At 47.6% G+C, this 102,488-nt stretch overlaps 1 protein-coding gene across 3 annotated transcripts; it reads left to right on the top strand.

Annotated features, from left to right (window-relative positions):
• The first annotated feature begins 11,769 nt into the window (after positions 1–11,769).
• Positions 11,770–98,342, top strand: SLC25A22 (solute carrier family 25 member 22). 3 transcript variants are annotated; one of them, XM_043516040.1, is made up of 11 exons: positions 11,866–12,025; positions 25,442–25,552; positions 48,008–48,137; positions 56,648–56,773; positions 58,359–58,414; positions 66,901–66,991; positions 78,454–78,572; positions 81,147–81,318; positions 82,549–82,703; positions 85,918–85,993; positions 86,835–98,342. In XM_043516040.1, the coding sequence occupies exons 3-11, from the start codon at positions 48,118–48,120 to the stop codon at positions 86,986–86,988; spliced, it is 969 nt and encodes a 322-aa protein (XP_043371975.1). In that variant the 5' UTR covers positions 11,866–12,025; positions 25,442–25,552; positions 48,008–48,117; the 3' UTR covers positions 86,989–98,342. The 3 variants fall into 3 exon arrangements, with proteins under 3 accessions (XP_038262765.1, XP_043371975.1, XP_043371977.1); XM_038406837.2 differs by lacking the exon at positions 25,442–25,552 and having other exon boundaries at positions 11,770–12,025; XM_043516042.1 differs by lacking the exons at positions 11,866–12,025; positions 25,442–25,552 and adding an exon at positions 43,971–44,103.
• The last annotated feature ends 4,146 nt before the right edge of the window (positions 98,343–102,488 follow it).

The following is a 102,488-nucleotide window of genomic DNA, read 5'->3' as shown; positions in this document are numbered from 1 at the left end:
CTACTTTTCTGGTGGTATCATGCAGATTCATAGGGCATCCATAGTGAACTTGGATCTTGCTTGTTCAGTTTTAAAGATCACCTACAAAGGGGAGAACATAGAAAGTCCATGCCCTTTTTTGCTGTTTTATGATCAATAAAAGATGCCTGAAAGTGTTTTTCTTGCATTTTATTTTTCTAATTTCTTGGATATCAAGTCTTGTTTCCCTGTTTTTGCTGGAAAGAAGAGGAAGTTTCTCATCCCTTAATTGAAAGAGGGTTTCTGTTCAATCTTTCACAGAGAGAGCTTTTTTTCTAGTTAGGCTTTTGAATTAAATAGGTATTAATACAAATGATTTAAAGAAGAACTAGATAAGTTCATGGAGGATAGGGCCATCAATGGCCATTAGCCAGGATGGGCAGGGATGGTGTCCCTAACCTCTGTTTGCCAGAAGCTGGGAATGGGTGACGGGATGGATCACTTGATGATTACCTGTTCTGTTCATTCCCTTTGGGGCACCTAGCATTGGCCGCTGTCAGAAGACAGGATACTGAGCTAGCTGAACCTTTGGTCTGACCCAGCATTGGCCCCTCTTATGATTCATTAATAGAGTTTAAAGGCAGAAGGGGCCATTTGTTCATCTAATTTGCCCTCCTGTATGCTACAGGTCATTAAATTTCATCCAGTCGCCCCTGTCTTAAGCACCATAGGTGGTTTAGCTGAAGCATATCTTCCAGAAAGGCATCCAAATTACAGAGAATCCACCACTTCTCTGGGTAGTTTGTTTCAATGGTTAATCACCTGAATCACAATTTAAAAATTGTGCCTTATTTTTAATGTGAATTTTTGTCTGGTTTCAGCTTCTAGGCATTGTTCCTTGTTTTCTCTTTTCTCTGCTAGATTAAGAGTTCTTTAGTGCTTGGTATTTTCTCCCTGTGAGGGTACTGTTCTACTGTATCATGTCGCCTCTCAATCTTCTTTCTGATAAGGTAAACGGACTGAGCTCTTTAGGATTCTCACTGGAAGGCATTCTCACTGCACCCTCCCCAGTTTTTCAGCATCCCTTTTTAAAGTGTGGGCACCAGAACTGTATGCAGTGCTCCAGCATCTATCTCACCAGTGCTGTATACGGAGGTAGAATCACCTCCCTATTCCTACTCCCCTTTTCTATATATCCACAGCTCACATTAGTGCTTTTTGTCAGTGGTGCTCTGGGAGCTCATGCTGAGCTGCTTATTCACTATGACTCCTAAATCCTTATCAGAGCCCATCTTTCCCAGGATCCAGTCCTCCATTCTGTACGCATGGCTGGCATTCTTTGTTCCTAGACGTATAACTGTGTGTTTTGGCTTTATTAAACCAGTTTGTTTGAATGGGCCTAAGTTACCAAGCAATCCAGCTCACGCTTCATGACCCCCCGTCTCATCGTCATTTACCAATCTTTGTACTCTCAACACACATTATCAGCGGTGCTTTTATATTTACTTCCAGATCACTGAGGAAAATGTTGAAAAGGGGCGAGTTTAGAACCGATCTCTGGTGAACCCCACTAGAAATGCTCCCTTTCAATAATGATTCCCCACTGACAGGTACTTTTTGAGATCTGTCAGTTAGCCAGGTTTTAATCCATTTAACCTGTGCTTTATTGATCATGTATAGTGCTAATTTTTTTTTAATCAAATGCCTTCCAAAAGTCTAAGTCTGTAACATCTACACAATTATCTCTACCCACCCAACTTGTAACCTCAAAAATGAAGTAGGTTTGTTTGACCAGACCTCTTTTTCTTAAAACCAGGCTGAGGGCAGTAATTATATTCTTATCCTTTAATTCCTGTCAGCTGAATTCCTCATAATTTTTTCCATTATTTTACCTGAGACTGATGATAGGCTAAGGAGCCTTTTTACCCTGGCCCTTTTTTGAATATTGGCATGACATTAGCACTCTTTCAGTCTTCTGGAATTTCCTTGGTATCCTAAAACTTACTAAAAATTGAGTGAGTTGTAAATATATGAAATTGAAAAACGATGACTTCTGAACAGTCTCAATAAAACTTCTTTCTTTTCTCAATTAATCAGCATTCATTTTGTCAGTACCTGAGTTGTTGTTATAGCGTTGGTTCTCCAGCCATTCATAGAGTCTTCCAGGAAAAAGTGGGGAGAAGACTTGAATTTGTAATGGGGGGAAATTAATGTGAGCTTCTTCCTTAAATAACTCCTAACAGGGTGCTACCCCTATAACAAATAAAGATCAAGCCAGAGGCTGGGTGAATTAGTTTTTATTTGAACATATTTGCTATTCTCATTTATTATTTGCTCTTTGACATTTAAGCTATAGAAAAGTTAGGCTTTAACATGGGTTTCCCTTTCTAGGTGTCTTGCCACCTTTGGTTGTTTGTATTACATCAGCCCTGGAGGTCCCATTGTGCTGTGTGCTGCACGTAGCCATGATAAGAGACGTTGTTCCTGTCCCAAAGATTCTGAAGTCTAAATAGGCAACGGGAGAGAGAACGGAGGGCCTACTATCCCCCTTTTAGTGCTGGGCACAGGAAGATGAAGTGACTTGCCCAAGGTCATGCACACAGGGTCTGTGCCAGAGCCAGAAATCAAATCCATATCACCGGAGTCCCTATCCAATTCCTTATCTATGTCGTCATCCTTTCTCCTGAAGGCTGACATCTGGGGGTAGGGGCACTGCTATTGAGAGAAAGCATGCACTGTGGGAGCTTACAGGGAAGAATTGCAGAAAGCTGAACATCAGACTATTTAATATACCTCTAGTTTTTAAGTTACAAGCATGAGCTATTGAGGGGGAAATGTTTATAAGTAATCCATTGAATCCATTTTTTTTTCCCCCCTTAGGTGCCTTGACAGTGTTCTCATGAAACTTTTAGGGCCTAATTCAGTGCCTGTGGACACATATGGAAAGAACTCCAGGGCAATGATCTTAAACACAGTGACACCTTTTTAAAAAATCAAATCTGTTTCAAGTTGCTACTGATCTTTAAGCTCCCTTTTGTACAGAAGGGTTTAAAATTTCTCTCTCGGCTGTCAGAAGAAAGAATTCACATTCGCTTAGAACAGGGAACCTTGGCAACAGCTTTGGCGTTGGTTGAATATGCATCCTCTTTCCTCTGTTTCTTTTCTTTGCAGCTGCCAGAGGAAGTGGGACGCTTGCTACATACAAGTTTCAGACCCAGCTTGAACAGGACCGACTTCTTATGTAGCGGAGCCAAAAAAGAAGTACAATGACTGCAGTGTGGAGAGAGCACTTTAAATCATAACCGTTTTAACCCCTTCCTTGCTAGACAAAAGTACATGTGGTCTCTAGGATGGCAATTGCCAGAAAAAGTAATGGCCGCAGGGCAGTATTTACACTGAGCACAATTCATCCCTAGGCTGAGTCCACTTGGCCAAATTAATTTATGGCATTTAAAGGTGCAATGCACCTTAAGAAAGATCTCAAAGCGCTTCACGTATGTGAGTGTAATTCCCAGTTTCTCACTGTGGATCTCTGTCTCTCTCTAGGGGCAGGACTATGTAAGTGATGGGCGAGGCTGCTACCACCACCAAACAAATGGAGTTCCTCCTTTAGCTCAAGCTGTAGAAGTTTTAGATCCAGGCGTTGAGGGATAATCCCTGCAGATGCCCCTTCGGGGGATTAATGTTAAGTAAACGTCACAACACCCTTGTAAAATTGGATATTAGCTGCAGTTTACAGAGCAGGAAATTGAGAAAGACTGACAGGCGGTGACCATTTGCCCTGTGTCCTACATCAGCATCTTTGGGCCATAGAAGTGTCTCTTCCACTTTGTAATACTACACTGTATTGTGATATGACTTCAGTTTGCTCTGGACCAGGGCGCTCTAGTGAAAGCAACATACCTTAGGAGTTCTGGTACTGGGCTGAGTCCTTGTACCCACTCACTAAGGCAACAAACAAATCAGAGCTGGAAAAAAACAAAAGAGGTCATTGGTTTTTAAACACTAGGTCCTAGGAGCATTAAGAATAGTATTGTGATGGCATTAACACCTAGCGGCACCAACCAAGACTGGAGCACTATTACACTAAGCACATTATATACATGGAGTGAAACAGGCTGCCCCAAAGCTCTTCCAGTCAAAATGGGCACAGAAGCGATATCTCCATTTTGCAGATGGGGAACTGAGCCACAGAGATTCAGGTGAAGTCCCAGAGAGAGTCTGGGGCAGAGTAAGACTTAAACCCAGATCTCCTGAGTCCTAGCCCTGGGCCTTAACCATAAGGCCATCCAGCCTTAAAGCAGGGCTAGTCAATTATTTTTTGCTAAGGTCCAAATTTCTTGGTCAAGGTATAGTTAAGGTCCAGACTCCAGAGAAAATAACAGTCATGATAAGTCAATTAAAAAGATTTTACAGTCTGTTCAAAAGTGTCTGGTAGTCCAGATTTGGCCCATGGTCCACCTATTGACTACCCTTGCTCTAGAGCAGGGGTCGGCAACCTTTCAGAAGTGGTGGGCCGAGTCTTCATTTATTCACTTTAATTTAAGGTTTCAAGTGCCAATAATACATTAACATTTTTAAAGGTCTCTCTCTCTGTCTATATATTATAGAAACTAAACTATTGTTGTATGTAAACAAGGTTTTCAAAATGTTTAAGAAGCTTCATTTAAAATTAAATTAAAATGCTGATCTTGCGCCGCCAGCTGGCTCAGCCCGTTGCCGGCCGGGAGTTCCATTCACCTAGGCCGAGAGCAGGCTGAGCGGGGCCTGGGGCCGGGACCCTGGCTGGCAAGGGGCTGGCAGCCAGAACCCTAGACCGGCAGTGGGCTGAGCGGGGCTGATGGCCGGGACCCCAGACTGGCAGTGGGCTGAGTGGCTCAGCCCGCTGCCAGTCTGGGGTTCTGCCCGCCAGCTCCTGCAAGCCAGGGTCCCAGCTGCTGGTCCCGCTCAGCCCGCTGCCGGTCTGGAGGCCTGTCCCTGTCCACATAGAGTAGGTACCTACCTTCTCCCTGGTTCTAGCCATTCTCTTCCTCTCTCTGCACTGAGATGAGGGTGAGAGTGTGCTAAGAACAGGACTGGGGTTGAAGGAGCAGGCTGGGGGTTGGGGTGCAGGGTCTGGCCAGGAGCTAGAATGAGGGAGGGGGCTCAAGGTTGGGGCAGGAGGTTTGGGTGTGGAGTGCTTATCTGGGCAGCTCCCATGTGGTGCAAGGGGTGCAGGTGGGAATGGGGTGTGTGTGTGTGTGTGTGTGTAGGAGCTCCCGTTTGGTGCTCAGAGTGGGAGTGGGGGCTGCGAGTCAGGGCATGGGGTGTGGAGGGGTTGGGTATGTGTGGGGGGTGCCGGAGTCAGGGCACGGGTTGTGGGGAGGGTGCAGGGATGAGGGCATGCGGCTGGGGTGTGTGGGGGTGCAGGGGTGAGGTGAGAGGGCTGGTTCAGGGGTCAGGGTAGAAGGCTGGGGGTGTGTGAGGGGGTGCAGGGGTCAGGGCAGAGGGCTGGGGGTGTGGGCTGGGGTCGCGGGAGTGCTCCCAGCCCCCTGCCCTGAGCGGCTCACGGCAGGGGGCTAGAGGGGATATGCCAATTTCACCCCCTTCCCCAACGTCCCCAGAGCAGAGAGCACGCTGCGGCTCCGCTTTTACCTCTGTAGCAAGGACCGGCAGCTGATTGGCCGCAGGGAGGGAGAGAAGGAGAGGCAGGAACCCAGCACAAGGGGGGAAGAGGCTGGGGGAGGGAGAAGCTCGCCTGCCCTGCAAGGAGAGAGCGGGGGAGGGGCAGAAAAGAGTGGGCCGGGCCGGATTTTTAGTGGCACGCTGCTTGCCATCTGCCCGGGTCCGGCAGGCAGCAGCGTGGCATTAAAAATTGGCTCAAGTGCCGTGTTCGGCACGCGTGCCATAGGTGGCCGACCCCTGCTCGAGAGTGAGCATCATTTGTGCTTCTGAAGCGCATGCTGCATATTGCTCACCAGCTGAAGGTCCATCACATGATGGGGAGGTGGTCTAATCAATACTTCATGTACCAATTGTCTTTTCTCTGCGTTCCAAGCTGCATTTCTACATAGCCAAGTCCAGACTGCAAGAGCATTCGCAGGGCTGTAGGGTGACCCCTTTCTGCCTCCTCAACACTGATCTAAGAGTTGTTATTCTCAACACATAATGAGTGTGAGAAAATTAAACTCCATCTGTTCCAATTAAAAATAGGAAGAAATCAACAGAAGACTTCACTTGCTAAACAATACTTACCCCCATCTCTGGCTTGATTAAAGAAACCGATATTCAGGAGAGTTGCAAAAAGTAATTCTACCTTCTTGGTAAGATAACCACCTGATCCGCCACTTAGTGCTTAATTTGTGCCACAGCTGAGCCTCAGCACCTCTAGGCTTGGCAGGTCATAGCCAGGCACCTCTGGGCTTGCCGCATCAGTTATGAATTTTAAAAAATTGCTTGAGCCCTGGCACCCCTTTCATTACAAATTAACCCTGCGGCCAGTCATCCCAGTGTATCACCAGTTAACCGACAGAAGAAAACAAAAGTCACTTCTGACTTCTACAGACCAAGAGCTAGATTCCAATGTCCAATGCCCCTCTGCCATGTACATTGGCCAAACTGGACAGTCTCTACGTAAAAGAATGAATGGACACAAATCAGACGTCAAGAATTATAACATTCAAAAACCAGTTGGAGAACACTTCAATCTCTCTGGTCACTCGATCACAGACCTAAGAGTGGCTATACTTCAACAAAAAAGCTTCAAAAACAGACTCCAACGAGAGACTGCTGAATTGGAATTAATTTGCAAACTGGATACAATTAACTTAGGCTTGAATAGAGACTGGGAATGGATGAGTCATTACACAAAGTAAAACTATTTCCCCATGGTATTTCTCCCTCTCCCCCCCCCCCCCCCACTGTTCCTCTGATATTCTTGTTAACTGCTGGAATTAGCCTACCTTGCTTGTCACCATGAAAGGTTTTCCTCCTTTCCCCCCCCTGCTGCTGGTGATGGCTTATCTTAAGTGATCACTCTCCTTACAGTGTGTATGATAAACCCATTGTTTCGTGTTCTCTGTGTGTGTGTATATAAATCTCTCCTCTGCTTTTTCCACCAAATGCATCCGATGAAGTGAGCTGTAGCTCACGAAAGCTTATGCTCTAATAAATTTGTTAGTCTCTAACAAAACAGCAAGAGATCTGAAATAGAGACAGACCCTGAGTGCTGTGTCTCCAGGCTAGACTTCTCCTACTGTAGGGTATGAGGTTTTAGAATGGTAGCCATGTTAGTGTGGTTCTAACCCATGAAAGCTTAAGCTGTGAAAACATGCTCTGTACCATCAAGTAGGAGATCATAGAATCATAGAATATCAGGGTTGGAAGGGACCCCAGAAGGTCATCTAGTCCAACCCCCTGCTCAAAGCAGGACCAAGTCCCAGTTAAATCATCCCAGCCAGGGCCTTGTCAAGCCTGACCTTAAAAACCTCTAAGGAAGGAGATTCTACCACCTCCCTAGGTAACGCATTCCAGTGTTTCACCACCCTCTTAGTGAAAAAGTTTTTCCTAATATCCAATCTAAACCTCCCCCATTGCAACTTGAGACCATTACTCCTCGTTCTGTCATCTGCTACCATTGAGAACAGTCTAGAGCCATCCTCTTTGAAACCCCCTTTCAGGTAGTTGAAAGCAGCTATCAAATCCCCCCTCATTCTTCTCTTCTGCAGACTAAACAATCCCAGCTCCCTCAGCCTCTCCTCATAAGTCATGTGCTCTAGACCCCTAATCATTTTTGTTGCCCTTCGCTGTACTCTTTCCAATTTATCCACATCCTTCCTGTAGTGTGGGGCCCAAAACTGGACACAGTACTCCAGATGAGGCCTCACCAGTGTCGAATAGAGGGGAACGATCACGTCCCTCGATCTGCTCGATCAGTGCTTCAGTTCACAGTAGTAGGCCCTGATTCTGAGCTGCATTTCTCAGGAGGCACAGCCCAGGCTGGCGGTGCGTGTGGCAGTGGAGGAAAAGACAGTTTTGTGCTACATTTGCATCTTTGTAATTCTGGGGCTACCAGGACCAAATCAGCCCCAGGAGCTGCTCTAATGCATGCCTGGGCTGCAACGGCCCCAAAGGATCATCCAGCAGCCCAGAACAGCTGGAGATCAGAGCAGTCTGGCTATATCCCAGCACACCTTTATACCAAGAATACAAGGTGGGGAGAAGTGAAGGGCTGTTTATCAGCCCTGTGATACCCAGAGGAATTCCATGAGGGGGAGATCCAGATCCTTTATACTGCAGCATAAGGCTAAATTCACCCTAGGTTTGCCCATGGGGAAAGGAGGAAGACTCCCTAGATGCCCTCTTCCCTATTGACATGGTGACTAAGTCCCATCAGTCAGGATAGGATTTATTGCTTTTTACTCAGAATAAACTGATGCTGTTCAGGAACCTGCCACTAAACTTTTTCTAGTCTCTATACCTGAACAGTTCACAGAACTAGACTCCCTGCCTCAAACCAACAGTACCAGAATCAACTGGGACACTGTGGCTAGCCAGGGTGAAGCTTCCAGGAGCTGAGGAAAAGCTTTTGCAGTAGAGGATGCCAACCTGTGGAACTCCCTACTGCAGGATATCAGGTTGACTTCATGTCTTGTCACTTTTAGGGCTGGATCCCAATCCCATTCAAGACCTGCATGGCATTTGGATCGGGCCCTGAGTTGCAAAAAGCATCTCTTGCCAAAGCTTTCCCTCAATGGAGTCAGCGGCACATTGGCTGGCGAGTTTTTCTTCTTCCTTCGAGATCTGCCTCTGAAAAAGGCCTGTGAAATAAGACCTCAATGAAAGAGCTGCAGAGAAGATGGCCATGGCATTATTAGTTGTACTACAATAGAAGTCAGAGTTCTGGACTGTGATCAGAGCCCCATGATGCCAGGTGTTACACATACACATCATGAGAGACAGTCCTGAACCCAAAGAGCTCACCATCTAAATAGAAAGGAGAGATGGAGGCCATTTTACAGACAGGAAACAGAGAGACTAAAAGCCAGATTCCTGAAAGTATTTAGACACCTAACTTCTATTGATTTCTATAATATTAGGCACCAAATATCTTTGAGAACATGCCTGAGGTCACACCAGAAGTCAGCAGCAAAGTCAGAAATTGGACCTGTCACCTGGGTCCCATTCAGTACTTTAATCACAAGTCCATTCTTCCCTTCAGGCTGGCCCAGCTCCTGCTTGGATGGTGCTAAGAAATCATACTGATTGGTACAGGAGACATTGTTTGATTAAATTAGTGTATTCAGGAAATCTGGGCCTGTACAAGAGACCGCACTGAAAGCAATGAGTTGATTTGCTGCAGATCAGTTCATTTCATCCTTCAGCCCCTCTCTGCAATAATATTCTCAATGTTTTACCTGAAAACAACGGATCTCTGACCATCTGATGGGAAAATGTTTATTAACTGGAGTCAGGAGCTACTCCCAACGTGGATTCAGCTAAAACACCTGTTTTGAGTAAGTTGCCTCCTTGGCCGCGGGGGGGCTAGTCCCACAGGCGCTGCTGTTGAGAGAAAGGCAGAGTTTAGTGGATTTGTGAGTCCCTCGCTCCCAGCCTATGCTGATCGGGCCACCACCCCTGCTTTTGCAGCCGGAAAAGCTGCTTTCTGGCCGGAGTGCACGGACGTGACTCATCCAGGGAGAATGCAGCGGCAGGTATCCAGCCTCTCGGATGCTGCCCAAAGGGCTGCCGCGATATGACTCAACCCCGCGTTGGTGGGGAGTCTGATCCGGCCGGCGCTTGCCACGTGCTTCCGTGTAACCTAAATCCAGGTCGCTCCGCAGGCGCTGGGAGTGGGCGAACCGCGGCAGCTGAACCCCCCCCCCCCCCCGCCCCGGTGCTGTTGTCAGAGGGAAAGCACAGGCAGAGCCGCTTCAAACACGAGAGAGAGCCCAGCCCGGCGGGCCTCTGTTACCTCCCTGGGCGGCTTCTGCTCAACAAAAAGGAAGGGCCGCTGGCCGGCCGGGGGCTTGCTCGCTGTGGGGGCGGTGTACGCACGGGTGCGGCCTCGCTGCGGTGCCTGCGGAGAGGCTAGTTACTGTCTCTTGTCACTGCCCCAAAGACACAGCCTGGCCGCGCTCGGCTGCAATGGCACGGAGACCACCGAGCGGGAGTCCCGCCTGTGGGGGTGGATCCCTCTGGCCCCATTCTCTCCGGCGCTGTACAGGGGCAGGGCTGGGCGGGGAGAACCGTTGAAGAGCCTTGACGGCGATGAGCGGCTCGGGACACGGTGTTGCAACAGCAGGATCGGTCTTCCTGTCACGCTCGCCTGATGTTTTGTTGGGACATGGCGGTTTTATGGCCTGATGGGTTATTGAGCCCTGCCTCAGGGCAGGGGGCTGGACTTGACTTCTCTAGGTCTTTTCTAGCCCTCCGCTTTTAGGGTTACCTCCTAGGAGCAGGTTTCAGGGTAGCAGCCGTGTTAGTCTGTATTCGCAAAAAGAAAAGGAGGACTTGTGGCACCTTAGAGACTAACACATTTATTAGAGCATAAGCTTTCGTGAGCTACAGCTCACTTCATCGGATGCATTTCAAGTGAGCTGTAGCTCACGAAAGCTTATGCTCTAATAAATGTGTTAGTCTCTAAGGTGCCACAAGTCCTCCTTTTCTCCTAGGAGCATACACTGAACTCCGAGAGGGGCAGGTAAAGGCCTGAAATTGTAGGCAGTGATCCTCCAAGGGGGAGTTCTGTGTCACTGGGCACATGCAGAATTCACGTCCGCTGCAGTTTGTTTGTTTGTTTGTTTGTTTCCCCGCAGAATAGATTCTGATGGGAAGCAAAGAGAAGCTGGGAGAGTCGCGCACCGGCTCCGGCAGTGATCCCAAGCAGGCGCGTCTGTTAAGCTATTGGGAGCAGCTGGGAGTGACCTAAATCGCCACTTGGGGGGCCGGGGCTGGGCATGCGTGCGAGACTCTGGCCCTCTTGCTCGCTATAGCGGTCCGTCTGGCTCCGAGGGGAAGGGTGTTTCTAGGGCAGACTGTGTCCCTTGTGCTGTGCTGTGCTGTGCTGTGTCAGGGTTGGGTGCAGCCTTACTGCCGAGTCTGTACGCTGGTGGGGGGGAGGTCTTCAGGGTGATCCCCCCCTCCATTTCCATGGAGCGGGTGGCCTATGCTCCCCACTGTATGCCCTTACCCCTGTTGCTGTGCCCGCCCTGCAGGGGCTGTGTTTATCCGCATGGAGAGTCAGTGCAAGTACTATGTAACGAGAACTTGCACGAAGTGCCTGTAAATATTGCTGAGTGATATTTTTTGGGGAAAAGGCAGCTTTAGTGATCCCCCAAATGTTTTGCAAATTTGTGTCGAGAGTGCCACATTGTTTCACGTGGCCATTTTTTTTTTTTGGAAGCACAATGGTTTTTCGTTGTGTTGCAATCTAATTTTTATTTTAAAATCAGAAACAGTGAAAACGGCCAAAGTGGAAACACCGTGTTTTGTTGGGCCGGACACACACATTTCCTCTCCTGCCTTTTTACAATGGCCAGCGAACCGAAAAATCCATGATTGACCCAGCCCTAGTGATGGGTGCTCTGCCCCTCTGAAACTCGGACTCCATCGCTTGATCGCCGTCTGCTGGGCCAGTCAGTGGCCTTGTTTGTTAATCAAGACTCGGCCTTTTGCAATGAACACTTCTGTCAAAGGGATGGCCGAAAAGGAGGTTGATTTTCCCCGAAAACCTAGACCGTTTAGGACAGAGGTGTTAGCAGTCCCGCGCTAGTGCAACAGCAGTGCACCCATTCGGGGGGAGGGGGTTGTGTGTGTGTGTGTGTGTGTGTGTTAGTCATGGAGACTTTCTACTGACGTGGACGATTTCACGTGCAACCTCCTGCGGGAGACTGTGGAGGGAGGGAGGTTGTAGCTCTGCGAAGCGGCCACAGGGGGCAGAGGCGAGCTGCCGTGTGGGGCTGGGAGGGGACGCGTGCAGACATCCTGCTTTGCGCCAGTTAAAGGGAAAGCCAGCGCGAGGGAGGCGGCTGCTGCTTCCTCATCCCGGGTAGAGGCGGAGGCGGAGCAGCGGCTCGCGGGGAGCCCGGTAAGTGCCGCTGGGCGCCCCTCCCCCACGGCTCCGCCACCTCCCCGGGGACGCCGCTTGGTGTCGGGGTGTGGGAGGCTCGTGCCCGTCCCCTTTCCAGCCGCCCCTTCGCCAGCCCTGGGACCCGGCGTCTGCCTTCGTCTGGGAGGGGGGCATCGCCGCGCTCCGTGCACTAGGGTTTGGGAGTGCCCCGGCGCGGTGCACTGGCCTGCCTCCGGGCAGGGATTAGGCTGCCCCTGTGTGTGCGTCCGTCTGTCCTTCCTTCCTCTGTACTGCAGAGAAACCGTGGGCTGGCATGCGATTGGCTGCAATGCACTCCTCTGCTACTACGAGGTGGGGGCATAATCACTCCAGATGCACTCGAGGTACCCTCCCTTTTTGTGTTTCTCCCCCTCCCCCCGATTTGTTGCATCATGCCCCCTTTTTGTAAACGTTTCTTGCTTTACCTTGCACGGCATCTCTGCCTGTCTGCTCCAGGGCAGCAGCGTTCCCAGTGAGGAGGCGGCGTCCCTGGGACACCCCTCGGTCCGTGTGGCTAAGCCATGCCGTGCTGGAAAATTGGGCAAATTCATATTGCTGTTTCTTTCCCAAAGCTACTTCCCCTCCCCGCCATCCGCAAGAGATCAGAGGAAACCAGGGAGTTGAGCGTTGCGTATTCCAAGACCTGATTTGTTGCTTTGTTCCTGTTTAGAGATGTAGTTTTGAAGTTTTACACTCCCTTACAGGGTGTCTGGAAGGGATCCAGTGGTTATGGCAGGGATTGTGAGGTAAGACTCTGGGTTTCTGTTCCAGGATGTGACACTGACTTGCTTTGTGACCTTGGGTGAGTCCCCTTCACTTCTGGGGGGCCTCAGGTCCCCCATCAGTGAGCTGGGAAAGACCAGTTTGTGGTCTGATCTATCTCAGCTGTGTGGTGATGAAGCTTAATTAATGTTTGTAAGTCTCTCTCTGGACTGATTGAAAAATGCTTTAAGTGCAGAAGGTGGATGTTCTTGTAAAGCTGTGCCTCTGCAATGCTTCCTGCCCATCGATCTCAGCAGGCTTTCTTCTTTTCTGTGAGAAACCTTGACATGAGCCAGTCCAGATGGGCTGCAAGGAGTCTTAGGAGCCTCTTTAATTGTGGAGACCACTGTCCCAGCGTCAGTGTATGATTCTCTGCTGACCTTGCTCTCGAGTATGGTACTTTCTCATGTTGTTGCTTCACTCTTAAAGCCATGTAAACAGGGAATCTGTCCCTCTGTTTTCAAACCGAGGTCTCACATCAGCCTGACTCTATGGACTGCCACCATGTTCACTCCTGCCAGTTTGCATACAGTCTCTGGGGAAAATAGAGCAAAAAGCAGGCCTTGTGGATGACACACAGGTCCCTGGACATCCTTAGTATGACTTCAGCTGTGAACTGAAATCAACTCTAACAAAATTAGTTGATGATCTGTGGGCATGATTTTCCTCTCCTTCATACTGATGTCACCCTATTGACTTTAATGGAGTTACTCCCCCTGTACTCCAGTATAAGTGAGCAGAGACTCAGGACGTGTGTCCACATTTTTCACTGGTGAGCCCTGTAGCTGTAAAAATGTTTTGCATTTACTCTAGAGCTCTTCATCTGAGGATCTCAAAGCACTTCACAAACTTAAGTTAACTAAGCCTGATCAACACCCCTTTGAGATAGGTCAGTTTTATTATACCCGGTTTACAGAAGGCCCATCTGTGTTTCTGCTTTCCTGTGTAACTTACTCAAGGTTGTATTGGAAGTCAATGATGCAGCTAGGAAAATAATCCAGGTGTGCTTGCGTCCGTTGCTGTACTCCAACTCCTGCAAAGTGCTGACTTCTACTACATTAAGGCTGTGTGTGTGTGTAGTTATATAAACTGAACTTTCCAAAGCACGCAGCCTTTCTCAATCAAGGTTTCTTACCTTTTTAATTCATATGCCCTGACAGTCTGCTGGAGTCTAGCAGACCTCAGGGTAGAGTGCAAGGTGCATTTACTTGGTTTATCTTTTTTTATTTGTTTAAATTCCCCAATGGATAGACTCAGGACACTTGGGTTTTGTTCTCTACTACTGACCTGCTGTGTGTCCTTGGGTGAGTTGCTTCGCTCTCTGTTTCTCCTCCTGTCTGTTTTCTGCCTTGCCCATCTAGCTTGTAAGATATTTGGGGCAGGGGTTGTCTCCTATTACAGTGTGTGTGTTTGTGCAGCCCCTTGCACAAAGGTGCATCAGTCTCTGAGCCACTACTGCATCAATCTAGCTGCGACTCTAATACAAACAACAGCATGGCGGTTGCTGCTATTTCAGGCTGCAGCTGCAATGATTCTGATCAATGTTGCTCTTTGTGGATCGCTTTATTTAAAGCTGTCTGCAAATAGGCACTCAATGAGTCATCAAAATAAAGTGGTAAATAACGGATACCTCAGAATCTTATGAGAGAGGATTCTGACATTAGCTGGTTTCTCTAGACTTGCTGCTTACTGAGCTAGCTCAGCTGGGTAGCCTTGAAAGCAAGGCCATAGCAGACTCCTAACAAAAAGAGTTATTCTAACCTATGCCCCAGAAAGTAAGTACATGTCTTTAATCAGGATTTACCTTCCTTGACAATTGCCCCACACTGAGTTTCTTACCTTCAGGATTTCAGCTGTGCATTATTTTATTTGCATTAAAATCCAACCCAGTAAGTCATGGTATCTCTTATCACCATATGTGTGGGCCAGTTTGTTTTACAGTGAGACTTGGAGTAAGGCTGCTTATGTGGAGAATCACAAGGATTGCATTATTTGCAGGGAGAGGTAAAATACGGATCAAATCCAGACTTTAGAAATTCTACAGTATGGGAGCATTTTCCAGTAACATCAGTGGTCAATTTTTAGATCTAGCAACCTTGTTAATATCCTACTTATCAAGACACCAGAGACCTAGTCAGATTTCCTGTCACCATCGTGTGAGGGACATGTACAGTGTTCAGTTAACCAATCAGTATAAATGACTGATAATGTGTCAGGCCCTTCGCTTCCCTTACTGCCCTTCCCATTCATTTGGGTATTGGTAATGGGTAACACTTGCATGATTTCCTGGTCAGCACAAAGGTCTGGAAACTTGTGAGCATGGAAATAGGTCCCAGGTCTTGTGTTTTGTCTGATCCTATGTTCTAGATTTCTATCTATGCAATGATACCTTGGCATGTGTCATAGCTAGAGCGGGGCTTGAGGTAAATGTTTGGATTTTATATGTCCTCAAAATTTGGGAGCGGTTTGGGCTGGGGCTTTGGTTCAGGCCCATCCCTAAGGAGAACTTCACTGATCTCTAGTGCACTAGGGTACAAGCCTCATTTCCCATGCATGTACAATAACTCTTGCATAACATCTGTCATGCTGAGTATTGTGAAATACTTCAGAGGGAGGCCAAGCAGAGGGGGAGGTTTCTGGAGGTGGGGCAGCAGAAGATAAAGCAGAGAGGGGAAATGTGTAGAGCTGGAGTGGAGTGCAAGATGAGAGCTGACACCTAAAAATAAGTGATGCAGGGTGTCAACACTTACTGCTTAGGATGGGGCACAGTGCTTACTACATGGAGTAGTCTTGCTGGAGTGTTTCAGAGTAGCAGCCGTGTTAGTCTGTATCTGCAAAAAGAAAAGGAGTACCTGTGGCACCTTAGAGACTAACAAATTTATTTGAGCATAAGCTTTCGTGAGCTACAGCTCACTTCAGTGGATGCATGTAGTGAAAAATACAGTGGGGAGATTTTATATACACAGAGAACATGAAACAATGGGTGTTACCATACATACTGTAACGAGAGTGATCAGGTAAGGTGAGCTATTACCAGCAGGAGAGTAATTTTTGCTGGAGTGTGTGTTCTGGCTGTACAAAGAATTTAAAATAGAGAATTATTAAAATCTCAAGAGTATCAAGTGATCATCTCTTCACTGCAACCAAATAACCCCAAGGAACTGGAGAGGTCCCACAGAAAGAGTGATCACCAACCCTTGGGAGGGTGCATCCAGGTGTTGTATAGGGATGTTATGTATTTCCCCCCGCATCCTTGCCCAGCCACAGGGAATGACACTGTGCAAGCCTGAGAATCTGGCTCTTCAGCTCAAGCTGTAAAGCTCAAGGCCTGAATCTTTGGAACTCCCCGATTCAATACCTGTGTTGTCCCAGATGGTGGCCATTTTGCAGACTCGGATGAATCTTCACTGTGCTGAGAGCCCAACCCAGACTTCATTCCCTAGGGCTAGCTGAAGACACACAATCTCTCTCTCTTCTGGGGTAATTACCAAGTGGGTGGCAGCTGTGGAAAAGTGGCACACTTTGGTGAGGCAGCTGTGATGAGAGGGGGAGGTGGCTCCAACTGTCTTGGCAAAGGGAAGATCTGGTCATATCCACTCCATCTGAGTGGACTGTGCTCACCTGAGCAACCTGGTGGTGAGGATTTCTGAGGAACCCTGCCAGGCTGGCTCTCACTTTAGCTAAACAGTGCTTCCTTTTCTGGGCCCTCTGGCTCAAGTGGACATCACTCACTGGGTCACCTTGGGAACGACCAGACTCAAGAGGCTCCACTTCAGCACCTCTCCACCCTGTCCGCTTCAGACAGCTCCCCAAATGACATTACCCAACTGCTATTATCTGGACATCACTCCATTCATCTCTCTTTAGAGCGCCTCGGGCATGGCAGAGGGAAAGAATGTTAACCATGATTGTTCCTCACCCCCCTTTTTATCACAAACTTTTAGAGCATTCCCTTGCTTTCCACTCTTTTTTTTATACTGGCTCCATGGGAAGGGAATACAGTGGTTCCTGCAGAAATTCTTTCAGCTCAGTATCTTCAGCAGGGACTATGATTTATAAGCTGCAAGACCTGCCAAGGTGTAGTAATAGGGTTAAATATAACTAGACCTACGGCCTCCTTTTCAGTCGACACTGAATTTTGGGGCCATGCAGGGACCTGCCTGACCACTGGTGTAAATTAGAGCAGCCACAGGGCTACTCCGGCATACACTCTAGTCTGAGAAACAGACTATCCAGAGCACAATGTGTCCAGGCCACACCTCCAGCATATTTCTCATCTCCTGCCTGTGTCGGGGGGGGGGGGGGGTGGATTGTCTACGAACAGGGCTAGTGCAGAACCCTTCCACTAACTCCTCAATGGCCGGGGAAGCCCTCTGCACAGGGTGTATTTTCAGTGGGCTGTTAGCACCCACTCTAAGGTCCCTCATGTGTGCTGCCAGAATGGCATAAAAGGTCATTAGAATAACTGTGATTCAGGTCCCTCGGGTGTGTAAAGTCAGAGGCCTAGGTTTGTGAAGAGAGAAATTCAAAATATTTTGTGGGGTTGTCACAGGCTGTGGAGATAATGTATAACAAGCTGTGGCTTGGAATGCTCGGGTACAGTACAGTTACAGTAGAACATAACAGTCTGTTCAGAATCCTCTCCGTTATTTCTCTTTCTCTGGGCCATTTCATTAGAGACAGACACAGCCTCTCAAGGACCTACCCCTGTTCCCGTTTGACTTTCTTAAACACTTCCTCCTGGAAATGGCTCTGCCAAGACTGGTGTTCCATAGACTGGGAGGAAGATCTCAGCTGGTGTAAATAGGCATGATTCTGGGAAGTCAGTGGAGCAACTCCTGTTTGCACCACTGAGGAACTGAGCCATAGTGTGAGAACCATTAATCTATTATTAAAATACGAATAGAAATCCAAACAGTATGCAAAGAGAATATTAATTTCATGATCCGGCACTTCCAGATTTTGGGTGCCTAATGTTACAATTGCCTATGGAACCTTAATTCTACCTCCTCGTACGTCTCCATAATGGCAGACTTTAATTATTGAGGAATAGCATATTATATGTCCGATGCTTTTCCTTCTATAACTATATATAAGATGCTGTGTATGCATGTAACACTTTTCAGTTCTCTTATAACTGCATTAATATTGATAAATGGCAGAACCCGTGTATTATACTAAGCTGCGGCAGGCCACTTTTCTTAGGTGCACTTCAGAGAATGGGGCAATTAACTGTCAGGCTAACTTAGCTGCTCACATATGCACAGCATATGTTTTCTTAGGTGTGGTGCAGATGCTCCGATACCAAGGTGATGCTGATCTTATACAAATCTTGAAATAGATGGTATCAAGGCATTTACCTGGAAAGCTAAATGAGCTGCAAAGTTCAGCCTATGTATGGCAGCATATTTTTCCGTTACTTTGTGTTGTGTGCTTAATATGTAGCAAGTTGTTTGTCAGTATGGCTTTGTGTGTGTGTGTGTGTGTGTGTGTGTGTGTTAAAAGTAAATAATTTTCAAGGACTCTCTGGCCTTTCTGGGGTAAGACCAATTGGTGCAAATAGCATCTTTGCCTGTCCGAACTGGTGCAGCTACTGCTGGTTGTAGTCTGGGTAAATACCCAGTGTAGACCAGGCCTAAACTTGTCTCCTCCTAAACTCTGCCTTCTGCAGGGAGGAATTTTCTTGTGATCAGGTCTTACTGTATGGTTGTACCCTACAGAAGTCATAAGCCTCAAGGAAGGGAATTGGAGTGAGATCCACCACTGCTGTCAGCATCCAACCTAGCTGTGAATTTCCATGGGTATCAGAAAGTAAGACTATAATAACGAACAAAGTATTTAACTGGAGGAAGAATGAGGCAGGGTGTGTGAGAGCGCAAGCTTATCTGATTCCACATCACTCTCTGCAAGGCTTTAAAGAGGCCATCAATAATTAGTGAGCCCTACTGGTTTCCTGGGGACATTAAGTAATGGAATAATTCAAGCTCCTCTTGTTTCAGTGGTGCCTGTAGCTCTGAAAGCTCATTCTCTGGCCTTTCCTTCGGTTTGAGGCCAATCTGCAGCTGATGTGAACATTCCTTGTGTTGTGGGTGTTCTTTTCCCCTGCCCCCTAGGTTGTGTGGAGTGCCTCACTCTGTCCGGTCGCAGTCTGTCCCAGTTTATTGCTGAGATACTTGAAGTTCAGGTTCTCAGTTGCTGCCACGACAGCAGGGTGGGCTGAATGTTTCATGGTGGGTGGTTAGGACTTGCATGCACGGTTCCTAGTATCGCTAATGGTAGCCTGTAGCTATTCCTGCTACAGTCTAAAAAAATATGCATGCATAGTGGAGTTGATGCCTCAGGGGTCTGGTAACAAGCTGCAGACTTTCATCTCTGCATCATGAGTTCAAATCTAGGCCAGGTCATTAGTGATCAAGCGTTGCTGTGGGTGTCAGATGTTAAATGAGTTTGCTAGTCTCACTCCACTTCACCATATTCAAAGCATCATGGCCTTAGCTGGCTCTCTTATAGGCCACCTCAACAGAGGTGAGGGACTGAATGGGCCAGGAGACAGATCTCCTTTCTCTTGTGCAGGAGGGATACCAGGTCAGAGCTGAGGCATTTTGGCAGGCAGTGTGCATTCCCTTGCACTGTTGCTGCTTGTAATTGGTCTGTGGGTAAACCAGAGGACTGCAGTCTGCAAGGCTGGGTTCTGTGTGGCCCCCTCTGTCATCCGACGGGGTGGGCCTTCCATTGTTTAGGTGGGCCTCATCCACTACTTCTTGTCCTCAAATAGGCTGGGATCTTTTAACTGCACTGGATGCTAATAAAAATAACATGGTAGCACTTCATAAATAACACTGCTTTGCACAAACCCAGAAAACCTAACTGCGAATATGTAGCTTTGCTCTGCCCAGGTCTCCCATCACTCACCAGCATGCAGGCAGATCTTTGTTCAGGTTATTTAAAGGTAGAGATAAAATTGAATTGCTTGGCTTTGCCAGGTAGCTGTGTGCTGCGGCTTTAACTTTGCAACATCACTCAAAATCAGACAACACGGATTCTGATTATTATTATTATTTTTTTTTTTTTAAAGCTCTCACTGTCAGTGGCTTGGTTTCTCCTTTGGGCAACTTCCCTTTACATATCTGCAAATATCAACTCTTGAAATACTTACTTTCCTATGACAGCTGCTTTTGCTGGGATTGTTCGAGAAGGGATGTGCACACTGGAGTGCATGTTTATTCTTTGACTTCGTGTCAGAGGAGATTTGAATGATTTTTTTTTTTTAACTGGGGCTATTGAGGTCTCAGATTAGAGCAGTCCAATGTGGTCTCTTTGCGGGGGCAGCAATGCGATTTGATGTTTGTTTCATTAAAACCCTTTTATATTGTAATTGGCTCCTGCCCTTGTTTTCCACTGCTCGGTGCTGTTGTCCCTATAATGCAGCTGGATGACCACACGCTTTCAGGTCTTCCTGTGCCAACATTCTGCTAGTGCTGTCTGTTAACCTGTGGGGTATCATGGTTTCCTGGCCCGACTCTCCCCCTTCCTAGGCGTGAACAATTTACCATGTGCTTTCTAGCCAGAAGCCTATAGGAAAGAAAAAAGGGGTTGGTACCCACCAGGTTCAGGGGAAATGCCTTGCTGGGAAGCCCATCCCTCTTCCCCTCCAGCTGTTGAGATTCTTGTTAGTGATCCAAATTCAACAAAACACTAAAGCACGTGCTTGCGTCCCATCAGAGTCTGTGCTTTGCTGGGCAGAGGCTAGAGTGCTGGACTGTTTTTTCTATGTGCTCTGGGCATTATTACTCTTTGCATTGCAGTAGCACCAGGGGGCCTCAGCCAAGACCTGAGCCCCATTGTGCAAGGGACTATACATATGCTTAGTGAGGGACAATTTTTCTGCTCCAAAGAGTGTACAGTCTAAATAGATACTATAGACAGAGGGTGGGAGAAATGAAGGATTATCCCCCTTGTTTTACAGATGGGGAACCAAGACACGCAGAAACTTGCTCAAGGTCATAAAGGAAGTTTGTGTCTGAGCCAGGAATCTAACTCAGATTTCCAAAATCCCGGTTCCACTGGCTTAACGGCAAGACTGTTCCCTGCCTGTAAAGGAGGTGCCTAGTTAATTTAAGCCCTTGCTCCATGTTATCTGGCTGCTGTTGGAGGAGAGCAGCGGCCCCCCCGCACTGCATAAGGGAGAAGAAAATGGCTGTTTAAACGCTAAACACTGAGGATGGAGTGGAGGTTAAGGATAATCTAGGCATGGCCCAATATCTAAACAAATACTTTGCCTCAGTCTTTAATGAGGCTAATGAGAATCCTAGGAATAATGGCAGCATGACAAATGGGAATGAGGATATGAAGGTAGATATTACCACATCCGAGGTAGAAGCAAAACTGGGACTAAATTGTGGGGCCCAGATAATCTTCATCCAAGAATATTAAAGGAACTGGCGCATGAAATTGCAAGCCCATTAGCAAGAATTTTTAATGAATCTGTAAACTCAGGGGTTGTACCGTATGACTGGAGAATTGCTAACATAGTTCCTATTTTTAAGAAAGGGGGGGAAAAAAGTGATCCGGGTAATTACAGGCCTGTTAGTTTGACACCTGTAGTATACAAGGTCTTTGAAAAAAATTTTGAAGGAGAAAGTAGTTAAGGATGTTGAGGTCAATGGTAAATGGGACAAAATACAACATAGTTTTATAAAAGGTAGATTGTGCCAAACCAACCTGATCTCCTCCTTTGAGAAGGTAACAGATTTTTTTAGACAAAGGAAATGCAGTGGATCTAATTTACCTAGATTTCAGTAAGGCATTTGATATGGTTCCACATGGGGAATTATTCGCTAAATTGGAAAAGATGGGGATCAATATGAAAATTGAAAGGTGGTTAAGAAACTGGTTAAAGGGGAGACTACAGCGGGTCATACTGAAAGGTGACTGTCAGGCTGGAGGGAGGTTACCAGTGGAGTTCCTCAGGGATCGGTTTTGGGACCAATCTTATTTAATCTTTTTATTACTGACCTTGGCACAAAAAAGGGAATGTGCTAATAAAGTTTGCGGATGAGACAAAGCTGGGAGGTATTGCCAATTCAGAGAAGGACCGGGATATCATACAGGAAGATCTGGATGACCTTGTAAACTGGAGTAATAGTAATAGGATGAAATTTAATAGTGAGAAGTGTAAGGTTATGCATTTAGGGATTAGTAACAAGAACTCTAGTTATAAGCTGGGGACGCATCAATTGGAAATAATGGAGGAGGAGAAGGACCCCGGAATATTGGTTGACCACAGAATGACTATGAACCGCCAATGTGATATGGCCATGAAAAAAGCTAATGCAGTCAGGTGAGGTATTTCCAGGAGAGATAAGGCAGTGTTAGTACCGTTATACAAGGCACTGGTGAGACCTCATCTGGAATGCTATGTGCAGTTCTGGTCTCCCATGTTTAAAAAGGATGAATTCAAACTGGAGCCGGTACAGAGAAGGGCTACTAGGATGATCCAAGGAATGGAAAACTTGTCTTATGAAAGGAGACTCAAGGAGCTTGGCTTCTTTAACCTCACTAAAAGAAGGCTGAGGGGAGATATGATTGCTCTCTATAAATCTATTACAGGGATAAATACCATGGAGGGAGAGGAATTATTTAAGCTCAGTACCAATGTGGACACAAGAACAAATGGATATAAACTGGCCATTGGGAAGTTTAGACTTGAAATTAGATGAAGGTTTCTAACCATCAGAGGAGTGAAGTTCTGGAACAGCCTTCCAAGGGAGGCAGTAGGGACAAAAGACCTATTTGGCTTCAAGATTAAGCTTGATAAATTTATGGAGGAGATGGTATGATGGAATAACATGATTTTGGCAATTAATTGATCTTTGACTATTTGTGGTAAATAGGCCCAATGGCCTGTGATGGGATGTTAGATGGATGGGATCTGAGTTACTACAGAGAATTCTTTCCTGGGTGTCTGGCTGGTGAATCTTGCCCACGTGCTCAGGGTTTAGCTGATTGCCAAATTTGGGGTTGGGAAGGAATTTTCCTCCAGGGCAGATTGGCAGAGGCCCTGGGGGTTTTTTGCCTTCCTCTGCAGCGTGGGGCACGGGTCACTTGCTGGAGGATTCTCTTCACCTTGAAGTCTGTAAACCATGATTTGAGGACTTCAGTAGCTCAGACGCAGGTGAGAGGTTTATCGCAGGAGTGGGTGGGTGAGATTCTGTGGCCTGCGTTGTGCAGGAGGTCAGGCTAGTCTATCATAATGGTCGCTTCTGACCTTAAAGCTCATAGACTTTAATCTTGCAGCAGTTGCTAATGTCGCCTGAGGAAGTTTCCTACTTGTGCCTGGTAGCGGGTGGATTTTTCAAGCCCTGGACATGCTCGCTCGCTCTGTATCTCTACCCTGGGATACAGAGGCCACCTCTTGCTGCTACCACGTTCCTCTCCCTCTGACATTTCATTCAAGACACCTGCACTCCATGCAGTGGCAATACGGTCTCTGCTCTTCCAGCTGGGTGAGGCCACTTTAGCTGCGTTTTTGTTGTTCCCCTTCCTGCAAGATTTATTAACTGTCTCTGAGGCACCGTGAACATGAAACTGTTACTTCTAGTTCCAGCTCCCAGACAAGTCCTGCTTTGCCTATAAAGTAGCATGGAAAGGGGGGTGGAAAGCCTGATCTTGGCAGATGGAGAATATAGGATCTTGTGAGTAATTCAATCTATTTAAACAGCTGATTGCTTCTACCATTATGATGAAGGGAAAGGGAAAGTGAACTGTACAGTGAGCTCTTCCTCCCTCAGCACAGAGAGGAGGGAGAGTGTACATCTCTCATTTTGCAGATGGGGGAGGGAAAGTGAAGCACCAACATATTAAGTGACTTGCCCAAGGACACATAAGAAATATGTTCTAGAGAGCTGGGAATTGAACTCAAAGCTCCTGTGCACTAGTCCAGTGCTGTACCCACAAGTTCATCCTTCCTCTTTGGGTTCAAAAAGGGGCTCCCAGTGAGCCAGGCTGTAACATGGGGCTGTATAGTTGTGCCAATAGCTGGTGGCATGGTAGGGCCCATGGTTTGGTCCAACTTGTGTGAACTGGGCAAAGCCATGTTAGAAATTGTTTTGGAGCCAACCCCCCCCCCCCCCTTTTTAAATTTTTTTTTTATTTAAAGCATAGTTCTAAGTTTTTGGTGATTGGTCTTTAGGCCAAACAGTATCTACAACATGGTTCAATAAAGACCATATCTGAACAGCGCTGTCACACATGGCTACTGTATCAGTGTAACTGGGGCCTTGGTGTGGTGGTTTTGTTTTGTTTACCAAGGCTGCTGGGAGGGGGAGACAGAACCTGCTCAGAGGCTCATTGATGTCAGTGCAAAGATGTATTTGGTCAGGCCCCCAAGAAGCCTTTCACTTTGAGGTATCTGGTTTCAATCTGGCTCAGGGCACTAACAACAGGAGTTGGTTACTATCCAGCGGGGGGCCGGGGGCCAGTGTGAAGCAAGTAAGCACACCAGCCCACTGGCATGCCAATAGCCACTGGCCCTTGTGGGCACTCTTACAGAGCGGGCAAGGATTGAAAGGGGGAATGGAGCCTGAGCAGCCCTCCTTCCCCTAGAGCGGGTGGTATGTGCAGGGCCTGGCAAAAACATCGCTGCTGTCTGTTGCATACTTACTCTGTGGGACAAGAGATTTCAGACATCTCTGTTGTTAATCAAGCTCTTTTCACTTGTCCGCTGGCCAGTGGAACCAAGCTAATGACAAATGGGAGCCACCTGGAGAAATGTGCCCTGTCTAAGAAACATGCCCTGTGGTGGCTGTCTCATGAGATATGCTAATCATGGCAATTGAACCTGGCAATGGGTTCAAACACTACTGTGCTGTGAAAGACGCTGGCAAGATGGTTAGCGCCCTTGTGCCAGGGTAAGGAAAAATCTAGCCCCTCACCCATATGATGATGTCTTTTTTCCCAGTGTATAAAATAGCAGCTAATTTGAAAAAGGTCTTGTGTATTTCACTACTGTATTCTCTGAGCCTTTCAAGTGCACAGTCTACACTACGAAACTTGTATGTACCGAATTGGGGAAATGGCACTCTTCCAGAAGAGAGAGTGAACTAGAAGTAGAGGAAGTCTGGCACACTGCACAGAATGGTCACTGAAGTACACTAGGAATGGGGTAGAAGGAGCAGGTGCAACAGTGCTGCTGTAATGCCATCACTTTCTATCTTAGATACAACAGTAATGGAGGCCATATAAGTATCTGAGCCCCTCACAATGTATTTATCCACCTAGCACCTCTGTGAGGTAGGGAACTGCTGTTATCCCCATTTCATGGAACTAAGGCTCAGAGAGGTTAAGTGACTTGCCCAAGGTCACGCAGGAAGTCTAGGGTGGAACGGAGACTTGGACTTCAGAGACCCAGGTACCAGACTAGTGCCCTAATCACTGGACTGTCCTGCCTTTCTACCTTCAATCTACAATAGTGTTGCAGCCCTGCAGAGTAACTTGATGCAGGCTGTGATAGCGGGGAGTGTGGCTCCAAGCACACGCCGTGGCAGTGGTGCCGGTGCTTGTGCATTATTGCAAGCACACTTGTGTGTGGCTGTGGCTATAATAAGCCGTTTCTTAAAATTTCTTATGTTGCAGCTCCATTTGCAGTGGCTGTTGCAGTTTCAGGGTAACTGCACCTCTACCCCTCCACCTCGAGGTTCACTCCAGAAGTGCCTCGTCAGATCTCCAGTCATCACCTGTCTCTGGGTAGGGATCTCATCCCACTCTCTTCTGCGTAGAGGTTTTAAGGCTGCACAGTGATATCCGAAGCAAGCCAGTCTGCCTAACAGCCAGTGCCTGTGCTCTGCTTTCTCTCTGAGGGCTATGAATGGTGTATTGTCCGCAGTTCCAATTACCACACAGCGCTTTCTATGCAAGCACCTTTATGCTTAAGGTAAAGGCATTTCAGAGAAAACAACCAACTGATTTAAACCCACCAGGAGCCACCCATCAGTTCTATGGGGCCCTAACAGGCCAAAGTCTTTCCAACCCTGCTCTAATGGCTGCCCCCCACAGCCCTTGGATGGAAGGGCCTGTCCATTTGCTGGATCAGAAAGAAGGCTCTGAGTTAGTTTAAAGGCCAATTTTTTACGCTGAAAGCCCTTTCTTTGTTGGTCTCTGACAACCCAGTTTGAACCAATATATGTGAACCACTCCGAGGAGAGGTACCTCTCTGAAGGTATTTACAGCTTGACTGATTCACCATAATCACCTCCCACTGTTTTTGGTTACCTCAGGAGTTTTGGTCCCCCTCCCCTCCAGAGCTGCGTAGAATCCCCAGCTCACAGTGTTACATAAACTTAATGCAATATGGCCCACAAACATATGGCATGGGATCAGTGCTAGTGCAAACAGGACACCTGTGGATTTGAACAGTGTCCTCTGACCTTCCTCAGAGCAGAGCTAAATGATGCAGTGGTGGGAACGGGCATACATGACAGCATGTTGTCTGAACTAGAATTTCCAGCATTGGTATCAATGTTGCAATTCATCTAAGTGTTTATATGGCCCTCTGCTGGAATATTTGTGCCCCTCACAATTATTAATAGATTTTTCTCCCCACAACACCCCATTTTAACAAATAGGGAGCTAAGACAGGGTAGATGAAACGACTTGGCCAGAGTTGCACAAGGGGTCTTTGATTGGGAATTGCATCCGGGTCTCCTGAGGTCCAGTACGCTATCCAGTAACACCATCCTCCCTACCCCAGCCATGAGAGAGCTTAAGAAAAGTCTTTTTGTCTCAATGTCTGACGAAGAGGAAGGATAGTCCAGTAGGATGAAGGATGGCCAGTTGAGGTCAGGGGTGAGAGTAGGACTTGGGACACCCTGGTTCAATTCTTTGCTCTGCCACAGACTCCCTTTGTGACCTTGGGCAAATCACTTGAGGTGCCTAACTCCCGTTGATGTCAGTGGGAGGTAGATGCCTAAATACCTTTTGCAGATCTTGGTCTCCCAGTATCTCAGGTCCCCATCTGTAAAATGGAGATAACCACTTGGCCCTGCCTTACAGGGATATTCTGAGGCTAATGCATTTAAAGATGAAGTGCTTAGATACTATATTAATGTGGGCCAGGTAAGCACACTTTAATGTAACACACCTAAGGTAATCTCCCTTTTTGGGCATTTCACTTCCCTTTTCGGTTTTATATTGTTCCTCCAAAACAAACCTGCCGTCTCGCATTTTAGAGACCAGATATGTGAGGTAATGACTTTTATTGGAACAGCTTCTGTTGGTGGAAGGGACAAGCTTTCAAGCTTCACAGAGCTCTTCCTCAGAAGCTCCATGAAGCTCGAGATCTTGTCCCTTCCACCAACAGAAGTTGGTCCAATAAAAGATATTAACTCCCCTATCCGGACCAACACAACTACAGCAACACTGTAACCATCCCACATGTTGCCCATAAGCTTCCTTTTCAGCCGATTTGGTGAAAAAGCTCTCCGCCTGTGTGCATGTGCGGCAGGCTTTCTTGTTAACCTGTCTCATTCACTGGACCCGGCTGTTGTTTATGGGAGCTTTTTAAATCAATTTGTGCTCGTGCAAAATTACCCTGCATTGACCTGACCCTCATTGGTTGGATAATCTATGGGAACATCTTATCACTCAGTTTGCCGTCTGAAGTTTGCTTGACCCCAGCAGCTTTTGTCTTTCAGCATAAGTTTTTTGCAAAAACCTGGGGATGGGGATGCACCAACCTCTCTCCTTCCTGTTCTTTGAATATAATTAAGAGTGCAATGGAAAGGTTTCAGATCCTACAGTGACGAGAGCTGTAGATAAATAACCACAACCAGCCTCCAGCTCTTCCCAAAGGAAGAAGTGATTTGCAGAAATATTTCAACAGATGGTCTGAATTTGGCTGTGAACGAAAAGATGGCACGGTGACTGCTATGCCTGGTATGTGAATGTATGAATGAGCCAAGCTCTGCTCACTGCTGGAGCCCCCTTTGCTATGTGAAGGACGTGGCATGGGGTGTTTATTGTCCCCCTCTTGGACTTGTATAACATTGACAGGATGGGCATGCTTACTCAATATCAGCAGCGGTGCAAAGGCATTCTTGAGCTGCTCTTTCCAGGCAGATCATGGTAATCCATAGTTTGGGGCAAACCGGGTGAGCCTTTGAAAGTTTGCACACACCCTCTCAGACAGGCATATGTGCACCCACGCTCCTGGGTGTCGCAATATGTTCATCCGTCAGCTCAGTACAGATGTGATACCTCCTACATATGGATTCACTGATCCCAAAGGATCATTTAACCCAGACGTAACGGTGTTGTACATTTGGATCTGCTGGAAAGTCATAACAATTTTGTTAAAGTTTTAACAGCTTTGTGTGACAGTAGTGCCTAGAACTCCCAGATGAGTTCAGGGCCCCATTGCGTCAGGTGCTGTACAAGCACATAGTAAGACACAGTCCCTGAAGAGCTTGCCATGTAAATAGACCTTGTGGGAGAAAGGGAGTATGGAGGTGCCCATTTTCCAGATGGAGAGCTGAAGCACAGGGGTAAGTGATTTGCCCAAAGTCAGGAAGTCTGTGGCAGAGTGCTCAGTCTATTTCCTTAACTGTGAGACCATCCTTACTCTGTTGTTAACACAATTGTCTTATGAGAGCTAATATCAGATTTAATAGGGTGGTTATTGTATGCTGTTTAAAAACTAGGCCGGGTGGTCTAGAGCAGTGTTTCTCAGTGATTGGACCAGTACCGGTCCCTGAGATCAACCTGATGCAGTTTAGGAAGGCAGCAAGCTGGTCGCTAGTATCAAAAAGGTTGTGAAACCCTGGTCTAGAGGCTGCAGCACAGGGCTGGGAATTGAGAGAGCAGGTTCTTGTGCAAGCTTTGAACAAGGGGATAATTTTGTAAAAACCCTTGAAGATGCTCAATGGTGTGTGTAAATGTATGTATTATTATGCGGAACCTATTTATTGAGGATCAGCAATCATGTCATAGACAAATTACTCTGGATGTACCTGGGGGATGGGGGCATTGGCCAGTACGTGTGTAATTTCACAGACAATAATTGTCATATCTGATCATTGATGTGTAAAATGTGTCCCATATCTACTTTCACTCAATATAGGAAGTGTGCTTAAAGCAAGAAAAGATCCCATGTCCAGGACTGTGCGTTTTGTTTGTCTGTAGCTTTTATCGTATACTGGAAAGAGCTAAACAACTTGTCTGCTTTTAAAGACCACCAGAGAGACTATTTCGTAGCACTTGAGGGGTAGGGGTGTGTGTGTGTGTGTGTGTGTGTGTGAGAGAGAGAGAGAGAGAGAGAGAGAGCGCGAACGAACTCAATGAATCGTTTTGACTCTGGATTCTCTGGGATAATCGGATTTGCGCCATTGTAGTTGCCTTGGAAATACCAACCGTTGGCATAGAGATAGTATCCATAGGCTTCCCCTGAGTAACCACTAACCTCTTTCGGGAGGAAGTAACCAGTGCATCGCTGTTTGATATGCACTTAGCTAGGAGCCATTTTGTTGTGTTCCTAGGCAGCGTCAGCTAACGGTGGAGATGGGAAGAGAACCATGTGATTTGTGATGTTGGAGAAGAGCAGGTACGCTCCTGTACACATGAAACAAAAGGCCTGGCAGACTCAGTAGATTTCTGTGCCATCCTATATCCCCACCCCTGCAGTTGTATTTTTCTGTAGAAGGCTAGAGCAGCTGTGGCACCTTCTGAGAGGTGGGGAACATTGAGACTGCCATATTGGATCAAACCAGTGTCCTATCTAGTCCAGTATTCCTCCCCATCAGTGGGGAGCGTCAGCTGTTTTAGAGAAAGATGCAGTTCACAGTTATTAGATAACCAGCTCCCTGGGGAAAGTTCCCTCCCAACAACCAATTGCTAGAGGCTGATGCCCGAGGGTTTATACCCTTTCGAAAATCTTGTCTGATTTTCCTTAACCCTTACTGGTGTAACTCTGGATGCCATTGTTATCCATATAAATGTCCACTTCTTCTCTGAATGCTGCTGAGCTCTTGGCTTCAATGACATTTTGTGGCAGAAAGTTCTGCAGGCTAATCATGTGTTTGCTGCTTTTCTAGGAGGACTGTTGGAGGCAGCTGTCCTTCTCTGCTGCACCCTGCAGTGGGAAATGCAGGCCCAATGAGTTCTGTCTCTGGATTTCGATTTAGCAGTCCTTTTATGGAGTCCAAGCTCTGCTCCATGATACCAGAATTAGTGTTACATCTTCATCTGGAGTTATTTATATCCTGTGGCAGGCAGCACTACTTTCTGTATGGCTGTTCTCGTGCTTACTGCAAGTACTTCCTCTAAAATGAAAAAAATTTGTCCTTAGTTGCATCAAATATTTTTTTTTCCTTCAGGTTTCTTTATATTTAGTTCATAATGAGCCTCCCCACCCACAAGAAGAAAACTCCTCTCTTTTCTAGAGGAGGAAAGCAGGTGCTACGTTTGAAAGGCCTTCCTGCCTCGGGACTTGTCTGCACTTAAAATGCTGCAGTGATGCTGCTCCAGTGCTTAAGTGAAGATGCTGCCGAGAGGGGTTCTGTCATCGACGAAGGTACTCCATCTCGCCACGGGGTGGTAGGCTGGGCCAATGGGAGAATTCTCCTAGCACTCTGCGCTGGGGGTTAGGTTGGTTTAACTACTTTGCTCAGGAGTGTGGATTTTTCGCACCCCTGAGCGACGTTGTTACACCAATGCAGTTTCCTAATATAGGCTAGGCCTCCGTCTCTCTCATTCAGGGGTCATTTTGTATTGACTTCAATGGGCCTTAGAACAGGCCCTCAGTTTGGAGAAAACACACACACACACACACACACACACACACACACACACACACCCACCCCCCCGCCCTGCTTTGGTCTCTCTTTCTTGGAAGGAATTAGGGAAGGCTGTTTCTCTCTTCCTCATGAGATTGCACTGCTTTTGCTTTCCCCCCCGCCCCCCCCATGTGTGTAGTGTTTTCCCTCTTAGGAATTGTCCCCCCCGGGGAGCTTTATGCTGGTGTAGTTACATCTCTCTCATTATGCCGGTACAACTCCCCAGGTTGTCACTCCTATTCCAGAATAAAAGTGGCTTTTCCCAGTTTAGCATAAAGGTTTCCAAAGAGACATAAGCTAAATCAGGAAGAAAAAAAAAAAAAGCCCTCTTCTGCCGGAGCAAGTGTCTACATGGGAAGTTATACCAGTATAACTATAATGGTTTACCTTAAACCGGTATAACCACCCATGTAGACAAGCCTTTAATTACAGTGTGCAAGCTCCCTCTGAACACTGGGCCTCAAAGGGCAGCACTGTTTAAATGTGATGGGAAGACTTTATTTGCCCAGAGGGTTTCAGTGTGGTGGCTGTTGGGTTAGTATATAAACCTAGTCACATATAACTCAAAAGGGCAGTTATTTTAATAAAGCCTCTTTCCCCACACCTCCCTCTCTGGAGAAGACGCCTTGTAGATCTAGGGGGGCGCCATTGGCTTCCAAGTGTTGTATGGCAAGGTCACAGACAGGTGACTTCTGATGCACCTTCTGCAGGAGCAGAATGCAAACTGTTGTAGGCCCTCTATCAGGGGTGGGCGACTTTTTGGCCTGAGGGCCATATCAGGGTTGCAAAACTGTATGGAGGGCCGGGTTGGGAAGGCTGTGCCTCCCCAAACAGCCTGGCCCCTGACCCCTATCTTCGCCCCTCCCACTTCCCGCCTCAGAATCCCTGACCCATCCATCCCGCTCGCTCCTTGTCCCCTAACCACCCCCTCCCAGAACCCCCCACCCCCTATCCAACCCCTGTTGCTCCCTGTCCCCTGACTGCCCCGACCCCTATCCACATGCCTGCCCCTAACCGCCCCCTGGGACTCCCATGACCTATCCAACCGCCCCTGTTCCCCGTCCCCTGACTGCCATCCCGGGACTCCCGGCTCCCCTCCCCCTTGCCATGCTGGAGCCTGCCGTGCTGCCCAGCAAGAGTGGAGGGCCAGAGTGCTGGCAGTGTGGTCCGCTCAGGCTGCGGGGTAGGGGCCGGGGGCTAGTCTCCCTGGCCGGAGCTTAGGGGCCGGGGAGGACGGTCCCATGGGCCGTAGTTTGCCCACCTCTGCCCTGTATAAAAAATGGCTATTTTTCCTTCATACAGTGGAGCCGCATCATACGTGCATTTAACTTACGCGAATTCAACTATATGCGCTTGGCGAAAAAGAAAAATGACAATGACACGTGGCGGTGGAGTACTGTGCAGGAGTGGATAGGAGAGCGCTTGGGAGTCTATTTATCGCATCTAGACTAGATGCAATAAATCGACCCCTGCTGGATTGATCGCTGCCCGCCACATCTCGCCACTCTGAGTGATTCTAGTGTTTAAAGATGCATATTTTTCATACAACATGGCCCTTAAACGCAAGCCAACTACTTCATCTGGTGCTCAACCGAAGAAACAGGGATCTGTTCCAATGCTGGAGGAAAAACTGGCTGTGTTGGACTTATTGAGAATGCAAACTGTATGTCGGTCTCCAACGTGGCGCGTAAACATGGCTGCAACAAATCTAGCATCCGTGCCATCAAGATTCGAGAGAGAGAAATTCGTCAAGCCGTGGCATCAAGTGCTCCAATAACTGCTAAAGTGACGAGCCAGGTGTGTGATACGACTTTAGTGAAGTCTGAAAAGGCATTAAACTTATGGCTGGAAGACGTGAACCGTAAACGTGTGCCTATTGATGGCAACACGTTGCGAGAAAAGGCTCTTCGCCTCTATACACTGTTCAAAGCTCGGGCTGAAGAGGGACAGCATTCTGATGAGAAGGAATTCAAAGCCAGATAAGGTGGGCTTAACGGTTTTATGAACCACTTCAACCTCAAAAACATGCAGACTATTAGTGAAGCTGCATCTGCCAATGAAGTGGCAGCAAAAGCCTACCCCAAATAATTAAAGAAAATCATAGAAGAAAAGGACTATCTTCCGGAACAAGTTTTTAATGCTGATGAGACTGGGCTCTTCTGGAAAAAAAAAAAAAAATCCCCAACTGCACTGACACTTCAAAATCAGAAAGACAAGCCCCTGGCTTCAAAACAGTTAAAGACCGTGCGACTATGACTGTGTTTTGTGGCAATGTGGCTGGGCATTTAATAAAGCCGGGCTTGCTCTGCAGGGCTGCAAATCCCCATGCCCTAAAAGGCAAGAACAAAAATCTCCTGCCTGTGTTCTGGCAATCAAATAAAAAGGCTCGGGTGATGGCAGCATTATTTCTGGACTGGTTCCACAAGTGTTTCATTCCGGAGGTGAAGCGGTACCTTGAAGAGAAAGGACTTGACTTTTTTAAAGTATTGCTGATTGTAGACAATGCTCCTGGCCACCCTGAGGCACTCCGGTTTGCGCATAACGATGTTGAAGTCGTCTCTCCCTTTTTTTATTCCTTCATTCTTCCATGTCTCTCTCTTTTTGACTGTAGGCGATTTTCTCCTTACGTGCTGACTTTAGAACCTAACCCCCGCGTAAGATATGACTTCACTGTATTTCTTGGCAAACAATGGTGATTTTTAAACAGAGTACCCCATGTAAGTATTTAAGGTCCGAGGACCTCTCCCTACCAGATCTGAACTGCTTTAAGATTGATTAAAACTAAGGGCTCGTCTACACTTGAAGTGCTACAGGGGCACAGCAGCAGCACTGTGGTACTTCAGTGTAGGTGCTCGCTAGAGCGATGGGAGAGGCTCTCACAATGGGAGAGAGGAATTCTTCTGTCCGCCTAGCGCTGTCTACACCGGAGGTCGTTGTCTTGACGACGTTGCTCGAGGGTGTGGATCATGGGATGCAGCTGTGGCCTCACACAGCAATATTAGGATTTTGCAAGACAGGCCACAAACATAAAGGTTGTTGCCCCGTAAGCGCGTGGTCACGTGTCCCCTTTTTAGCTTTCCAGGGACGGTCATGTGGAGTCAATACTGGCCTCTGTTCACAAGTGTACTGCGTCATACGAGTGCCCATTCACAGCCTTGGAACTGTCATGGTCTCTAGATAATACTTAGTCCTGCCATGAGTGCAGGGGACTGGACTCGATGACCTCTCAAGGTCCCTTCTAGTCCGATGATTCTGTGGTATTTTATGGGAGGGTAAACGTCAGCACTTTTTTTTTTTTTTTTTTCTTTAAAATGCTTTGATTTCTGTGCTCGCTCTCCCTTCTCAAGAGCTGGTGCGACTGTTTTTCAGGCCTACGAAGTGTCAGTTCTGTGCACAACCAGGTGCTTGTGGCCGAGGAACAAAGTGGAACAAAGTCTCACTCCATTCAGTCTCCCAGGCCCCTAGGGACCGTATGAGGGCATGCTTTAGGAAGTGCTCTGTGTATGCATTTCCTTGGAGGTGTGAAGAAACGTGACCAGCCTCCTCTGCTCTTCCTCCCTCCTCACTATTGCACACCCCAGGGGGAGGTGACAGCACTCAACTAATATAGCCATGGTGTGAGCAGAGCGGACAAACACTTTTCTCTCTAGTCATGGTAGAGTTCAGGGATCTGGTTACCTCTGTGTTAGAGAGAAGAAAGGCTGATGGGATTGCCTGCTTTTCCTGCCAGGGGAGAGGGGGAGCCAGGCCTGTGCTTGGGAAATCCTGATTTTGTTTTTCAAGTCTAGGAGGCTAATGTAACAATTTAATCCCCTTTTTCCACCCCCCTCCTACATATACACATTCCTGTTAAATTTGTTAGTCTCTAAGGTGCCACAAGTACTCCTTTTCTTTTTGCGGATACAGACTAACACGGCTGCTACTCTGAAACATTACTGTGTGGACATGTGAACTGAGGTTAGAGATTCCCCCTTAAACAGTAGGGTTCAGTGTAAAGCGGGGTGGGCAAAATACAGGCTGGATCCAGCCTGTCTAACATTTCTGTCCTGCCTGCCAGGCTCTTTGGCTGCCCTCACAATCTCTAGACTGCCAAAAGCCTCGGGGCGCTCAGGCAGGCTGCCTGCATGCCGTGGCCCCACTCCGCTCCTGGAAGCGGCCGGCTGCTGGCACCGTGAGGGGGAGGCAGCTCCGCTCCCAGCACCATCCTCCCAGCTCCCATGGGCTGGAAACCGGCCCCTAGGAACTGTAGGGGTGGTTCTTGTGGGCATGGGCAGCGCACGGAGACCCACTGTCCCCCTCCCTGCAAGGGGCGCACAGAGACATGCCCCGGCGCCAGCAGGCGGCCGCTTCCGGGAGCGGTGTGGGGCCGCGGCATGCAGGCAGCCAGCCTGAGCGCCCCACTGTGCTGCCAGCTGGGAGCCACCTGTGGTAAGCGTCTCTGGGCCAGAACCTGCACCTCACACTCCCTCCCGCACCCCACCCCACCCCCGCACCCCCTCCATTAATATAGTAGAAATGTGCCGTCCGTGACGACTTACCAAAATTTATGGAGTGGATAAATTATAAAATCCCCTGCAAAAATTATTGCCCACCCCTGGTATAAGGGATTGGGATCATTGATCAAGGTCTGTTGCCCTCTGTGTCTGCATCAGCCCCTTTCCTGTTGTATGGCATCGAACCCTGAGACTCAGACAGGTGATGGACAGCTGGCTGCTCGATGTAGGACTCTGAGGCCCACCGGAAGCAGTAGTGCAGCTTGTTATGGTGATGACGTCCAATGGGTGCTCTTTTAAATTCTCTTCTCATGCAGTCACCGTTGCTGTAAGTCTCCCAGTGCCCCCTAGGACCCTCTCCCTTCCCCATCTGATAACATTGGCAGGCCTCTCAGTGCTTCCATTCCCCTCTCCTTTATACAGTTTGAAGGTGAAAGCTGTTGTGTCTGTGGCACTTCTGGGACTTGAGTGCACATGAAGCATTGAGTCTGTGTGTGCCATGGCAGGGGAGTTGAGGGAAGAGTATGTTTTGACTCCCTTCTATCCATAAACTGCCAACAAAATGACCCCTTCCCCCCCTAAAAAAAAAAAAAAAAAAAACCCTGTACCCCATGCAGAGTTTTTATGCCAAAAAGGGAGAAGAGCCAGAGACCCCATTCAGTGCACAAGGGCCTTGGCTGTTGCTATTGATTATATATGGCTGGTGCTCCGATACTGCAGCAGTATAAAACCCTAGAGTAGATGATAAACTGCTTTGAGCTCTCTCTAGTTGGAGCACATTAGAGAAGTGCAAGCTATTAGCATTATTCTGAACATCCACACACCCTGTTACGCTGATTGAAGATTAGGACTGGCTCCCAAATTGGTGGTGGTGGTGATTTTTAAAAAAAGAAAAAAATGCATCTAAGGTACTGCTTCTCACCCCTGGGATGGGATTTTCAAAAGTGTCCAAATTATTTAGGAGCACAAGTCCCATTGCCTTTCAGATAGCTCTGGGGTAGACGTCCAGGGTAGGATTTCAGGGGATAGGGTGCCCCTAGGCTTTACTTAGACAGCTCTAGTTCATATAGGCATTGTCTAGACTAGGATTAAAAGATGTAAGAGTTACCAAGTTAACTCAAACAGTTTAGCAGGTGCTGTTAATAGATAATTGCTTTGTCTTGTCTAGAGTTTTGGAAGGCGTTAGCTAGAGTGGGCTAGGTAACTTGATCTAATATCAGACCTTTAAATCCTAGTCTAGTCTAGACAAGATTGTTTTCCTCTTGTACCATTCCTCGATACCACTCACAATTGGGTTTGTGCTGCCCTTTTCCCTAGGGCACACTGGAATTGTTTGAATGTAATTCATAATAATTATTAGGTCAGTAAAGCACACAAGAACTTGTGTGTCTTAGTAGCCAGGTTAAGCGGATCCTATTACCTAATAACAATATCCTCTTCACTGCTTGGCAGCAGTGCACACCAATTGTTCCTGCCAGATATCTAGGTGGTGACTCAGGGTCATCAAGTTTTGAAGTGAGTGTGTGGGAGAGAGAGAAAAACACAGAGCTCATGATGCTGGTGAAATACCAATATGTGCAAGAGATGAAGGAAGCTTTACTGGGAATTTGCTGAATAACTGATTCTCAAGTTATTTCCGATATCGCCTTCAATATATGTTAATTGACTTTAAAGGCAGAAGGAACCAACTTGATCATTTAGTCCTCCTGCAGAACACAGACCATAGGGGATAAAAAGAGAGAGAGAGTGTTTGCTTGTAAAAACTTTGAAATAAAGAGTTGAATCTTGTGCTGGCAGGGGAATGGACGAGCACTAGATCTAATGTTTCCTTCTATTTCTATTTACATGAGTCTGTATGTAAAGGATCATGGCTTTATTGGGCCCACAGTAAGGCTATATCTACACTAGAAAAGTTACAGCTGCCTCACTACAGCTGTGCTGCTGTAGTGTGAATGCTTACCATAGCGACGAAAGGGGTTTTTCCATCCCTGTAGCAAACCCACCTCTCTGAGAGGTTCTTCCCTTGACCTACCACTGTCTACACCAGGGCCTAGGCTGGCTTAACTACATTGCTCAGGAGTGTGGATTTTTCACACCCCATAGCGATGGAGCTGGATCGACCCAACTTTTTAGCGTAGACCAGGCCTAAGTTATCAAAGTAGCCAAGAGGGTGGGCAATTTAGTGGAAGAGTTGGCTCACCAGCATTTAGTAGTACAAGGTGGGGTGGGGCAGAAAAAATGGAGATCCATCCCTTTTGTCCCCAAAGGGAAGTAGAAGTGCGTTCAGTTGAGTCACATAGGGGAACATTGTCCTCTTCCACTGCAGTGGAAATCTCACTGGGTGGTGTGGTGAGAGAGTGTGAGATGGCATTGCCTAGGGTGATGACCTTGTTGGAGAATGTCTGCTTGTGGGGGTGGAGGGAAACACCAGGTTTGGGACAGGGCAGGGAAAGATGGGTGGCAGAGATGTGGGTGAGGTTAACAGAAAGTATCGATCCCTCGTTCCTTTCTTTTGGTGCAGTGCTGCAGCAGTAGCTGTGTGTTCGAGCTCTTGCTGCCTGATTTGTAGCCCTGAATATTTGTAGCGGTAGCAGAAACTGTTTCTGGCATTTGGTGCTGTCGTTCAGCATCTGCCAAATGGGATAACGTAGGGGTCAAAAGATTTATTATTTTTTCTCTTTTAAAAGAAGGAAAATAGATTTAAAAAGAAGCCTTATACCAGACTGTAAACATCATTGTGGGCAAATGTTCGTGCTTGTAAGATTGCCTGGTTCTGGCCAATGGCCAATGTGTGAGCTTCCTTTGTACAACTCTCTCTGCAGTGCTCCTAGCTATCCCAGTTCTGCTTATGTTCCTCAACCCTGACCTGCACAATCCTCTGCCCTGGGCCCCTCCCACAGCTCTGCCAAAGCACCCCAACACTGATCTAAAGCACTCTGAGCCGGCCCCCCTTCACCAATGCACCCCAACCCTGACCAGTAGCATGCACTGCTAGTTTAACCTTAATACTCTCCTGAGTCAAGGCTGCCACTTGTGTGCCAGTAGGGTCTAAGATGGGGTCTGATGCTCATGACCATTTGTAGTTAAACCCAAGACTACAGAGGTGAAAGGCTGGTGCCTTCCTATGGAAGCTTACTGGAGAGCATGTAGCCCTGAGAAGCCCTTCTGAGGACATTGGGTGCTGTTCCTGATGATATGATGCAGGGATCCCTGCCAGAAGTGAAGTTTAGTCTTCTTGATGGGGCCTTTGAAGCCCTGTTTTTGGAGTAGAGCAGCCGGTTTTGAGCCAGGATCCTTATTTTGTCACTCATGGGGAATGAATGGGGCCTTTGACTCCTGGAGATCTCAGCTGGGTGACAGGGCTCGCTTCAGCATGTTCCTTCTCTAAGTAATGAGCTGGACGGAGACCCTCTTTATACCAGGCTTCTTGGGTTTTTAATGACTTTTATATCTTGATTGTATTGAAGCACTGAGGATTTTTTTTTTTTTTTTCTGGCTCTCGTTCCCTGGCTTTTTGTATACCCCTGCCAGTAGCCCCTTGTCTATCTTTTGTGACCCACCAGAATCTGAATAAATGGTCTAAGCCACTCACTCTGCATCTATGCCAAACCCTTCCTAAAGTAGCTAGTTAAAGGGCCCCAGTCAGTTGGTGTGTTTGTGTCTATTCATTTTGGGTTTTACTCTCTATGGCCTGTCACACCCTCTCAGAATATTGAAAAAGAAATGCCTTTTCTTACCAGCCCTATTTTCCATTTAGCAAACTTCAGTTTCTCTATTCACCGGTCCCCTTTCCCTCCTAGCTTCTCATAAATCTCAAGCCACAATGGTTCTCTTTTTTGTTTAGCTCGTGGCTCATATACTGGGACAACACTGGGTATGGGGTTGGTTGGCTTAACTTCTGCTCCCTCTGCTGGATCATCAGGCACAAAATAATGTAGGACCTATATAAACTTTTTGGCTACTTTTTTAACGAACTTCATCTATTGGCAATGATAGTGAATTAAATATAATTATATTTTAAAATCACCATGGTTGTCAAGAAACGGAAAAGTAATATGTATTAGATTTTGCAATCCAGAGGACTTTCCTTACTGTTCCTACTTGCTTTAAGGTTGGTGTAAAACAAATGTGGTGCTTCAACTTCTGGTGCTGTTATAGCTCTGACCTTGCATCACAATGTGACTGAGGATTTTGCAAGAAGAGACACACATGAGCTGTCCTGCTGGCTCTGTAACCCCATGGTCACATGTATCACATTGCTGACACTGGGCACTATCGCAACCCTTTCCTTCTCACAGGTTCTGGGCAGGGTAAAGGACCTGGTAGGTGAAATCATCAGTTTATTAACCAGTTGAGTGCCACTCACAGGAGAAATGATTCTATCTTCATTACCTGCCTACCACATTTCATCCAGGGGTCTCAGTGCATTATAAATGCCCATGAATTAAGCCTCTCAGCACCCCTATAAAGAAAGCCTTCTTATTCCCATTTTACAGATGGGGAAATGGAGGCACAGAGACCAGGATTTTCAAAAATGATTAGTAATTTTTGGGGTGCCTCAATTTAAAGCCCAACGTGAGATGCCTTAAAAGGGGCCTGCTCTTTTGGGGGTGCTCAGCAAATCACAATTCCATCTTTAAAATCTGGAGCAGGGAGATGAAGGGACTTGCCCAGATGTCCCAGTGAGTCAGTGGCAGAGCTAGGATTACACTTCAGCCGTTCCAGCTGCCAGTCATGTGCTCCAGCCACTGGTTTTACGTGCCGGGACATCCTGGCATGTCCGTGAAGCTCATGTGTTGAGTCTGCAGCACTGAATGCCTTTAGAACATGCAGATTCTCAGCCTCTCTCCCACCCCCGGGAGGACAAGACCACACTTTTTTTCCTTCTTCTTCTTCTTTCTTTTTCTTTATGGCCAGATGGGAAGGGTGGGTCCCTTGGGACTTTTTGGTTGTAACATTGCCTGGAACAGGTTTAGGGACCCTGAGATAACAAGTCTGTTTAGGGAGATGGTGGCAGGAGATCTGGGCAAACTGTGACTTGCTGTTTTGCAAGTCTCCAGCCTAGAGTTTTGACAGCAAATCTGCCCCGACATCATTTCTGGCTTGGGACTGAAGGGCAGCCCTCCCATGTGTGAGGTCGGAAAGCCTAAGGGGATCACCCATTTGAAAAACAGGGAAGAGAAAAGCCTTGTAAAGGAGATGAGGGAGAGAGCTGAGCTACCCAGGTGCTGCAGGCCTGGCCTGTGGGCAGGGTGTGGTAGGAGTGGTAGGGAGCCTACTGTGGGTTGCTGCTTAAGCAGCATCCCTGCAGCTCTGGAGGGCAGAGGCCTTCCAGTGGCTGCACTGCCCCCTCTTGCCCAACAGCCAATCAGAAAGCTGCTTTGCCTGACACCTTCCCCCTCCCCGCTACCTTCAGGGACTTAGGTCTGTATCTGCCTAAGAGCCAGGGGGGCGGGGGGAGAGATTCATTCCCTGCTTTCTACTCTTTAAAGGCAAAGTCTGTACAGAGATGTCCCATCCATAACCTTTGTGCTTCTGATGATGGGTGATGAATTCACATCTGCAACCCCAAAAGCATTTTGTAAATGCAGCATTTGGTGTTTGCGCTGTGGAGAGGTGCGACTCTGTAATGCAAGGGGACAATGCCATCACGCAGTTCAGGGGGCATCGGTATTTTATTATCTAAGCCCCATGATATGCCCAGTGCTGTGTGTGACTCGGACACTCTCTGCTGCACAGAGCCTACAGTCTGAAAGGCAGATGGCACTCAGGAGGGAAATACAGATGAGGTAATTTCATTTTTTCTTTTTAAAGTATCATGAGAGAGCAGTGCCTGATTCACCAGGAGCCCCCAGGAGAGATTTCTCAGCACCAATAGACAGTGGTCTATTATACAGCGAGAGGATAGAAAGCTTCTCTCTGGAAACGTTTTCAGTTCCTTTACATTCCCAAAATGTCATCGCAGTAACTGTGTGGTCGCCTTACTATTTAGTGAAGCTTGGCAGGGTGTCTGCGGCTCAGCATTATTGGAAAGGACTTCACTTTGTAAAATACACAAATGGATACAGTGTAATAGGATACTATAACCACATCCCTAACTGCAGGTTTAGGATGGATTGAGAGGCACCAAGTGGAGGGTCAAATGCCTCCAGCCCCCAGGAATTGTGTAGATTAACCCAGTACCCTGGAGGACATCATTGCTTAGATAAATGGTGTGAATGGGGTGTGTGTGGGGAAAGTGGGTGTGTCTGATCTAATTTAGTGCTAATTAGAGGTGCTGGCCCTGGAGGCTGAAGACCTCTCTTTAACCATAGCAGAAGCATCAGCAAAGCAAGAATCCCCAAAGCTGTGCCCTGCAGGGAGGCAGGATGCTATGCCCTAGAAGGTTGTTTTCTAGTTGTCACAGCAGAGTTGGCCTCTCTGCGTGGACCGCTCTCACTTGTACCAGTTGTACTGAGCACATTTGTCCTAGGAGCTGGGCTTAGATTACCACCTTGCTTCTCATGAGCCATTGCATCCTGCAGGCCCAGGCCACAGTGCTATTGTGTGTAAAATCTTCCCATCTCGTGGCTGATCCCTACGCTCCCTGACTGTTCCTATGCCAGTTTCCATCTCCTTTTCCCCACAGTCACTCTCTGAGTCTGAACGCTGCTTCTCGGTATTGTCCTCTCCTTCTTGGGAAGTGGGTTTGTCTCTGTTCATAAACTAAATTCCAGTGATCCAGACCTGGTTTGGATGGTTCTGCTATCTGATGGCTAGCCCTTTCCATCTGACATTCAGGTTAGTGTCCGATTTGTACTGTACCAATTAACAGGTGTCATTGCCGATCAAAGAGACGCACCAGCTGAGTGTGCTCAGTGGGCTAATCCCCTCCCAAGAACTAGCTGCAAAACTTATCTTGAGTAGCCAGGGAAAATGAGTCTGGTCTCCCCCTTGTCCCAGTCTTTCCACATCACAAAACATTTTCAAATAAAGTAACAAGATTAACCATCTTCGCTCAAGTGCCCAAAGGCTAAGGCTTTGTCTACGCTACCACGTTTTGTCAGCAAAACTTGCGTCCACACCTAACAGTCGACCAAGCAAAAATCACTGAAGGGTGTTCACACTTGCTCCCTCTGTCGACCGATCATGTCCACGTTGTGGGCCCCATCATTGACCGCATGAGCAATGCACTGTGGGTATGTTGTGGGAAGGCTGAGCTGATTGCTGCGTATCTTGGGTAGCTCTGTGAGCTCTTGGTGCTGAGGAATGTCAAAGCCACACAGCAGCCTACACCCCTCACCCCCCCACACACACACACACGCACCCCATGACAGCAGTCTGCCTACCTCTGTGTTGCTAGTGCAGGGCAGAACAGGGGCATTCCAATGATTTGCTCTTTGCTCCCCAAACTGGAGCAGCGCCCTCAGCTGTCAGATACTTCCCGCAGCTTTGAAAGGGGAGGGGCGTGTGGCTGCCGGGCAGCAGAGATCAAAACACTGAGCAGAGCGATCAGGGTAGGCATTGTGGGATACTGGTGGAAGCTGGTTCTGTTGACAAGTCAAACAGCAGTGTCTACACTGGCTCTTTGTCGACAAAGGGAGGGGAAAAGAAAAAAGCCTCTCCTAGGAGTGGAACGTTTTTGTCGCCGAAACCAGGCACTTTCCTGACAAAATTCACGTTGCCTTGCACTGTGTACGCTCTCACTGTTTTATCACAACAAAGCAGTTTTTGGTGACAAAACTTGGTAGTGCAGACAAAGCCTGAGGCTATGGCTACCCTACAGCTTAAGTCAACATAAATTATGTCACCCATGGGTGTGAATTAGCCCCCCTCCTCGTGCTACATAACTTATGCCGATTTAAGGACCAATGTGAACAGTGCTATGTTGGCGGGAGAGCTTCTTAAGATTGGGCTCTGGTTGGAATCCTCTTGAGCTGGGAACGGGTGTGCAGGAGAGCTTCCTTGGTTTAAAAACTGGCCTGTGGGTTAGTCCCATGTTTGGGGGGGGGCAGGTGCGGTCTCTGCAGAAGAGACCATGGTGACCAGTGCAGGTTTTGCTGATCTATTCTGCAACACCAAATAGGCATCTCACCCAGGTCATCCAGAGAATGACTGTCGTCCTCACAGTGTAAAGGTATGTCAGATGATGCCTCAAAATTGCCAAGTTGTGATTCATCAGGGTTCTGGGGCTCTCCACAGCACACCTCTGACATTAACACACTGTCACTTCAGCAACGCTGGCGGGTTAAGGCAGGTTCAGACAGATCAGCTGATCTGGGTCCTATACTTCGAATGGAGGTTGCCAAACTTGGCAAATCTACCGACCCTGGAGGGAAGTGAGCAGATGAGTCCGAAGGAGACCTGAAAGTTTGCAACTGCAGCACTTCCCTCTCTCTGACTGGTAACAGGTTTGGGAGCCCCCAGCTCTTCAATTGATACAGTTGTGTGTCACCTGAATCCAGGCCTGGTTAGTGTTCTAGGTGGCCTGATGGCAGGAACATGGGACTGAGGGTTAGGAACTCGTGAGTGCTAACTCCATGCTGACACTTCCTCTGCTGCCTTGTGTGTGCCACTCAAGCCCTGCCACCTCATTTTACCCATGGGGATGACAACTACTTATTAACCTGTCTCTGGTGGGCTGTGGTGAGAATCCGCTGGCTATGGTTTGCTTTGAATGGGACATACGCTACACAAGCCTCAAGTGTCTTTGATCACCTACTAAGGTCATTGGAAGTACCGGAGGGTCCCAGCAAACTCCTCCCCCTTGCCTCTCTCCACACAGTGGTCTGTTTGAACAAAGAGCATTTGCGCACACGCACATGCGTACACACAGAGTGGACTATGGTTCAGTGATAAAGCACTTTCCTTCTTGTGATAAGGTGAAGGGAAACAAAGGTTAATAACCAGCCAGGTGCACAGGGATACGCTTGCACCAAAGGGATCAGAAATACTAAGGTTGCAGTCCCTGAAGAAAACTGCTTGCCGACTAGAAAGGGTAAATTTTTGATGCAAGGGGAACTCGGTTGTGGACAGGATATCAGAGATCAGTGCATGTGGTGGCAGCGAGATCGTATGAGAGGAATATATTAACTTATCTTCTGTGAATATTGTCTCCTGGCAGACTGCATGGAGGGCCACGGTGGCATTTGAAACTGACTAGGTTTGTGTTGTGATGCTACCTGATGTAGCCAGGTGTGGTGGTTCCATCTCTGTGGGGCTGTTTTGGGGAGATAGGGGTTGGAAAGGTAGGTTAAAGGTGAGGTACAGACTTGCTAGAGAGGTCCCCTGAATGGGGTTTGAGGTGTGGACAGCAGAGGGAGGTCGGAGTCTGGTTTGGTGTGTAACTCCCTCTCTCACTAAGCAATGCAAAGGGAGCCGTTTGTAGCTGTAATCCAGAGTGGTGATCTGATCCAACGCAGCCATCACAGGATGCTGGGTTCACAAGCTCCAGTTCCCCTGGGGATCTCCGTACCTTGGGTCAGAGTTCTGTTCTTGGCAGTAAGCAACAGGGTGCTTCCTTGGGAGGGAAGGAGGACAGTGTACTGGACAGCTGTGATCTCTCACAGGCATGACTGGAGGTGGTGGTTTTCAGGGAAACTTTCCTTGGCACCATCTGTCTTGCTGCAGACTGGAATGGAAAGAGTCCTTTGCTTTACACAGATTTTTCTTAGTTCTCAGTTTTATTCCTCTGTTTCCCTGTTGAGTGTTTTAACCTCCTGTGGAATTTCTCAGGGATGGTGTCCTCTCCCTGTGGCTCTTTTTCCTAGCCTGGATGGAGCTAGTTAGCATCCTGTTAGAGGAACTGGAATCTGGCGCAGTGCTCAGATCTTCCCAACAAAGGGCCATAGAACTTTTTCATACTTTAAAATGAATGATGGGATTTTGGGGAATACAGCAAAGTGCACTGGTAGAGTTTAAATTGGCAATTGTGGCTGCTTTGCAGATTGGCATCAGCTGAAGCCCTTTCCAAACAAAGCTGGGATAAGCCTGCCTTCTGTCATGGTTTAATGCTCAATCTCCAGGTGTGCTTAGGGAAGACTAGCTTGCCCTTTGGGTCTGGTAGTTCTGGAGGTGCAGAGCTCCCTTGTGCTAGGTGCTGGACATGCACATAAAGAAACTGTACCTGCCCTGAAGAACTGCCCTCAAACAAACAAACACACACACACACACACACACACACACACACACACACACACACACACACACACACACACACACACACACACACGCGTGTGCCACGTATAGCAGAGCTGGGAGCTGAACCCCATCTTTGCTCTTGTACCATCCCCGCTGTCATGGGAGATCAAGAAGTTACATGGTCAGCTGTCTCCTGAGCATCCATTTTTCCTCTTGACGGATTAAAATGTAAATATTTAACATTAGTGTTTTGTGTGTTGAACTATTGTACATATTATGTAGCATATCTGAAATGCAGCTGCCTCTGGGGTGGAGGGCAGCAGCTGACTAGTACACAGCAGAGGTGGGACCATGTATTATGTGCAAAAGCCCTATTTTGAAAAGCATCTTGTGAACCTAATGCCGCTGTGATGGCACCAGAGCTGCGTGAGGACTGTGTGTGGAATTGGCCAGACCCCTTCTATACATAAAAGGGAACACCCTATTTATTGTAGTTGTTACCGATGAGTTTTCATGGTTTAGGGTTTGCTTACATGGAGGTGTACCAGTTTAACAAAAGGCATGAAGCTAATCTGGTGCAAACCCCTTTGTGTGTATGTGATTTGTGTCTGTTTAGCTTAAAGTGACTGAGAATCAGTTTAAGCTAAATGAAAATGTGTCCCCAAAGGAGATTGCAACCATTTTAATTAAATGCTACACGTTTTGTGTGTAGTCAAGGCCTTAGTTTATAGGGATTTTAGTATATTCTCACTTGTCCTTCACTAATTTTGAAGAAGAGACTGGTGGTTTGAAAAGAAACCCCAGAAGACATGCAGGTGAATGAAGTCAGAGCTGAGTATATTAGAAAGAGCTCCATTCCCCAGTGAGTTAGTGCACTGGCCTCTGATGGCTTCAGATGAGTCCTGGATCTCAAGTGCAAATGGATTTGAAGGCTCAGCCTAATCGAGGGGGATGGCTGTGCCGATACCACCAAGCCTGTCATTGAAGCTAGAAGTCTCTGCCCGAGAGAGACCCCCAGCTGGACTATCGGGAAGAAAGTGGGGATTGCAGGTCAAGACTGAGATGTGCTAGCAGAGCGGGGTGTGTGTGTGTGTGTGTGTGTGTGTGTGTGTGTAATCTTATGCAGTGCCTGCGTGCACTGTCACTGGCTCCATGCAGCTCTGTGAATTCCTCGTTGTCTCAAACACTAGTCATGAAATTGTACCCTGCAATGAAAGTGCAGTGTTAGTCTTTAAAGCAGGTTTCAGAGTAGCAGCCATGTTAGTCTGTATTAGCAAAATGAAAAGGAGTACTTGTGGCACCTTAGAGACTAACAAATTTATTATAAATTTGTTAGTCTCTAAGGTGCCACAAGTACTCGTTTTCTTTTCTTTAAAGCAGTGGCTCTCAACCTTTCCAGACTACTGTACAGGAGTCTGATTTGTCTTGCATACCCCCAATTTCAGCTCACTTAAAAACTACTTGCTTACAAAATCAGACATACAAATACAAACATGTCAGCACTCTATTACTGAAAAATTGCTGACTCTCTCATTTTGACCACATAGTTTATAAAATAAATCAATGGGAATATAAATATTGTACTTGCATTTCAGTGTATAGAATATAGAGCAATATAAACAAGTCATTGTTTGAATGAAATTTTAGTTTGCATTGACTTCAGTAGTGCTTTTTATGTAGCCAGTTGTAAAACTAAGCAAATATCTAGATGAGTTGATGTGCACCCGGAAGACCTCTGCATATCCCTGAGGGTACATGTACCCCTGATTGAGAACCACTGCTTTAACCACTCCTTACAGACTATGAAGGGGTGGGTGTAGAAAGGACTCTGATGGGTAACCCAGTGGCACATTTCATTGCTAAAACAGAGGACAAAGAGTTTGTTTCCAGCCTATGGGTTGCTACTCCCCAAGTAACTGAAAAGGAAGCTGCCAATGAGCCAGCACTGCATTACCAGATGGGAGCTGGGGACCAGCTGCTTTCAGGGATGAGGAGTAGGTGGCAAGAAATGACAAATATTAAAGGAATCTAATTTTTGAATATTCAAAATGTCCACCTTTCTGGGGTTGAGTTCCTTAATGGGCTGGGTTCCAGCAACTCCCTGGTAACTCTGTGGGGCAGTGTAATCATAATCGAGAGAACAGGCTCCTCCCTGTGAGACCAGATGGTGTGGAAGTCTGCCCCCCTCCCCACCTGCTCCCAACAGCAGACTGCTGCAAAACAGTCTGCTGTCCCTTTAAGCCCTGCAGGGCACTTGCAGCATCTGGCTGCCTTCCTTCCTCATAGGCTGGAGCAGGGTGCTCTTGGCAGCCAGCTAGAGACCATGTGGTGGGTGGGTGGGTGTGATGATTTCACAGTCTTGCAGCTTCTCGACTGTTCCTTCTGTGCATGGCAGAGGGAAAGTCATTGGAAAATTTGCCTCTTTTAAAAATAAGAGTGAGATGATATGACTAACCCTCTTTCCTCTCTGAATAATCCGTGTCTGGGAACTGCTCGCAGGAATCTCTGGGATCGGGGTCAGCGACTTCCCCAGAGTCAGGGTTAGGGGCATGGATGCAGGCACTCGCTCAGTCTCTGTCGTCGGATGTGTCATTCTGTGTGTGTGAGGCATTGGCTATGCTCCAAGTACAGACTGGGCAGTCCCTGAACGGGGTTGGGGAGGGAGCCTGTGTACTCTGCCTACGAAGATTTGGGCTTTGGGGGGAATGTAAAGTCCTGTTCTCAATCTTGTCTCCTTGGTGTTTCTCTCTCACCCTTCTCAGGAGAACCACTCGCCAGGACGGAGAGGCAGTGACTGAGGGGAGGAAAAAAAAAAGGGGGGGACATTCAGGAGGAGCAAATCGATTTTTGAACAGGATCTCGTCTGAATTAAATGGCTGATAAACAGATCAGGTAAAAAGTTTTGCTGTTCCTTTTGTTAGGAGTAACTGTGGGCCAGAGAATCTCACCTGCTGCACAAGAGGTTAGACTGGATGATCCGATGATCCCTTACGGCCTTTAAAATCTGGGACTCTTTCCCCACTCCTGTGATGGGGTTCAGGGTGCAGTCCAGACCAGTGAGGGGCTGTGTCACTACTTTCCTTGCAACCCTGGGTGCCTTACTATGCTTTGCTGCTGTAGCTCCCAACCTGGGATGCTCTCAACAAGCCTATAGGCATGCAGGTCACGCCCTGAGTGGCTGTGTGCTAGATATCCCTGGTTCAGCAGCTCTAACCCCAGCAGCCTGTCTACAGCCCCACAGTCCCACTCTGGCTTCCACCAGCCTTGGTTCATAGAAACATAGAGTTAGAAGGGGTCTCAAGGGTCATCTAGTAATCTCCTACCAAGCTGCAGGATTTGTTGTTGTCTAAACCATCCAAGACAGGTGGCTCTCTAGCCTCCTTTTGAAAACCCTCAGTGAAGGTGCTTCCACAACCTCCTGCGGCATCTGTTCCATTGCCCTATTGTTCTTAAAGGTAGGAAGTCTTTCCTGAGATTTAATCTAAATCTGCTATGCTGTAGTTTGAATCCACTGCCTCTTGTCCTGCCCTGTGTGGCAAGAGAGAGCAACTTTTCTCTGTCTTTTTTTTGTGGCAACCTTTCAAGTATCTGAAGACTGCTGTCATATTTCCCCCATTCCCCCAATCTCTTTTTCCAAACTAAACATATTCAGTTCCTTCTACCTTTGCTCATACAGCTTGCCTTCCATCCCTTTCATCATCTTTGTCGCTTACCTCTGGATCTTTTCCAGTTTCTGTACATCGGGGCGGACAAACTTTTTTGGCCTGAGGGCCACATTGGGTTTCCAAAATTGTATGGAGGGCCAGTTAGGGGAGGCTGTGTCTCCCCAAACAGCCGGGCATGGCCTATCCGACCCCCCGCACCCTGCCGCTGCTTCTTGTCTCTCGCTGCTTCTCGCCCTGTTGGACTCCTGCCCCATCCAACCCCCATCCCCTGAGGCCCCATCCAACCTCCTTCTCATTCCTGACTGCCCCCTGCTGCCCCATCCAACCCCTCCTTCCTGACTGCTCCCCCGGGACCAGTGTCCCATCCAACCCCCCTGTTCCCCGCCCTCTGACCACCCCATCCACAACTCCACCCACTTCCCACCATTCCCCAACTCCCCTGCCCTCTATACAACCCTCCCTGCCCCCCTACCGTGCTGTCTGGAGCACTGGCGGCACTACACCCAGATCACCGGATCAGACTGTGACTCTGCAACTGCGCTGCCTGGCTGCCCAGAGCATTGCGCCCAGTGGCGTGGTGCGCTGAGGCTGTGGGGGAGGGAGGACAGTGGGAAGGGGCTGGGGGCTAGCCTCCCAGGCCAGGAGCTCAGGGTCTGGGCAGGAGGGTCCCGTGGGCTGTAGTTTGCCCACCTCTGCTCTACATCCTTTCTATACATTGGTGACCAAAATTGGACACTGTACTCCAGCTGAGGCCTAACCACCGCCGAGTAGAGAAGTACCATCACATCCCTTGACTTCCGTGCTATGCCTCTTTTAATGCAATCTAAAATTACTGCTTGTAGGGTGACCCCAACACCCTCATTAGTCCCAAATTTGCCCCAAACTATGTGCTCTGTAATGCCTGATCCTCTCCTGGACTGTTCAGAGAAATAATAAGGTTCATTTGTTCCTCTGAAGAGACAAGCACATCACAGCTTATTAGTTTAATTGGGGTAAATACACCATTCCCTTTAAACACAGCACTGAGCTGGTTGATAGTAAAAAATAAAAACAAATGTATTAACAACAAAACATAGATGAAGTGATGCCAAGTAAAAGAATAAAGTTAGAAATGGTTACATGCAAATAAAAGTGAAAACACGTCAAAAACATAATCTAGCAAGATACAGGCTTTGTTCAAGATGGTGCCTACCTTCATTCATTTTCCAGAGACTTGAACACAGCCGTGGCTGAAGGACCCATCTTTCTCAGCGTGCCGGAGCTCTGCTTCCTTGTGTCTGTCTAGTGATGGAAAAAGATGGCTTCCGTCTCTCTGCTTCTATCTTCCAGAGTTCTGTCACTTTGTTTCAAGAGGCAGGCTGACCTCATGCTGTTCTTCCCTTCCTGTGGCCTTCCTACCTGCCCCCCCTTATGTAAATAGAGCTTCCATTGTTTTGATTCCACCATGCTTGATTTACATAGGAGACAGGTAATAGCTGTGATGTTCCCTCCTGCCTAGGAGAGAACCTGCTTCTTCCTTTGTTTGGACATAGTCTCTAAAATGTAATATCGTTAGGTATCCTTATTTCCTGATGTAGCGTTAGTACATACTTTTCACAGTGCTATTATTCACCAATGTGTCTGTCATTCGCTATCAGAACAGATCTCACTCTAGGCATACAATATTACTGTAGTATAAAAGTGCAATCAGTTGATTCAATTGCTTATCACTTGAGGTTCAGCCCCCCTGTCTTTATAGACCAGTAATCCTTTGCAATGGATTCTTCTGAAGGTTACCTCTCCAAAGTAAAGTTTATTTAAGCTGTCTGGTGGTGAAGGAGGTTCCATGCTCTTTCTTCCCCCCACTTATTAGCTCAAATGCAAATTTTTCTGTTTCCTACCATCTCCTCCTCCTGCTGTCTTGATGGTCCTGTTTACTGTTCTGCCATACCTGGTTTACACACACGTCAGTCATTATTGCAGCATATATTCATAACACTCTTAATATACATCACGTACATACATCACTCAATATTATATGATCAGCGAGTTGTTAGTTTTCAAGTGATACCTCACGAGGCATATTTTGTACGAAGATTATCACAGCAGTTTGTAGCGTGTTAATACAGGGGTGCTTGGTGTCACAACTCCCCTCTCTCCTTCTTTTCTTCTTTCTTGTATCCTCCTTCTATTGTCTTTTCTTTTCATCCTGCCCTACATTCCCCACTTCTTGTTTTATCTGTTAACCCCCCAGCCCCCAATTCATTCCTCCTTTTTACCTCCCCTCTCCTTTTGAAGGCCAGCTCCATAGCTGGTTTAAATCGGGGTCATTCTCTGACTTCAATACACTGATGTCAAAGGAGCTATGCCGACGGGCACCAGCTGAGGATTTGGCACTTTCTATTTTTGAACAATAAACAGCAGCAACCTAATTCCCTCTTCCTAAAGCCTAGTCTGTCCATCTAATCGTAGGCACCTTGGTATCAAAGCACTGATGCTACCAGGTTTGAGGACACAGCAGGCAACTTGCAAACCTTGCTCCTGGCTTGTCCCAGAGCTATATTTGTGTCCTTTAGGCAGGTAAATCTGGAATATGCTTCTGATTGTTGTGGATCATGCTATTGGCTTTCCAGGAACCGTGAGGGCTGGACCAGCATGGTTCAAAGGGTGGGTGTAGCTTTCTGTTAGTGTGGGCGGGGTTTACACTTGCTGTTAACAAAGTTTTTCCTGCTGAAAGGAGACTGCTGTCTGGCTCCAGAACTTCACTAACACCTGACCTCCCCAATGCATTGTCTCCCAAGAGCACCTTTGAAGAGAGGGGGAGGCTAACCTAGGTCAGATAATGGTGTTATCTTGACTCCGGTTGTGTTGACGGTGGGCGAGGAAAAGGGCTGCCCTTATTGGGACTTGTCAGGATTGGACTATTTTTTTCTGCAAGGCAGAGACAGCTGATGGAGAAAAGGGCCCCAGGCAGAGCAGCCAGCAGCAAGAAACATCATTGCGTGTAATCTCCAAGCAGTGTGTCTCATCCATTAACTGATCTCAGGAGCTCTATGGTGTTTGTGTGTATTCTTTCCTTAGTCTGAATTGCAAGCCCAGATTCATCTCTGCTAGGCCACATGGCTGTACGTGCCTGATAGCTCCAACGGAGTGAATCACATATGTCAGCAGCTGCGAACTTCAGCCATGGCTCCAGTTGAAAAGGCTGGAGGTGGCTGTGCCCGACGCTGGACAGAGTGGAATACTCCTCTGCATGCTGCCCCCCAGCATGACTTCTCAGCCCACTGCTCTGTCCCTGGCAGTGCTGGCACATGGAGTACAGAACGATGAGGAACTTCTCCCAGCTCTCCCATATCCCGGTCCTGTATTTTAATCCGTAGGGGATGATGGGTCTGTTCCCACCTCTGCGATCCACTTGTTGTACAAACTTGTGCAATTATTTAATCTCTGTTTATATTACAGTAGCACTTAGAAGGCAGTAGGGGCTGTGCATACACACGGTAAGATATGGTACCTGCCCAGAAGAGTTTACAGCCTAAATAGACAGGACAAAAAAAAGGTGGGAGGAAGTAAGTAGTAGTATCGCTATTTTACAGACAGGGAACTAAGTCAGAGATTTGAGTGATTTGCTCAAGTTCACACAGGAAAATCTGTGGTGGAGCCTGAAATTGAACCTAGATCACCTTAGTTCCACTGCCTTAACCACAAGTCATCCCTCCTCTGTGCCTCAGTTTCCCCATCTTTAAATTGGAGGATAATACTCACCTAACATGGGTGCTGTGAAACTAGATCCATTTGTGCATGTAAAGTGCTTTGGGGAACTCATCTGGGAGGTGCTAGAGAATTATTATTGAACATAAGAGCGGCCACAGTGGGTCAGACCATCTAGCCCAGTATCTTGTCTTCCAACAGTGGCCAATGCCAGGTGCCCCCCGAGGGAATGCACAGAAGAGGTAATCATCAAGTGATCCATCCTCTGTCGCCCATTCCCAGTGTCTGGCAAACAGAGGCTAGAGACACCATCCCAGCTCATCCTGGCTAATAGTCATTGATGGACCTATCCTCCATGAACTTATCTCGTTTTGTTTTGAACTATTTTGACCATGCGAGTCTGTGTGCATGTTCTCCTCTTCTAGGTGATGACTCCAGAGGAACCGGAATAACTGAATAGGTATCTTGAGCAATGCTTTCCTGCCCTCAAATAACAGGGGTGGGGAGAAGCTTCCCACAGCTGTCACTTGCAAATTGTGCATGGCCTGACGCTCTCTGTGTGTGTCGGCATGCCCAGGCCTTCTAGTTTGTCCTCTTCTATGTTTGTGTGGTGGTGCTGGGGTCCGCACTGAAATGCATGAGCTTGTCATGCCTTGTGCCCAGTATTCTACCCTGTACTGTGCTAGCTACGGGGCTGGGTTCCTCACTCCCACTTGGTGGTTTCTTAGTGATCATTTCTCCTTATTGCAGCAGATTGCCAGAGTTACTCCAGAGATGAACTGGGGCAGCCCCAATCCTGACTCTCCTCAGGATTGTGATTTACCAGCAGATGCTTTGAAATCGCATCTAGGTGTCAGGCTACCGTCCTGCATTAGCTGCATGAACAGATCCAGGCAATAATGTCCTTTGCATCAGCTGAGCTCAATTCACCTGGCTTTAAATGTTCCCCCTTTTCCCTTTCACTGGTGTCTTGGCCTTTCTTCACTAATGCTATGCCCTGTAATGGTGACCTGTCTAAGGTACTATCTTTTTTCTTTAGCCTCATCCCTCAGGGTGGGTCCTACTGGAAGAGTCCTATGTGAGGACCCTGAGAACTAGTGTTGAGAAGATGCCAATATAGCTATTGGAAACAGGGTCTCTTCCTCAGGAAACTAGAGCTTTTAAAGGGGCCTCTGCTTTGTGGATGCTTTTTTGGTGCACCTGTTGGACATTGTAGATGCGGAGTCACAAAGGAAGCTGAACATCTTGCAAATGGGAGAGTTAAAATGCCAAACTATTGATTTTCTGTTTGCACCTCTGATTTATTGTACATGTACAGGAGAGTACGTGTAAGCGCAGAATGGGGGCTGAGGTTCAGCTGAAAATCTGGCCCCAAGAGAGCAGCTCTGCTTGGCGACATTGAGTGCCCTTCCATAATGGCACTGTGTTGTCCCGTACAAAAGGTACCAAGAAATAGTTCAGGTTCGCCCATCTGATTTATGGGGTGAAAGGTAGGAGAGGCAGGCCCTAGAGGGCATCTAACCCTGATTTTTTCCCCCTCACCACAGCCTTAGGATTTTATATAGGAGTCTGACTCTTCCTACTGGGACATCTCTCCTGCCATGTGCACCTTTCCAGCCCTGGAATCCCTCCCTGGGATTTTCGCTTTGCAAAAGCTATAGTCATGTCACTGTGCATGTATAGAAAGCCAAGGTTATTTCCTTCTATATGCTGCTCCATGAGGCGCCCCCCCAACACACATACATACTCTCTCTGTCTTTCATGCCCTGAGACTTCTTAATCTCAGAGGGTTTCCATCAGGCCTGTAGCAGAGATGCAGACCTTCCAGAATATCAGAAGCTGTCCAGCTACAGAAGCCGGGTCTCTGCTGTCGAGCAGCCGCCATCCATTATTGAGCTCTTGGGAATGCCTCTGAGCAGCTGAGGAGTTAATACGCCTTTCTGCTCCCCTTGCTTCACTCCAGCAACTTCTCTGCCACTTCCTCAGTTCAGAGCAGTGCACCACTGATGGCCCTGCCTGCTGGCATCCTGTGTGCAGTGTCCATTATTCTTCAGAAGGGAGAGGCCTCTGAGGGAGCCACATGGGATCAGTTGTTTCTCGGTCTGTTTAGCTGTGATGAGGAGTGCTTATTAGTCATCAGTTTAATAGCGGATATATCCTCTGCTCAAGGGTCTGTATCTTGCCCTTCGCTGGACGGAATGCACTTGGAGGATCGAATAGGCATCCTCCGTCTCTGACATCAGTGATTGATTTGAGTTTTTAAATGTCTGATGGTCCAAGTAATTGAAAGCGTGCTGGACTCTCGCTAAGCAGGGTGGTAGATCGGCTTTAACACTGAGGTGCATGTAGATACCAGGGAGAGCTGCTTAGAGATGAAAAAGCTCAACTGTGAGACCCCCTGCACAATATAGCCTGCTTTTGTCTCTGTTTTTCTTTGCTATGTGTAATCTCACTCCTCTGTATCCACATGCACTCAGCTTCACCTCTGTCTATGGGGTTCCACTGCCTGTTGTGGCAGTGATGTGTCCGGGATTTAATTCCTCACACGCACGCAGTCTTCGCTCGTGGACCTGCGGTCAGAGGTGTCTGAAATGTCTTACTGGTTCTGAAAGTATGTAGGGCTAGCCTGCCAGCGAAGCTCCGTTGCACTGCTCTTCCCCACGTGATGTTAGCGGCCTAAGTGTCATGAACCACTAGTTAAATGCATGTCTGATGCCAGCTTTCCTCTGCTGCGGTAAAACATTAATTTCTAATCCCGATGGCTAGTGAGACATCTGGCCCTTTAAACAAGGTCAGTCGACACTGTCCCCATTGGTCTGACAGGCCGTTGGCTCTTGAGTGACTAGAGAGAGCCTTGCACCCTGAACCGGTGTAACGTTCACTGCCAGTGTTTCTGTTATTGGGCCTGGGCAAACGTTTCACTGAATCCTGGGCCAAAAGCGGGGTGGATTTCCCCAAATCTGAGCCCATGGCTTTATTTTGTGGCATCTGTCTGGAAAAGTGGGGCATGTTTCTGCCTTATCTGGCAAAGGCTTTACCTCATTCAGCCCCTTTCTGAATGAATCCCAAACCACCTGAAGCCACAGCTCAGTGGGGAGTGTTATATCGCTCAGCAGTGCCACCTGCTGGCTGGTCAGGAGCAACAAGAACCAAACCTGGATGGGAGCTCTGCTGGGCCTCTGGGCTGGAGGACAGAAGTGATGAGAAGGCAAAGAGGAAAGGGTGGGGGTGAGGAGAACTGATTTTTTTTGAAGGCACAGATTCTATTCCTATCTCCTCCCATCTGCTGGTGGGTTCTAGATTTCATGATTAGATTTCCCCCAGTCTACAAGAAGAGGTCACACAAGGGGGGCAGCGTCAGACAGCAGCTGTGTACAATGTGTAGAGGCCTTCGCAGAGATCAGGGCCTCATTGTTCTAGGTGCTGCACATGGGGCGAGTGCGAGTCAGTCTAAACAGACAACGAGGGATAAAAAGTAGGAAGTGGGGATGATAATTCTTCCTAGTTGACAGATGGGGAACTGAGGAACAGAGAGATTAAATGACTTGCCCAGCGTCCTATAAGGAGTCTGTGGCAGAGCAGAGTATCGAATCTAGTTCTCCAAAATCCCACTCTGGGTCTCAACCACAAGGCCGGCCAGCCTTCCCCTGTGGAGCTGGAAGGATCCCAGTACTGTACTGCAGGCAGAGGTCACAGTAAGACTGCTGAAAATGCCTTAAACCATCCCCCTCATTCTTTTTTAGTGGCTAGAGCAGGGCAATGTGCCTTGCATGTGGGACCTGGGCACTCTTGATTCTGTGTTTGAGCTTGGATTCTGTGCCTCAGTTTCCCTATCTGTAAAATGAGACAAATTATACCCCAGCAGAGCACTTTGTGTGTTAGGTGGATAATGCCAAGTGCAATATATTATGATTATTTGCTTGTGGGAAGCTTGGTTTATTTCAGCTCATAGCACTCCTGTTGAAGGTCCTGGTTCTTTATTCCTCTTTCCCTTTTGATATCTTGTTGCCAATGTATCTGTGTGTTTTTGTTTTTTTCCCCTTGCAGTTTAACTGCCAAGCTGATCAATGGAGGGATAGCTGGGCTGATTGGAGTCACTTGTGTATTTCCCATTGACTTGGCGAAAACTCGCCTGCAGAACCAGCAAAATGGCCAGCGGATGTACACCAGCATGTAAGTACTGGCTGAACTGGGACCTCCTGATCTGGCTGGGTGGAATTCTCAACTTTCCCTCCCCTGGCCCACCGCCCACACACATTTATGGTGACATCAGCATTTCTAGGAGTTTAACTCTCCTAAAATCAGCCATCAAAAGAAGCTATATTTAAAAAAACAAAAAACAAAACAAAAACATTAAAAATTAACTAGCCCAGGCTGAAACCCCACAAGTAAGGTCCCTGCTGGGAGCATTTTTATTTGTGTGTCTTGAGTTGTATTAATTTTTGCATCCCTAGCAGCAATACATTCTGTTGCACCAGGGCTGCAAGGGAGGCCGGGGTTATGGTCAAGACATTGGCCTGTGACTTGAGTTGGGTTCAATTCTCTGCTCTGCTACAGACTGCCCTTGTGAAATTGCCATTTAATCTCCTCCGGCCTCGGTTTCCCAGCAGTAAAATAGGGATAACAATATCTCCTTTGCTTCATCTATTCTCATGACAAGCTCTTTGTGACAGAGGCTGCCTGTTGTTGTGTGTGCGTGCAGCCCCTAGCACAGTGGGGCTCTGAACGCACGCAGGTGACTTATTTGTTCAGCCTTGAAATAAACACAGTGTGACATTTAAACTCACCAGTACCACATTTACACCTGCCACTATCTAATGCTTTGGGTATCCTTGCCAGTCTGACTTACTGGGAAGGGGTCATGAAGCTGTGGATGGGATAGTATTGTCCCTTGTTAATACTGGCTTGTCGCACAGAGGGGTAGTGAGTGTTAGTTGGTTTATGGTTTTCCAAGTTCTTTCAAGATAGCACAGAAGGTGACCCTTTTCAGATCCCAGAGATCCACCCAGTAGAAGTTTGGGGTCTGGCTCTGCTCCTGCTGAAGTCAGTGACCAAATAGCCATTGATTTTTCAGAGGCAGCAGGAGACATTGCATTATTCTTAACAGGGAGCCTGGGAGGCTTTTTGGGTTCAGGTTACAGAGTGTGTGTATCTTATCTTGTTTCCCCAATAACACATGACTGAGACATGCAGTTTTTGCTTGCAAAGCCTGGGTCTGGTATAAATAAGTGCATATGGGTCCAAAGTCCACTGTAGACAATGGGATTCTTTCCATTGACTTCATTAGGCATTGCATTGGGCCCAATGCAGTAATTTTCCACTAGTTTAAAACAGCCCCCAACATCCTGAGTTCCTTAAAATGACAAGGCAGGTTAGGGTGGCTGTTCAAAACTTCAGTTTCAAACCCAGCTCTTTATTTCCCTTCCTTGAGCAGGGCTGATTACTGAAACATGTTGTGCTATTGTTTTTGGGCTCCCATCTGGTTAACGAGCAGCTCCTCCAATTAACACTCTTCCTTTTTGAAGAATGTAGAAAGCAAATTTTGTTCTGTGTATGGGGTGAGCCAGTATTTCAGAGCCCCTCTGCACCAAGGACAGCAGTACTACTGGAGCTCTCACAATGATGGTGTCAGTGGCTAATGCTGTTCCCCTCTCTGCCTGGACTAAGGCTGATAAACTGTAAATGAAAATCACTTGATTAGATTCCTCCCTCTCCACTTTTGAACTCCTGAGGTTTTATCTCTGTCTCTTGTTTGCAGGTCTGACTGCCTTATTAAGACAATCCGGTCGGAAGGTTACTTTGGCATGTACAGAGGTAAGGGCTGGAGGCAGAGCAGAAGTGCAGCATCTGACTCCTCCATCCTGGCCTGAAAAGGCTGTTGAGACCGCAGGTGAAATAAAACCAAAGCCACTTGCCTCTCTTTAGGGAGTGAGGTATTAGGGGTGTCCTGAACTGGTTGAAAAACCTTGAAAAATCTCACTTAAAAACCAAGGGCTCAATATACAGAAACACAGGTATTGCCAGGCTGGCTAGAGCCCCTGCTTCCCCCAGTCCAGTACCCTGTCTGTGTCAGTGGCCAGTGCCAGATCCTTCAGAGGAAGGTGCAGGGCCGTCCCTAGCTATTTTGGTGCCCTACGCAGCCCCCCGACCTCTGCGGGGGTGGGGGCTGGCCCCAGGCCGACAGGGGGAAGGGGGCTGGCTACTTCCTGCGGGAAGTGGAGTGACCCGGCCCCAGTCTGCTCTGCTCCCCTGGCTCCCAGGCTTGGGGGGAGTGGGGAATCGCACCCCAGCACCCGCTGGCGGAGTGGAGCAGGCTGGGGCCAGGTCATTCCACTTACCGCCGCCGGTGAGTGCAGGCCCGACCCCTGCTGGAGTCCTCGGGAGTGGGGGCACGGCTGGAGTGGAGCAGGGGCAGGAGGAGGTGGGGTAGGGGCTTTGGGGAAGGGGTAGAGTGGGGACGGGGCTGGGACGGGAAGAGACAGGGCTGGGGCAGAGCAGGGGCGGGCCCTGGGGAAGAGCTGGAGCAGGGGCTGGAGCAGCACACTGCTGTGCAGGGCACCAGCAAATTTGGTGCCCCAAATTTCCTGGTGCCCTATGCAGCTGTGTACTTTGCGTATGGGTAAGGACGGCCCTGGGAAGGTGCAGGGAGTTATGGGGTAATATGTCCGCAGGGAAAATTCCTCCTAACGCCGATAAATTGAGAGGTTGGTTTGTGTCCAGAAACAGGTTTATATTCCATCCTAAGCCTTTGTTTTGTTATATTTGCTTTTATAACTCCTGGCTAGTCTCATTATCCATACAAATAATACCTAGCTCTCTTGTAATGCTTTCCATCAATAGGTCTCAGAGCATTTTACAAAAGAAGCAAGTATGTCCCAATCATTTCTTCTTTTGATCCTCGGTCCCTTCTGTTCTCAGCCTGTGGCGCATAATAGCTTAGTCTCCTGTGCGAGATAATACTTTGCTCTAATTCTGGCTGTGGGGTTTCATGTGCAGGTCCTGGGTGGTGTTGGTGGCCTGTGATGTACAGGAGCTCAGACTAGATCGGGGGCTCTCAAACTGGAGGTCAGGACCCCTCAGGGGGTCACAAGGTTCTTACATGGGGGCTCGCGAGCTGTCAGCCTCCACCCCAAATCCTGCTTTGCCTCCAGCATTTATAATGGTGTTAAATATATAAAGTGTTCTTAATTTATAAGGAGGGGTCGCACTCAGAGGCTTTCTATGTGAAAGGGGTCACCAGTACAAATGATGGACTAGATGATCTGGTGGTCCTGTCTGGCCTTAAACTCTATAACTGTGATATCTAGTTGCAAGTATACGGTGCTATATAAATACCTCAAATATTTGCAGTCATCATAGTATCTCTTCACTGGTACAGATAAAGAACAGGTTCTCGGATTACTTGATTAAATGAATCCTCGCTCCCTTTTTTTAGTGGGACTCCAGAGATCTTTGAGTTTTGCGGCTCTAGGGCATGCTATATCTTGCCAGTTCTTTGTTAGGTTACCAGGGAAACAGCAATACTGTGGTTTGACATAATGGGAACAGTGGATTGGCTGCTGAGAGCAGCCTTCTCTGGCCCAGGTTGTTGATGGGAGGAAACGGGGGGCGGCAGGGTGGATTCTGGTTATGGATTGGCTGATTGCGGTGGTGGCTTTGGGAGCAGTGCCTAGACAGTGAGGCTGTTAGCATAACAGAACCTTAGCAACTTTGATTTTACAGAAATATTCCAAAGCGAATGACATTCACAGCTCCAAGGGCTGGATTTCTAGGGTGATTTTTATCCTTGGTAAATACATTGCAGCAAAAGGGGTGGTGTCAGAGCTAACTGGATCCAGCTCTATCAAAATTGTGTATTTCTTATCAGATGTAAAAACATGCAGAAGTCATCGTAATCCTATCAAATCCATGCAGAAACGTACCGGCCCAAACTCGCCCTAGAGTCCAGCCTGGATTTGGCCACTGCTAGCCATGCTCTAGGCCTCCAGTGGCAGAGGGTTCACTGGGTGGAAGTGGGGAGGCAGTGGGGTTGCTAAGTGGCTGCAGCTTTCCCTTCTGTTTTGGGTTTGCATGAGAGCAGTGTGGCCATGGATGGAGCATGGTCAGCGCAGCTGGGGGCTCATTTCTGCCTCTGTTAAGGGGTGAATTCAACCTTAGTGGAAACAACTGAAAGAGGGCAAGGAGTGTCCAATAGCTTTACATTCCCCTGCACCATCTTAGAGCAATCTAGTCCCTTGTTCCAAACCCCAAATGCCCTACTAACCCCCTCCTGTATGTGTAGGAGCAGCCAGCACAGGAGGTGGACTCCTGTTACTACCAATCTGAGTTATATCTGAGCCAGTGATCTAGGGGCGAAAGGCTCCATGTCCTCTCTTTACCAATCCCTAAACTGTCCAGCCTGCCACATCCGGCTGTGCTCAAAAGAATGGTGTTTACTGCTGGTATCTTTGTCCCTGGCTGAGAGACAGGGTCCTATTTAGTAGAAAAAACTGGAGCTGCAGGATGACCAGGAGCTCTGACAGGTGGCTTTGTTGACTTAAACAATGCTTCAATCCAGCCTCTACCAACAGGACAAATCTCATTATGGCAGTGTCTGGGCTGCGTTCCTGCGGCAGTTGTTTCCTGGGTGACTTTGGGTAAGTCACCGGGGCCTGGTCTACACCTAAAACATAGATCAACCTAGCTACATCATTCAGGGCTGTGAAAAACTTCACACCCTGTGTGACGCAGGTTGACGTGTCTCCTGGTGTAGACGCTGCTGGCTCGATGGAAGAATTCTTCTCCCAGCTACTGCCTCTCAGACGGGTAGATTAACTACAGTGATGGAAAAGCTGCTTCTGCAAGAAGTAGGGTGACCAGATGTCCTGTTTTTAAAGGGACAGTCCCATTTTTGGGGACTTTTTCTTATATAGGTACCTATTACCCCCCCACCCCCATCCCGTTTTTTCACAGTTGCTATCTGGTCACTCTAACAAGAAGCATCTACACTACAGTAACACAGCTGTAGTGTCATAGCTGTGCTGCTGTGATATAGACATACCCTAAGTGTGTCTGTGCTTCCGTTCCCCATCTGTAATACAGGGGTAATAGCACCGCCCTCTACCACACCGAAGTGTTGGGAGGATAAGTGCATTGAAGATTGTGATGTATGGGGGTGGGAGCATAAAAGTACTGAAGACAGCTAGAGAGATAAGAGGAGCCTTTATTAGCAGAGCACTTTCCATGTGATCTATCACAGGACAGATGTGCTCTGTGCACTTTTCTGACCCAGAAGAATAACTGTGTAACCTGTTACAAGGAGAACCCAACATTTTGTAAAGGGGTCGATGGCCTGATCCAAGCCTATTGATTTGGTTTGTTACTCATGTCCTTTGCAGTAACAAAAAGGAAGGTAGGATTCCACTTGCTCGCATGCACTCTAACATGTGGCCTTCTTTGGGTCCCAGTAGAATTCCTGGTTTCAGAGTAGCAGCCGTGTTAGTCTGTATTCGCAAAAAGAAAAGGAGTACCGGTGGCACCTTAGAGACTAACAAATTTATTAGAGCATAAGCTTTCGTGAGCTACAGCTCACTTCATCGGATGCTCTGTTTTTTCCACCAAATGCATCCGATGAAGTGAGCTGTAGCTCACGAAAGCTTATGCTCTAATAAATTTGTTAGTCTCTAAGGTGCCACAAGTACTCCTTTTCTTTTTAGTAGAATTCCTGGCAGCCAGTCCAATTAGCCCATGGGTGCCAAGGGACTAACAGAGTGAAGCTGCACCTCCCAGCCTGCTCTGTTCCCGAGTCACTTTGGATTTTGAGCATGATGCTGTTGCTGTGCCAAGCTGTCTCCAAACTGCAGCATGACAACAGTGCTTCGGTCCTCCGCACACAAACTGGACAGCCTTCTCGGGCTGCAACTAAGAATACCCTCTGCGGTGTCCCCTGGTTCACATGATACCTGCCAGAACTATTCCAGGCTGCTGAGGTCATGGCCAAAAAAACTTTGCCTTAACGTATGCTATTTATATTCTTGGTGGCTATTTTTATATTGCCTGCCTCCTGCCCTCTCCCTTCCCAAGGAGAATGCAGCAGAGGTGTGCATGTATGGCAACACCCCACTCTCTTCTGACCTCACTGGATGACCCAGGTGCACGTAATGTATTGGTTCTGCAGTACCAGGCTGGTTTGAGTTTATTTTTTACCCTTAATTTTCCTTGCTGGAAGGTCTCCAGATGTTCCACTTCATCCAAGGTCTCTCACCTTGTTGCAGTCACATCACATCTGCATGCAGCAGAATCTGACTTCCCAAAATATGAATCCAAAGCAAGGCCACTCCAGTATAACATGCCTACCCAAATAACACTGCTGGTGTGAAAGCTGAGCTGGATTTACATACCTCTTGCTCAGTTCTTTTTCTTTCTGGTCATAAAGCTTGAGGTATGTAACTACCAAGTCACGGTCATGAGGGCATTAAGACCGTTGTGGGAATCTCAGCTGTTCAATGGTTTACAGTATTAATTTTTAACTCTGGCAGATCATGAGAGCTCAGACTGAAATACCCATCGTTCCGATTACCATCATGCTTTCTTATGCGTGACTTCCCTTGGGATTTGATTTTAATAGCCACTGTCTCTCTTTTCTAGCTCTGGAAACCACTGCTTTGTACGATTGTGCCTAATGACCTGAGGGGGCTAGATACTCTTAGGACTAATACAGACATTTTTCAGGACCAGTATATTTCTAAGCCTTGATCCTGGATCAGTGATTATTTAAAATAAATGGCAATTTGACCTCTGGAGCACTTTGCAGGTTGTTGCTGGGACACAGCATTTTGTGATGAAATATATTTTATAACAATGCCTGGAGGATTTTGTAAACGGAAGGCCCACATAAAAGATTTATTAGGGCTACAAAAGGGTTGGGCAGTTACTCTTGCATAGAATATCAGGGTTGGAAGGGACCTCAGGAGATAATCTAGTCCAACCCCCTGCTCAAAGCAGGACCAGTCCCCCAATTTTTGGCACAGAACCCTAAATGGCCCCCTCAAAGATTGAACTCACAACCCTGGGTTTAGCAGACCAATGTTCAAACCACTGAGCTATCCCTCCCCACTCTTGATTGCATGTTGAAGTTTATGGGATTTCCCACCTCTTTTAAAACCTTTTTTGTTTTATGGTAGCGGTTTATCCTGCCTCCCAATCCTCTGCTGTCAAGTTTTTCCACAGTACACCATGAACTAATCCCCATAGTGGCCTGTCTGTGTGCTTGTCTGTGTACCACTGCATGGGCGTGTTGGCATGGGTATGAGTTGTGCATAGCAATGCAGTGTGGATGCTCAAAGGTGAGCTTGGAAAGAATGGGTTTGCAAGCACAGGTCACACAGACCCTGGTTTACTATGCAGTGCAGGCATACCCTTAGAGATCCTGTGGCTTTATTTATAGTCCGTGGAGAGCTCCTACAAGTGAACTTGGGTTAGAAAAAACCATCTATGTATTTGGGATGTGCAAAATATTTTTTGGGGGGGGATGGTACATTTGGGTACTGTAGAGGTTGCTGCAGTCCACAGGAGGAAGAAATTGAAGTGATTTGGAAGCTCTTGTGGATTACTGAGGACAAGGATTATCTATACTCTCTTAAGCAGCTTTGCTGAAAATGTCAAAGGTTTAGCAGAAACCCTAGGTCTATTAATTTTTACATGTAGTGGGGGTTTTCTTCCAATTGATTTGAGATTGGGAGATAATATTGATCTGAAAACTTCCTCATTAGTTTGAGGGCTTCCATGTTTGTCAGCGCTCTCCCATTTCCCACCTTCTGGTGTCATTAGTTTTTTCCCCCAAAGCATCTGCACAGATATTAAATTGGGAGGTGGATATTTGGTTTTCTTTCTTTTACCTAGGCAACGTTATTTAGTGACAGGTTTCCGAGTAGCAGCCGTGCTAGTCTGTATTCACAAAGTACTCCTTTTCTTTTTGTTATTTAGTGACATAGGGTGGGGGATGAGGAGGTGTATTTCTCTGTTGCAAGAATCTCCCCTGAACGCTCTGTGTGTGTGTGTGTGTGTGTGTGTGTGTGTGTGTAACTTGGTTAATTGTCCAGCTCTTGCATTTGGGCACTCGAATAGGAACTTACCTGAGGCGTACACATCTGAGAATGGGGCCTTGTGAACGTGCTGCCTATTTACTCTGGGGAGTGGCACTAGGGAAATCCAAAAGAAAACTTTTGTGCGTCAGTGGCAGGGGTCAGGTGTGTGGTGCCAGAAGGTCAAGTCTGCGATTATTGATCTTGCACTCAGGCCCCTGGAGAAGGAACATTTTAGGAAACCTTGTGAAACCGAACCAATATCTGGCTTGCGAGGAGGTTGCAAGAGTCCCAGTAAGATAGCGTGTGACTCAGCACAGGGTCTCCTGGATGTAATGCTTGTGGAAGTTACTGCCATCTGATGGTTGCTCATTGATGAGGTGAGGTGAAGAGATTGATCTGTCTGTCTCTTACCAGGAAGGTGTTTAAGATTTTGCCAGCGAACATAGACTCATGGTAGCTGGAGAGAGCCTTGTAGGCATATCCAATCTGACAGGGACCAGTGGAGGCTCTCTTTGCTTACAAGGATGATTTTCCAGTGTGGAGAGTGGTGTTGTCAAAGCACTGGACGTGGAGCCAGAGATTCCAGTGTTCTGGTCCCAGCTCTGACACTGGTTCACTCTGTGACCTTGGGCAAGTCCTTTAGGGCTTCCATTTTCCAAAAGGGCCTGCAGATTGTGGGTTCTGCAATGTGGTTTTTGGGTGCCCATCCTGAGAAAGGTGAGGCCAAATTTTTAGAGGTGCTGAGCACCTGCAGCTCTCATGGACTCTGAATTTCTGGGTGCTCATTCCCTATGAAAATCAGGAGGTATGTCAGGTTTGGCACCTGAGATCAGTGGATCCTTTTGAAAATATAGGCCTTTCTCAGCCTGGGCGCCCCATTCCTAAAATGGGGATAACACTTCCTCACAGCCATGTGGTAGGGCTTTGTTGTGTAAAGTGCTTTGTGAAGGAAAGAGACATTTCCCAAGTATTGTGGATGCCAGAGAGCTTGATGGCCTAAACTGGGTGCCCTCTCTTGAGGATGGCTTAGGGATTGTTCCTGCCCCGGTGCAGGGTGGGAATGGACAACATAACCGTTGGAGGTCCCTTCTGACACACAGGTCTCTAGGAGGCTCAATGCTCTGAAGCAACAAACCAAACATTACAACTTTTTGCTCAGGCCAGGGAGTAGCATCTGTTTTATTTTCTCTTTCCCTTAAAAACGGTTAGGGTGCCCCTGTGTTTCACTCATACTGGTCTCCATAGTTGTCGGTCTGAGGACAGAGCAGGGCAGGCCATTCATTGTGGCAGCCACAATATAGGGATTTGCCATTTGTTGCTCTCAATAATAGAGAACTTAAAAGTACGATGGATGTGAAGCGCTGTTTGCATACCAGTGCAGAGGGAGGCAGTCCCCTTGCTCCGGTTGGGACTGGTCTGGGGGCTCTGATATGATGCCTTACAGACAAGGAGTGAAGCGCTATGCGAAGCAGCCAGTGGGAGGCTGCTGGAAGGATGACACTGATGACAAGGAAATAGAAGTACAATTGCCTAGCTAAAGGCCTGATTCAAAGCCACTGAAGTCTCTGGAGAGACTCCTATTGACTTCAGTGGGCTTTGGATCAGGCCCTGAGCCTTTCACAGCCTCTGGCCTATATATGGTATCTGACTGCCACACTTAATTTGCCTGCAAATCTTGTTCTGGGGGGCTTGATGCTTCCCAGCTGGGAAGCAGCATTAACAGGATGCTTGCAGGGCTCCTAAAATGTGTACTTCCTCCTTGAGGGCCTGATCCAAAGCCTGCTGGAATCAGTGGGCATCTTTCCTTTGGCTTCAGTGGGATTTGAATTTGTGGGCTGCACCAATGCCATGGAAATTATTAAAAGCTTGTTTAAAGTGGAAATGAGACACTTCAGGGGAGGTTTTCAAAAGAGCCCAGAGTTGACTTTCAGTGGCATTTGTTTCAGAGTAGCAACCGTGTTAGTCTGTATTCGCAAAAAGAAAAGGAGTACTTGTGGCACTTTAGAGACTAACAAATTTATTTGAGCATAAGCTTTCGTGAGCTACAGCTCACTTCATCAGATGCATTTGTGTGTCTAAATCCCTTAGGCACTTTTTGAAACCTTTTCCCGTCTTGTTCCTAGTCCAGGTTTGACTTAAACTCCACTAAAGCTTATCCACTGTGTTCCTGAATGTGTCCAGATAACAAGTCTTTCCTGCTGCTACAGTGTTCCTTTCCTCTTGTTTCTTTCCCAGGGGCTGCGGTGAACCTGACTCTAGTGACACCAGAAAAGGCCATCAAGCTAGCGGCCAACGACTTCTTCCGGTATCATCTCTCCAAAGATGGGTGAGTGGGTGGCTTGCACCACAGGCAGTGTTGGAACGGGATTTGTGCTAGAACATGGGCTCACTGGGACTGGTCTGCTCTGAATAACCTGGGGAGGCACAGTTGGGCGACCTGCTGTTCCGAATGGGATTCATCTTTGAACCGGTTCAGCCAGCACTAGCTTTCTGTGTGCGCTGTATACAGAACTGAAAGCAAAAATCCCCTCCCTGCCGGGTTTTATTGAAGCTCCCAGAAATAGTCCCAAATCTCAGCCAGGGTTCCTGTAGCCAGAATTTCCACAGAAAGCATCTGCACAAGAACATAGCCTCAGCAACTGGCCACGTAACTGCTGGGATGGTCCCTCCTTCTCAACCCCTTATTGGACACTTCTCTGCTCCTCCCACCTTTGCAATGATTATATTTTGAGCAGATGGTGAATCGAGTTCTGGATGGTCGAAGACCCCAAGCTTAGCACCAGCTCATGGCTTTGCAATCTTGTGGGGTTTGATTTCTTTGAAGATATTTGGCAGCTGGGAGTGGGAGTGAATTTTGATTCTCCAGTATTGGCATTTGCTACTTCACGTGCATGTAAAGGTCATAAGTCAGTACAACAGGCTTAATTTAATGTTTGTTCATGTGAATTCAGTGCCAGCGAAAGGTGCCAGATTGATAGCAATGAAGTCTGAAGTCCTGTATCCATTGAATAGCTACCGCTTGTTTTGCCAAGATATCTCTGCTCCAGCCCAGGGGACAGTTCAGGGTCTGTGGCCCATTCAGTCCTTGACCTCTCTGACCCTGCTGATAAGAGAGCAATCTGTGGTAGGGACTTCTGTGGTGTGGATGCTTGTCCCCTAGGAATTAGATACTTGTTTCACATGAGCCAGTAAACAATTGTCATGTATAGGGTCACAGCTCTTGAGCACTGGCTACCTGAGCTGGATTTGCACTAGAGACCAACAGCTGAAAAGCTCTGTATCCGCTTACCAATTCTTTGATTTATCAGCTCCACATAATGTACAGGGCTAGATTCTCAGACAGTGTAATCAGTGTATCTCATTGACTTCAATGGAGCCATGCTGATTTACCCCTGCTGAGGGTCTGGCCCATTATATCTTTTATGTACTCGACTTTTTGGTTGTTCTGGGGTCATTAAATCTCAAGTTAATGTTCATACTTGAGGATCCATATGATTCATCAACAATAGTCCTGTAATTCTGTACTCATCATGGGTTTTTCCTTAGATTTTAAGTCCCTTTTTCAGTAGCTGTGGCTATTCTATTCTATTCTATTCTATTCTATTCTATTCTATTCTATTCTATTCTTGTGCTATGTACAAACAGGGAGAGGATATGTCCTTAATCTGTCCTTGTTCCAAGTAGCTAAGTCTGAAACTTGGAGTGGAGACAGAGCTGTGATTGCATTGGTTCTGAGCCCAGATGTTGCAGAGCACAAGATGTTGCAGATTGTTAACTTGCTATTAACGTTGGGTTATCTGAGGACCAGAGGCTATCCACAGGCTTTGGAAGGATCACGTTGAAAGGAGGGGAGAATGGCCTGGGGCTGCCAGCCAGTTACCCTTGGAGTATCTTTTCAACCAGGTGATCCAGAGAGCGATCAGTTGAGACCAGCAGAGAAATAGCATCCTCTGGCAAGCCTACATTTCAATGTACCTAGCATCCTGGCAGATCAATGTTTAGCCCTGACTCTTTCAGCATTAGGAAGGCTGGATCTTACCCATGAAGGCTCTAGAGCTTTGAATAGAAGAGGAAAGGACTGTACCTTGAATCTTTCACACACCCCGAGACTATCTGACTTTTTGTGACAGGCAGCCCCAGGCAGTACATAGGCTGGTTAGCATGGCTTACATTTGGAGTCATGTACAGCAGTGTAGTAGGGCTTTCTCTGCAGTTTGGGAGTGGACTTTGTTTTGATTTCTCTTAGGCTCCTGGTTCCCTTGCATAAGGGAGGAGGTGGGCAGTGCTGAGGTTGAGTGTGAGTGCATGGGGTTGTTGTGGTTAGGATTAATAGGCCTCTCCATGCACCTCCTGCTGCTCCTGAATGCATGCTGTGGCAGGGATGGGCACTGCATTAATTTAGGAAAGCTCCATTTCTGCAGTTAGCTGTGACCTTTCTATTCCAACCCAAACAGTCTTGGAGTCTGTGAAATAGCTGGTGCAGTTACTCCCCTAGCTCTGGATAGCTTGGTTGGAGTCTGGTCTAGGTGGCATGAGAATCCAGTTGCATATGGTCTCGGCTACGAATTGCCTTGCATTTACCCCCATCACTAAACCACCAGGCACATGGGGGGTGATTTGGCCGGCTCTGCTTGAGAGAGGCCCAGGACTAGGATAGCCAGCAGGGATTAACTTAAGACTCTGCTGTGTTAGACCACGATGGGGAGTTGGGAGAGCCCCTACTCCCACTGTGTGTCTGGCAATAGCCAGTGCTACCAGCCTCTCTCTTCATCTTCATTGTGAAATATTGCAGATATAACACTATAGACACCCCCCCCTCAACACACACACACCCTAAAGTGATGAGTAGCTGCCTTGCCCCAGTGCCATGGAAGGCACTGCTGTAATGGATCACACCAGGGGACTCTCGGGCTGTACTGGGCGATGCTCCCGGTTAGATGCCACTAGGAATGAATCAAGTATGGAAGCTGCCACTCAGGCCTAATCTGTTGCATTCAAATAAAAGGTCCCAGACCACTGAACACGGAGGCCGAGCTGTCGTGCTGAGTGGGTGCGCATTGCCCCTCCCTCCCCTCTCTCTCTTCCTGTTTCCCTTGCAGTGCTGGGGAAAGGCACCATGTGCGGTCTTTGCTGCTGGCAAAGCCCCTTCACAACCCACTCTGATCCCCAGCCAAGGTGACAGTCTAGAGCGTGAATAGGCTCTTGGGGAACCAGAGCTGGTCCTGCCTGCATGAGAAACGTGAATGGTCCCTGCTCGAGTCTCTCACTGCCCGGCCCTGGGTGAGCTTTGAAGCTCTGTGGGGTTTCAATGGTGTTTTTTCCTTTCCCACTGACCTTGTGGATTAAGGGAGGTGTTTTCCTGCAGTGCTGTCCTTGGATCCCCCTTCAAGAGGGAGGGGGAAAGGCAGGTGCTGGCTCAGCCTGCCGCATGCCCTGCCCTGCAGCAGCGAGTGGATGCTGGCCGGCACTGGATAGTGAGAGTCAAGGCCAGGGAAGAAATGCAGTGAGGCGTCTGCTCTGGAGCAGTGTGTTTCCGGTCAGCTGGAGCACTCTGCGGGGAGAGTCCTGGTTCGAAAGCAGGAAGTGTGAGCTGATGCCCAGATGTGGTTGTGGTGGTGGGTAGTTCACCCATGCCCCCAGAGAGATGGGAACATCTCTCCTCTCCTCTGTGGAAAGGGGGCTCTTCTAGGCTGTCCCTTACTGAATACTGACTACCCCATGTCTGCGGTAGGTGCTCAGATTTAGATCAGATTTTAAAATGGAATGAGATCTGGAAGGTCCTTGTGTTATGTCTGGAAAGCGGGAGGTGGCTGAATGGGCAGTAATGTCTCCTGGGTAGCATAAGGGCCATTAGAAGCTGCTGCATAGCCATTCTGTCTGCATCCTTTTTTCCCTGTAACTCTTAAGTGCCTTGGGATGGAGAGAGCATAACCTATAAAAAGAGTTTGCCCCATGTAGTGCTCTTCCCCTGCTGCTGCCTTACAGTTCATTGGATCTTCTCCAAGCTATGGCAGACATCATGCGTGGTTAACTATAAGATGACTGAAGGGGGCCATTTTGCCCCGTTCATAAAGCCAAGCGTATGCCTCCTACAACTCCTCCCTCATTCACCTTGTGTTTGATCCCTTTCCTCAAACTGCTTGCTGTGGTGAATTTTTCCATCAAGGCAGCTCTTTTCCTTTGTGGGGGCAAATGCCCTCTCCTCTTCCCTGCAAGCCAGACTTGTAGGGCAGGGCTGGCAACTCAGCAGACCGAACTACTCTGCCTAATCACAGAGCAAGGGACCTTAGTGACCGTGCCAGCGTGAGCTGCGTCCACCCTGCCCTGTAACGTGGCTCAGCCTGTGCCATCTGGTCTGTGACTAAATCAAGAACTCCAGGGCTGTTGATCAGCAGCGCCTTGGGCAAGCTCTTGGTTCAAGACCTAGACATGAATAACACACTGCTATCTTGGAGAAAGGCACAGCTGCATGCTGCACGGCAGGTGAACGCTCTTCCACTCCTGCGCGTGTGATTACGAGGATGGTAAGTAGCACGAGAGCTCTGCAGAGGCATTTGTTTAGGGTGGTTTATTCTAGTCCAAGGGCCTGTTGTCTGGAGTTTAGTTTTATGTGGTGCAGGAACATGGCCATGGAGGTCCTTGCATGAGCGGAGCAGGTCATATTTGCTGGAACAGTTAGTAGTTCTGTATGTGCAGATACAGTGCTCTTAAAATACATATTGGCTTTGGCTGATGCCCAGCCTAGTGACGTGATTGCAGCTCCCGCAGTCTGAAAAAAAGAGAAGCTGCAAAGATCTTCTCTGGCAGTTTGAATTTGAATGTCTTAACTGTTGATCTGCCAGTGGCTGCCCAGCTGGAAGTATGCTCAGGATTTGCATGTGTCAGCATTGCTTGTCTGATAAAAAGCGCGTGCGCACACACACACAAACAATAAAGGTATGAGAGAGAGAGAGAGAGAGAGAGAGAGAGAGAGAGAGAGAGGGGTATCATTGCAGATGCTATATGACCGCAAACAAACTATCCTTGAGTAACTCTGCAGTCCATAGAGCATGCAGCTATCTTTATTTTCTACAGAAAAGTGCAGTCTTATCATGAACTTGCCTTGAGTGACCACCAAATATTAATTGCTTCAGAGATGTGGGTTGTGTCAGGAGTCAGGGTTTGCTGCAGAGCCAGTCTCCATGCAACCTAGTGAGCACAGGGGGCCTGTGGTAGACTGCCTGATTAGCTACCCCTGATTGGTCAAAAGGGGCAACGGACGGGCTCTTAAACCCAGCAACAGCATAGTGGCTGCGCCAAGTATTTGCCTATGGCTGTGAGAGGTCCTGTGACTCAGTGTTCCCAGCCTTGCCTTGCCACACTGCAAGTAACCTAGCTCTGACCCTCAGCTCCACCTTCTGATTTCTGACTTGGACTGACCCGAGGCTCTCATTCCTGGCTGCCTCCTGCTCTGACCACTAGGCATGACTGTGCATGTCCCAGTCAGTCAGTCACAAAAGGCTGACTGAGACTGTACTCGAAATTCTAGGGGCACTTTAAGGGCTGGGGGTGTCTCATGATCGGGGATTGGTTATTGCTGGTACGTTCCTCTTTCCTCCCCCCCCCCCCCCGCACACACGAGAGTCTTATGAAACTCTGAATAGGCCGATTACACATTTTATATTTCCTCTGCTATAATTCAAGTGTGGGTTTTAATAGAGGGACGTGACATTAAAATCTAGCTGTGCTCATCCCCACTTGGCAGTGAGACCAGTATTGCTGCATGTCCCTCTGTGCTTTTGTTTCTGTGTTTTGACTTTACAGAAGAAAAGCTTCTTTTTACCCCTTGCTGTGTCCAGCCAAGGAGTTCACCATGGGCAGCCGGGTGCAGCAGGCCTCATGCTTGTAAGAGCTCTTCGAAGTGGAACCCAGCCGGAGGATGCTGTAATATCCTCTAGGTTGCAGCCAACCCAGTTTTGTTCTGCTTGGGCCTTGCTGTGTGTGTCACAGATGCAAAAAAAACCTTGACAGGAATTCTGTGTCTCTTCAGATTTGTGCTTCATCCCCATCATTAGAGTGGACATCATCCTCTGATGTTGGTGTTTCAGCTAGGAAGTTCTCTGGGGCTCCAAGAACTATGTAGACAGAGGAGCCACATGGGAGTTCTCGCTCTGCTCCTCTTACAGATCTGTCCTTTCTGAGGCCCCTCAGACTAGGAGAAGGCAGGAAAGGGAGAATAGGGGTTTCCAGTCTACAGAGAATGGAGGCAGGCATTTTTCCTGCACCTCCCTGAAGCTGAAAGTCTCTGCGTGCTCTTTCCCACAGTGGGAGGCCCAGGTACATACACCAGTCGATAAGATAGCAGCTGCATTTGTCCTCCAGAGTGAAGCAATATGTAAACAGGAGAGGAGTTGCTAGGGCCCCATTGAGGAAAGCGCTCAGACATGTGCATAAGAACCCTTGACATCAACATGCATTTAAGATGTTTTATTTGTGGGTGCCCAACTTGAGGCCTGTTTTAAAGAGAACGGATTTTTTAGAGCTTGGGTGCGTAGCACTATCTGAGAATTGGGCCCCTTTAAGGTGTCTCATGCCAGGCACTCACACTCGGCAGTCACTTCTGGAAATCTTAGCCTTGAATCTCAGCCTCTACAAAGCATTTGCACTGAGAGCAGCCTTTAAGCTGCCCCACAGGGTTTCATCCCTTGTCTTCTAAACTCAGTGTGTTGTACAGCTGTGGTGGGCAGTGGCAGTCATGTCGGGTGTCTCATATTTAGGCTCTGCCCAGTATTTTGGCCTCAGTGGGTAGAAAACTGTCTGTTTGTTACAAAAGATTTGGTTTGCTTACAGAATATCCCAGTGTCCGACCGTCTGGGTTGCTGACTGCTCCTCTCCAAGGCACATTATTATCGTTGAGTTTCCCCTGAGAGAGAGAGAGAAAAAAAGTACATTTTTCTTATCTTGACCTTCGCTTTGTTTGCTGTTCTGGAGCAGGCATGGAAACTGCTGATTCAGTGATTTTGGTTCCTAGCAAGCTCAGCAAAATTGTGTTAAATGCTTCTTTGCTGACAGAAGTGAATTCTGCAGGCAAATGGGTATTTTTTCCTCTTTCTTGCACTGTGTACACAAGATAGTCTTGCTCAGTGAACAGAAATGAGAGACGTTTTAATCCCCAATACGTGCTGGGGATTAATGCTGCTAACTGGCAGGTACCCCAACTGTTCTGCCAGCTCCTGAAGGGAATATTTCTTTCCATCAGATCCCAAGTTTGACTCTGACTCCTCTTTATTTTATAATGTCTTGCACTCTTCCCAAAAGGTTCAAATGTACTTGGAGTCTAACCAAAAGCCCATGGTAAGACACCCATTGACTCCAATGGCCTTTGGATCAGCCCTGTATGTTTGTATAGTGTTGATATGTGCGCTTAAACAGCTGTTGTGTTCCGCCCCAGAGGTGATGACTTCTTGGGGGTGATGAGGCTGTCTCTCTCACATCCATCTTTTCTCCCATCATGGAAGTACTGTCACTGCTGGGTTAGAACATGACAGCTGTTTAATCCCGTGCCCACCAATGCTACACAACAGGGTGCCAATTCAGATACTACTTGGGGTATTTCTTGCTTACCCACACAATGCATAAGCTGGTGCTGCCAGGAGTTGAGATCTGGGTGTACTCCCCTGTGCTCAGTTATGCCATTCCAATTGCTTATAGCCTTCTCAAAAGATCACTGACTCAGGTTGAAAATCCTCATTCTTTTTGTCAGGCTGGCGTATGTGCATGGGGGTGGTTTGAAGACCACCATTCAGCTGTCTTTGAGGATGGAACATGGTGCCTTAAGGTTGCAGTTTTTATGACGTATGTCAGGAAATTCAAATGGAAGGCTTCCACAGCCACAGTACTCAGCCCTGATGCATGCTTGCCGGAAGGTATTCTATTTTACACCGGATGCAGGAATGGTAAATGGCCTCTGCATTGATAGGGTCAGACTGCCACTGGGGTAAATTAAGTGAGACGCCTTTTGAATTTAGTTGCTCTACACCAGTTTAAACCAGCTGAGGATCTGGTCCACAATTCACTGTTCACTGCAATATTTTAGGTACCTAGGGCGATGCATAGACACACACAGGATCTGGTACCTTTTAAAAATGGTGTATGCACAGATACTCAGCTGGTGTTTGTCAGCATAGTTCCATAGAAGTCAGTGGGAGTCATACCGACATACACCAGTGGAGGTGCTGGCCCTTTGCCTAGTGTCCAGGTGGTAGTGGGTGAAATCTACTTGTCCTGGTGATGCTGATAGAACATGGAGTGTTTATTTGAAGTTCACCTTCAATTTTACACAACCCTGCCTGGCTCCTGAGTGACTAAAAGGGGTGAGGACCTTGCTTCTTGGGCTGTTGTACAATCAGAGGCTTGTTGAAAAGCTATCCCAAGTATTCAGAGCCCTCAATCCAGTGGTGAGGGTCAACTGCCCTAGGAAAACACTGTCTTCCTCACTGAAACAACAAGGAGTCCGTGGCACTTTAAAGACTAACAGATTTATTTGGGCATAAGCTTTTGTGGGTAAAAAACCACTTCTTCGGATGCAGACGACTTCTTCCTCACTGAGTCTCTTAAAACACCTCCACGAAGGGGAGAAAAGGTCCATGTGGACCCAGTCTCTTTGTAGGTGACTGTCTAATAATTCAGCTATTCATTGATCATCCCGTGCCCAGGGGGCTTTGAGAAGAAAACTTGGTGAGAAATTCCTTCCTTCATTCTCAAAGGAGAAATCTATCTTTAGTCATTGATAATCCTCACTGTGGCTTTATGCCCATAATCCCCTCCACTGACGTCCTCCCCACGAGCAGATGTGAGGTAGAGAAATCTGAACAGCTGACATGAAGGCTATGGGGGATTAGCTGCAGCCTGACTAGCAATCCTGTCACATCACTGGATAGGTGAATTTAGCCTTGAGGGAGCTTTAAAGGGGTGGGGGAGAATGTTGCTGAGGAGAGGGGAGTGAGGATATTTCTCATGCTACCTGATTCTTCCCTGTGGCAGGAGATGCTGACAACTCACTGAATCTCTGAGCTGCTGCTAAGTGCACTGTATTGTGTTTGAGATAGTGGTGTGGAAACAGTGTGACACTTTCAGGAGCTCATTTGTAGCCTGGGCTCGAAGGATGCTTTCAAACCATTATTTATTAGTGTAAATCCAGCATCACTCCACTTAAACCAGTGGAGTTGTGCTGAGTTTGCACTGTCCAAGGTCTGGCCCATTAAGTTCAATGTGTGACCCACAGACCTGTTGGCAAAAGTTCCCCTGTTCTTTGCAAACAGCTGTAACCAAAGACCTGACAAACTCTCTACACCAAACACGTCTCCCAGGCTATTTTTATCCATAAAGAGTAGCATGTAAGGTATCTCAAGAGTCCTAATCATTGCGAGATGTATGAGCGGTTAATGTTTAAGGAATAATATATATTGGGAATATTGAAAGTACGCTGTCTGGACTTGGAGCAGAGATTAGTCACCAGGAGGTCATCTGTCTCGGTGATGACCCAATCAAGCAAACGGGAGTTGTCACCCCTCCCTAATCAGCCAACCGGGTAACGCAACGTTCTGTTGTCTACCTTTGCCACAGTCAATGGAAAACCATCAGAAACTGTGACAAACACTTGAAACCACGGAAAGGTAGAAAAGAAACTGTAGCAAGCAGGGGTTCACCCTGCCTGTGAATAGAAATTAGTCTGTTTTCAGTGTAACACAATGTAGGATAAGGCACTTTGTATCTATTCACTGAAGAAAATCCCTGGCCGGGATGGGGGGCTGTTTTCATGAACTTTTGGATGCTGGTTCTTGAGAAACCAGCCAGCTCTGCAATAGACTGAACTTCAGGAGGAAATCTACTTTTATTAGCTAGGAAAGGTAAGAATTGATAAGTGTAGACCCAGATTCATTCTTTTACTTTTTTTTTTAATTGTAACTACTTGTTTCCAGCACACTCTTCTTTCTATGTAAATTTTTATTCATAAATAAACCTTCTTTTGTTTTATTATAAGTGCTCAAAAGTGCTGGGTGGTCTGCAGGAGGAGTGTTTAAGGTTAAACTGGTTAACTGGGGTACACTGCACCTTTGGGTGCAGGGGGTCTGGGATTTATACACGTAGCCAGTGTCAGGAGTGGGGATATCACAGGGGAACAATTCATAGGGACTTGGGGGTGAGGTGCACCTCGTGTTAATTTGCAAGGTGAAGTAAGGGCTGGCATAGCCCAGAGGAGAGAGCTCGAGTGACTGAGGGGCTGGCAGGCCAGGGTGCTGCCCCAAGAAAGGGCTCTCTCTTGCTAATGGGAGGGGTAACAAGGTGACTCTTAACCCTGGGTGCCCTGAGAATGTCACACAATGTTCATGCATCTTATTCCTTGTAAGACTCTCTTAGAGGCTTTAAAATAAACCTGATTCTAACCCCCTTCTCCCCTCCTTACTGATGTGTTTGTTCTTATTCTACTTGGAAATCACTTACTGATGTGTTTTGTTCTTATTCTACTTGGAAACTGTTCAGGGTCCTCTTCCCTCTTTTGTAGAGAGCTGAAGTTAACCCTTAAAACACAGTATTGGCCCAAAACACAACAGTTGTTCAAGTGTTTGGGTCAATGCAGTGGGCTATCGTTATGATTTTGTTAACAAGCGAATGGGATTATATTTATATAAATGCAGCAGTACGTCTTGCTAACCCAAATTGACTTTGTGTCTGTATCATCAGTGGTATCGGTATCACCTTGGAATATTGCTACAGAGCCATCAGGAGGAGCAAAAACATTGCTTTAGAGTAGCTCCTATTAAAAAAAAATAGTCTTTTGGCTGTTTATTTTTCATCATGGTAGATTTTTACAGTAAATATTTAGGATACAGAGGTCTCTTGTTATCAGATTATTATATAACTTTCTTTTTTTAAGGTAGGACAAATTTGGGATAACACCTTGACATTGAGTGTTTGTTTTGTAAGTGTAGACAACACCTTAAAACACTATAGCAGCACAGCTGTGCGACTATAGCACTTCAGTGTAGATGCTACCTGTGCTGACAGGATGGAGTCTCCCATTGATGTAGGTGATCCAGCTGCCTGAGAATTGGTAGCTAGGTCGATGGAAGAATTCTTCCATTGACCTAGTGCTGTCTACATGGGGACTTTGTCAAGCTGACCTGCATTGTCAAGCTGATCTATGTTGCTCTCACCCCTGAGTGAAGTAGTTAAACCAACCTAATCTTTTAGAGGAGACCAGCCCTAAGAGAGGGTGCCTGGCTATGGCAGTCAACAAAAAACTTCTGGCTGATTTTCTGATAAAACTTTGACCATGATCTTGTGTACCCATCTTTCGTGCCTTAAGAGGACCTGATTCTCAAAGGGCATGTGCTCAGTACTTTCTGAAAATTAGGCCTCAGTAAGATGTCTTAAATTGAACACCTCAACTCAGCAGTTCCTTTTTGAAGTCTTGACTCTGTTATTTTGTGGGGTTCTGGCTTTTTGGAGGAGGTGAAGGAGAACATGTTGCTGGTTGCTGACATCTGCAGCTGCAGGCCGTTAAAGGCTAATGGCCCTGTGGTAATTTCTGGTACCTGTGACTGACTTGGGAGCTCAGTGTATGGGGGAGCTGTGAGCTCCCCTGCTCCAGAGCAGATTATGCTAGACCAAAATGCCCTTGCACTGAGAGCAGGCGTCTCTTAGAGGGAACCAAGCTGTCTGTGTTGTTCCAGGGGCACGTTACTCTGAGCCAGATCTTCTGACTGAATCTCTTTTTTTTTTTTTTTTTTTTTTTTTGCTGGGCAGGAAGAAGCTGACGCTGCTGAGGGAGATGCTGGCCGGCTGCGGGGCAGGCACCTGCCAGGTGATTGTCACCACTCCCATGGAGATGCTCAAAATCCAGCTGCAGGATGCAGGCCGAATTGGTACCTTGCACATCTCTTCTCTCCTTGTACAACAGGCGGGCAGTGGGGGATACCTCTTGAGGGGATTCAGCAGGGGTGGGGAGAGAGACTGTGAGAGAAGGGGAGGGAATGAGTGTAGAGGTCACTACTCCCTTCTGCAGAGGGGTCTTAAGCTGTAGCAGAGCTTTCCCCATGCTCTTCCCTGCAGGCCTCTTAGAGTCCCCTCTAGTGGCACAAGGAAGCAGTTTTCACTACCTGTGCTTAAGTCATGGGAGGGGATAGGTGGGCTGCTGTGCATTCTGTAGAGATGATCACATTCAGCTTATGAATTATTAAAACTCCTCCGTTAATGCCGTTTAACGTCCCCTTGTGCTTGTCCTGTGATACTTTCCCCTCTGCGTCTTACCCCATTATCCCCTCCTCCCCCAGCCCGTCACAAGTGGCTTGTTGCCTGCAGAAGCCCTGTCCTGCAGCTCATCTGTTTTTCTTGTGAGGGAATGAGAACAAGAGTCAATCAGCTTCTTCTGAACAGAGAAGGAAGTTCCCCATGTGGGGCATGCTGCTCTCAGGGGGAAGGAGGGACCGTTTCAGTCCTGCTCTTTCTGTGGGACACTCTGTACCATTGTCCCATATCCTCCTTGTCTCTCTGGGTACCAGTTTCCTCTCTGATCTCAGAGTGGAATCTCTGACTCGTGAGGTTGAGAGGAAACTGAAGACTCTCCCTTGTGAGAGTGAAAGGAGAGCTCCAGTTCAGGGCTGGAGCATGCGTAATCCACTCACAGAAAGGGACAAACAAAGGCACGTGTAGCCAGGGAATGGAATTTGATCTCTGCTTGCTCTCTAGTAGAGAAGCATTGTACCATTTGGCACCATTGGTGTTCTTTGCTCAGGAGGGGCCTAGGGCTAGAATAGCAAAGGGTGCTGCAGGTAAAGGTCGAGGTTCATAGGCAGAACTGTGTAGGAACCCAGGACTGGGGTAGCAAGTGGTGTTGCGGGTCAGGACTGGGGTGAATTGGCAGAGCTGCAGGAGGGGAAAGGGGATCATGAGCACAAAACAGTGTGGTGTGTCAGTTCCGAGATTCGTGGGCAGCGCTGGGGACGGGGAAGGGAGTTAAGACTATATGGAGAAGTCCTGTTGCAGTCCACGTGAGAAGTGTTGACAGAGCTGTCGGTTATGCACCAGCTGTTGACCATGTGCTGGCACTAGTGTCTTCACAGAAATAATTTAAATAGAATTATAAGATAATTACTTAAAACAAGAGAAAGGAGAGAAGTGTTGCTAAAACCTAAATCTCTTCTGGATGGTGCTTAGGTCCTAAAATCCCCTAAACAATGCCCATCAGATAATGGTGCTACTCAGCTAACCCACAGTGGCCCCCACGCATTTGCCCATCAGAAAGTATTTCTGGCTCCAGGCTGCAGCCAGCTTAGATCAGGATTCTTCCAGCTTGGCATCCATATTCTCTGTAGGGTTCCATTCTGCAAAACGGCTAAATTGTCATACCCAGCGTCCCTCGGAGACTGTATGCCCTGTGTGATGTGTACATAACAACTGCACATCCAGGGACTTTCCTCTGTGGAGGTACCATTATGATTACAAGTGGCAACATCACACCCTAATTTTGGGACCTCATAACCTAAACACCCCATGAGCCCAGAGAGTTATAGTTTCTCTTTTCCTTTTTTCTCCCCAAGAACCTTCCCTTGCCAATTTTAATGCAAACCTTGCTCTGTGTGTGTGTGGGCTCAGGGATTGACATGTGCTCCATCTACTGGCCAAACGGTAGAAGTGCACTTGCGTTTGAAAGGTAATGGGAGATAGGTAACATAGTGCATAGATCTAGGGTACTTTATTTCGGGGTGTTCTTCAGTTTTATTTTAATGTGGCTGTTTAAGGGAAGATATTAGGAATTAGCCTTTCTTATTTTTAGAGTGCTTTGGTGGCCTTTCCCCTCTGAAGACCTGTATTCCAATAGGGTTTAAAGTCCCAGTTGCATTGATCTCTTGTATTCAGCCTAGTCTATAGTGGTCAGTTCTCCACACCACACAAGCCTTGCATGACTGATCATGTCTGCTCAGGAGAGACTCAGGAGTGGAACTGCAGGGGCGATGTTACAGATCAGGAATGAGATGTGGTGGCAGAGCTGGGCTTGAGCCCAGGACTGAGGAAAGGGTGCTGCAGTTCAGGAGGAGAGAGAGCTTGCAGGATACGTGGCTGGCTTTAGCCAGTGCTGTTAGTCCTTCCCTCTCACCAGAATCCAGTTTTCACCACAGACCTCTTCCTTTCTGAAACATCCAAGTTCCCATGTAGCCTTGGCACTGGTGCCGTGTGATAATTGAAAGTTGTGGTTTTTAATATGGAGATATACCTATCTCGTAGAGCTGGAAGGGACCTTGAAAGGTCATAGAGTCCAGTCCCCTACCTTCACAGCAGGACCAAGTACCGTCCCTTGTTTTTGCCCCAGATCCCTAAATGACCCCCTCAAGGATTGAACTCACAGTCCTGGGTTTAGCAGGCCAGTGTTCAAACCACTGAGCTATCCCTCCCCCTTCATAGCACAGGTTTATAAATAACACTCTGTCACTCCCATGCAGTGGCCCAGAAGAAGCTAATGGCAGCACAAGCCCGGCTGTCCTCCACCACCAGTGCTGGGGCAGCTGAGTCGGTAGTGGAGACGCGGACCACGGCGACGCAAATCACCAGGGAACTACTTCGGAGCAAAGGCATCGCGGGGCTTTACAAGGGCCTTGGGGCCACGCTGCTAAGGTAGGGCTGTGCTCGCTGGAACTCTGAGCACCTTCATCTATAAAAGACTGAAGTAATCCTCCCAAAACCTGCTCCTTGCAATGGTGCTGCTGCTGCATTTGGGCTATTTACTGGACAATTCTATTATCATCTGGGTCACTGACAAAAAAACATGTGTATCAAGCACCCAATTCTCCTCTCCCATAGATCAATGTGATACTGGAGTTCCCCGGGGTAGAAATGGAGTACATAAGTGGAGAATAAGGCCCCTAGTGCTTTTGTGTTGGGCAGAGAGAGAGAATGAGAATTCTTGGTAGTCTGCCTTCCTTCTAGTCTGCATAGGTTCTTATACCACATTGATCACTGTAGTCGTGCATGAAGAGATGTGACTGATATCTGTCACATGTTGGTTGTTCTCTCATCCTCTGCCCTTGGAAAAATGTGTGCAGTGGAGTGTCTCGTTTCGATAGGGTGACTTTTTGTTTTGCTTTGATAATACACATGTTGCTCTGTATTCATGTTGGAGAAGGCAGGTCATAAGAAATGCACCTTGCCCTTTTAGTGGAAGGTGGTGAGCCTTGTGATGGTCCTTAGTGCCTGGGGGAGTTCATGCCACAGTCTCGGATCAGCCCCTGGGAAAGTTCCCTCTCCCATGCAGACGAGCTTTACCCTTATTATAGAGAGTTCCGTTGTGCCAAGTCTTCCCTCTGGAGCCTGAGGTGATCTTTTGGCTATCCTGGGCTCGGTCCATGGAGTGCCTTGAAGATAAAGACCGAGACCTTGAGCTTGATTTGATCCACAGGAAGCCAGTGAAGAGAGTGGCTCTGACATAAGCTCTTATCTTCTCAAGTGACTGACTCGCTAATTAATTATTGGTAGTAACACCCAATGGGACTGACAGGGCAGGAGGAGGGACTTTAACTCTTTTTTAAAAAAAAATTAGAAGTCTGGACATCCTGGGCCAGATCCTCAGCTGGATTAAATAGGCGAAGCTCCCTTGGCTCCAGCAGAGCTATGTCAAATTATACCTGCTGAGGATCTGCCCCCTGACTCTTGTCTGCGGGATATAGAAGCTGCAGAGGGAATGTCTTTCTCAAACCCCCCTCGCACGTCATTCCAGTAGCTGGGAAAGAGGCCTGGCCTGGCACCGTTCTTGACCTGTGAAGCTCCCAGCCCTTCCTGCTGTGACTGGCTGCTTGGTCTGGGGGTGCAACTGTGCTGATTTCTCTTCTCCCTACCCCCCCATTACAGAGATGTCCCGTTTTCCATTGTTTACTTCCCATTGTTTGCGAACCTGAACAAGCTGGGCCAGAAGAGCCCTGACGTCAAGGCCCCATTCTACGTGTCCTTCCTATCCGGGTGCCTGGCGGGCAGCACGGCAGCAGTGGCTGTCAATCCGTGTGATGGTGAGTCCTGAGTGAGGGGAGGCGCTGTCAGCCTGAGGGTGCCAACGAGGAGTTTCACGGACACCCAGTTGTGGAGCTCCCGGCCCCTCGTTGACAGTGGTTATGATGGATGGAGTGAGGAGAAGGAGGAACTTACCACTTATGGTAGCTGTGTTGCCATGACAGTGTCAAACGTTGAAGTGGCCCTGTGCCCCCTTGTACGATGAAATGTGGCGTGGGGAAAAGGGCAAAGGACTCAGAGTCCATGTCCCCAAGCAGCCCTGGAATCAGCCAAGCACTGGGGGGAGTGGGGGAAGGAGATAGCTTGTGTGTTAGGGGTACATCCCTTATCCCCCAACCTCACCCACACACCCCTCTGTGTAGTACCAGGAGAAGAGAGAGCACTGACAGGGCCATTCTTTCTAGGAGAGGGGAAGTAGCAGGGTCTCCCTTTGCTCCCTACAGAGAGGTGGGAGAACTGGAGGCTTTTTATCCCTCTGGTGATCTGAAGGAACTACCAAGGAGAGAGAGAGGCTCACAGCCCCATGAACTCCCCAGCCAGATTTGGAAGAATCCTTATGTCACCAGCCTGGAAAGAGGCATAAGAGTACTCCTGGGGGAATTCTGTGCCACTGCGTGTGTGAAGAATTCATGTCCTCCACCGCCGCAGATTACTTTGCTTCCCCGCAGAAAAATGATTTTCGGACAGGGAAGCTGCAAGAGCAGTTACGCACCACTCCCTAGCTGCACAGGTACATTGTTTCAGGCACCTGGAGCAGGTGGCAGAGAGGTAAATCACTGCAGGGCTGGGAACACCCTAGCCAGTGGCTCCTATCCTGAGCCAGGAACAACTGCTAGTCCGGGCTGGGTTGGAGGCAGGAGGGGATGGGACTTCCTCTTCCCCTGCAAGGAGTGGCTGGGGCTGTGTCAGATCCACCCCCAGAAACTTCTCCCTGCTGCAGGATGCTCTGCATCCTCCCCTGCTTCCTATCCCCATCACTGCTCAGCTGCTGGGGGAGAGGTCACTGTATGGGGAGCTGCTCTACCATCTGCCCAACCCCCATGCATCAGGACCTCCCATACCCAGACACCCCTGCCAAGCCTCACCCTGTACACCCAGAACCCCCCAGCCCTCTGTTACAAATTAAACCACAGAGGCCACACTATTATCAGAGTAGCGAATTACGCCACACAGGTCACGTACAAATTGGGTCTAGGCTGAGGCACATAAACGAGTCACAACTCATCAATCTTTGCAAAGTTTCTGTTTATTACGCTCGAGCGTGGTGCCCCCCTGCTAGTCAGAGGGGGACCCTATGCATTGTCTACACTCCATATATATATGAGTAGGTAAGGCATGTAGCCCTCGTGCCCGAACCCCTCCGCGAATCAGTAGGTCCCGTTATCCTCGTGCACAGAGTCCTGCAGCCAATGGGTAAAACCTATTATTGTTGTATTCAAACCTAACCTTCGCCTGCGATAACATGTTTACACAAAATTTTGCTAGCTTCAGGCCTTTTTCATAACAGTTACTTATCTTGCCAAGCAACAAGTCAAGGCCAGGACAGACTACTACAAAGCCATAGATATTAGAGGTCTGTTAGTTCTTTCACAACACCTCCATACCTGAACCCCACCCCACTGAACCTCAACCCCTGCATCTGGAGCCCCCCTGCACCCAAACCATCCCCTATTGAGCTCACTGCACTCAAACCCCCACCCTAATGAGCCCCACCCCTGCACCACCGTGAGTCCCTATGTCCAGACTCCCAACTAGCTGCACCCAGACCCCCACCAAGTTCCACTCCACCAGCACCCAGACCTCTCTGCTGAGCCCCAACCACCTTCATCTGGAAGCCCCTGCAGAGTCCCATTGCCCCTGGAACCCCCGCAACAAGCCTCTGTGCATCTAGATCTCCCACACACACCTAGACCCGCCCCCACTGAGCTGCCTGCACCCAGATTGTCCCACACAGAATCCTTTCACCCCCTACCTGGATCCCCCCCACACTGAACCCCTCCACATTTGGATCCTGCCTGGTTGAGCCTGCATGCCCCACACCTGGTGCAGAGGGGCAGGGCCCTAGGCCTTGTGCTGTGTCAGGGTTGGATGCAGCCTCACCACTGAGTCCATGTCCCAGGGGTGGAGGGTGGGGAGGCTGCAGGGTGATCTCTCACTTTCGTGCAGCCAGTGACCTGTGCTCCCCACTGCCATGTCGGAGCCTCTGCATTTATTTATTGACAAAGTTTGCAGAATTTTAAAATATTGTGCGCAGAATTTTTAATTTTTTGGCGCAGAATGCCCTCAAGCGTATAAGAGGGAGATCTCTGAAGTCAAAGCTCCCCCCTAGCTCAGGACAGAGAGCTTGCCCACTGCTTCCAGCTGAGGAGGAGCTGAGCTTTCCCTTTACTTCAACCCCTGCTCATGGGAGTCCCCACTGTCTGTGGTGTTGTGTTAGTTAAACCAGATGGAGGGGGCACTCTCGATGTGGAGGACCAGAAGTGGCCATTATCCTGTCTCTGTGATGGACATGTTTCTGTGTAGAAACCATTGTGTGTGTGTGTGTGTGTGTGTGTGTGTGTGTATGTGCATGCGCGCGCACTCAGCACGCGCCTTATGTGTATTCAGGCTTATGTACATCCAATGTGAGCTCCTGGGAAGCCATTATCTTATTGTCTTAAACTATGTATGCCTTCCAATAACACCGCTTGGTCTCACCTCTGTCTACAGGGCTAACCTGTGAGAAACGATAGGAAGTTGTTTTCCCTCCCGTAATCGTATATTGCCAAGATTTTTAAGAGTGACTAGTGATTTTTTGGAGTCTCCGTTTTTTGGTGGGGGGGGCCCAACTGCAGACAGGCCTGACTTTCAGAAAGTGCTGGGCCTTGGAAAATCAGGCTCCTTAAGAGGTCTGGACACCCATAAATCAGAGTCTGTTCGGAAAATCTTATTCTCTTTGTGTTTTTGTGAGGGGATTTTTAAATCCATTTGTAAAGGAACAGTTAAGGTTTTCCCTAGTTTTCTGATCTCTGATTAATCTCATCTGTGATCATAATCCCAGTAAACTCAATTTGGCTTTGCTAGGCCCTAAATGATCACTCTTGCCTATTAAAGAGCTATGCAGCAGTGTGTAAAGCACCCGGCAGAAGCTTCGGGGGGAAAGAACCAGAGGCAGCCCATGGCCAATATGAATAGGGTTCTTAAAGCTTCTTTTCTCCTTCTCTCTGTTCTCAGTAATCAAGACAAGGCTGCAGTCCTTGAAAAGGGGAGTGAATGAGGACACATACTCAGGAATCCTAGACTGCACCAGGTAAAAGGTGCCCTCAGTGGTTACCACACGATCAGGTTGCAATGCCTCTGTTCTAGGCATCTTCCATTGCCTGCTTCTTGGCAATGGGAGGGAGTTGCAGCACCAAGGGCTTCTTTTTAAATTGTTTTATCTGAATGGCTGAAAGGATTTCATCCTGTCCTTGGGAAGACTAATAGGGCAGGTGTCCTCTTCTACCAGAAAACCCCAACTACCCCCTCCCCCAAAAAGCAATAACCTTGAAAACAAATATCCAGCCCCAAGCCGAAAAGAGAGCAGAACCAGAGACTCTGTGGAGTTGACTAGGGGTATTGCTATTGCTGTTGGTTTTAACATGAGAAAGTGCCCAAATCCTAGGGTGGGCAACACTATAAAACCCTAAGATAGATAAGCTGAGATCTGCAGCAGCTCACACTTCCTCTGTGATCCTGCCTTTAAGTCTATTACAGGAGACTTATCAATCCTGCACATTGCAGGCTACAGAACCTTACCCACCCACTCCTGTAATAGACTTAAAACCTCTGGCTGAGTTACTGCAATCATCAAATCCTGGTTTAAAGACTTCAAGTTACAGAGAATTCATCACTTACGCTAGTTTAAACCTGCAAGTGACCCATGCTGCAGAGAAAGGCAAAAAAACCCCAAGGTCTGTGCCAATCTGACCCGGGTGAAATTCCCTCCCGACCCCATATATGGCGATCAGTTGGATTCTGAGCTTCCTGATTCTGGTGACAGACAATAAATTACTTTGGGAAATATTTGTGTTAGCACAAGTGACACTATGATGGGCAGTGGGTGGGGTTAACGCATGCTGAATCTCACTGGTGTCTCTGTGCCTCTGTAGGAAAATCTGGCAGAAGGAAGGGCCCCTGGCCTTCCTGAAGGGGGCGTACTGCAGAGCCTTGGTCATCGCCCCGCTCTTCGGCATCGCGCAAGTCGTCTATTTCATAGGCATCGCGGAGTTCCTCCTAGACATGCTTCCGAAGCGCCGGGATTAACCTTTGCACGCACTCGCTGCTGCTGGTCAGAATTCTTCCAGCGTTGGTTGTCGTTGTCAATGGTGTCAGAGCAACAGCACAAAGGGTTAAAGCAGCAACCTTGAGGGTGAAGGTCGTCTTCAAACAATAAATTCCTTCCGCCTCTCGATACGTCCCCATCTCATCCGGCCCTCCAGGACAATACTTAATTATGCATATCTATTATTTTTAATTGTCATTCTTAAAGACACTGGTTAGCACAGACTGGGCTCACAGACCCCAGACCTTCTCCCAGCAATGGGAGGGGAAGAAACCGCCCACAGCCTCTGAATTACCAGGTAGTCAAGAAAGGCGCAAAAGAACCAAACTCTCTGTTCCCCCAGTCCCTCTTCTGGTGTGCCAAGCTTCTGGGAAGACAAGGCCTCAGCACACCTTCTAAAGGGGGACCCATATTATCAATAGAGGAGGCAGGTAGATTCCAGAATCAAAAAGTTTTTGTAAGGACTTGTCCTGAAACCCCCCTAAAATCAGCTGGACTTGGATGAACTTCTTGGAGATCAGAGGAGGAGAAAGGGTTTTTTTTGTTTTTGTTTTTTGTTGTTTTTTTTAATCAAAGGGACTTCCCTACTAAATAGGGGCTTTGGGGCCTGTGTGGGGGGAGATGTACACTGCACGTACTTGCAATGCGTCTGCTCTGTAAAAGTATGTCCGTGGGATCGTGTGAATGTCTTCAGGTGCAGCTGTGTTTAGCTACGAGCTACAGGCAGGAGAGGGGAGAATTTAATGACATGGGATCAACTTTTTATTTATGCAGGAAAAACAAATCCAATTACATTCCTTAAATCAGCCCAGCTCTGATGTGTCAAGCAGTTGCTCTACCCAGAGTACTGGTTGTGTGTCTCTTTTGACCCATCTCTAAGATGTGTTTCTCTCCTTTCCTGTGGGTGTTTGCACTTGCAAAGGGTCACTTAAAAAGAGGTCTCAGAGTCAGGCTTTTTGGTTAAAGATCAGGAAAGGCCACATCCTCAGGTGGTATAAATGGTTGTAGATCCTTTGAAGTCCGTGAGCTCTATTGAAATCAGTGGGACTATGATAGTTTACACCAACTGAGTATCTGGCTCAATTTACTTGGGGATTGGGTTGCCAACTTCTTTATCCAGACCAAAATTGGGATGTGGAAAAGAAATGAGGCCAGGGCATCTGTTTTATTTCCACAGGGACCTAATTCCATACGACTTACCTCTCAAAGGCCAGGTGTGGTTTTGCTATGATGTTTTCTCTGAAGTACATATAGAGAGGCAGTATGACTCCAATCGGATCCACACCAGCAGAAAAGCCTGCCTGTGTGTGTTCAGTTGTGCGATTGAGGACGATAGCCAGACTTCCTGCTCACTCTGGGGAGGTGGTCATTGACTGGATAACAGGATGGCAACCCTAGACACGTACGAATTCAGTTAAAGGGACACTAATTTTTTTAAAAACCCAAACCTTTTCTTTATCTATCTTCACAATCTCACTTTGAATTGTCACAAGAGAAAGAACTGAAAATCTGGTGTGCTTTATTATTGAACTTCATTCCATTTCAACATGTAAACTAAACTGGTCAGTTTCACTTTTTGTTTATAGTCAGCTTCACTTTCTGCTTCCCCATCACTAGCATCATGGTGGTGATTGTTTCCGACACAACAGATGAAGAATAACTTTAAAAAAACAGTTTCCACTTGATATCTGTGTATTTCAACCCTCTTTATTTAGGTTTTGTAAAACTTTCTTTGTAAAACCTAAATTGGAGGCCAGTTGTCCTAATCATGCACCTTTAACGTAGAGGAGGTTGTTACACAGCTAAGTTCTCACTTTTGCCTATGTGAAACATAAAAAATGACTTTATCCTACACAGATGGGAATCTGCATAGATGATCTCTCCATTCATAACAATCTTTTGTGATCAGTACTATGACGCTTGTGTCACTCTGGATTTTTCTGAGTTGCCCTTAAAGAAAAGTTTGGGGTTTTTTTTCCCATAAGGTGACTCTTCTCCTGCTTTATGATGTATTATGAAGGCCTGAAAGGTGAACAGCTCTTTTAAGGATTTTTTTTTGTTTGTTTTCTGCTTGGTTTTTACGTGCGTGGTTCAGATCCTCACCTAGGCTGGAAGATGGTCGGAGAGCTAGTGAAATGGTGATGTCCCACGAGAGTGAAAGTTCAACAGTTGATAGGGGAAGGATTTCTAGTCACTATATTTCAAACGTTTTTCTTTGTGTTAACGCCTATTTAATGTTAACGACTAACTTACATTTTGGAGGAAGGAAGATTTTGTTTAACCCCGTCAGTTATGGTATGAGAGCTCAGACTAAATATCCCACGAGCCTCCCAGACGTCATCCAGCAAGACCCGGGAAATCCAAGAACTGACGTGCCTGATATTTAAAAGGTAAAGAGCAAGTGTCCATCTCCTCCTCTTTAAAAATAGGCCTTCTCTATACGTCATAAAGAATCCAGAAGGAACACCAGCCTGATTTTTTGAACAGTCCTTTGCAGCTTACTTTGGTCTTTGCATTTCTTGGCAAAATTTTAATGTTCAAATGGTAGACACCCCACCCATCCCCCCAGCCAATATATTATTGTGTATGAGACTTACAGTTTGGGGGTAAAAACACATTGCCAGTAAATGTGTCAGAATGAAATGAAGAGCTCAGTGGCAAATACAGGTTTGAAGCAGCCTCTCCCCCTAAAATATGCTGCTCTTACTATGGATATCTGTGCTTCCAGCTGTCTGCTTTGGTCCCATTTGGTTTCACACTGTGATGTGGACCAGCAATGTTGTTGCCATGGTTATTGGGCATGGAAAAGGGCCTGGAAAATGCTGCTTTATGGCCTCAGACAAAGATCCATGGAAAATATCCCTCCCTTTCTCCCATCTCCCCCCAGTTTTTATTTTTAAATTTCAGCAGAATGATTGCGCATAGTGAGCCCTGTGCAGTGTGTCAGCGCGGGGCCTTTGTGAGCTGAAGGTCTTGGTGCTGATGAACTCACGCTGCTCCAGCCTAGTGAAGAGTCCTCTTTAGTGCCAAGAGACTTAAAGACTGACCTGTAAAATTCTGAAGTCAGGAGCAATTGCATCTGCCTGAGATCTGGAATTTCAAAGGGGGGGCCCCTGGCATTGCTGCAGTAACCGACTCTAGCTGGTGGCCCTGCAACCCATCAAGTCAGAAAGTCTTAAATTAGCATTTAATAACCCCTCCCCCCCTTTCCAGGGCTAAGCCCTGTCCCTTCCTGGCAGGACTGCCTGGTGCCACCCACGAAAGCTGCAGGTGCCTCCTTTTGTTCTGATCATTCCAGTCATGGAAGGGAGCTGTCAGCGTTAGTATTGGCAGCTGTAGCCCGTTGATTAAAGTGGAATCAGCTGCACTGGTGTAGATTGTGTGTATGCTAAGGCTTGGCACCAGAGGTTAATATTCCTGTGTGGACAAGGCCTTAGTGCAGCTCTAGAGACCAAACTGTAGATGTTTCCATTTAACAGAAGCATGACTCCCTGTTAGTTCTGTACACCCTGCCCCACCCCCTTCACGCTGGGCATTGCCAGCAGGGCCAGCACTTCCCTGCAGGTGGTGGTGCTAGGGCCATTGGGGAACTGCGGTACTCAATGACTAGCTAACACCCTTTGGTCACCTTGCCAAGTCCAAGTGCAGAACCCACCCCAGTTAAGGGCCTGAGCCTGGATTATTAGCAGGCAGGAGTGCAGCTCACGTTTCTGCAAAGCTTTGCCTAAAGGAGGAGAGCAGGATCCAAGGTAAAGAGAGTTTGAGGTGAGTCCTGTGTCTTGATTCCAGTGGCAGATTGAGTACCACCCTGTGACCCAGCAGTGGGGCAGGGAGCTTGCAGGCCCACATTTCACGGGGTTTTCAGAACATGCCCAAACCCTCTGGAAGCTGGGAACATTGGGTTGATCCCCAAATCCCCTTTTCACAGCTTCATGAACCCAGCAAAGCATGTGTCTGGCACCATCATTGTACCGGTGCGTGAGCGCTACAGCTTTTCAGCAGTGTGTTCTGCCTGTTGGGGATGGAGAGGCCTGGGGCAGGGCCTGAGACTGGTATAGGGGAGGGAAGACTCTTTAAAATGTATTTAATGCTGTATGTTAAAAGTGTGTCACTTTCCTGTTTCCCTGGAGCTCATCTCTGGTCACTCCAGCAGTGGAGGCCTGGAATGCAGATAATGTGTTTTGGTTTTTTTTTTTTTTTTTTTCCTCTGCGTGGGAAAGAGATCTATTTCCCATGATCCCCTGATTTTATTTCCTGATCATCCTGCTGGCGACTGCTGTTCTGGTTGGGAACTTGATTTGAGGTTGCAACACTGGCTGGCTCAGGGGCTTAAACAGAAGCACGCTACTGCGTTGTCGCTGAATGCTCCTAAAAGGATTACCTGTTGCAAGAGGGAGATCAGTGTCTGTGATGATTAGACCTAAAAATGGATTCCCTGGAACAACCTCTTGAAGATTCCAAGGGTGTTTTTAAACCTTGGATACTGGTGTTTCTGTAGAATATGCTTGTGTGTGTGCATAGAATGCCCAGCCTGTTGGTTTTGTAGGATGTGCCTGCTGTTGTCCCTTTCTGATATGATCTGCATCTGCAGGTTTGTGTGGGATGCCCATGAGTCCTCTTTAGTTTTGTTTCTTTCCATCTCAGAAACAGGAAGGCTTAAATTTTCAGAAGTGGCCTCTGATTTTGGCTGTGCCCAACCTCAGGTGCTTTGGGCCTGAGTTTTTTCGGAAGAGCTGAGCACCCCAAGTTCTAATTGAAGTGAGTAGTGTTTGGTGCCTCTGGAAATCTGGCTCATGACATCTCAAAGTAGGCACCTAAAATCAGGCTACTTTTGGAAATGTTGGTCCTAAGTTTATAACTAATAGACATGGCTGGGATCCTGACAGCCAAGACTTTAGCTTGGGACCCCATCAACAAAAGCCAGTGTTTAGACCTAGCAGTTTTGAGTATTTCCCTTGCAGAGGTCTGAGTAGCTAAGAGGTGGTGGAGAAAACATAGACACAGAAATATTGTAGTCTCTCAAAATGCAGACTTATCCGGACAGAGCTATGATGAGCATCCTGCAGGCTAAGCTGACTGGTAATTGCGATGCTCCTAGGAGATCTAACACTGTCCTCGGCATTTGGTGTTCCTGTAGTCAGCAGGAAAAGGGTCTCCATGGTAGGGGAAGATGAAAAGCATGATGTATGGACCAGTTCTAGTGATCAGCAAGAACTTAAGTTTTGAGGTAGTGCTTTGACTTGGATTTCTGCTCCCTTTAACTGCTTTGTTGTGGCCCATGATCGAGCGTGCCTGTGGCTTTTCCAAATAGCTTTTGGGAGCGCTAGTTGCTGATCACCTAGCTGTGTGTGCATGCAGAGTCTCACGCCACATGATACTCTGCTTCCGGTGCTTTGTTGGAATGGGGACCCATGGACGTCCCAGTGTCTGCCCTAAGCCTTGCAGTAGAGGCCACGGGGTTTGGCCCATCAGGACACAATTACAAAATCCAAAGGCAAACATGAGGGCATTGGCTCCAAAAACCTCTATGAGCCAAGATCTGTACTCCGGGTCTGTCTGTCAGGCTGTCTTTGCCATCCAGCTCTGCTTGTGGCTCACCCCACAAGGACTGACTGCACTGGAGAAATCGTCTAACCAGTTCAGCTAGACCTATTTATTTATTTATTAGCTAAGAACCATTGCATAGCTCTGGATTGAAGCAGTTAAGGCAGCCTGACCCAGTTGGAAAGCCAGGTGGTCAAGGCTGTTGCTCTGATTGGGTTTTTAAACCAATTTAGCTGTGTCAACTTGAAACCACTTACCAAATCTGCCCAGTGTAGACAGGCCCTTAATGCCAGGCTGTGTAAGATCCTTGCAGTTCAGTGAATCATTGAAGGCCAGAATCCCACATCAAGTGGAAAAACAAAGCAGAGGTCACAGCATTATAGTGGCTGAATGCTTCAGTTTCCATCAACTGTGGCCACTGCAGCAGTCATTGTAGCTTCCTTGTATACAGTTCATCTGCATGAGGTGCCCTGAGCATAGGCATCTTGATCACAGATTACAGCCTCCTTTGTCAATCAACTTTTTAGACTAGACGATAGAATCAGGTGAGGTTGTTTGTAACTGACCCTAAGGGAAAGGAGTGAGTGTGGTATAGTGGTTAGATCACAAAAATGGGAGATGGGAATTCTGGTATTCACCTGGCTCTGCTGCTAACTCAGTGCCCCAATGAGATGGGGAAAATCCTACTTGCCTACCTTGCAGAAATGGCTAGGCTTAATCCATTTGCATTTGTCTCTTGAGATAATCAGCTGGAAGGTACTACTGAATGCAGCTTATGGGTATTATAAGAAGGGTTGACTGTTCTTCAGATATGGAATGGACAGCGTCTTCGGGCCCAATTAAATAACATGGATTAATATGTCTTGGGGAAACCTGACTGGATGTAAGAATGGTAATGTGATAGCCAGAATGGAGCCATGCTAATTTACATCAGCTGAGCATCTGGCCTTTACTTTGCAATTAACATGCACAAGGCAGAAATAGTATTTTAAAAAGAAATCTGCAATATGTAACCACTGCTCCTTCTGGATGTACAGGTTGTTTGCAATAGGTTCTCTAAGTCACCGTAATGAGACCAGCAGGATGTTCCACTCTAGCCTGATGTTCACTTGTCCTTAGTCTCGTCCATTCCTAACCAATCAGATGTATAGCGTGTGAAATCTCTTGCATTCCTGCAACGTTCAGGGAGATCAGAGCAAACTGTTGCCTAGGCTGCAAATAGTGCTGATGCTTTTGGGAACCTAAGGCTGTCTATGGGCTTTTGTAGGACGTGTGTCCTGTTGTCCTCAATGGACTTTGTGAGGCGTGTGACACTTTAAACTTGTGTTTTGTTGTTGTGCACTCACCAAACGGGGAGCTGTTGGCTTGATTTGTTTTTAAAGCAGCCCCATGAGTGCAGGTTAATAACAAACTGAGGCCATCGTACGGCACGTGAGCAGGAACTGGAAGAGGCACAGAGAAAATTGGAGAGGGGGGCAGTCATGGGGCTTGAGTCTGGTGGTGGTAGAAAAGGGTTTTTTGGGTTTATTTTGTTTTTTTGTTTTTTGTTTTTGGAGAGTAGGGGATGGGGAGTGGCTACAGAAGGGTTCTGATGATCAGTGGCACTTGGTACCTGCCATTCCCATTAACTCCGCCTAAGGTTGAAGGTTCAGCACTAGGGCTGGTCAGAATGGGCTTTTTGCCCATGCAAAATTTAGACCTTTTTAGGGGAAAACCCAAAATATGTTGGTTTGCAAATGGTGCCTCATGGAAGTCCTAGTTTGAGTGCCTCGTGCTCCTGTTGTCCTGAGGAGACTGGGCGTCTTGGTCACGCGGCACTCCCTGAGAGGCACAGCAGTCTCTCCTCATGGTGAGGAGATTTGGGTGCATCATGGGAGCCCTGGGCCAGGGTGCATCATGGGAGATGTAGTATGGCTGAAGAGCCTGACTCACAGGGGAGAAGGGGGACATGAGGAAATCAAACTACAGCTCCATGAGGCACCATGGCAGCATACCCAAACTGAAATGTTTTCTTCTTTGGATGAAATAGTTAGATTTGAGGGCATTTTATTTTATTTTTTTACAAAATGATTAAATTTTCCATGGACACTTCATGAAAAACTTTTGTTTTTGTGGTTTTTGGGTGGGTTGTGTTGTGTGTGTTTTTTTTCATCAAAAAAAAAAACAACTTTTGACCAGCCCTATTCAGCCTCTCTGAAAGTGAGGCCCATAGAAGCTGGGGGAGTCCATGAAAGCTTCTGATGGAAAGAGGGGAGTAGTGCATACAAGGGTGCAGGGAGAGAGAAGTAAAGTGGGAGGATTGTGTGGAAGGGATGTGATGGGGGTTGGCAGAGAGAATGAGGAGGGAGTATGTAACGTGGCACAGGGGAGCGGAAACAAGAGGGGATCTGCAGAAGAGACTCTGCACAGGGCGGAGGAGGCCTGGCTATACTGCAAATACCAGACATGGTGGGGGGGGGGAGAAAGTATAGAAGGGACTAAAAAGACCTGACTGTGAAGAAGCCTTTGCTATAGCACCCCAGGGTTTGATCCTGCCAACGCTGGGGCGTGGTAAAGCTTGCGTTGACTGGTCCAGGCTTGAGGGTCAGATGCCCTGTGTTATGGGTTCTTTCCTGCTCCTGGATGTTTTGCCTTTGGTTTCTGTAGGTGCAGGAACAGGCCCTTTATCTTCCATCAGACAGTATAGTACCCATTTACCACACTGACACGAGCTCTGCAGGCAAAACAGGAATGGAGTGGAGGCCCAATGCTGTTTCAGTGAGCACAGCTTCCACATGAGGGGGAGACCTCTAGGAAGCTCTACTTTGGTGCTGATTGATCCTAGGGACCGGAGCCTGACAGGAAGCAACAAGGGCAGGTACAAAGGCTTTCACCAAATGGACCCCTCAAAGGATAATCGGTCTTCCCTTTGCACGTGTGTGGGGGAAGCAGGCTGGCACAAGAGAAGGGAAAGTTTTCCTGTACAACTTTAGCATGGGGTGAGCTATGCTATCAATGTAGGTTTGTGTGCAGCGGAAGACCTTTTTCCTTGAGTTACTCTTACGCCATAATCTACTATGAATATTTCGGGTCTCACTGATAGATGGTCTCACCCACGAGCGAGAGGGTCTGGATTTCTATTCAGTGTATTGCTAGCTTACATGGACTGTGTATTCTGTGCCACAATTGACTGTTACCTACGCTCATCCCTGACTGAGCCTGGAGTCCGCTGTTGGAATCCACCACATCACAGAAAGGAGCGTGTGTGTGTGTGTGTGTGTGTGTGTGTGTGTGTGTGTGTGTGTGTGTGTGTGTGTGTTTTGGATTCACTTTTCTCCTCCTACAGCTTGATTCTCCCTAACTCATACTTTGGTGTGGAAGGGGGCCCGCTCTTCTCCCATTTTCATGGCTTTTGGGGACCATGTTGAGCCACAGGAGAAGGTGACTAACATGATACCTGGAATGATACCCTGGGCTCCGTGAGCTTTCCACCCTGCAGGCTTGGCCTCCACTAAGGTGACAGTAAAAATTGAGCTCCAAAGCTGCCTTTGAGGAATGCTGTGGGTAAACAAGGGACTCCATCCTCCAGAGCTGTTAACCCGGCATCTGGCCCCAGAAGAATTTACTAAGCCAGGCACAAAATGCGTTCTGGTTCAGAGTAGATTTGATTTCTCTCAGGAACGGGAGCAGACTCCCGTTTCCATGGAAACAGGACTTCACTCCCTCCTAGCCTACTGTATGTGCCGTGCACTAAGTTCGTTGAGGCAAGCCCCTTTGTTTCCTAAGAATCAGGGACTGCAACAAAATGTCCTGTACCTTGTGTGTGCGGTTGTGCCTGAGGGACAGCAGAAGTGCTGCTGCCCTTGGTATCTGGAGCAAATATTTTGAATGAGGGTGTGCGAAGCAGGCCGGGATACTTGGAGTCCTCTTTTCCCCCAAACCCTTCATGCTAAATGTGCTCCATTTTCTGACAGGCTGTCCAAGAGTGTCTATGCTTCTGATCTGGAGCGCAAGCCCTCTGGAGAGACACTGCTCCCTCTGGACAGTTCAGTTTGTTTAGAGTCAGCCTCTGGCTGCTCTAGAGTTGCAATTCTGGAAGGGAAGCAGGGAGTCCTGAGGCTATCATTTAAAGGCGCAACTGTGTCACAGCCTTTTCTGGAGACTAAATATCTGTGGGTCTTTAATTTCTTCAGAGAAGAAATTTGTTCCCACACAAACCTGGCCCTGTCACACTCTTCGTTCCTGGATCCTACAAACACTGGAAAATGCCCATTGATGAAGGTACAATTAAAGAAAACCACTGTCACACAAAGCCAGTAGTTTGTGTGTCCCTGTTTCTGTGTGGTCACCTTCCCTGAAAAGTGCTAGACATCCCACCGTTGCTTCGGACAGTTTGGGAGAAAAGGGGTGGTCTGAGCATTGGCCCAAGAACCAGGAATTTATCAACTGTAATCTCAGCTCTGACACTTCCCACCCTTGGTGATCTTGGTCAGGTCACTTAAACTTGCTGCCTCCCCTTTCCCATTGGTAAAATAGATCATTTCTCCTACCTCACAGGATGTTGAGACTGAATTAGTTTCTGTTTAGAAAGTGCTGCCTACAAGCGCTAAGTGTTGCTGTTCCTAGACTAGACTGAGAAGAGGCAGGCGTGGGATTTACTATAGTGGAGCGATCCGTAAAAAGCTGGAAAAACATGACTGTTCTTGACAAAAACTAGACACCCAGCAAATCAGGAATAGGCCGGATGGTGACTTGGGTGCAGGGCACAAATTGGGAGGCTTCATCCAAAGCCTGCTGCAGTCCCTGGAGAGACTCCCACCGATGACAATGGGCTTTGGATCAAACCCATGTGGGAGAAAGGAAGGGATATTTTCCTTGCTGAAATAAAAGTAATGACATGAGCAAATCCAAGGAGAGGATGTGCCAGACAAGCGTGCCTTTGGTTAGACACTTTTCCTTTGGCCCTGCTTGTGCCTGGAGGGCTCTCCTATCCCTTGCAGTGATCCAAGCACATGGCACACATCCACTTCATGCACGTTAGATGCATCCAATGAACGGGAGGTGTAGGTATGTGCAAGGGCAGAATTGGCCGGCTGTGTGTGGGTACAACCTGCGTGCAGGTTTTGTGCATGTGTCAGGGTTTGCACAGCTCTGCACTGTATTTACTCTGTGTCTGTGCGTGTGTGTGTGTGTGTGTGTGTGTGTGTGAGATGTCTTCTCTTTTTGTTCTATGACATTCCCCGCCCCTTGGAAGGGAAAGCTGAACACGTGATCCTTCCAAAGCCCATTGAAGTCCATGAGAGTCCTTCCATTGTCTTGACTGGGCATTGGACAGCACCAAGGGGACTAGCAGCATAAAATCCCCCTTCTGTTTGCATCACCTATCTTTCCTCCCCAAACGTGGCCCTCTGTATGGTGTCCCAGTTCTTACAGTGATGAAGTGAATGATCCCTGCTGTACAGTGCTATGTTGGTGTCTGTGGTTTGATGTCTGAAATTCTATCTGCTGCTCCTGAGGCATTAAGGGAGCAAAGCTATGAAATCAGGCTTCTTTGTCGTTACCCAATTTGCTAATATTTGCTGTTCTATGCTAGGTACTTGTCAAGTCTTGGCATTCCCAATGCTGGCATGATTCTGTGCTGTTCTGAGTGTGCCCTGGGACCTACTAATGAAATGCTCATCTTCTCATTTCCAGTTCTCTTTATTTTCTTGATGTAGTTCTTGAGCAGTAGCTAATCAGGAACATGGAAAAGACCAATAGATCCCCGTGTAACCTATCCCATTCAGCAACACTAATCTCGGTTAACAGTGTTTTGACTGACTGGACTATTTTCTGTGTAGATTTATTATTTATTTCTTGGTGTTAAAAGGGGGAGATCCACATTCCATCCTTTAAAACCCAGCTGGTTCAGTTCCATGTTCTGTGTAGTAGTGTTTGACCATTACGTGTGTGTTTAAACTTTTTTCCTGTTCTCTTCAATGCATACAGTCCTCAACTGTTGGTGGTTTTTCAATAACACCGTATAACATTGTATCCTGTTGCTGTAGGGTCCTGGGCAATACCTGTACTGTTTAAAAACTGCTGCTTTAAGGGGGGGGAAATATTTTTTTTCCTATTTGAAGAGTTTTTAAAAATATTGTAATTTTTTTGTGTATTGTCTTGTAAAATAAATATTCTAAATATAACTGTATTTCCTCTGTTGCTCGGGGGGGGGGGGGATGTGCGATCTGTCTGCTTATCTGACCCCATTGCCATAGTATCTGAGTGCTTCCAGTTGGTAATCAGCTTTGAGACACACCTCTGAGGTAGGAAAATACATTCTCATTTAACAGATGGGGAAGTGAGGCATGGGGGTGGTAGAGCCAGGAGCTGATCCCAAATCTCCCTGAGTCCCAGCTCAGTGCCCCATTTGCTAGCCCACCTTTCGTATCCCGAGTGGTGCTGCCTTTTAATAAGGTGTTTGTATTTCTTTTTATGCTGGTTCTTTTGTTACATGGCGGGGTGGGGGGGGGATGTCTGTCTGTCTGAATGTCCAGGAAGGCCAACTGAGGGATATTGAAGTAGGGATTTGAACAACTGTAGCTAATAGAAATATTCGGGATATACCTGCTGTGCTAGGAGTGTGGTGTGTCTGTCTAATTCATTATAGAGGTTTGGCCATATCACAATCATTCCACAGATCATAGAATAGAATCCTAGAATATCAGGGTTGGAAGGGACCTGAGGAGGTCATCTAGTCCAACCCCTTGCTCAAAGCAGGACCAATCCCCAGCTAATTCATCCCAGCCAGGCTTTGTCAAGGCTGACCTTAAAAACCTCAAAGGAAGGAGATTCCACCACCTCCCTAGGTAATCCATTCCAGTGCTTCACCATCCTCTTAGTGAAAAAGTTTTTCCTAATATTCAACCTAAACCTCTCCCACTGCAACTTGAGACCATTACTCCTTGTTCTATCATCTGGTATGACTGAGAACAGTCTAGATCCATCCTCTTTGAAACCCCCTTTCAGGTAGTTGAAAGCAGCTATCAAATCCCCCCTCATTCTTCTCTTCTGCAGACTAAATAATCCCAGTTCCCTCAGCCTCTCCTCGTAAATGATGTGTTCCAACCCTCTAATCTTTTTTCTTGCCCTCTGCTGGACTCTTTCCAAATTTTCCACATCCTTCTGGTAGTGTGGGCCCAAAACTGGACACAGTACTCCAGATGAGCCCTCACCAATGCTGAATAGAGGGGAATGATCACGTTCCTCAATCTGCTGGCAATGCTCCTATTTATACAGCCCAAAATGCCGTTAGCCTTCTTGGCAACAAGGGCACAATGTTGACTCATATCCAGCTTCTCGTCCATCTCAACCCATAGATCCTTCTCTGCAGAACTGCTGCCTCGCCACTCAGTCCCTAGTCTGTAGCAGTGCATGGAATTCTTCCTTCCTAAGTGCAGGTAGGCATGATCTTAGTTGACGCTAGGGAGGAGACTAGGTGGAGAAGGAGTATTGTCTAGTCGACAGGACACAGGCCTGGGTGTTAGGGGAGACTGGTTCTGTTCTTGCCTCTGCCCCTGATCTAGTGTGTGACCCTGGGCAAGGTATAGCTGTGCCTCTGTTTCCCCTTCAAACCTCTTGCCTGTCTTGTCTACAAGGATTGTAAATTCGTCAGGGCAGAAGTAGTCTCTCACTGTGCATAGAACCTTGCACAATGGGCCCTGTCCTCAGCTGGGGCCTCTCTGTACTACCCTAATATTACTAATAAAAGGGGATGCTGTTGATTATGGGCCAAATTCTGGTCTCTTTTTCACTGGTGTAAATTGAGAATAGCTTCATTTGAAAAAAAAAAGTGGGACTGTAACTGGGATCAGAAGCTGAACCCAAGAATGAGGTGCATTAGCCTTGCTTGTGAGGGCCCAGTAGTGCACTATTAGGGTGTGCTTTGGGTCAAGAATCGGGGGAGGGAAGGGGCAAAAGTCAGGCTAAATGGGAAAGGAGGCAGGACAAGGAAAGCAGGAGTCTTTGCAGATCCATGATTGAAGAGGATTAGCCTAGCAGCCTAGAGATGACCTACTGGTAGTAATAATACCACCACACTGGAATAGTAGGAGGTGGTGCAGTTTGTGACAAGTGCATTTCCAAACCTATGTAGGGATATTCAGCATAGCCCTGCCCTGCACTCAGCTTGCCTCCAGGTGGCGCTATAGTCCCTCACCTGCAAGAGAACTAAAAATCCACTAGAAAGAAATGAAATCTCCCTTGGCGCGCTGGCCATGAAGTTACTGTAACACAGAGAGAGAGTGTGTGTGTGTGTGTGTGTGTCAGGGCAGGCAGTGAACACATGTGACGTGGTGCCTTACAAAATTGTACCAGGTGAAACAAGATGTGTTCCGCTTCTATGGAAACATGACGGTCTCGAGAGATGGGACCATGTCCCAGATGGCGGCCTGTGCTCGCTGCAGCTCTGCCCTTCCTCTGGGAGACTCCCTCGCCATCACCTTGCCTCCCGTCCTCCCTTTGATAGTGGGACTGTGACATAGTACGATCTCAGAGAAGCAGCCGTGTTAGTCTGTATCCTCAAAAAGAAAAGGAGGCCTTGTGGCACCTTAGAGACTAACACATTTATTTGAGCATAAGCTTTCATGAGCTACAGCTCACTTCATCGGATGCATTTGGTGGAAAATACAGTGGGGAGATTTATATACACACACAGAGAACATGAAACTATGGGTTTTATCATACACACTATAAGGAGAGTGATCGCTTAAGATGAGTCATCACCAGCACTAAGCATAAGCTAAGCTTATGCTCAAATAAATTTGTAAGTCTCTAAGATGCCACAAGTATTCCTTTTCATAGTACGATTGTGACACCCAAGGCAAATCAGCTTCTTAATTTTAAGGCCCTGAGCCTTCTCCTCGAATTTACCCTAGTGGAAATCAGGAGTAGCTCCTAGAAGCCAGTGGGGCTACAGCGGCATGAGACCAGAGTCCGATCTCCCTCCCTCCTCTGTGATGGCCTCTGCAGCTCCCCCCTAAAGCAGCCAAGCCACCTTGTATGTTCTCTGACAAAAATTCCCTCCTTCTGTCTGGTGTCTGTGTGACTGTCATCTTCTGGCCAGCTGCAGAATAGCAGGTTTGCAATCCTAGCCCCTTTGCAGAGGGTAGGGATTTCGGGCTTCTCTAGCTGGGGAAGGGGCATAACTATACCAGTCTAATAATACAGCTGTAGATATACGGGTATAAATCCTTGTGTGGACACTTAGGAGTTACATTGGTATAACTTTACCTGGTTAATTAGACCGCTGCAACAACCAGCTAAATTGCCCCGTCGGCAAGCCTTTCTATTCAGCCCATCGTTGTGCCAGCTGGGCACACATTACAGAAACATCAAGCAAATTCCTTCCCACGATTGGTAGGAGTCATCCTCCCAATGGCTGAGGCTCCAGAAGTGACATCCAATGAAGTGGGCTGCAGCCCACGAAAGCTTATGCTCAAATACATTTGTTCGTCTCTAAGGTGCCACAAGTCCTCCTGTTTTTTGTTTGTTTGTTTTGTTTTACAGACTAACACGGCTGCTACTCTGAAACCTGTCATTAATTAAAAGCTACAATGAGCCAAGAATGGCAATGGCCAAATTCCCATTATCTTCAGTGGAGCAGGATTAAGCTCCACCTAGCCTCATGCAGCTCATAGCAATTTGCCTTCCGCTGTCTGTATGTGCCTGGAAAATGTGCTCTGCACAAGCCACTGTGGAAACACTGTAGTGCCTTGTGTTCTCTCTGACATTCTCATCTATATGGCTGTTGTCCCTTCTAACGTGGCCAAGGCAGGGCTGCTCCCCACCCCCTTGTGTGCAGGACCCTGTCAAAACTGAGTTTCCTGGTTAGCAGCAGCAGAAGTCCTATGCAGGCAGGAGGCAGGTGCTTTTACAGATTGATCAGCCATAGTGCATGCGGAGGGGAGGGAGGGGGTCA

This window comes from Dermochelys coriacea, chromosome 6, assembly GCF_009764565.3.
Source record: "Dermochelys coriacea isolate rDerCor1 chromosome 6, rDerCor1.pri.v4, whole genome shotgun sequence".
In the NCBI taxonomy this organism is placed as follows: domain Eukaryota; kingdom Metazoa; phylum Chordata; order Testudines; family Dermochelyidae; genus Dermochelys; species Dermochelys coriacea.
Note: the sequence above shows the minus strand (reverse complement) of the source record. Positions and strands in the feature narration are given on the sequence as shown.

Bases quoted from the DNA above. Each gene is read 5' to 3' on its own strand.
- SLC25A22 (XM_038406837.2), top strand. From the start codon at position 48,118: ATGGCTGATAAACAGATCAG. The intron at 66,992-78,453 runs GTGAGTGGGTGG...TTTGCTGGGCAG, and splicing joins TATCATCTCTCCAAAGATGG to GAAGAAGCTGACGCTGCTGA. The intron at 82,704-85,917 runs GTGAGTCCTGAG...CTCTGTTCTCAG, and splicing joins GGCTGTCAATCCGTGTGATG to TAATCAAGACAAGGCTGCAG.